Source organism: Accipiter gentilis, chromosome Z (genome assembly GCF_929443795.1).
Source record: "Accipiter gentilis chromosome Z, bAccGen1.1, whole genome shotgun sequence".
Lineage (NCBI taxonomy): Eukaryota > Metazoa > Chordata > Aves > Accipitriformes > Accipitridae > Astur > Astur gentilis.
In genome coordinates, this window is record NC_064919.1 from 43,089,382 (window position 1) to 43,233,560 (window position 144,179).

The window sequence follows — 144,179 nt, forward strand, 5'->3', positions numbered from 1 at the left end:
AATTAATGAGTTTTTCCATATCTAGTAAACAAAAGACAAAACTTATGGGTAAATAGAATTACCAATACCTTTCTGTACTCCCTTTTATTGCATATCCAGACTAATTAGAGACACAGACACTCTGGAAATTGCACAAAGGGACATCCTCTTCCATTCACATGCAGCGTGACCTCCCCAATCTGCAAATCTTCCCCATCAGCTAGACCCAATGCAGAAAACATCACGAGGCAGGGAGAGCCGGGAGGAGGCTGCATGATTGGTATGTCTGTAGCTGATGCTGTTACACAAGACCCTGCAAGCAGGGTCGAGGGGCGAGAGGAGAGGTGCTGCAACTTCTGTAGTGAGGAAACATGGACCACTCAGAGAAAAGTTCACCCTAATCTATGGTTACAGCTTACCTGTTTTACTGTCCAGAGTCTGGTATCCAGCTGCAACACCTGGGAAACCCGCCGTCCAAAAGCGATACTGTGATCCTTCATCACACCTGACCTGGGGCTGGGGACCAGGTTGTCCTCTCCTCTAGCTCTCGGGGTGGTGCCTTCCTGGGAAGGCTGGTCCTGGAGCATGGTCCCTGCAGATGACCAGGGCCATGTGTGAGCCACAGCGTGGCAATCCCTGTTTGCTTTGAGGGTGAAGAATGAACAGGTTAAATGAACACCATTCTCCAGAAGCAGGATCACAGAGCATCCTTTAAACTCATCAGCGTTTGTTAAAATTCTAGGGAAAGTGCTTTCTGATTCACTTACGGAATCAGCGTGGTTTGTTGGTTTGATTTTTTAATGCTTTCCCAGGCATAATGACTTAGACTCAGGTCTTGAAACCACCAGTAATATTTGGTGTGCAAGAAACAGAAGATTGAGCCTTGCTTTTTAACAACATTTTGATTTTTAATTCAATTTGCTCATTATGTTGGTTTAAGAAGCAGCATTTACAGCAGCTGCTGCATATCTGTTTTTTCCCCTTCTTTTCTTACAAAGCAACAAATCCAAATGCCAATAGACTAAAAATATTGGCTAGGTATAATGAAAGAGATGAAAGGGGTCAGATGACACACAGATGAGTTCTACTCAGAAATGTTTAATGGCAAGTAGTACCACATTTCTTCTTCACGTTCTTTTTCTTTCCATCCACATCTCCAGCTAGCCTGTCTCCTCCTAGTGTTTGTTTTGTTGCAGCATGTAATGCCCAGGTCCTGTTCAGTTAGGGTGGTATGGCACATGTCTACATCTCTGTGACAGTGCTGTAGGACCAGAGCATGCCCTGTACAGCTCTAAGGAGTTTAGCAAAAGCAACGGTCATCTGAAGGTGTAGAGCTCTTGTGGCACTGAGACTTCAACCGGTTTCAGAAACATGCCCTGTGCTGAGCCTCAGCCCAGCCCCTGCACCCAGGGCAGTACTATTATCTGCTTGCACACCACAGAGGGCTGAGTCAAGGATGGAATCTTGACTTCAGCAATGCCACAGGAATCCTGTGGCACAGGCAGAGAGTACAGCAAACTCCCTTTTTCTTGCTTCAGTATTAGCCTTGCCTTCATCACGAGATGAACCAGAATAAGCTGTACCCAGAGAGAGCTTGAGGAGAGAAGGAAAGGGCTATGGCTGTCACTATTCATCTTCTAACAGGAATAAACCAATTTGCAATTCCTAGTACTTCAGGGATGGCCACGAGTCAGGAGGGCTCAATCCCACAGCAGTTCATTTGCCGTGCTGCCCTCTCCTCCACAGCAGAGCACATGTAATTGGTGCTCAGGGCTGGCTTTCCTGGTTAAACATCCCCCAGGGTACAAGCTCTGCCATCTCGTATTTGCCAGTGTTTCTGGATTTGGGATAGATGCTGGTTCCCCAGAAGTGGGTGAAGGACTGTTTTAGTTTACCTTGATCTTTTTTAAGTGTCTTTTCTGCCAAGGGCCACTGACATCTCAACAGAGTTTTACCAGAGCTTGTGGAAATGCTTTTAGCTAAAACAAATACTGAAGTCAAACCTTTACAGGGTTTGAAACTATTTATGGGTGTGGTTTACCAAGCAGTTTAGGCTGATTTGAAACAGCATTACTGCTGAAAAAAAGGGCATTCTGGCCCTTCCCTCTCCTGTGACTTCTCATTCCTTCTCTAAGCTGTAGCAGCAAGCTCACGGGGCTGCAGACAGAGCCTTCAAAACAAAGTGATAGCTTCCTGCTGGATCAGTGACCCCAAGTGGCTGAGCATGCCAGGTACTAGTGCAAGCCCAAAAGACTGCAAAGCAACAGTGGAGAGGACAGCTTTTCCCCTTTCAGCGCAACATAGCTCTGGATTAGCTCAAGATACTTGGGAAAATGGACCATCTTGGGTAAAGTCTCTTCTGTGTCAAGCCGAGCAGGGATTCAGGCCAACCAGCTTCAATTCACCTACCCTAACACATACATACAAACTCTCTGTTTATCTCTCTCCATTGTTGCAAAAAATATTCTGGGTTAAAGGTAAGAATAAGAAAGAGCAAAACGTCAGAAACACAGAAGTTGCTGCAACAGGGTATCTAACCCCTCTCAGCTGTCCTGAGTGTAATTATAAACACACATGCACCCGCACACACCAACTACCCTGCAAATAAGAGATGTCAGCCTTGGACAGATTTGCTGATCAGTTGCCAGCAGTCTCCTGACCAAAATATATGTACTAAGGCTTTGAACTGTGGCTGTCGGCCAAAAGAGCACCTGTTCCTCTCTCTCTGCCCCACACACATAGTTACGTTAGCTGCTGCATGCTTAGTTTTGTTTACTGTTTCCCACTAACCTCTATCATACTTCTTTTCTAAGAGAGGTTAGATAAAGCTGAAGACAGCATTTACTAAGCTGGTAGAACTGGACTCCCTCTTGCAATCTCTGTGAAGGGGCTCTGCCAGAACTGGATGTACAGGGCTCTCCAGGAACCCTGACAAGAACATTGGCTGGCTTTAGAAAGAGTGGTTAATCTTATTTCCCAGGTGCCTTGTTTACCAGGACTATGGATAAACCAGGATCTCCCTCTCCCAAGACCCTGCCTGCATCATGGGGAGTAATGCAGAGGATTTGTCACTGCCTCCTGCTGCCATTTAAAACTGTCTCTGCTCCCTACAGAAAGCAGTGTAGATGTTTTGCAAAGGTGAATGCCATAGATATGTTTTCTAGTCTGGCTATTTCAACACTTAATTATTCCATTCCCACTCCCCAAAATGTTTTATTGACTTGGATCCTTGGAGCTGGCAATCACAGTTAGGCTTCAGATAGCAGAGGTTAGGAGGAGCATATCTGGTGCCCTAGATTTGAAACTGTCCCTGAAATTTGGTGCCCCAATGGACTAAAAGTCAGAAGGAAGGACTATAACTATTTGTCTTATAGCAAAACCAGATAGCTTGTGAAATTTGTTCTTCATGCAAGAACACCAACCTTTTTTTGACCCTAGACTCTAATTTCAGTCCTCGGCATCTGAACACTGCACCTTTGATCAACAGCTACTAGTATGTAACATCCCCAACCATTTCGCAAGGTTGAGAAGCCACTGATTTCACACATTTCCTTATTTTTCACATTCCCATTCTACTTTAATCATCAGCCCCCTTCCACATAATTAATAGAAATACCTGGAGATGACAGAGAACATTGAATAAAGTCGTGTCCGTCCGTCCCCCTCCCCCCCCCCCCCCCTTAGGGCTTACACTGCAGTCCTTGTCTCTCCACTGGGGAGTCCAGGACAGTCCCTTGGCCACACCAACTACCGCATCTCTGCCCATCAGGAATAAGATGGTGCCATTCCTGGCTAATGCTGGGAAACGTGAGGAGACAACATATCGAGAGTCTGAACTTGGCTCTACCATAATACTACAGTATTGTGGCTGTAAATAATTTTTACCGTGACATGATTTGGACAACACCTCTCATCAACAGCTGGACTGATTCAAACACTAACAAGAGGAAGGACATCCTCACAATTAAGCATGTGTCAGATGAAAACTAAGTGGTAGAGGCAGTTTAATAACCTAGCTTCACACCCTGCCTGATGGCAACAGAGCATGTCAAGAAGTCGCTGTTGTTGGCAGTGCTAATGGAGGCCTTGTCTGAATTACAGAAACGTGCACCTACACAGTACAGCTCCAGCTAGGATTTTTAAGTGTTGGGAAGCACCCTCTGGACCACGGCATAGAGTCTTCTGCTGGGCAAAGACAGGAAACATTTCTACCAAGCAGAGGAGAGAGAAGTCTGATTCTCATTTGGCAGGCGAGACAGTGCTCTTGGACGATGTTTCCAATGAGCAATTCCAGCCCAATTTCTTAATAGTCCTGTTTCAGTATATAGCCCCAATCACTTACACTACAAGCTTTCCAGACTTCATTTTGTTTCCTAGATTTGAAAAAGACAAATGACTTTACTTGGCAGATTTTTTTTTAAAACTGGAAGTTGCAGAAAGAGAACAAAAACAGCTTGTGTTGCAACTGAAATGACCTAACTTGCACCTGATCTTACAGCTTCTCAAATTCATCATTAACACTGTTTGCACACTTTACTTTTTGAGGCTCACCTCAGCTGGATAAACCTGGAGTTGTGGGCAGATAACAGGAGTAAAAGGAGAGGCAGAGAAACATAAGCCTTTGAGTAGGACTGAGACCAGTTCTGCAGGTCAGTTCCTCCAAGCTACAAATGGAAACCTTGGCTTCAGCTTATGCAAAACGTGGCTCTGGGGTTGGTGGATATTAAGAATAAGGTTGCAGTGGCATAAGCAGTCCTTGTAGGTCTGACCACCCGCAGAAAGAACTGCAAGCTTCATGCCTACTGCATATACACAGATCTTCAAGAGTCTAAAGACCTGTTAGGGAGGGTAGCCTTCATTTTTATCTATTATGCAGAGCCATACAGAAGTCATGACTCTGCTGTGGTAGTTACTATGTAGATGCATAACAGACTTGTGGCTCCAGATTGATAGTGGATTAAAGGAGGTTTTTCTATCAGGTTTTGAAACTAATTCTTCTGATGACAGAAACAATTTGCATGTTCCTTCACTAACCAGTAAAAGTAACAGTCGGCAGCAGTCTCTATTAGTAGCTTATATGAGAAGAAACTTGTTGCCAAAGGCTGTGATTCTCTGTTGGGGAAAACTTTTCTTTTAGAGATTTCATTGAGACCACATCCTAAAGACAATGTAGACCAGAGATGGAGATAATAAACACTTGCTGAAAACAAGCGGTTTCCAGAACTTGCAGAGAAATTGACTTCACTTCTGGGAATGCAAAAGTGGAGCCCAATGAACACTGAATGAGGCAGGAAAGTTCCCCTTACTGCTTAATGCAGTGGTACTGGGCTTTATAAAAATACACATGAATGTCAAACCCAAGTTTAGTCAGATCCCTTTGTGCTTTCAAAGCTTGTTCCTGAGCTCACTGGTGGAATGTGAAAGATTCTTCAAGTCAATCACACCATAAAGAAAAGCATAAGACAGTCACCGCTCTATTCTCCTCAACGGATATGGCATTTTGTATTTGCAGCAAAAGCTACAGGAAATTCAGAGAGGTCACCTCCATACCACATGGCTGAATTGTGCTGAAGTCAGAACCATGGGTAGACTGAGTGGAGAGAGGCCCTGGGACCACCATGCTTATCTGTCCAGCGACAGCAGCCACCACATCCATCTGCTTTGACCTGTGCTCTTCCTCTGTGGAACACCTGACTCACCTGGTGCTGCAGGTGGCATTTCACATGAGTGACTTAGGAGTCTTTCCTGTGGTAATTTAAAGCAGAAAGACGGATCTGGTAGGGGAATTGTGAAACGACTGTGCTAGCATGGAAGACCGGCACATTTAAATAACTGAATATCGTTACTGAAGAAGAATGCATAAAACAAGCCAGAATTTCTCCCCGACACTTAGGCTTTTCTTTGGTGGCTATGGGAGTTCCTACAGAGCATTCCTAGCCGTGATAGAAATAAATAGGATAGCTGCATGGTGCGAAGTCACAGCTGGGAAGTGGTTCTTCCCATAAAACTCCTTGACCTTTTAATGAAAGATACTCTCCCTGTTTTGTTAAGTACAAACAAACGCTGGGCCTTGGAGAATGAATCCCAAATGGGGAAATCACTTGGTGGCTTTGCATTCATTCTTTACACTTGTCCTGTACACCCAAACTGACAGCAGTAGGTTAGGTTCCTTTTCATATTTTCCTGAGAAGGCAGCAAAAACTGCTTTGCAAAGCACTTCTCAGCCAGGTGGTACTACCTGGGATAAAAAGGTCTGGAAATCCTTTCTTCCCAGTAGCAATTCCAAGCTCTGGGCCTTGATTCACGCAACTCCTTTCTGAACTTCTATAAGCAGATTGACACTGCAAATCATGGCCTCGAGCTTCCTTTGAAACCTTTACTGGCACTTGACTGCCAGGTCTAACAGCTGCAAGTGATACTTCCTTCTGACTGTGAGCAACCGAGGAAATATAGCCCGTCCTATCTCATGCTAATTTGGTTACAGTGACTCACCCCCTTCCACAATTTCCAGACTAATTGCTACAACATTCTCCAGCTGCCAACACAATCCCCAGGGGTCTGTACAAAATTTTGATTCAAAGTGTTCTAGTTGTAGAGGATGGTGGTTTAACTCCTTGTGTATAATCAAATCAATGAATCTAATCCTAGCTGTCAAAGCCTTTAATGGGTGGAAACGCCTCCAAAATAATCTCTTTCCTGCTTCTTCTGCAGATATGTACCTTAGGAATGATGAAATAATCCACACTATAGGCTTAGGAAAGTAGGATCTGCTTCTGTTCTGCAACTCACCTGGGTTTGGCACTGGCTTTCCTGTGCACTGACACATTGCCTTCAGCACAAAATTCAAGACTTGTACTCTCTGTTTTCCACAGGAATAAAAGCTTTGGCTTAGCAGTAGTTGATTGCACTCAGCAGAATAGGGTTTTTTTTTTTCACATTCACAACCAATAGAACTAAAGAAAGATGCCAATGCTACAAGACTGTAGTGCTTTGTAGGTATATTTAATGATAGCAGGATTTACTGATGTTATCCCAATGTTCCCAGCAGATGACCCTTCTCTCCGCACTTCCTTTGCTTAGCTGATTCACTCTGCTCCATACATTTTGGCTTGTGTAGGGGGTGTGCTAAGTGAGACTGATGCATCTCTAAGGGGAAACAGACTGTAATGATCAAAGTATACTTCTTTGTGGCTAGGCTAAAATAGCAGATTTTGTAATGCAATGAGCAGCTCAAAAAGTGAAGCACACAGTGACTCAAGAGTGTCATACGCACACAATCTTCTAACAGCATCAGCAGTCTAACCCCCTAATGCAAGAGCCACCCTTCTCTCCCATGTTTCCTAGATAAGTTTTGAAAAGCAGCGCTTTATCCTCCCCTCCCAGTGCACCACATGCTAATGCCTCACCCAGCCCTTACTCACTCGTGCAAATTTCACCCCCTTTGCCAGGTAACACCCCCCCCTCAGCCTCAGCTGCGAGATGCAATAGAAGCATCCTGACTATACTTCCAACACATATGGCCCGAAGCTTCCTGAGGTCGGTTACACTCAGCGGTGACAGTGCCTGAGTCCAGGGGGAAGATGCCTCACCCAGCTGCACTCTTTGGGTCCTGTGCAGGTAGAAGGGAGTGCGTATTTCTGATCCTGGACACAGAGCCACTAGAAACACCTGAACTATTGCAGCAGGTCTTACGATGTTTCAGCAGGAGGAGGAAGTATGGGCCCAGGCTGTCAACATCTCTGCCAGCAAACCCATGCCAATAAGATGCAGCATGCCTAAGCATTTACTCCTGTTCAAGACCCCTTATCACCCTAACAGGATTCTTCCCAGTCTTCCTCTCTGCCTAGGAGATCTGAGTGCATTCTAGTTGTGTAGATGTCCTAGGCTTAGCGACAGCAGGACCCAGAGTTTGGGCAAGGCAGTCCAGGTTTGCCCATCTCAGGGCAGGGCTGTGATTTTTAAGGTACATTCAAATGACTCAGCAACATGGTTGCATTCTGAAAAATGATCTTTAAATATGCAGTTTTGGATTTGGACCTCACCCAGGGTAGTCTGGGTGGTGCAGGAACGCTAGGTCAATTTGTTCAAAACAAACCTGAACCAGGTCCACCTAGATCTTCATCTGGCTTTGACGCAGCATTAGCTGCTGGCCCCACTGTTCCTGTAAAGCTTGTTGTGGTAAATGGTGCAGCCACACAGAGGAATACCATCAGTCCTCTTCTATATACAGCTCACCTGACATTTGGAGACCCCTGCAAAGTCTGTGGTTTGGCTGTAACCCTTTTGGAAACCCAAGTACCTCAGACATTGTTAAAAACTGATTTTCTTCCCACTACCTTGCCTTCCAAGTCAGACAAAGACTGAAGAGGTATGGGAGTGAATCTGTGGTCCCATTCAATGATTTTTGTGACCCACTGGACTGAGTTTAATGAACAAAAAGTCAAATAGAAATAAATTTTAATATTGTATATAGTACTTTCAGGCCACCTTCGAAGAATATACTGCACTGCTCCATCTCCTCTGAGCTAAAGAGGTTTCAGCCAACAGCATGCTTCATTTACTTTGTTTGGAGTTACAACTTGGGCATTACGCCTCCATTTCACTGGCAATGCTGAAACAGTGGTGCAATTCAAATTGAGTCACTTGTTCTAAACAATGATGCTGCAACACAGCATCTTTGGAATACAGAGGTTGCAATGAACTAACAGGTAACTTCTTGGAGTGGGCAATGCAGCCACCACAGGTTTAGGATCTGGAGTTGGCTCCACCACAGCCAGCTCTAACAGTTTCACCATTGCTCTCGCTAGAGTCCTGACCATTTAGGAAACTGAGCTCTGGCTCCTTTCCAAGTCTCCCAGCTCTGTCAATCTCTTTACACTTGGGAGTTGCTAAGACCGTGTAGTTTCATATCTCTTTCTCAATCGCTTGAATCACAAGGATCCTAAAACATGTGGCTGTCTCCAGTTTACATCCTCTCAAGGTGAGAAGAATCATATACATCCACCTCCACCCAGGGTCACCTCTGGATGCCCTTCTTGTCCCACCCTCAAAATCAGTTGCATGTAGCCAGTGATCTCTTGTGGCTTTCCAAACTCACCAGTCAGATCAGCAGCAAAACTCCCACAGAGAGTAAGAACAGTAAAGCCTAATACAAATAGCAATATGAAGCACTTTCCTGTCCTACGCATGCTGCTGCATGCCAGGGAGAAAAGACTCTACTTGGAAAAATGGTTTGTACCAAAATGCTCGCTTCCTCCCCGTCTTCTTCAGAAATTTTCTTCAGAATTTGAGTCCAGATGTCCGTAACACACATTTCTAAACTGCAAGATCATTTGTAATGCATCTTGGCCTTGAGCAACTGTGTTGCAAGCCTGAGGGTTTGTCCTATCATGGGTTTTGAAGACAAAATGAATGTTGGGGCTAATCTGCTTTATCCTCAGAAGGGTGTTTCAGAAGCTCTGCTCTGAAGCTACAAAGAAGCGCAAGGAAGAGAGTCTCCTAATGGTTAGTATCCAGCTTCACTTCTTTCACCAGCAGGAGCTGAGCTTAGCATGTTACTTGCACAAACGATACATAATTTATGTTTATGGCTAACCCTTTTTGATCTTGCAAAGAATTGCATTTCCTCCATTTCTGAAGTGAGTGAGGCAGGATCAGTGCATTTTAAACACAGTTCTAAAAATTATGGAATGAAGCTCTGCTCCTAGTTGCATTCACAAAACAAAACAGAAAATCAATAAAAGTGAAGCAACTGAAGAGATGCCTGCTTCTATCACTTTGCTAACCTTTTTTTTTGGTCAAAAGTGCCATTTAGGACAACTTTTTTTTGTTTGTTTTTTTTTTGTCAGTGGCACATGATTTATAGGAAAACGATCCAAAGCTATACTATGACTGTGATTCACTTTCCTGAACCTATTACCATGGAGACTGTAAATGATGCAATAGGCTGTGACTGCCATTCAAAGATCCATCATAGCATCCGTTAAGTAATTTATACTCCCAGGGCTGCATTTTACAGTAAATGGAAGTAGAGAATTGCCAGGAGCATGCTGTTGGGAGGGGGAGGGGGGGAGGAAAAAAAGGGAAAAAAAAGAAAAAGGAAAGAAAAGGAAAAAGACTACTGCCATCAATGTTGGTAAATTGACCATGCATCTTGAGTGGGCATAAAGCATCTGGGAAGGCAGGCAGGGGAGGAGCTACCTGGTATCTCAAAATCTTGCCCCTCCACCACAAGCAGTACAGGGGTGAATTAAATCCCAAACTGACAGACACCACTACCACTGACAGCCCTCCACTGGAAAAGCATCTCACAGTAGTCTCTGCTCTCATGGCACTGGTGATACCAAGCCCCACTCCTCTGCAGTCACACAGACTCAGTGAAGGTAACTCTAAGTCTGATGCCTGAGGAACAGGCTGAAAGAAACCTGCTAGAAAACCAGGGAGTCTTACGAGATGAGAAAGACCCCTCACAAACCAGAGTCTGACAGGAGTGCTGAACATGTTCACAGCTGAAGGTGAAGCCATACAGATAAATACGGGCTGTGGAAAGCTGGGCTCTTCACTGAGCAACTTTGAGCAGCGGTGGGAGATCCTGGACTCGGTTCGTCAGAGGCAGAATATCAGAGCACAGACAGGGTAGGACTGCTCATTAACCATACTTCTCACTGAGGACTAGACTTTTAAAAAATGTTTAACAAAGGAGACCAGCGGATGCCCGGGGAAGGATTTAATGAAGCAAGGGTAAAATATGCAAAGAAAAGCAGTGGGAAACAGCAACCAGCCCGTTAAGAAGAGCCTGTTTAATTCCTTTGCAGCATACGCAGGGAGGAGGTATTGTGCAGAGCTGCCTGTATAGTGCCACACAGACACTGTGCAGCTATCCGTGAGTGAAGCTGAGAGTTTAAACAAGCAGCAGCAGCAGCGCAGTCCCTCATGCAATGAGGGGATCCTTAATGTAAAGGACCATTACCACACCACAGGCTCTAACGCAGTGTTCTCCCCCTTTGCAACACAGCATAATCTGGAGTACTCCTGATGACAGACGTGCATCTGCTGTTTTGGTTTCCATTGTTAAAAAAACACAAAGGAAGAGCTATGTAGCAAACTGCTTTGGCTTGCGATTTGTCAAAATGAATGCAAATCCCTCTGCTGCAGAGGGACCACCTCCACAGTAAACAAATAAATAAATATTCTTCCAGTGTACTGAGAAATCCCCCTGAAGTGAAACAGGAGGTTCCCAGAACATTAGAAATCAGGCATTGCCTTTCCAGGATTGTGACTGTAAGGAAAAGAGAAGTTTCAGTCCCTTTCAGCTACAGAATATGAACGACAAGGATGCAACAAGCAACAGTTTATTTGTAGAAAAATCCTTTAAAATTTTACTACATTGTAAGATTAAGGAAAAAATAGTATTAATATATGTACATACAATATATATAAACAGACACACATCGCACCATTGAAATTACATGCTTTTTAGAACAGAGAATGGGTCATATTCCCTCATAACAATTTTAAAGTTATCACTGCAAGAAACCTTGCTTCCTTTTTGTTTTTATCCCCATCAAAGTTTTCAAGTACAGGAAGAAAGTAATGCAGGATCTAATAGTAGAAAATCTTTGTTATACACAAATTACAACTGACAACTATACAACATTATTCTGCAGTATCCAACACTTGTGTTTTTTGAACTCTATAATGGTATGAACTTTTACCTGAGGTGCGTGGAAACAATGAAGGATGATAATTGGCAAGTTTAAGAGATTTTCACATTATGATTTGACTGTAACTGAAGCTGATTAGGTATCACATGTCTACACCCATAGTACTGGCACAAGAATGCTCTGCGTGAGTCATCACCAATGTCTCAGAAGTGCAGGAAAAATTAAAAGGCAAGCACCACTTGCAATGATAAGCATGCAGACAATTTAAGTGAAACAGAGGTAGCATGTTCTTGTAACTCCAGCAGGGTCATTCAAATCAACTGCACCCTCCCTTCTGCAAAAGGCACTCCTTTTTCAGCTATAAACAATGTGGTTTTAAATTCAGTCAGGTTGACCACAAATGGTGGATTTCTCTCCTTACAAATATAAAAAAATGTTAAGCAGAAGACACGATGAAAACTAAAAAATATGGGTGTAAGAAAAACACATTTCAGGTAATATGTGCTATTCCTCTCCCCCTACCTTTTACGGGGAGAATAGAAATATTTTAGAAAACAGTTGCAGTGCATAATCCAAAAGTTAAAACTTTCCAGTTAAAATGGCAGTATCAAGCAGCACATTATGTATCAGGAATAATTTCAAAACACCAGAAGTACACCAGCCTTTTTAATAGATAAAGAGCAACAATTCACAGTTAGAAGTAGAAAGTTTATGCACAAAAAGGTGGTGCTAGGGAAAAGATAAGAGATCCTTTGATGTAAAACCTCATAATGAAAATGCACAGAAACTCTTCTACTGTATCTTTTATCCTTTCTGCAGTTTTAAAAGATGTCCATGAAGAACACCCACCTGCTCTTACCGTGACACTACAGAGCTAATTGAGTTGTAAGAGGTGCCACTGTTGCAACTGGAAGCATAAGCCTCTTGACCATTAGCATCTAAATTTATTTTGAATACAGAAGATGCCTTCAGTAAAAAGTCTGCTGCATCTCTGCGACCTAATTCCCTCAGCTTAGACATTAGGATACCTACAGTGCTCTCAGGAGCATTACTCCACTCCTGCAGAAGGGCATGGACTGGGCTAGAGAGAAAGTCATTTTGTGTTCCATTATTTGTATTGTACTTTGCAACAAGATCAGGGAGGCCCAGGTTCATGGCCAGAAGGCACCAGTCTTTGCCCATAGGATCAGGAGGATCCAAAAGCCGACTTAGTTTCCTCCTGGTAAGTAGATTCAGATCGGAAACATGAATGTCCATTCCTAGGCTTCCCTGGGAGTAGACATCAAGACACCCAAAACACAGTATACTGCTAAAGCTCTCTTTATATCCCCCCATAGTGTTAGTTAGTGATGTCTCCTTTTGACTCTGTGCACGGAAAAAGTCTCTAGGCTGGTAGACCATTACTGGTTCATGATGTTCCCTCAGCTGCTGAGGACTAAGATAGTATTTCCCAGTCAGAAGGCCTGGTAAGGTTGTGGCCATTAAGTTATCAATGGTGCTGCATACAGAATCCAGAAGTAAACAGCACTTGATCTTCTCTGTTTCCAGTCCTCTAACTTGAACCTCTATACCCTGACCATGGTTGACCAGCAGCACTAAAAGCTCAGCTCCGCGATTCATAATCTTTGATCCATTTACCCACAGACGTATATCAGCATCTACCTCTGTGCTTTGCTGATGAATCCACCTGCAGAGATTCACCTGAACTTTATGAAAAATTCCACAAGGAAATGGGGTAAGATGTTCCACAGGAACGATTCTAACACCACCATAAATCAGCACCTCATCTTCCTCATCTGTCCAAGACCTGTGGAGATTGTCAGTCTTTATGAGAGCAGGAATATCCACCATTGCTCCACTGCTAAGGTCCCTTGCACAAATATCCATGGCATCCAAAATCTGTATCAGTTCTTCCACATCACTATCTGTCACCAGACGCTGGATGTCCTCTATAGTGTACCGACCTCTATAGTGATGGAGAGCTTTTGGGTTCTCCACTGACAGGATTTTTCCAAGGACATTTGAACAGAGCCAGCGAGGATCCAGAAGCACAACATCTTGGACAGTTTCACTCTGCATAATGTTAATCTGTTTATAAATATGAAAGTTACTATTTACATCTTGTGAAGTACAAGATGATACCCCACATTCTCTCCTTCCTAACTTACTGTCCCAATCATTCAATTAACACTGCTGACAGGAGAAAAACAAACAGTGCATTTTAATTTCTTGCAAGTATTCAGAACAAAATGCATTATTCTTGATTTCCACTAGTAATCATTAGAAGCCATTAGAGTCCAATAGCTGTAAAGCCTAACCATGGCCTGCAAGCTATTTATGCAAAGGTGTTATCCCATGATTCAATTTCTAATGGACACACATAAATTTCTCATATGCAGTGAACACATTAGGCACTACCTCACTTAAGATGATAGCATACTTACCCTTTCTGGGTATTTTATATTCTTACAACTATATCAATAAACTGTAATTCTTCCTGTCTCAAAGAAATAATGTGGACTGAAATAGGAGCCACAAGACAATTACGATAACAAAAAACCTTATTAATCAGTCTCTACTCCTTACGATGTCTTAACAGGGAAAAGAAAAAACCAACAAACTACAGACATTTGCTTAAATCTCACTAAGCAATATTCTACCAGAGCAGTACCTTGCTAATAAAGAGATGCAATTTAGATAAAACCACTTACTTCTCCTATGCTATGCAACTGCTGTGCAATATGCCGTAGGTCATCTTCACTTGCTAAGGGGTTAAGCTGTTCCTGTACATCATATACAAACTGCTGCAAGGACATCAGCTGGTTGGGTCCATTCATTTTTCTCCATGAAGGCAGTGTGGAGATTATTTTTTCACAAAGGTGAGTCATAGGTGGGCAAGTCTTAGAAAAGCACAGAAAACATCCATTTGTAATTCTGCTCTGCTGAGAACAACAGTACTATTGTTGTTGGGGCTTTTTGTTTGTTTTTCTTTTTTTCTTTTTTTTTTTTTTTAAAATAGAGGTTACGAGGTCTAATGCATTCTTGACATATATTCATGTCTAAAGAGTTCCCCTTGTGATGGATTCTTCCATCTGGATTTCAGTTGCTGTAAGATCTACCTTATCTTAACAAAGTGAATTCCCGAAACAACCTTTTCGCTGAAATAAGCGAACTTTCCAAATGCCACCATGATTACAAAGGGAATCCTGACACAGAATAGTTTGGTTTATATAGTCTTGCCTGGTCAAATGTGCTGACCACCTGAAACAGTGACTTCAGAATGTATCAATTGTCTTCATGTGTCTAGAAGTTAGTAATTATTTCAGAAACTGTCTACATTTAATTAAAATCATTTAATGATTAAACATTTAATCTCATCAATATCTGTACAAGAGCAATTTACTTCAACAGGTGAGGCAGCAAGGTACCAGATAAGAAGTAAAGATGGTACTTTTATCTATTGATTGTCTTGGACACTGATGTCATCACTGATGACTTCATCCCACACTCTCAAGCCACAGCACACACTTCTTATGCAGCAAAGCCCTCCAGTTTTCAAATTAGTGTCCACAGCTATGATAAAGTTTTGTCAGAGAAGAAAGGCTCATTAAATCAAGAGACCATTGGGAATGTAAAATAGGCTGAATCTTGCATAAAGCCAAACATTTTCCTCGACCTACAGAATGAAATCAGTAATACATTCACACTTAATTTTTTTTTTTTTTTTAAATACCTATCAGAAGTAGCTGCAGAGAGTCTTGGTTTGTCACATAAGTAAGAGGGCCTCTGGTATGAAGAAATTTAAATCTATTTAGCACAGGCTATGTAACAACTTGACTTGGTCACCCTCAGTATGGAAGTGTCTGTAGATTCATGGTGATAACATCAAACCATGGCTATTTTACCTTTAGTCTCATATATATACACCTACACATACATATACAACTCTTAGCACATATTTTCAGTAAAAAAGTGCGGCAAAAAGTTAATGCATATACAGTTCACACATCTATATTGGGAATTATCTTTCTAACAGTTGATGAAACTGTTCTACTCTGGTGTTGTTTTTTTGTGTTGTTTTTTTTTTGTTTTTTTTTTTTTTTTTACAAAAAACTTATTTGCTTGAAATACATTCTGTTTTCCTGTAATACTATGCTGATAAAAAAAAAAGATTCAAAAAACCAACCCAAATGAAGGGCCAATGCTGGAATCCAATCACTGTCAATTCAAAATACGAATCTGTAACTTTGAACTGAAAATCTCAGATCGTTTGCTTTCAAGAGAGATCATTCTGGTGACCTGTATAAAACACCTACAATTTTGAAAATGTTGACTGAATCTTTGATGTCAGGAGTTTGTTTATCATCAGGCCTGTCTTGCATGCTGCTAAAAAATTGGAACAGCACTCCTTTCTTTAAGTTTCATAACGTAAGTACTAGATTTACAGTAAATTACTACACAAGATTTTCAAATTTTGGCTGGCCCAACCCAGACCATTAGACACTACTTACAGAAATTATCTGGCTTCTTATTTCTTGCAAGTGATTTCGGAGAAGCTTCATGTCCTTAGACCCAGATGCTCCAGCATCCAAGACAAATAACTTGTCTGAAATTTGCAGATCATTTCCAAATCTAAAAAAGAAAAAGAGAGCAATTATTTAGTGAGTCCCAAATCCAGTTTTATTTTCTTAATCCAATAGTACTTCAGTCTTAAATTACACAAGAGTTATTTTTCTTCGAGGAATGATGAAAAAGTTTAAGTACTGATTATGCCAAGATATTTTATAAGCACAGACAGTATAGCTGCTCTCTATTTTTCTTGAAAAACATCAGAGATATTGAGAGAAAATTGTATTTCCTAAGGAAGAAGGCTGATGATGGATAAGAAAATTAAAATTGCATCACAGGACTTGTAATTACAAAACCAGACATTTTACTAGAGAAGGGATAGTAGGAATTAATTCTTTTTAAGGTCTTTGTATTTATTTTCTTTCTTCTTTAAATAGTTCAGTTGTCATTCCTATTGACACCGGCTCTCTTTTTCACTTCATTTTGACTTTTCAACTCACATACCTGTTTTCCTAGCTCTGGACTGATTTGCATTTAAAAGGATTCCAACACCAAATATTACACACAGGTATTTTCTGTTGGTTTATTTCAATTAAGATACTGCCCTACCACTATTGTGCTGGAATTCCTACATCTGTTTTTTGTACAGTCCAGACAAGTGTCTATGCTCACAGGTATGGATGGTTCCTTGTACCACGTGTTACCCACTTACGTGCTCACTTTGGATATAAATTATTTTTACTTTACACAATAGCATGTTTGTCAAAAATTCCCTATTTCCATCTACAGTAAGCATGCTCTTCAAACATCTGCTGAAGATTTGCTGTGAGTCCACAATGTCCAGTTCTTCACAAACTGTACAGGGAGTACCTCCAGTCCTGGTTTAAGTTTTTTTCCTACCCATCCTAAATCAATTCAGAGCAAAGGCTGGTTCTCCTATAAAGCTTCCTTTTTTGCACCCAGAGTTTGTAGCTAAGAACTGCACACTTTTCTGAGATTGGTGCAAAACCTGAGCACCAAGATGTTAGACTGATGGCTGATTTGGGCCTTTGGATGTATCTCAGTGTTTACAGGGTGAGACTTCCTAAGACTCAACTTATTTTTGCACCATTGGTCTCCTTTTAGCTCACTGAAGGCAGTTTGTTCACTGTAATATTGGTAAATGTTTCAATTTTTGCACAATATAAGCTTCCTGAACATACTCAAAATATCATAATACCATGAAGCTTAAGCCACATGAAAACCTTTTATATATTCCTATGCATCTTAGTATTTTTTTCTTTGCAATTGGCATGTTTAAACGCTACATATAATAACACTCCCCACTTACCTGTTTCTGATTTCTTTCAACAATGACATGTCTTTGTCATACCAAAACTCTCCTCCAACAGGCCGAGGAAGATTCACTATGTCAGCATGTGTGGCGACCAAAACAACACGCAGGGGACTTTTCAGCTTTCCACCAAATGCTAGAAGAGAAACAAGAGGACTCCCTCACTATGAGACATACCTATGGAGATGGCTGTCTTACTGAGCTGGGAAAGTAGCAATACATTTTACATTCATCATACCAATCACTTTTGCAGTGGATTTCCCAACTCAAAGCATAGCCATACGGTGCTTACACCACTGGTGCTTTGGCTGTTATCTGCCTATAGGATTATCTATATAATGTCCAATTTGAATAGCTAGACTCTTGGAATAACATCAGATATGTTGGTATTACATGACACTATTGTTTTAACAAAACATTACTCAATAACACTAATGATATATCTATTAACTACAAACTATGATAGTGTAGGGAAAAATAATTTAAAATAACTGCTTCTTGGAAGGGTTTCTCACAACCTTTGGATGGTCCTTAATACTACAGGTGCAGAGTAGAGGATTATAAGTAGAACACAAAATGTCTACAACATTCATACATTGGTACGAATGCTATTTTGCAGTACTTACACAAACAATGACCTCTCACTTAGGTGAGAGTTAAGTAGGAAAGCCTGGCAGAAACCATGGAAAAGAATGAGAAAGAAAGAAAGATACAAATGGCATGAATGAGATGACAGTACAGAACACAGTTTTCAATCTTTTCTCAAACTGATCTTCCAGAAGAGAGAAGACATCATTAGACTATCTTTAAAAAAGACAGTACATCCAATCCTGCTGTTTTAGTCTGAAAAAAACTTCACATGGGAGAAATATGCTTACATCACTGTTCAGTTTTCATCAACTAAGAGCTACAGAATCTTGATTCATTCATTAAAAAAGGCCACATTTTCACAAATCTCTGTGTAGCACTTTGAGATAAGTACTTTGTAATTGTACTTTTTTTTTTTTTTTGACAGCTGAAGGACTTGGACAAAGTAACTGGAAAGTAATTCCAGAAGTTTAAGTCTTCTGCTAACATCAGTTCCTACATATTACTTGAAAGATTTGTAATAGTACAAATGCATGGGTACCCAATTGGAGCTGACCAGTATAAACACCGATTTAAGCAAAGTATCTAAATAATGCTGATAATTAGATCAGCAAGAAGAAATGATTAACTGAAATGCTAACTTGGTAGAACTAAATTTCCTTGCTAGACTGAAGAGCTGTGAAAAGCTTTCAGCAATTACAAATTAACTGTATTTTCAGCACTGATACTATTCTGCTAATTTCTGAGTTTTTACTTCCAGAAGTAACTTCATATCATTAGATCCAAATGCTCATACTGTTAACCTTGTGATTTGATCTAAAATGGAAAATGAAAGACACGCAGATGGCTGAACTGCCTTGGCTTGTCATTATCTGACTGAGATAATGCATACAGAATCTAGCAGACCACAAGGAAAGGGGAAACACTCTTTGCACTATGTAAGTATTTGATATGCTTGTCTGGTGAGTTGCTAGCAGCACTACAAATGTCCATGAGTGCTGAGTTAGACCCACTGGCTGGAATAACATTTTGGTTCATAGAACCAAGACACATGTCAGAGCTTGGTTCATCCATGAAACTGTCACAGTCTGCAGATCAAGGCTCAGCTACCAATACAAACAAGTTATATGGTGTGTATATATATATATATATATATATACACCTAGACCTACAGACCTTTTAAGAGAAAAAAAAAAGTTATTTAAGGTAATTTGTTTACCACCCAAGTAACCTCCAGTTTGTTAGAAAGCTTCAATATAAAACAAGTAAACTTAACTTAAGACCTGTGCAAAGTCTGAGAACATGTGAAGTGAAATTTACAAGTACCTATTTCTGTATGCTCTGATGCACCAAAAGTTTAAGAAATTTGAAGTCCAAATACAACCGTAGTTAAACATGTTAAAGTTGCATGTACTGAGAGGTAATGCCACTCCACAATGTCATTCTGTCCTGTTCTCACTGACAAGACTAATTTATGCTGGAAACACTGTTAATTGAGGCTAGATATAAGTAGAATTTAATCAATGCATCTAAAAATGGTTTTAAATGGTTCCAACCCTCTGAAACACTTTTCCACTCAACTTATCTGACATAAAACTTCATCTGCCATTTAGAGATGTAAATCCCAGTGCCACAAGAGGCTGCACTGTACCTCATGACCCTTTTTAGTTGGACTATGTGGTGTGTACAACTCTTCAGGCTTGTCCAACAAATAAAATTCCCTTTCTCTAAGAAACTGTGTGTAAAGTTTGTTTGAATACATGGGGATGAAGACACATAACAGCACTCAACATGCAGGACGTACAAAGTCACAGGGAAACACAAGAGGCTTTATCCTACAGTCCCCTAATATTTCATTGACAGGCATACCTATTGGCTCCTCAACTGGGACCAATGATTTCAGGAAACTGAGCCAAAAGGTCACTTGGTTTAACTGGATTTCATAAGGCTCCTCGAGACTAAAAAGCACTATGTGAATTGCAGTGGGATCATTTGCAGCAAAATAATCGTAACAGCAGAAATACACAGGATTCCCAGAGAATTCCCAGATGCTGAAATCACCAACTCCTGAAAAACAGACAGAGGAAGAGATCACACTTTGTCAGTAAGCACAAAGCATCTTTCAGCCATGGAAAGACAAACAAAAGAGTTAATCTGATTTAAACTTTCACAAAGAAAAACCGTATGCATGTGAAAAAGCAAGACTGCAAACGCAATGATGAACAAAGGGAATGGGTTTCAGTCACTCAGAAGCTGAGAAATTGGGTCCTCACAATCTGTTCCTCTCTCACATTCACTTCTCTAGGACATTCAGCTGGATGCCACATGGAAGCACCTGTGTGTTAAAACGCATGCAGCCTTACATATTAAATTGGTCTTTGCCTTGCACAACTGCAACGATCTTGTAATGCCCTGGAAAAACTAGAATAAAGGCTCCTATTCTTTTCCTGCTCACCCCAAAAAGCTCAACATTTTAATTAATTTTTCTTCTTAACATGCCACTGCTGGTATTAAAAAGAGCCAAACGACATTCTCAAAGAAGCCACTTCGCTTTACAGAATTGGACTATTCACATCGTGTTGATAAATTGGGACTGAAGAATCACCATGTTAAGGATCCCAACAGCACTGTGCTTCTTTTTGCCATCTCCTTTAGCTTCAAGTGAAAAAAGTATTAGTGTGTTGCACTGTACAACACTTCCCAGACACACCATCTGATTAGGGTAAAGTCTGCAGCAGTTGTACTACCTCTATTTAAATAAATGCTGATTAAGAGGCACCTTAAACTTCTGGAAAAAAAGAAGCCAGAAACCTCAAGTCTACTGTTATGAGTACAGTTATTCAGAGTTCACCCATGTGCACACTTCCATCTTATATCAAGGCAGCACAGAGAAAGAAAAGAAACCCCTTTTGACAGTCTGTTGCATAATTCTGTTTCACTGCAGACTCTGACTTGGTTTCAAATGACACTGAAAGAGGAATTTAAGACTGGACAAAGAATAAGCTTTAGCTACATGGCAAACTCTTCAGCCTGTAGGACAAACGTTTTGTCATTGCATGTGTTAGTCTGCATATACTCAATTCATAAATAGGTTTCTCTCTCCACAGTAAAATCTTGATTAATCCTAACTCAGCCTCAAAATTGCAGCTGCTAAGGCATGCAAAACATTTTCCTTATGAAGAAGAGATACTACTGGGAGAGATTATACCACATACATAATGATTAGTATGGCTGGTGGTGTATATGCACCATTTGTATGGTCTTCACAGTGAAAAGCCATATATATACTTACGACAACTTCTCTGACTGACTTCTCTTACTGCTAATCAATTTCAATTGCAGAGCAGTTAGCTTCCTTTCAAAAAAAAATGAAATCAGAAGCTCTACTCACCATGTTTGGTGAGCTCCAGGGTTCACCAAACATGCTCCAGCCCTGTCATGGGGTGAGAAAGGTAGGTCCTTCATACAACTGGGAACCACTTATATGGTAAGGACACTCGGGTCTACAGGACCAGATTAAACCTGATAAAATCTCCAAAGGACATACAGTACAGGCGAAGGACCCTTCTGGTTTGCCAACCCACTCCTATTAAACCAAATCCCTAGTGATTATTATGTATATTACAGGTACAGAACTTCATGCAGATTTACATTCTGCTTAAAAAACTAAACCCCACCAGTGTTGGATTCTCAACCACAGTCACTACCATATCAAATCCGATTTTTTTTTTTAATTTTAAAAAACAAGCAATATGGCATTAACTGTCCCACAGCATTAAGGCATGCCAGCCCAGGGCTCTGCTTACCATGCAAGTAGGCATTTTGAATGTCAATGGCCTTGGTGGACTGGTCATCAGCAGAGAAGTGAGAGTGATGAGCAGGTGAAACGAAAGCTTCTAACACCCCTTTGGTCAGGCCCGGCTCAAACATCATACTACGGCTTCTCACACTGACATTCTCACAACCAGGATAAAGATTTGTAATGCTTACTGAAACTGGGTCAGGGAAAGGAAAATGAGATTACAAACCATGTGAAAATCACAACCAGATCACTTCAAAATAGGTATGCAAGGCATAAAAGCTGATTAAAAACCCCAAACTGCGCTTCAGAGAACGGAGATGACTACTAAGCTGTGAGCATACACAACTACATCCTTATTCTGAATGATGAAAAGGAAAGTATTACAATGATCCCATATAGCACATATGGCCCTTTAGCAGATACACCGCTGGGTGGGAAGCATAGAAAAAAAATTGATTGATTTGGGAATGAAAGGTATCAATAGTTAAAGTTCTTCTATGTTGCAAAGATATTTGGCTTTTTTAGCTAAGGCCTGCAATTTCATAGCATGGTCTGTTTTTATTAGCATGGAAATCCTACATATTTATATAGTTGATTCCTGTAAGGAAGGATAAAAATACCACTGTATAACAACTGTTTCTGCAGGGATGATGGAGAAAAGCAGGCCCTTAACCAAAATTATTTTACTAATAAGCAATTTGTTTAGTTCATACTTAATTCAGATTCCCTAAGAGTAAATGATAAATGAAAGGGCTTCTTAATTTACTTGCACCATCTAGTGGAGAAACTAAAGATTTATTTCCTCCACTAGATGCTGAATTCAAATACTTGGGTTTTAACACAGAAAGAAACTACCTGTCAGCTGTAACACTATGCTTTCATGTTTGATCTTCTAGTGTAATATTTAAATTTTTAGGTTCTTGTAAATAAATACATGGTGAATTCACACACTTATTTTTACAGAATTTAAACAAACTTAAGCACATGATCCAAGTACAGACCAAATCCTGCTGGCTTAGATGTTTACCTGATGATGTCACTCAACCCATAACATTATTTACATGTTATATAATTATTTTCACCCAAAAAGTACAGACACTTAAACAAGCAAAACCCAAAACTCCAAACATGAAAACAATGCAATAGTAGCTTTGTTTGCATAGAACTGCACAAGTTTCAAGTATGCACAGCACTGCACAACTTTCTGGCTTTATATCTAGGTAAGCTATTTCCAAGTGCATGCTTCATATTTACCATTATTTCTATAATGATTTGTCAATGTGACTGGCAGTCTTGTTTGATTTTACGATGGTGTGAGCACATGACACCTATCCTCTGGTTCTGGTACCAACCAACACAAAAAAGTCTGTCTTCAGTCAAAAACTTCCTGCACTGCCTCCAGGAACTGATATTCCTTGAGTGATTTATCTCCCCTTGTATGACAGTAAATTAAGATAAATAAATCAAGAACTTCTGACTGATTTATTTAATCAATTTTTTTATTCTGTTGTCACAGATGTGAGCCCCTTGTGTTAAGTAAACAGTAAATGCAATAAGGATCTGTGTCAAATAACTTGTCTTGTTAAGCCACTCTGTGAGTACTTTATAGCTTCCTCAGGTGACTAGAGAGCAAGTAGAGATGAAATCTACTGCCAGCACTGTTCCAACATTACTTGAAATGATAAATGAAACTAAACTTGCAAGTATTATCCAAAAGCTTTTAAAGAAAAAGGCAACCCTTACCCCATCTAAAACTTACGTAGTAAGACTACTTCTAAACAGCAATTTAAACTTGAGATCCTCAAAGTGCCTGCTTAGCTTGTATACATTGAGCAGCCTCTCAGTGTTAGAAAAGGGACCTGGATGAATAGTTCACTATTCTTTCCACTGTCCTGCCACAACTGTGTGTACTTCCAAAGCCGGGCACATGCTGAAGTGTAAACCTAGCTAGTTCCTCCACATCCTGCAGCTCTTCCCACTTCACACAGGCCAACTGGTGCTACATGGGCAAAGTTTCCCTATTATTTGCACACATTTACTTCAGTTCAGAAAACCTCTATTTTCACCTTGTTTGGAGACAATTTGAGACACCTCTAGCTGGGCTAATCCACTCCTGTACCTTAAGGAAAAGCACTCCAATGCATCAGAGGCAGTTCTGAATCCTCTGTTATTACTTAAAGATCACATAAAGATGCAGCAACTGTTTCAATTTTGCACAGAGCTTATTGAAGCTACTCAACCAAAAAGGCTGACAAAAGCATAATCCCCCAAAACCACAATAGTAGAATCTAGTCACGACACTGGCATTCATAGCCTAGGACATTTTGTAAAAAATAAATGCTGGCGTTCACAAGTCCTGTCCCCCACTCTCCAAGTTCACTTGTGCAGCATGTGAGTAAACAAAACCTTAACTAGTCCTTGCACCCTCCACACCCACTGCTCCTCTTCACTCTTACACCAGGTATGAGCCTGTGCACAGAGAAGTCAATACCCTCTCCGCTTTGCTTTAGTCTCTTACATGCTTAGCCTGTCCTGCCTTTTGCAGTGCAGCCAACAGCTCTTCCTTGGGAGCTACACAGAGTAAGAGGAAAATGTTTTCTCATTCAAATCTTACAGCTTTAAAGCCATACCTGAGGGTTTGGAAGACAAAGGAGATGGGGGGAATCTGGTTGAGTTTGTGGAGGAGAGCCTAGGCCTGCGTCTTCGGAAAAAGCTTCGTATCAGGCCGCACTTGAGAGACTCCACAAGGGTTGTTTTCCCAGTGCCAGAGTGTCCAAACAACTTCAGTTTGATGCGGGGCTGTGGATTCTGCACGTGCCGCAGCTGCTGGATAAAAAGCCCCCGGTGCGTATCCTAAAATTCAACATAAAGAAGAAATCAGAACATGTGGCAGGGAACTTCCGTCTCCCAACGAACTCAGACCACTGGGTTTAGATAACGCTTTCTTGCCAGGTTGGTGTTCATCTGGATCAGTTCCTCCATCTACTTCATCAAGCAAATGATCAGTTACTGGCAGGAAGGTAGGGACAGGTAGACAAGGCACAGCCGATTCCAGAGCCACCTTGAGTCTTCATGAAAATCACACATGACTTCAGGCTCAGTACCAGTGAATGACCTCTGATGGAGAGGGCAAAGGAGGAAAAACTAGCCTCTTTCAGTACCCATTCTCCTTACTTGTCAGTCTCAGTAGCATAATCAATATTCATAATCTTATACATGCAGCACTGAAGAATTTTGCAGTGACAGCTACCACCTGAGCGCTATGAAAACTCGGTGTGCATCTCCCCTCTCCTTTACATCAACTTTTTCTGTACTTCTCATATTTGGGAGAATTGTCATCTTCCCTCTCCCTCTGCCCACTCAGTTCTGTTTATTTCCACTTCAGTTCTTTGCAAGGTAAATATTGCTTTTCCCAGACAACTCTTACCTCTTCTTTCCCCACACACTTATTCTTTACCTTAAAAGACTTCTTGCATACTATTCACCTTCCATTTTTCTACTCCTCTACTGCAAGCATACAACCTCCAGACTGGTTTCCCTCTTTACTCCCAAGCCTCAACAGATCTGCCTCCCTACTTAATTCTCCTCTCAGTTTGCCCTCTGTGTGCATTCACTGTCTCTTGCACAGCTGCAACCTCGTCTTCTTACACAGGTCTTTCTCAAACCCAATCACATCTCCTACAGAAGAGCTTTCCACTTTGAGCTCTCCCATTACCCCTCTGTATCCTGTCTTGTAGTATCTGAAGAATACTCCTTCTATTCCTGCCAAAGACAGAGCTGGGAATGAACAAATCGAATCTCTCTTTTCTCTTTGCCCAGCAAGAGGCAATGAGACATGGCATGCTCTATTCCCCACAAAAGCTGAACTTGAAAAATCAACTCAACAGGGGGATGCAGTGCAGGACAGAAAACTATCAAGTGTCTCTCACCACAGAAAAACCTGTTTTAAGGAAACAGAGAGATAGCATAAAGGTAGAAGGCCAAAGGAACCAGCTTCATATCCTTTTCCTTCATTCCCCCCATTTGGAGCTGAGAGGCTCTGTTGCTCTGCATTTGTACTGAATTTAACATGTAGGATGAGTCATTAAACAAGCACCTACAGCCCCCCAAAATTCATGCAGCAATCAAGCTGAGAAATTTGACAGAAATAGTAGCTCATATAATTTAGTTCCTTCCTTGCTAAAAGGCATTTATTAAATAAGTTAGTCACAATGCAAATACTGCACCCCCTCATGGCTAATACTTAATCTCTGCAAGAGCCACTATGACAGTAGGTTCTTCATGTATGTGCTATTACGGACAAAACTCTCCACAGGCACTGAAAATAAAACAAGCATCAGGTATGTTCTGTACTAGATGATACTGACCGTTTTGAGTAGTACTAGAATATTTTCAGTGGTTTGATGTAATTTATCAATTTCAACTGATCAGACTCTCCTGCAGATTATACTCTGATGAAGTATTTAATTATCACACATTTTCCCTATATATGGGCAGGCCTTTACTAATTAAAAATACTCTGCTAACAAGAAGAGAGTTACAGCTACTAACATCTCTTTCAAAAGAGATTTATCTGACTTTCTCCCTTTTGTTCTAGGTCAATTTTTATTAGTTCCCTATTTACATCATGACTAAAACACAAATCTATCCACCTGCATGCAGACACAGACAAGGGTTTGGGTGCAGGGATACAACTAAGCAAAATTGATCCTGTTAAAACAAACATTTACAAAAGCTATCATTGCAAAGGAAGCCTGAACTTTGGCACTTTCTGACATCTTTGCTGATGTATTTTACAATCCTAGTAATACAGACTTACTGGCAGGACTACAGGACATGATTCTACTTCCACCTTGGCAATGCCTGGTACACACCATCTTCTACTGCTACTCTGAAATGGTCATTTATTTCAGTGTTCCACAGACCCATCAGCATAATTAAAACAGGATTGTTTTAACTGGTCTGGTTCTTGCCTGTGATCTCCAGGCAAGTGGTCCCTGAACCTTCACAGCATGAGCGATGCTGCCTATTCACAAAAATCAATGCGTATCAGATGTGTCAGACTTTCTGCCTTACAAGCCCAGATCAGCTTTCCATTCTAGTTGTGATTTGGAGATACTGAAATTGCAGAATTAAAAGTAAACATCGAGAACTTATGCAACTATTCCATATGGTATTAGAGTTTCCAGAAGGGGCACAGACCCCTCATACTTCATAACCCTAATCTAACTAAAATGGTGATGGTGGGGAATTAAGTTCTCTTGTGGGATGTGCAAATTCTTAATAGTTTATTTTCCAGTTTCTTCTAAACACCTTAGATGCTTTGCTAGGCACTGTCAGAGACAGCATAAGATCAGTGGTGCAGACTAGCTTAGCCATTTTTGCTAACACGTACATAACAGCTTTAACTGAGGGCTGTCAAAAGACAGCATTCCAGTAAGGATTTTTGCAGCAGCTTTTAGAATGGCTTTGATGAGTATCTTATCATATGATTTCCCATGGTCAAACTTTTCCTGGTATCTTAAAAACATGAAAACCTCAGTTAAAAGTAATGCATTCCCAACCTTTTTAAGTCTTGCAAGCAGACTGGCTACATGTTCATGCTGCTCTGCTCTGGCAAGATCTTCTGCTGTTTTCCCATCCTGTTAAAACACAAATTATTAGCAGCAGTTCCTTCCTTTTGCCCACAATACAAAAAATCACAACACAGCTCAGCTGCTCAAGGCAGTTAACAGAATTGCTGTCAGATGCAAATGAAATACAGAGAAGTAAAAAAACCCAACAACCAACAACCAGTAATGATTACCCCCACCAGAATCCCTGTTTTTTTAAATTGTCAAAAAAAAAAAAAAAAAAAAAAGGTGCAATGCAGAACAATGGCATTTCTTTTACAAATTGGCATCTGGATGCCACTGTAACAAGATACTTTGAATTCAGAGCCTGAGAGCAATACCAATACTTCCCATCTGAATTCCTCTTCTCTTCTCACCAACTGGAGGATGATAGTGATTTCTAGATATTACATACTGAACAGATCTAAAAGTTTAAGCAGTTCACCAAGAGGGGACACATCAGCATATTCACTCACATGAATAGCAGGTGAATTTTCTTTACTAATGGATAAGGAATGACAGTGGCATATCAGTCACTGGAGGTTTCCACAAAGCAAGAACAGTGTAAGGGATGTGGTTTAAATTGCATCAGCAAATTTAAAAGGAGAAGCAAAGCTGCCTTCAGCATTCTGGTCTTGCCAATTAATCACCCATGCTTCACAGGTCAGTTGTTTAATATTAAATAGGCTGAAAGAAAATTGCTCGCTACTTTCACTCTTAAAACTACATTAATGCTATTGTATTGTTTTAAATTTTGGTAACAGGCAACTAATATATGAGCACTTTGCTTCTTTCACTCTCTCAGATAAGAGCTTTGAATTATTAAGAGGTAGTACTGGAAACCTAAGATCTTTTTCTTGGGTTTCTATCTTTGATTTTACTTTACAAGTTTTTCATGTGAAAGCTGCATTGTCTTAAGTAGTCCTGAGGTTACTATAATTACTATCCTTACATATAAAATAAATACCTCTGACAATTGAGTGTCCACCTACAGAAGCCATTTTCACGTTTCCCTAGAAGTTATTAGGTACTCCAGAATGTCAGATAATTCAGACAGAACAGGAACAGAACATTACCAAGAAACAGCCAAAATTGTAGTTGATGGTGTGAACTGACTAAACTTGAACCAACCCTTAAATTCCTTCCATTGTTGACATATAATTGCAACTTTAGTAAAGAAACACCTGAATGTATTTTTAAAAATTAATTTTCCTTAGAGAAGATACATCAAACAGGAAGAATCTCTCTGTCTGTGCTGACCCTACCCTCCAAATCCCAGCTAATCTCAAGCGCTTGCTGCATGAGAGGAAGAGCAGACTAGCGGCTGGGCAGCTAGCCTGCCATCAGAACTGCTTCAATACTTCTAGTGCTTCCCAAGTTTCCAGTCTTAGGCACATCCAGGGGAATCCAAAACCTTCACAGAAAGGGGAAACCTTGATCCCCGTCCTGAGAAGCCCTGTGGTAATAGGATGCAGGCTTCACCAACCTTAAGTGTGAATTTTACCCAGATCCTCAAATCTTTGGCCTCCTCTTAAGTCCAAAGCAGGACTGCTACAGCCTGGCCCTGTGCTCTTCCAGAGCGCGGTTATGCTCCTGTTGCAACACAAGCTTGCGAGATGGCCTGGCCAACTCCAGCACCAAGTACGTATGCAGCGACAGATCCCTGAGCAGGCACTGTCCCTTTGAATCAGAGGAGGTCCCACACCTCTCAAGGGGGACACCACAATCCTGGCATGGATTGGGTAACTTGACACCCTTGCTTGCTTGTGTTTCATTGCTCTCTGGGGGTTTGTTCTGGCTTCAAGCCTGGCTTTGGCTAAACAGCTGTACTCTGATATATCACTTGTTCAGCTCAGTCACAGCGATTCACGCACAAATACAAAGGAAATAACCATCTGGTAAGTATTTGCCAAAGAGTGTGAATAGCAGTGGCTCAGCCAGAGCCTGATCAGTGGGCATGGTTATAATGGGATAGAGGTGCCGGCTCCCAAAACTGGAAAAATGGCAACAGGAATGGTTCAAATTGCTAAAAGTCTAGGCAGATGTGTGCAAAGAGGAAGCCTACTTACAACAATGGGATGGCACTGTTGTAACCCAGAGCTCCATCCCCACTTCCTAACAGGTTCCTGAGCTCAAGACCAGCTGTCTGATACAGCTGTCTAATCTTGGTTCAGACTGTGAAGGAAGAAGACCTGAAAAGAAGGCCCATCAGAGGCTTTCGCACTACCTTTTGCTTAGCCGCTACTCTTAAGCTGAGGCTTCTGCACTTGGTCCTCACCTGAGCAGCACTACAGCTATATGCCTGCACGTGGCCTTGTATCCCATTGACCTAGTTCCTAACTTCTGGGTTTGACCTTGAACCTACCTCTTCACTATGGACTTGCCTGTGATCACTAGACCTTTGGCTGACCGTGGTCACCGAGCCCAATTCCTGACCTTGACTTAACTCAGACCTACTTCATTGTTAGGGACTTGTCTGGTGACCCGGACCTTTGGCTGAAGCTGGTTGCCATCACTGGACCTGCTCTGCTTGCTTTGCTTGGGTACTGTGGGACTGGGCCTGTGTTGGTGAGGACACTGTCCCTGCTTGCCTTGCTGTTTACTCTTGGCTCCTAGCTCACCCCCCCTTACGGAGCAATGCCTTAGCAAGGGCACTGCCTGATGAGCATAATTTTTTAAGTTCATGGTCATCAGACCACACAGTAACCAGAAAGGCCTGTGGAGCAGGTGAAGGACACCCCACAGCATTGGCAACAAGCACCAAGTACAGCAGGAAGAACTCTAGGTCAAATTTATCCCCAAAAAGCATTTTGAAATGTTTACATTGACAAATGCTAGCAGTTCAGTTCACATCTCTGTTGAAAATTCAGACTCAGATCTGGAAGCTTAATTTATTGACTGAGGTAACAAGTGGAAAAGCATAAATGAGATAAATGAGATAAATGTTTCATTTTACAAGGATACTTGCATGCTAGTTCACTCATCCATGCACCCACACATCTTGCACCATGAAAATAAAACCTTTTAATTCCCTGAAAGGAAGAAAAATATTTAAGATATATATACAATACATTTGTACGGTAAGGGTATGTGATGTGAAATGACATACCTTGAAATGACAGTGGCCCACTGTGCTTACAGAAAACACAATGCTACAAGTAATTCTTACATGAAGAAATTCTTAGGTGTACATGAAGTTGCAGCTGTACTCTACCTTAATCAGTTTCAAGTTCAGTTGTAAGAAGGGAACAAGTGGACAACAGAGAATGCTTTTCAAGTTGTGGACATACAACAGCCTAACTTTTTTTTGGAAAAAAATTCAGTATGTCCTTTTTTCCACCCCTCTCTAAGCGATGAATTCGTTTCCTACTATCATACGTGAAGGAAGCAAGAAGCGTAATAGTATCTCTCAATACTTACAGAGGTTAAAGCTTCTACATTGGCACCAGTAAGACACAGGAACCGGACAACATCAAGAATGCCATTGTTTGCTGCCAGATGTAAAGGTGTTCTTCCATACTAACATGGGGGAAAAAAATGTCATTATGTTAGTCAAAGAACTTCACTCCAAATTTTATGACTAATAATCAAACATACTATACACGCTGAAACACAGCAAAGGTCTTGCAAAAACTGTAAGAAAACGTAATTTTGATTACAGCTTAAGCACAACTGCTTAAAGCTCAATTAAAAACAAAGGCTAGACTGAATACTTAAAAAATGGGAAACAATTTTATAGTTAAATCCCCCACAACTGTTGAGGAATCCTTTAGAGTTTTTTTTGCTATATTTGCGAATGTCTTTCTAATTTCCAGTAAATTTAATTGCATTTTGCTTAATTAGATATGAACCAGCTAAGCAACACTAAATCCTTAACCTTCAAAGCTCTGGATTCTATTTCAATCCAAGTATTACTGGAGATTACATATCTGCAGTCTCCCTCTTCCACCCAAAGGAATAAAAGGGATCAACACAAGTAGTCAGTCTGAAGGAATTCGTGCTTTCAGTGACAGAGGGAAAGTGCTGTAAGTATTGCTTCCCCAGTTTTTGCTTTCCCCCATCAATCTCTCCACTGACAACAGGTCCTCATGGCATCCACTTCTGGTCTTTCATGTTCAGAGGTACTGTTAGAAATATCACTATCATATACTCTCTGCTTTTAACTCCTCTTACTATTACTTCACATATTTTCATGCTTTCAATGCTATTCTCCCTGTTTCAAGCCTACATTCAGAAACAAACACACAAAATTACTTCACGAGAGAGTATTTGAAAGCAAAGATAACTTCCTGACAACCAGAAACTAAAAAGATGCCTGGCTCCTAAAAACCCTACACCTCAACTCAAATTGCATCCTGGCCTATATCAGAAATAGTGTGGCCAGCAGGACTAGGGAAGCGATTGTCCCCCTGTACTCAGCACTTGTGAGGCCAAAGCTCAAATACTGTGTTCAGTTTTGGGCCCCTCACTGCCAGACATTGAGGTGCTGGAGCGTGTCCAGAGAAGGGCAACAAAGCTGGTGAGGGGTCTAGAGAACCAGTCTTATGAGGAGCGGCTCTCTAGTCTGGAGAAAAGCAGGCTGAGGGGAGACCTTATTGCTCTCTACAACTACCTGAAAGGAGGTTGTAGCGAGGTGGGTATTGGTCTCTTTCCCCAAGTAACAAGTGATAGGATGAGAGGAGACGGCCTCCAGTAGTGCCAGGGGAGGTTTAGATTGGATATTAGGGAAAATTTCTTCACTGAAAGGGTTGTCAAGCATTGGAACAGGCTGCCCAGGGAAGTGTTTAAGTCACCATCCCTGGAGGTACTTAAAAGACACGTAGATGTGGTGCTTAGGGACATGGTTTAGTGGTGGACTTGGCACTGTTAGGTTTATGGTGGGACTTGATGATCTTAAAGGGTCTTTTCCAATCTACATGATTCTGTGAATCTATGATTCTAAATAAATGTGTATGATGTTCTACTGCACATAGTCTGCGGAAGAAACAAACTGTGCCTTCAACTGGTATTACGTACATGTTGGACAATGCCACATGTGAGGACTAAGGACTATTGGTCGTTATGTTAATGCACTCCCATTAAAGGGCTCGCTGCTGAAGAGGACCAGTAGAAATAAAGCCTCTCTAGTTGAGAAGACCCAAACTCACCCTTTCAAATAAAGAGCACTCTAAAAATCACTCCAGTGTACATGACTTCTAAAAGAATAACAGGACACAAACTATAACCACGGCTTCTGTAGCCATGATCCCACCCCCACTGAACGCTTGAAGACCGACTTTTTTTTCCACAGCATGCTTGCAGCCAGGCCACTGATCCCAGCTCAGCCTTCTCCATTAGATCAAAAGGTGCTAATCCAGCCTTGCGCTGCATTAACGCACCTTCCCCAAAACGTGTTCTTAGCTGTGGATCTGAATTTAATTGCCTAGTCAATCAGGTTTAAGCTCAGAGGCAGGACTGGGGAGGTCATTATTTTAAGTTTTTTCACTTGTCAGCTCATGATTTTAATTATCAAAACCAAAAGTGATTGCACTAGACAACCCTCAGGCCAAAAGCCCCACAACTTTCTTCAGCTAGCTAATACAGAGAAGGTCAGTGCTTTGGTAATAAATGGAAGTGTTAACTAGAAAATGTTATTGCCAGAATATGTACTTTTCCAGAAAAAAAAAGAAGCTAGAATACCTGAATCAAACAAATTGCAGATAGCAACATAAAGATTCCTATGAGTAACTTTTAAACTTTGTAGCGTATATAACATTTAAACAGGGGTTCATTCAGAGCTAAATATCAAACCCTAAGCCCCATAGCCATATATTTCCACATTAGAGTTGAGTGGCAAAATACACTGGAATAATTCACTTGGGCTCTTCATGGATCTTTAATCATCTATTCAACCGAAACAGGTGAATTTGCAAGGTGGGTCATTTAATGCTTTGCTTTTGGCCACTTTAAGAGATAAAAAAATAAAAACATTTTTCATATCAAAGAACTGGAAAGGGTCATCTAATGCAATAGGTGAGCTATTAAACAAAGTAGCTCAGTATCTATGTATTCCACATACCTTATTAATGACATCCAAATTACAACTTGCTTCACAGAGTGCCATCACAATAGGAACATTCCCATCTTTGCAGGCCACATGCAAGGGAGTGTTGCCATGTCTGTCTTGCAAATCTACAGGACATCCTTGACTGATGAGACTTTTAACTACTTCTATTTGACATCTTCTGACAGCAAGGTGTAGGGCTATATGACCATCCTGAAATCACAAGACAGCTCGTAAGCAAGATTTAATAATGCTAAAAAACAAAGCATTTTGCAGAGTCACAATCATTTCACTTAAGTGGGTACGTCTCCTTGCCTCAAGAATCACAGTGGTTTTAATTTTTGTTTTAAGGGTGGAGGCAGGGAGATGCACAGTATCTGTCTGAACAAATCAGCTATGGGATGAAAGCAAATTTCTATTAAGCTACTGAGCTTTGCAGTGGAATGGATGAAATGCAAATACACATTCTCCACTGATGACTTCCCTAGGAGGTGGAAGAGTGACCAACTGTGACAACCAGCTGAATATTGTAAACCACCCATGTGTTTACTGACAGAAGTTAGTGATGCAAATGTCATTCAATCTGCTTAGTGATCAGTAACTTCAGAGACAGAGCTTTCTTGGCTTGCGGAACAACTTCAAGAGACAATGTGACTGGTAAAAACAATTTAATCCTTTTGGAAGCAAAAGCATTTTTCTGAACTGGTTTTAATAACTATTTAGTAACTATCAGCAATAAAAGTAGCTAAAAGAACAAGCATAACAAAATTACAAGCAATGAAATGCCAGATTTGTTTGTTGGGATTACACCATGAAAGACAAAACCCAATTCTGAATCAATACAGTTATATTTTTAGTCAGAATTTAGCTTATTGGAAATAGGTGTGATTTAGCCAACCCATAGGAATCAAAGGCAAACAGTAAACCCATCTTTTTTCTCTTAAGTTAATAGTTTGTTGTCAATTACAGAACCCAATGTTCCTGTCATTTTTCACAGAGTGTTACTCATAAGGTAGTAATTGATAAGGTGATAATGAATCAGCAAAAACCCAATTGTGGAAAAATAATCAGTGTGCAACTTTAAAGACTATTGCTGTCATCAATAGTCTCTGCATGAACTGTTCAGAAAACCCACATCACTGAAACAATGCTGGCTTGCAGCATTCAAATGAAGCAATTCAGAGACATGGCTCTGACACCTGTGATCTCTGGACGTAATTCCTGACCAAAAGCAGCTCAAACTAACCTTGTCTGTTGCATGAAGGTCAGCCCTGTGTTCTGCCAGGCATTCCACAATATCATGGTAACCCCTAGCAGATGCTGTCAGGAGTGGCGTCTCCCCTTCTTTGTTTTTAATGTTCACGTTGCAACCTGCTTCACAGAGTGCTTTGGCAACAGAGTAGTAGCCATGCCAAGCAGCACAATGCAGTGGGGTTTCTTCTTCCTGTCAACATGGGAAATAAAAATCAAAACCAACAGAGCTGAACCAAATGCCAGAAGGAACAATACCCCAGCTTAATTTAGAAAGACAGGAAGGTGACATGAAAGAAAAAAGACAGTCTACTAAGTAAGCCCTGTAAAAAGATGTTGTAATTTCTAATGCTGACGTTCTCAAAGGAAGAATAACTCCTGCTGACATACAAAGTGATTATGGTAACACACTAGACTGTCGTCATTACCTGGATTCTGAGAGTATGTATTTCTCACCATAAAACTATCTACTGACAACACCTTGCATGTCAGCAATCTTAGTTTAGATGTTTCCATGCTTCTGCAGCTATCTATCTTGGTTCTCTCACTTGAAAACTGATCCTCATTGGTAAGCAACTTCTACATCCTGTGTGCTGAGGGACTAATCCAGTGTTTAAAACAGATGGCTCACCAAGGAGGTGAAAATCATAGAACCACAGAAAGGTTTGGGTTGGAAGGGACCTTAAAGATCATCTAGTTCCAAACTCCCGGCCATGGGCAGGGACACCTTCCACTAGACCAAGTTGCTCAAAGCCCCATCCAACCTGGCCTTGAAGACTTCCAGGGATGGGGCATCCACAGCCTCTCTGGGCAACCTGTTCCAGTGCCTCACCACCCTCATAGTGAAGAACTTCTTCCTTACGTCTAATCTAAATCTACTCTCTTTCAGTTTAAAACCATTACCCCTTGTCCTATCACTACAATCCCTGTTAAAGAGTCCCTCCCCATCTTTCCTGTAGGGCCCCCTTTAGGTACTGGAAGGCTGCTATAAGGTCTCCCTGGAGCCTTCTCTTCAGGCTGAACAACCCCAACTCTGTCAGCCTGTCCTCATAGGGAAGGTGCTCCAGCCCCCTGATCATCTTTGTGGCCCTCCTCTGGACCCACTCCAACAGGTACATGTCCTTCTTACATGGGGGGCCCCTGAGCTGAACATAGTACTCCAGGTGGAGTCTCATGAGAGCAGAGTAGAGGGGGAGAATCACCTCCCTCGACCTGCTGGCCACACTTCTTTTGATGCACCCCAGAATGCAACTGGCTTTCTGGGCTGCGAGTGTACATTGCTGGCTTATATTCGTTTTTTCACCCACTAATACCCCCAAGTCCTTCTTTGCAGGGCTGCTCTCAATCCACTCATCGTCCAGACTGTATTTGTGCTTGGCATTGCCCCAAACCATGCGCAGGACCTTGCTCTTGGCCTTGTTGAACTGAGGTTGACATGGGCCCACCGCTCAAGCCTGTCAAGGTCTCTCTGGATGGGTTCCCTTCCCTCCAGCATGTCAACCGCACCACACAGCTTGGTATTGTCCACACCATGCAACTTGGTGTCATTGGCAAACTTGCTGAGGGTGCACTCAATCCCACCATCCATGTCACCGACAAAGATGCTAAGCAGCACCGGTCCCAATACTGACCCCTGAGGAATGCCACTTGTCACTGGTCTCCACTTGGACATAGAGCCATTGACCACAACTCTCTGCATGTGACTATCCAGCCAATTCCTTATCCACTGAGTAGTCCATCTGTCAAATCCATGTCTCGCCAATTTAGAGACAAGGATGTTGTGCGGGACAGTGGCAAATGCTTTGTCCAAGTCCAAGTAGATGATGTCAGTTGCTCTTCCCTTGTCCACCAACACTGTAACCTTGTCATAGAAGGCCACCAGATTTGCCAGGCACAATTTGCCCTTAGTGAAGCCATGTTGGCTGTCACCAATCACCTCTTTAGTTTCCATGTGCCTTAGCATAGTTTCCAGGAAGATCTGCTCCATGATCTTGCTGGGCACAGAGGTGAGACTGGCTGGCCTATAGTTCCCCAGGTCTTCCTTTTTTCCGTTTTTAAAAACAGGGGTTATGTTTCCCCTTTTCCAGTTAGTGGGAACTTCCCCAGACTGCCACAGCTTCTCAAATATGATGGACAGTGGCTTAGCCACTTCATCTGCCAGTTCCTTCAGGACTCACAGATGCATCTCGTCAGGTCCCATGGACTTACGTACCTTCAGGTTCCTTAGATGGTCTCAAACCTCATCTTCTCCTACAGTGGGCAGTTCTTCATTCTCCCAGTCCCTGCCTTTGCCATTTGTAACTTGGGCGGTGTGGCTGGAACACTTGCTGGTGAAGACTGAGGCAAAAAAGTCGAGTACCTCAGCCTTCTCCATGTCCCAGGTAACCAGGTCTCCCATTTCCTTCCTGAGAGGACCCACATTTTCCCTGGTCTTCCTTTTGTCACCGATGTATCTATAGAAACTTTTCTTGTTGCCCTTGAAGTCCCTGGCCAGATTTAATTCTATTGGGGCTTTAGCTTTCCTAACCTGATCCCTGGCTGCTTGGACTATTTCTCTGTATTCCTCCCAGGCTACCTCTCCTTGCTTCCACCATCTGTAGGCTTCCTTTTTGTGTTTGAGTTTGTCCAGGAGCTCCTTGTTCACCCACGCCTCTGGGCATTTTTGGCTGACTTCCTCTTTGTTGGCATGCATTGCTCCTGAACTTGGAGGGTGTGATCCTTGAATATTAACCCTTTCCTGGGCCTTATTTCCCTCTAGGGCTGTATCCCATAGTATCACCAAGCAGATCTCTGAAGAAGCCGAAGTCTGCTCTCCTGAAGTCCAGGGTAGTGAGTTTGCTGTGCACCCTCCTCGCTGTCCTAAGAATCTTGAACTCCACCATTTCGTGGTTACTGCAGTCAGGGCTGCCCTTGAGCTTCATATTCCCCACCAGCCTCTTCTTAGTGAGAACAAGGTCCAGCATAGCACCTCTCCTTGTTGGCTTCTCCACCACTTGGAGAAGGAAGTTATCATCAACACATTCCAGGAATCTCCTGGATTCCTTATGCCCTGCTGTGCTATCCCTCCAACAGATATCAGGGTGGTTGAAGTCCCCATGAGGACCAGGACTTGTGAACATGAGGCTGCTCCTATCTGTCTATAGAGGGCCTCATCTGCTCAGTCTTCCTGGTGAGGTGGCCTGTAGCAGACCCCCACTATAATGTCACCTGACCCTGCCCTCCCTTTAGTCCTGACCCATAAGCTCTCAGTTGCCTCCTTGTCCATCCCCAGGCAGAGCTCCATGCGCTCCATGGAGTGCATGACAAAGAGCAACACCCACTCCTCGTCTCCCCTGCCTGTCTTTCCTAAAGAGCCTGTATCCTTCCATTCCAACACTCCAGTCATAGCAGCCATCCCACCACTTCTCCATGATGCCAATAACATCATAGCCCTGCATATGTATGCACGCCTTTAACTCCTATTGTTTATTCGCCATGCTATGTGCATTTGCATAGAGACATTTAAGTTGGGCCCCTGCTGAAGCTGACTTACTGGCTGGAGTGGCTGGAATTCCTTTGTGCTGCTCTCCAGGAGCTCTCCTGCTGCCCTGTGATCCCTCTCCAGGTTCTGGGTATCTATTGCTGACACTGGCACCAAACTGGTAGGAGTGGGATGGTTCCCCTAGACTTGCAGTTCGAGGCAGATCACTCTGCTTACCATGTTCAAAAGGCACATCCTAATGACTTAGGAGAGTAGACAGTGACTTGGGCGTCCTTAGAAACCTGCGTCCTTTAAATGCGCATCACAACAAGCATTTGAAACTGTAGGCATTTTGAGTTCAGTTGTGACTGAAGTTCTAATTTGCTTTTTGCTTGAACCCAGGAAGCTTCAAAATATTCACCTTCAGTCTCTTCGTACTTCATAACAGTTATGTGGAACATCATTAAGAAACTCAAATGTTTTACAAAAACACGCTATTGAAAGCAGCCCACTGAAAAGCAGGGAGGATTAAAACCCACCAAAAAAGTTATTCTATCAAATTCTAAGAAACAGGATATCCTTTCTGTACCTGGCAACCATCAAGGAGGAGACAATCAATGCTGATAATAGTATAGGGCTTGGGCTGTATTCAAGGTTTCTGTAAAAATCTGAAGAAACAGTCGAACAGCATGTCCTGTGAATCCTTGGCCTGCTGCTGCTTAAACAATACAAAGGTAGTCCTAGAGGATGCAGCACCTGGGGAGGCTTATGGAACTCCCCTCCGCCCCAGTTAAATTGGGTCAAATGGATGGTTTTTTTCTATTAACCCTTTCCTTTCCTGTTTTCTCACAAGAGTTCAGAGTTCCAATGAAGCCCTCCTGAGCCCTTCTCTCATTTTCAAAAATGAGTGCTTGACACTTCAGAGAAGTCCCATGATGGCTGAAAACCAAGCTGAAGTCAAGGCAAAAACTAATAAAAAGCTTTAGGTGAACTCACAGAGTACACACTACCACCCATACCTCTGTGATGTTCAGTTTCTCCAGCTTTAAGCTTTCATTTTCAAGAAAACCTGTGGTTTTTACAGTAGTTGGTTCATGCACACAGTTTTTTGCAGTCTTCATTAAGAGGTATTTAAACCTCCATAATTTTGTTATTTTTTTCAAATTCTAACATGCCAGAGGCTGCAAGGCAAGACTAAGAATTTTGACCACTTGTACTAAAGCCTTATTTGCTGAAGAAAAACAGACAGTGTCCATGACTCACCTTGTCTTGAAAGTTTGGATTGGATCCAATGCGACAGAGAAACTGAACCACATCCACATGCCCGTACCGAGCTGCAACATGGAGAGCGGTCTCCCCAGACTGCAATTACAGAAGAACATGCCAGTGTAATTTCATATGTCACTCCTAGGTATACACCTCCATGTACAGCCTGAATGCCTGTATGCTGTATGGGGTACTCCTCCCTCTCGGTAACCCAGTGGCACAGCTGTGGTCAGAAGAGATTTCCCGCTTACAAATTGCAGTTGTACGTGACAAATACAGCACCACCTGACAGGTTATTCCTTCAAAGGCCTTTCTTTTTCAGAACTTATTTTCCTACTTAATTTGTTCCAGGTCACAGCCACAATAGGTTTTCTGAGCAATATGAGGAGGCAGCTGCATGTGCAACTGGTGTTGAAACAGACATCCTATTTCTAATTGTACTATTTCCATATGCTTCCCCTTCACCCTGTATACACAAATGTAAGGAACTGGCCTAACACCTTGGTATATCCTGGTGTATTTTGGTCATTACGTGTAATTATTTGCAACCTTTTGTTGAAGTCATATGGAAAAGAAATGGTATTCTTATTAAGACAGTAATCTCTTTCCTAGTAGCCCCATCAGGAGTTGAACAGTAATTTTGCTAATGTGCCTTGTCTTGCACTAGTTCCCTCAACAAAGCAAACTGTGTTTCACAAGTATAATTGCCTCTGTACTGGAGCTTTGGCTAGTATGAAAACATCACTACCATGTAAGACTTTAACAGCAACTACTTTCAAGGGCAAATGTGCTCAAGTAAAACTGCTGGAGACAAGGTAAGTGCTCATCAGCTATAAACTGTTAGACTTCATTATGCTCAACTTAGTAACAGTCAAATTTACTTGTCAGACAAAAGTGATTTTAAATCAAGAGGAATGAAAAACAGAATCACGATTTTACCCCGAGTTCCAATGAGAAATCTAGTCTTCAAGCAAAAATTAATTTAGGTTTGTACTTCTCCACCTACCCACCATGTACTCACCACATTTAATATGCACGCTTCGTTAACATTTGTCAGGAAAATCATCAGTACATCCAGCTACTTTAAAACTGTGTTATCACAGCCCTGTATGTCAGCTTATAAAACCACACTAAAAAAGCCAGTCACATTCTTGGAATTATGGCACAGCTGAAAATCTTTCCAATTGAAAGACCTCTCTCTCTGCTAGGATAAAGTTACAAAAAAAAGGTTGTCTGCATGAAAAAGGAGAGGAAGTTTTTTCTTACCTTATCCTTAACATCCAAAGGACATTTATTATCATTAAGAAATTTCAGTGTTTCTACATGACCATGTCGAGAAGCCCAATAGATTGCATTAGATCCAGCCTGTCAAAAATATCGATTACAGATGTTATCGATCAATTTAAAATCCTAATTCTAGATTATCACCACAGATACATTGAACAGCTATTCAAGCTTATATGAACACATTTACTTTAAAATAAAACAACTTAGAATTGGTTCAACAACCCCACATACCAATGACAACAAAAACCCCTCTATGCAAGGATGATTAACAGATTCACTCACTGTTTGTAAGGATAATCCTCTTCCCCCTTCTAAGGGAGTTTTTTTGAAAGAACAGTCGTGAGATAAAAACCTTTCTGCTGCTTACTTTACCATCCATTAGATAAAGAAGCAGACAGTGCTTCAGGTTTGCTTTAAATGAACCCCAGATTGTTAGAACACATTTTGAAAAAACCTTGTTGCAAAGCATACCCTCCATCGCATACAAGTTTTAGCTGTGATATTCCCCATTGCTAAAATGTGCATTAATCATGCCATATTAAATAAAGTTCACCACTGTGTTTTAGGGCAATCACTAATTTGAACTAATTGAGGCAATTTTGTAAGCATGAACTACATTTTAAGATTAGTATAATTCAAATTGTTTCAGCTAATAAAGTGATCAAAATCAGAGGATATGCACTAGTAACAAATGACATTATTAAAGATTTGCTCTTATCTTTTTGCTGTGGAAGACAGAAACAGACTCTACAGCCCAGATTTTCTCCTTTCCAGTACAACTTGGTCTGAACTGCTTGTCCTCTGCCAACTGGACTAAAAGACTTAAACAGAATGATGACGAAGCAGAACCCTGACCTTATCTTGAACATCAATACGGGATCCACGCTTTAAAAGCAACTGCAGCATCTGAATGTTTCCACAGCCAGCAGCAATCAGTAGTGGAGGTGTTCCATGCTAACAACAAAATACAGCAAGAACAATATATTTAATTTTTGAAGGATTAAGAAAAGAGAGTGGAATAGAAGGCAGGCATTGAACGGTATCTCTGGATTTCCAATTTCAAATTAAGTCTTCAGGGAATACTGTATAGAAAATAATTTGTCCCTTTGTCCAAATAAATTTATTGCACAGCAATCTTCTATTTTTTTTTGGATGAATTCACATTTACTAAATGATACACCACACATTAAAGGCATGCTTTTCAAATTAGGAATACTAGTTTTAAGCTCTCATTAGCCCAGTCTGGCAAGGATGTTCCCCTTTGCAAATTCTTTAATATCTACATTTTAAACTAGATTACCTAAGGTGTTTGCCACACCACCTCAAAGACATAAGCCACCAGCAATGTATGGGAAAGTTAAATGGGACTGCACCATTAAAACAAAAAATACAGTGACTTCTTGAAATGTTCAAGGCCCCATCACAATAAAGTAACTGACACTTTACTTTATAGTGCTCTTTATGCATATTTCTCAAAGTACTTTAGAATGAAGGTCAGTATAAGCATTCAAAAAAATGAAAATTAGAGCAGAAATCCAAGGCTAAACAGCAGAGTCAGCAACAGAACTCTGGTCTCTTGGTCTCTTTGTCTCAGTTCCAATACTCCTGTTAGTACAGCAGCAGCACACTGAAATACTGTAGTTGGCAAGTAATTTCATTTCTGAAAATGAATGACACCATCCAACATTATGTTCACATAACCAGTCTCTGCAGTATAAGACTTTTGTTTCTAACAGTGTTTTGCAAAGTCAGTTTTGGCAGCCTGATTATTCCTACATATTCTGCCATCCTCATCTGCCACAAGAAACAACAACTGGAAACAAAAGCAAAGGCTGATATCTCATAAACCACAGCTCTTGACAATAGATTTGATTAAAACTTTCTCAAAGACCTAGGCAAAACCCCCCATTTTTGGCTCCATTTTCAGGTAGTTTGGGAAGACTGAACACAGAACATATTAAAATTTCTCCTAAAGAAATGCAGAATTATTTCCCATCCACTTGTCTTTTCCTTTTCATTTCAGGTGTTACATTTCTATTTTACAACCACGTTGCTCTATTTAACACGGTGATAGCTAGTCCCCCACGCACCGCAACACAGACCCACACTACCTTGTTGGGTTGATTGACATCATAATTTGTCAGAGATCCCAGAAGGTGCTGTAATCCAGGAACATTGTCATCATTGATGGCATGAATAATAGCTTTCATCACAAAAGAATCTTCCTCATCCTTGTAATTAAGTAAGAAGATAAATTGTTAGCTTCAAGGAAAAAATCCCTACCTCAACATCTGCCAAGACATCTAAAAAAAATTAAGAAGTAATATTTTCAAAGACTTTTAGAGTGCTTCAGCTGCAAGCTGTAATCCTTCGTGAAGCATATGGCTAACATGCATGCATGTTATTTGAAAACCCACACCAAAACCACCCACACTTTTTCTAGTACAATATGCTCCCCTCTTCTTCACACATGAACCCATTACTCATTGAGATTCCAAACAGGTTTCTTTTATTAGGTGTATTTTCCTTTTCCTCCTAGGACTTTCAATAGATGCAATACTTGCATGCAGTGAAACTAATTCCATGCATACATGTGAACATTAAAAAACCCAAGAGGTACACAAATACAAACTGGAGTATCACATTTTGCACCATCCAGGAAGATGACAAAGGAGAGGTACTTTGGACCAAGCTTTCATCTATTCACATGGGCCAGTTAAAAATCTAAAACATAAGTAATAAGCCTAGATACCTCTGCAGGTGTAACTTTATTTTTTTCCCATGCACTAAAATGTCACAAGAACTGAAATTCACTGAGCCCAATATTTGGATCATTCTCGCCTCCTCTCTCTTGAGGTTTCAGATATTTTAGAACACTAACATAAGGCTACAATCCTTTCTGCTACAACACAGGTGTGAAATGCTGATCCAGTGTTAAAAGGCATACTGACAGCTGAGGTGGGGGAGGCAGGGAAAGGAGGGCAAAATCGAGAGAACAAGGAGCATGGAAGCAGAAAGGTAAGAGGAAGAAAAGTGGAAACAAGAGTGCGGAGTTGCACAGGAGGGACACAGGGAAAGTAATATGGATAAAAAGGGCTTTGCAGAATTTTTGAAGTTTGATCCTATTAATGCACAGAAAAGATGAGGTTACCCACCTCTAAACATATTAACATACACACTTTGCTGATAAGAGGGAATTTGTGAAGCATGTATTAAAACCTGGAGAGTAAGCTAAGTAAGAATGCTTTTGGATTTACAAACATTTGTAATTACAAAGCATACAGCAATTGCTCCTGAATACTTAGCTCCAGTACAGATATATAATACCACAAACTGAATACTGGCCAACTTTAAAATTTCCTCCTTAAATAACTGCTTGTTGTGATACCACTGTCTAGCATTCACTGGCTCTAAGAGGGTCTCAATGTTTTTGAATATTCTGTCAAAAAAAATGCAATATTATTTTACTCTACAGAGTGACATGAAAAACTCAGATGCAACTTTTTCACATTGCAATTGCTACAGTACAAAAAATCCCCCTGAATCAAACTTCAAAACCAAGACAGATGAATTTCTGGCACTAGCTATCAGCCTCACCATGCTAATTAATAAATTAAATTTCAACATTTGTGTCACGCAGCAGATCAGACTATGGATAACTGACCTCTGTAGCCTTAAAATCTATTTCTTCCTACATATGAGATTAATTAATTATGGACATTTTCAATAGCCAAATGCTTCTGTTAGAATAATTTCAGATGTAATAAAGCATTCTAAACATATAAGTATACACTTACCAGAGTATCATCACTCCTAGCGACACTCATGTTACTTCTGGACAAGAAAGATCTTGATAATCTTTGGCACAAGGATATTAAGCGCACTGATTGCTTTTTAAAAATAAGAAGAAAAAAGCTATATGTAAAAAAAAAAAAATCAAAACAGAACACTTGTGATAAGATGCTACTGCAGAGAGTTTAAAGGAATACTGTCGTATTAACAAAACAAACTGGAGTTTGACTTTAACACCCCCCATCTCCTTTTTACACCGTACTCGAACCTTCAATTTCTTTTGACATTTATAATCCAAATAGGCTATTCATATGCACTAAGAAAAGCTACGGGATTTTTTTGGATTGCTATTATTTCACCAAGCTGTTCAAATACAAAGCAAAACAGATTTGTGTTACATCCTCTTGTTCACATTGAAAACATTTAAATGTACATATTTTGAAGTATGTATACACAGAAAACCTAAACCGAGTGCAAATTAGCTGACAGCACTCTTTTAAACATCATATATTGCAGAACAGTTTATGATATTCCTAGACCCACCATTTCACTCTAAGGCAGCAGACTAGTACTTAAATTTTATAAATACTATAGATGTTCACCTACCACAGACACTAAACTGTGGCAAAAAAAAATGTACTGCACAGCTGAATATTTTGTGCCTTTGGTCCCTATCTTAGCAAAATCATCCTATTTCTTGGCCTCTGTGACAATGAATAAAACTTGTTTCCTAATATCAGTGTGGACTTCCCAATGCAGACTCTGAAGGAGGAGGGATAACTGTCTTGATGAACTGCTCCTCACACAGATTAATGGTTTCAGCTAATACCTTGCCCCACTTCTGGAAAGATTAAGTGATGCCAACCTTCTAAACAGGTTGGCAATCTCAGACCAAAAATCCTTTGCAAAAGAGACTAGTTTTTCCTTCCTCTGTTAAGTGTTGGTGTAACTACTGGAATAATTAGTTCTGTGAGGCCTGCTTAAGGGATGTTTGATTTACTGGGATTACTGTCACAAAACATGTACCTATACTTTGAAGTGCCTTTTCTCTGAAAAAAGTACCAAGACAGGTTATGACAGCATACAGCTAGATGCATAAAACAATCCACACACAAGCATTTTTATGCAGATCATTAACAAAGAAGTCATCGCCCATACCACCATACTCAAACACCTAATTTATCCAACTGACAGAGAAGTAGGTTTCTTCTTCCTTCTCCACTCCTAATGACACTGATGTTTCCCTGGAGCAGGTAATGTTACTGTATTTGTATGTTACCAACATTTTGAAGACTTATTGAATGACTCACTTTCCATTTTCGTCGTGCTGCAAACTTTTTGAATTTCTCCATATTCACTGCAGATGCTTTTCTACTAAGTGCTTGCTGGGTGTCTTTAGGCTATTCACAAAAGAAAAATAAAGTTGTAAAATAGCCCTCAGTTACAACTAGAACTTTCATAAAGCACCTTCCTGTATGTAAGACACTGTCCTTCAATGATGATTTCCACTTACATTATAATAATACTGTAATCATACTGTAATAATAATATAACTGTAAGCACGTAATTTTAACATCCACAGCCTAGTGGGGCATGCAGATGGAATTTCTTGAGAAAATGCCCTGAAGGAAATCCAGACCCAAGAACATTTCATGCAATACTAAAATTTGCTTTTTCATTTTAAATAAAAAAGCCAACAGAACATTCAGCTTTACCCTTCAACTCCCTCTGTGACAGAGGCATTGGATATCATCTCCTAGATACATCTTGTCTTCTGGGAAGGTTTCCTGGCTGATTTTAAATGCAGTCAAACTTTGTTCCTGTCTCAGTGTAATCAGCTGGATACTGCTGGCACCCCAGAAAAATCACATCACAACTATCTGCGCAGCAAGCTCTAAGGCTGCACACTTTGAACCTTCTCACAGGCTAATACTAAGCACCAGTTACCAGTGCAGTATACCAAATTTTGCACTATATGATCCCACACTTTTAAGTCATTATTATGGAGAAACGCAGGTAAAAGTAGTGATGGGAAGGGGGAAAAGAGGGTATGACCAGTGGGGTGGGGGGAGAATGCCTGGAAAGTTAAGACATAAAGGAACATAACAGGGTACAAAACAACATGCCTTGCTGCAGGAGTGAAGACCTTGGTCCCTGAGAGACAAACTTGGACAGTGCTTGCTTCAGTGGTTTAAAAAAATAATTTCAACACGTTCAACATGTTTCAACTGTTTAAGGTTACACCACCAAAAAGTCAGAAAAACAAAGCCAAATTTGTAGTTTGGTGTATTGGTATAGTAATGTCTGCCCTAGGATGAGGAACTATGAACTGGAGCAGCTGTGGCACGGATATTCTGCTAATTGGCCCTCTGGGAAGTGGAATGGGGTCTAATACCCACTGTGTATCCCCAAAACCTGGGAAAACAATGGCACTGAAGAGGTTTACTACTTACAATCAGAATGCGATATGGAAGTTAAAAAATTAAGTGGCAGGTATTACTACACACATTAAGAAGAATGATAGGTCCCATTTTCTCCCTCTCAAGCTAGTAGCACCACAACAGGTTGATCCAAACCAAACACTATGGAACACTGAAAGAAGTGGACCACCACCCCACATTAACTGCTTTCTTCAGTCTAAAGAGGAAGGACAGAAGAGAGATTACCCTTTTTTGCCCAATTGATATAAGGAGATCGGAATATGAAAAATGTGAGAGGAAACTGGACTGGATTCAGAGAATGTATTTCTTTCTCTGTGCAATGCTCTCTGAAGATTAGTTTCTCTGCCTGAGCATGATTTTAATCTCAATAGTGGCCTACCTCCCCATTGCTAACTTACATAGAGGGTGTGTTAAAGAAGTCTACATTCTGGATGTATTATTTTTCATAGAGACAGCTTTCCAAAACAGTAAGTTATAATAAACGATTATGCCAATTTTCCTTGTTAAGGAACTTGAAAAGTGAAGGCAAAGTATGAGAAGAAGAATGATTAAAAACAGGCAACAGAGAATGAATTACATGCTAACCTTGATCCAAGGATGCAGCAAACTATCTTGAATAGTCATTCTTTTCCTTTAATAGAATAAAAGAGAACTGTTTCAGACAGTAAAAAGTATATACTACTAGATGTTTATTAAACTAGCAACTCAAAACATCATGTAATTTGAAATACTAGACATAGGCTGCAACAGCGCGTACACATGAGAAACAACTCACTTTGGATCCTTCACTAGAAGTCTTCGTATAAAATCTTTAGCTAGGGCACTGGTATTACTGAAGAACTCTTCTTCAAATTCATAATTCACAGCAGACACATTTGCTAATGTTTCCTGTTTGGTTTCTCCAAGAAATGGTGATGCACCACTTAGACTGCAAGAAAGACAGAACATTCCTCTCCTAACATGTTGTAACATTGATGTTTCAACCCTCTGAGATCAAATAACAGCAGGAAGTGAACATCTTTCTCTTCTGCTTTAAGATTGCAAATGTACTTTCAGGAAGATGTGATTTAGCAAGGCAAAATCCTTTGCTGTAATTTCAGAGAATATTGATTAAGATAAAGCTGCTGTGGAAAATCACCTACAGATTTGAAGACAGCTTCCCATGCTCAGTGCTGACTAATAGACATTCTTTCAATAATTATACTATTGCTTTTATGATCATTCAACTTGAATCATGTTGTGCAATCAGAATGGTTTGACTTGTATAAACACCACCAAAACCCCAGAGGATAGAATCAGAATTAAAAAACCAGCATTTGCAAGAACCACGCATAGATTTTGGTACTTACAGAATGTAAGTTATTACACCAATACTCCTGGAGTGAAGGAGGGGAGGGGGAGCAGGGGAAAGGATGAGAGAGAGGGGAGAGAAACAGATGGAGGGAGAGAGAGGAGAGAAAAAAATAAAAAGGTTAGAACATAAGAATAATCATGAGAGATTTACTTCAAGTAAGATCCAATAACTTACCACATATCTGCTTCAAGACCAAGAGGCTCATAATTTACTATTTCAGGAGCTAAAGGAGAAAGCAGGGAGATCAGTACCTAGTCAAAGAACAGATCCATGTCACTCTGAGCCTATGTATGTCAGAGATAGTAAGTTAAGAAGGTGTTAGATAAAAACACCTTAATGCAAGTCTAAGATGAAACTGAATTGCTTATTTAAATTTCAAAATGTTATGAATTACACACAAATTACATAATCTGTAACTCATCCAAACCAAGCTAAGCCACACACACTGTTTCAGAGAATGAGAAAGAATAGTTTGAATAAACAACAGTTTTCTTACCAACAAACTCTGGTGTTCCAAAGATATTTTTGAATTCATTTCCAAAGTCAATTTTGTGCGCTAAACCAAAGTCAATAATCTTGATTCGAGGCTTTGGTACATTCCTGTCCAACAACATTATGTTTTCAGGCTTTGTGAAGGAAGAAAGGGGAGAGAAAAGAGATTATACATGGGTACAAAACGTCTTGACACATAACAGCATTCTTCAGCACTGAAAGCTTCTCTCTACCTTCTTCAGCCTCTTGAACTGTGTCTTCAGCAGAAAAATCCTGTCTTTTCCTATTACAATCTAACATATGCTAAAAATTAACTGCAGTAAATCAGGATTTCATGTTGATGACAGGGAGCTATGATTTCCACAGGGCCAAGATTTTACCTCTTGTAGATACAACAGTTGCAGTTTTCAGGTGGACTGACCCTAAGTGAAACACACTATCTTCAGTAAAGATCACAGTCCCTGTGCTATGGCCATTTGAACAGTGCTGGGAGCTTTCAAGAAACAAAGCCATAAAAACTAGTATTTGGGCTTGGTTAACATTACTCCCTGAAAGAGGTTTCTTTCACACTGCACAAGCAATCAGGAAGGTATATCTTGTTGCCTTTGGATGTCCAAGAGAAACTTCTGGAGTTGTCCAGCTCCCAGATTTTAAGGCTCAACATACTTACAAAAAAGGATAAATAGCAGGTTCTCATGACTTTTCTAGCTCTATTTTAAAATATAGACTTTGGTTTATTTTGAAATAAAGATTTGCAAAACCAGAACAAAGTTAGAAGATAAAATGTCAAGGTTATAATCAAAGGAGCCTGCTTCTACACTCCATTACTTTAACTAGCATACAGAACCGGCTACTTAGTCTCCGTATCCTGTCATGTCCATAAGCTGGTGTGCTCTGAAGAGTTCCTGGAGCTACGTCCATCCTGTTCGCACTGATACGTGCAAATGTAATTTTCTTCCTTCCCTTCCTACATTTGTATTGCATACCTTTATTGTTCTGCATAGTTTAATTCCTGCTGCATACTTTAATTCACATATTCTTGGTATGCGGTGTAAGGATGCTTTTGTTACAAGCACGTTGGCAAAAATTTACATTTCATATGTAAGAAATGTATTTCTTACTGGATTCACAGCTCTTTTTTCTTGCTGACTGTCATAAAAAGACCAAATATATTACTGTAGGTAATGAGGATGAGACTGGAAAAGGTGTGCCTACCCTGAAAACCATTCCCTTCTCTATCTCATCCCCAGAACACAGCACCCCTTTCAAAACTGCATTGCAATGTAACAATTATGCCTCCTTTTCCTATTACAGACATAGTTGCCAACTTCAGCAGACTTCAGGGAATGTTCAGCTGCCTATCTCTGAAAAAAAATCTTACAGAGGAAAACATTCTGAAATTGAAACATTAAAAAAGCAATAACTGAGTTTAGATACAAAAGCTCTCTTTTTATTACCAAAAGGATACAATTAACAGTTTTTCTAAAAACAAACAAACAAAAAAGAAATTATCTGCCCTGTCTGCTCCACAAGAATCTTTGTACTTAACTCTGTACTGTTTCAATTTAGTACCTATAAATAATGTTCATTTCAACATAAAATGTATACAACAGCAAAAAAAAAAAAAAGTTGGATAAAAGGCATCCTGTTCAGAATGTTTCATCCAGATCCCATTCACATTCTGTAAAATCATAATCATAATTTTTATTTTAAGATTGCTTCCTCAGAATGGTTTAATTTCATTGGAAGTTGCCATTTTCCATGAAGAATCTTACATTAAAAACAGATGGGACATATTTATGGTTCAGTAATTTGTTCCTAATGGCTGAGCTTTCCCCTGTCTACATAAGCTAGCAAAACAAAACTACGGCCAAGATCTGCTGGATGGCAGATTTGTGGCTGGTGTTCACAAAGGACTTTAATGGATGCTGCTTACAGTTGTCGAAGTTTTTATGCGCTCAACACACCTTAAGATCAAAGTGGGCAATTTGCAGAGAGTGGAGGTACTGAACACCATTAAGTATCTGCTTGAGAAATTCAGTGGCTTCCTCCTCCGTGAGAGATTCTTTCTCAGCTAAGAAGTCGAAGAGCTCTCCACCTGCAACACTTGGAGAGCAGAAGCAGAGTTACTGACATGCTCGCTTGAACCAACAGGTTCCTTTTAGCATAGCTATTCTCAAACCAGCCTTGAAAAGGATCCAGACACTTTAAAGGTTGTCAATATCAAAAAAGAAGATGAAAATTACTTAAATTCAATACCCAAAATAGTTAGTAAGTACCCCTCCTCCCCCTGAAAAGAATACAATAAAAAAGAGTCTTATTTTCAAACAAAAAAAAAGTTTGAAAAACCCAACAAGCATGGTTGGCTGTATCTAAATTTAAATGAAGCAAACCCCACTTACTCTCTGTATGCACATTTAAGAGAGTAACAGTGAATGTGAAGGAAGTATACTCAAAACATACTAATGTAACAGGACATTTAGAAAATCAAACATGAATTGCCTCATGCTACCAGTAAAACATTAGATTTCCACCTCCCGCCCCTCCCTGAAAATACAAAATTCAAAGCTTATTTTGAAATAATTACTGGTAGCTGTCCTACTACTCAGTTTTCTAAATTCCTCAAAGCATTCAGCTGTTTGAAAATATATTCTGTTCTTCAAAACAGTGTATTACATTTAGCAGCAATGTTGTTATTTGTACTCTGACATTACCACACCTTTCCTACAAGGAAAAGCCACTACTGCCCTTAAAACTACTTCCAGCAAATGTGTTAGCTACACGGGCAGAAAGAAGAGAGGTAAGAAGTGAGGAGGGGACATAAGCATATCTAAATTTGAGAGAGAGGAATAAACTGAAGACAACCCTTTTCTCAGCTCAGTCAACAGTCTGGCAAGATTGATGATAATTGTCAACAGAAGAAGAGATACTGAAGTGAAGTGAATAGGAAACATAAACTGCAACTATTCTTAAAAAACAACCAATCTCCTTTCAGTTTAAGGAAATATACTGAGATGACTGTCCATGGTGGCAAACTGTTTTTCCTGTTTATAAAAGCAGCATTATTACCTAGAAATGTCTTAGAGACAGCAAAGATGGTCATATCATCCCCTGTATTTTGCATTTTATTGATATTAAAAAAAAAATCAGAAAGTACACCCCAATTTATGTTGCCTTTCTGTAGGGAGAAAAAAATAATCTGTTCACGATTTAAAGTTCTGATTATGAAAAATAATGGGATTAACATATAACAATAGCTAAACAGTCTGGGCAAATTTCTGGAAATGTATTTGAGTTCTTTATCATGTCTACTTTCCAAGAGACTTAATCTGCATTATTGTAATGCAAATTGCATGAAAAGTGTATTTTAATGAGTTCTTGGACCTTTCACTGAGCTGCCTAGACAATAATGAGAGTATTGTTTTGGGTATTATTTGTGTTGTAATATTTTCTGCATGAAAGCAATTATTGAAACAAAGTGCCATTAAATATAAGAATTATAGACTGGAAGGAAGAGAGGTCATTTTAATAATCTTTTTTGTTGTTGTTGTAGAGACATGAAAACAGAATTCCTAAAGATTAAGTACATTTCATTTTTATACAGAGGCTAGTCAGAAACATCTTACAAATGGATACACATGCATATTCTCTCATTCTTTGCTTCTGACTGAAAAAAACAGAAAGAGGTTTTCAGGCTAAGGTCTGTACCTCTGCAGCACTTTGTGATGATGAACAGAAACCTGGATGGTGACACAGTGCTGGCATTTCTCTTCATTTCCAATTACTGAGCTAAGGGACCTACACATCACATGGAACTTGTTTCCACGTGTTTCCAAGGACATTTGCCACAGTTGCCGGGCGGCTGTTACCTGGAGCACAGCCATGCCACCCGGAGCAGGCAGACTCACTGTGGCTACTTGTCCAGCCGTGGGCACTTGTGGCAGCAGTCACAGCAAACCCCAGCACCTTTATGCACTCAGCATGGCTTGCCGCTGGGCTAACCATCACGCAGTCAGGTGAGTTGGCAGAGCCAGACCCTTTGCTGAGGAAGGGGCTGGAAGACTGCACCAAACACATGGTTATCTGGTCTGCTTTTCATGTAGATCACCCACCCTGTGAAACAGTGAAGTGCCTGCTGAGGCTTAAAGCATTTGTCAAGCCATTACAAATGCAACAGAAGTACCCAGAGCATGCATTTTCAGCAATGCCAACTTGCAGCACTGTGATGCCCACTCTGCAATCTAAACCAGACTGTGACAGTGTCACACAGGTATGGTTATGTTTTATGGCTGTCACAGCTTGCTCTTACACCTGTTGGCTGATACACAGTCTCTGTGAAACTTACTAGTCATCTGCAAACTGCAGCATTGATTATACATGTTCCTTTTAGATCCAAAAGAAAGATTTCATTCCCAAGGTTTACTTTTTTTTTGAGATATTGTCGTGGTTTAACCCCAGCCAGCAACCAAGCACCACGCAGCCGCTCACTCACTCCCCCCCCATCCAGTGGGATGGCGAAGAAAATCGGAGGAAAAAAAGTAAAACTCATGGGTTGAGATAAGAACGGTTTAATAGCAGAGAAAAGAAGAAACTAATAATGATAATGATAACACTAATAAAATGACAACAGCAATAATGAAAGGATTGGAATGCATAAATGATGCGCAGGGCAATTGCTCACCACCCGCCGACTGACACCCAGCTAGTCCCCCAGCAGTGATTCCCTGCCCCCACTTCCCAGTTCCTATACTGGATGTGACGTCCCATGGTATGGAATACACTGTTGGCCAGTTTGGGTCAGGTGCCCTGGCTGTGTCCTGTGCCAACTTCTTGTGCCCCTCCAGCTTTCTCGCTGGCTGGGCATGAGAAGCTGAAAAATCCTTGACTATAGTCTAAACACTACTAAGCAACAACTGAAAACATCAGTGTTATCAACATTCTTCACATACTGAACTCAAAACATAGCACCGTACCAGCTACTAGGAAGACAGTTAACTCTATCCCAGCTGAAACCAGGACAGATATTTAACATAGAAAAATAACTGTATTTGTGTAAAATTGGAAGAGACTCTTCATCTTCAGCTTCTGCTTACCTGCAATCATTCTGTTTTGTGCAATTTCATATGCTGAAAGTTTAGACCACATGAAATTACAGGTTTGATGTACATGCGTTTGTATGCCTCTCAAAGATGTCACATTTGTGAATGGTTAACTGCATGAGATCGCATATAGCTCTTCTCTAGCACTGCTGAGTACTATCTTTCTGTCTTTGCCACAGGTTAGTTGTAGTGACATTTCTTCTGTGATTATATCATAGGCCTTATAACAGCATGAAATAAAATGTTACCTGTCTTTCACAGATAACATACCTAGTGCTTGCAAATCTTGAAACTGACGTCCAGAGAAGCTAACAGGTTAAAAAAATACACATTTTATTTTTCTTAAAATTGGAAATTAATTAGCAAAAGTGGTAGATCTTTCCACAGTGGTGTATGCTCCTTTAGATGCTGAAGTACTGTTACCCTGAGTGACTCGGCAGCCCTTGCTTAAGTAGGTTAGTGAGGAGAGACTGGATGTAACGCACTCAAAGCTTTGTTCCAGAAGCAGCTGTACCCATACCTGTGTGACACTGTCACAGTCTGGTTTAGATTGCAGAGTGGGCATCACAGTGCTGCAAGTTGGCATTGCTGAAAATGCATGCTCTGGGTACTTCTGTTGCATTTGTAATGGCTTGACAAATGCTTTAAGCCTCAGCAGGCACTTCACTGTTTCACAGGGTGGGTGATCTACATGAAAAGCAGACCAGATAACCATGTGTTTGGTGCAGTCTTGTTTGGTCTATGGAATTTTAGTGTACCCTTCACATTACGCACCTCACCCTTAATGCCTAGGGTGAGATACTACACGGGTTCACCTCAGAGAGCAGACCATTGTGACTTTTCCTTTTGGGGACCTCAGTAAGGAAGGTTGCGTACCTCAGCTTCCCCTTCACACTCGTCAGAAGACTGTTTATTCCATACCTTCGTGCTGACTCTGGTAGCTCTGATATTAAGCTGTACCTCCAGAGGTATAAAGAAAACCATGGTATCACTGCAAAGCAATTACTTCAAGCAATTCATAGAGGGTAAATACAGGACCACACTCAACATCCTTTGTAAGTTTCACTTCCACAACTAATTCACTGGATTATAGTGCCCCAGGTCTATCAGCAGAGTCTGCTTTCACAGATTTCATAACCAGATTATATATATAGAATCACTAGATGATCTTGACTGGACTTCCAGATATCACAGATCAAGAAATGGGTTAGAACAAGCTAGTAAAGACACTGGCTACGTAAGCTATTGCAATCTTCACAAACCTTCCAAAATGCTGTTGGATTTTCAAGTCTAGCCCTGTGCCTCAGCCAGGATAACACAGTCCCACAGTAAATAAACACTGCACGTTTTACTATCCCATGGTCACCTTCAGAGGTGAAGCCAGAAGGCAAGCAGAAAGCCCCATTCCACCAACATACCTGTGAATATCCCATCTCATGCACAGAGGCAGTCTTAATCTAAAGGACAAGGGGGAGACAACTCCATAGATCAGCCCCTATGACTGATCTTTTTGAATGTCACCTTCTCCCCAGAAGTACACTTGTTCAACCCTCATTACAATGCCCCACCTTTGTTTCTAATTTAGCTTTGGGGTTGCTGGTGCACGAACACGCTGTTGAAATGCAGCCGAAACCAGATCATTGCGTGGGTTTCCAGAGCCACACAAACTCACTCCCAGCCTGCCTCTGGGGCTTTGCAGAGGGGCCTCTGCAGCCAGCGTCTAACAGACTGTTGCCAACCACCAGCTGGATGAAGATGGCTTCCTGAAGGGAACAGAGGCAAGAGGTTCACCAAGTACTAGTGTTTCTTCCCGTAGACCACTTTGGAGTATCTCTAGTACCCTCTGGAGGAGCACAGCTTCACTCTATTCAATTTCTCTGTTTGCTCGTAGGAATTACCAGACAGCTTTCTGAGCAGTTCATCTGTGTCATAACACAACTCTGATCTCCAAAGTGCTAGCAAGTAACTGACTGGCAACAACCTATATCCCTTCAGATTAAGAGGAACTTGATTACTGCCAAGTCACAGCTAAATTCCTTTACAGCTGCAAAGCCTCTATCTTCACCTTCACGTACTGTTTTCCTTTAAAGCATTAATTCTTTCATGTTCCTGTATAAAATCTTTCTGTTTACCTTTAAAGTAAGTCAAATTTCATAGTCATAATAGGTAGTTCAAATATTTTGCTCAATAAAATAAGAATTTGTGATTAATGGAGGTCACATCTTAATCCTATAGGGCATGTTGTATTATGACCATGTTATAACACAGAAAGCCATAAGGGCTGAGTAAATCTATTTTCACTGTTATAACATGACTATATTTTATATTGTTTTTGAGTAGCAGAGCATGTTTTTAGAAATATTTTGTATAAATATTTTCACTAAGCAAAGCTGCTATGTGTTGCTTCCCTGATATTTCTAGGCAGAGGTGCTAGCTTTCCCAAACAGATACAAGTAAAATAAAGCTTCACATCAACTGCATTCTTTCTTAAAACATGTCATAGTGGTAAAAGCATTTCCCAGCCTTCCCAAAGGAAGGCTGACAGATGTGTTTGCAACCCACATGTCTCCCTCTGGATAAGAAAATACATCACACCTGTGGAAAAAGGATTTCTGGTTAGTGCTTTTGCAAGTTGCCAGGCTTTCTTACCTATGGAACAGAACTGATCACCAGACCTCAGATGAAGTCATTATGGGAACCTACACAGGGAACTTAGAACAAATTAACCTTCAAAGCCAGTGTGGTCACCTTGCAACAACTCAGTCACATGCTACATTGATCACATTGCTCATACTGTAATAGCACTTAAATGATAATTAATGATTATCTAAGGATTCCTGATTAAGTTAAAAACCCAAACCTAAGCCCAAACCCCTTGTTTGAAGAAACTTGACCTAGTAAGTTAAAGCTTACAAGGCTTAATTCACTTTGCTTAGATTTGAAAACAACATAAACTAGTAAAGTTAAAGAAAAATTTGAGAACCAATTTATTCATTATTTTTTTTAAAGCAGATTCAATTTACTAAATTATTTGAACTCTTATCCAAAAATTTCTTCTGTCAACTTGCAAAAGAAATGTTTTCTCTAACAATTCTGTGGTCAAATGTCTCTTGTAGGACTCTTTGCATTATTTCAAAACATAAGTTGTCAGCCCAAGTCTAGACTGAAATATTGCTACTTCTGTTTTATTTAAGGTTAAGGGGTTTTACATCCACTTCATTTCAACAGGATTCACAAATTGTGCAGTTACCAACCAACTCCTCAGAAGTGCAAAGTGTACCAAGTATTTTGAAAGAACAGAACAAGGCTGCTGGCTCATTATGTTAACTACCCGCTGAACAATATTACACTTAGTTGTTTTTTTTAGCTAGCTACCAGAAAAGTCAAGGCATGTTATGCCATCACTATGCCTTGTCATTTTCATTTGTCCAGCTTCTATTAGAGACACCAACTGCCATGAAATCCACTCTTTGGTGTACATAAATTCTTCAATTATATTTAACAGGAAGCATTGGCTTCAGAATGGCTAGCCAGAAGAACACAGGCACCAAAAACTAGACTAAAATTTAAGCAGTTAAGTCCCACTAAGAGGGAGACCTGAACACGCCTGTGAATCTTCCTTGCACCCAAACACAGCTGGTATTTAGGTTCTCATCACTGAAATTCCCTAAGTGCCCAGAATCTGGATAACGCACGTGGTTACTGACACTTTGGCCCAATGGAGTGCCTTAGTATTTTGATCCTGCCAAGACATTCAAATTTAATACATGAAGAGTATTCAGGTTTAGTGTATATTGTGGTTTAACCCAGCCAGCAACTAAGCACTGCGCAGACGCTCTATTACTCCCGCCCTCAGCTAGAGACAGGGGAGAGAAAATATAACAAAGGCTTGTGGGTTGGGGTAAGGACAGGGAGAGATCACTCACCAATTACTGTCATGGGCAAAACAGACTCAACTTGGGGAAAATTAACATAATTTATTGCCAATCAAATCAGAGTAGGGTAATGAGAAATAAAACCAAATCTTAAAAACACCTTCTCCCCACCCCTCCCTTCTTCCTGGGCACAGCCTCACACCCGAATTCTCTACCTAGCCCCCCCCCAGCGGTGCAGGGGGATGGATAATGGGGGTTGGGGTCAGTTCATCACACGTTGTCTCTGCCGCTCCTTCCTCCTCACACTCTTTCCCTGCTCCAGAGTGGGGTCCCTCCCATGGGAGACAGTCCTCCACAAACTTCTTCAACATGGGTCCTTCTCATGGGCTGCAGTTCTTCACTAACTGCTCCAGTGTGCGTCCCTTCCACAGGGTGCAGTCCTTCAGGCACAGACTGCTCCAGTGTGGGTCCCTGCAGGGTCACAAGTCCAGCCAGAAAACCCGCTCCAGCATGGGCTCCTCTCTTCACAGATCCTCAGGTCCTGCCAGGAGCCTGCTCCAGCACGGATTTCCCACAGGGTCACAGCCTCCTTCAGGGCACATCCAGCTGCTCCACCGTGGACCTCCATGGGCTGCAGGGTCACAGCCTGCCTCACCATGGTCTTCACCATGGGCTGCAGGGGAATCTCTGCTCCAGTGCCTGGAGCACCTTCTCCCCCTCCTTCTTCACTGATGGGGTCTGCAGGGTTGTTTCTCTTACATGTTCTCATTCCTCTCTCCAAGCTGCCATTTCTGTGTCACAGCAACTTTTTTCCCTTCTTAAATCTGTTCTCCCAGAGGCGCCACCACCGTCACTGATGGGCTTGGCCTTGGCCAGTGGCGGGTCTGTCTTGAAGCTGGTTGGCATTGGCTCTGTCAGACATAGGGGAAGCTTCTAGCAGCTTCTCACAGAAGCCAGCCCTGTCACCCCCCACCCCCTGCTACCAAAACCTTGCCGTGCAAAGCCAATACAGCATACCAGAGCGCCAAGCATTTTGTTCAGGTACTGCAGAGCCCAGAAGCGAAGTGCTCTCCCTCCAAGATGCACTCAATGCATTGCAGAGTCACACTGGCTCTAGCTCCTTTCTTTTCAGCCCTCTCAGGCCTTCATTGTTACCTGTGCATGTATCTATGGGCCTGCAATTTAGGATTTTGAAGTCAAAAGGTGGCACAACATCTACAAATCAGTGCTGCAGAGCTTGCTTACCTGCTGTTACATCCCACTAAGCACCAAAGATTCAATCCTCCTCTCAAAATTCAGTACAAGGCCACTTGACAACAACTTTCTTATGACTTACAGGCAAAATTAACAAAACCCTCAGAGCTATTTCTATAAAAAGACAACTAAAAATTAAAGAAACTCTGTGCAGACTTCAAGCTTCTCTGGAAGCCAAGCTACTATAAATGTAACAAGTTAAACTAACTCCCCAATAAGATAGAAGTGGAATTTAAAGAGTTCATCATTATTTGCTCTTACTTACACTTCAGTGAGCAACTCATGACATCATCAAGATCATCATACAAGAGCTAATGGTCTTCAATTAAGATTTCTAATTCAGAAATGAAGGTATGTTTTTTGCAGAGAAAAGTATGAATACCTAACTCCATCTTTAGCTTCCCAGTGGAAAGAAAGAGTCAGCTATTGCTATCAAGCTATTTTAAAAGGCGAGACCACCTGCATTACTTTTGAGCACTCTAAAGAAGTACTGTATAATTTAGGATAAAGGTATTTATTCCTTGCATTTGCACTAAGAAACCATAACCAAGGCTCTACAAAGCACCATACAGTGACTATATTTTGTAGGTTTGCAGCTAAATGAAGACATAAAAAAGTGGAAGGAAAAACAAAATAGAAGAGACAGACTATACACCTAAGGCCAGCAAAGGGGAACCAACTAGGTGCAAAACATGCTTCAGCAAAGAAAATAATTATCACTGCACAACAGAGACATCTGTGTTTTTTAGCCTGTGAAGTCTGATAAACTAATGGCTTCAGCAGAGCTCACTGGAAATAGCTTAGTATTGTTGACATGTAACAGAGACTAGTTGTTGCTGCTGGATGGAAAAAAGTACTATAAAATTCTGACTAATTCAGTTATTTGTGTGATAGGAGAAAAAAACCACTATTACAGTTTTGAGTTAGATGAAGCAGAGATGGTGTCTTCCAGCTCGTATGTAATACGCACAACAATCCTTGCAAGATGATGAAAGACTCCACAGAGTGGAACTTTCAAAGGTTATTTCCAAATCAAGGACACACTTGCCACTAAGACCTAGAAATAAGAAAATACACCCAATTTCTCTAAATATACCAAAAGACTGTAATAAAGTAAGCCTTTTCAAGGTTATGTGTGTGACTGCTGAATCTTTTAAGGAAACATTTGATTTTAGAAGTTTCAGAAATTAAATGTTTTGTAAATTCTTTTTTTTTTTTGTAGGTCAGTTTCCTGACGTGAAGTAGTTGAGAGAAAAACCTCCAAACACTTATGTGGATAAAGTTTTTGATATACTCTGTTTTGCGTTCAGGATTGTGAGGACCTTACCACTGCAATAATTAACTAACTGACCACATATTTCTGCATACAAATCACCAACTTGAATACTTTGCTGGCTGACGTAGTAATTGCTGCAAGTGAATGAAGCAAGAACTTCTACAGTCAGTCACTCACCTCTGAGAAACAGCTGACTGATAATGCAGAAAATTGTTTAGGAGGCTGCACGCAATACTGCAAACCTCTTGCTGAACCAGGAGATAAAAATCAATAGTGAATAGGCAAGAGACGCTGTTGCCCTGAGACTGTGCATGTTAACTTCTGGCAGCCACCAAAAGGGCAGCTGCAGTGGCTTGACATCTGCAGGCTGCAGCTTCTATCAAGAACGGAAACCAGAGATACTTTTCCTCACCACTGCTCGCGTTATTACACTTGCTTAGTAATATGAAATCAGTGTTTCTTCCGGGTTTTTGTTTTGTTATGAATTTCTTGTACATAGCTAGAATGTTGGGGTTTAGTTTCTAAATTCTACAAAAACTAAGTTACACAAAATCCTGTCTGTATGTGGTATACTGTCTCATCCTGTAGTCATAAAGGAACACAAGCCCCAGGAAAAATGCTATGTTCTAATCAGAAAGGAAAATGATCACTTAGGATGGATTCTGAGGACAGCAAAACAGGTTATTTAATAAGATTTCAGCTTTACTTCTGTTTGTTTGAAATTGTTATGTAAGAACAAAGAATGTCAGGGGAGTAGATCCCTAGGCAAAATGTGAATATTAGAATATTAAAAGAAAAGGATTACATATTTAAGTGCCTAAGCACATGATTAAAATGACAATCTTTTGCCTTTTCAATAGCTTTACGTAATATCACCATGATTTTGAGAATTACAAAAACTCAGAGCAATTAGTTATTCAGTTTAGAAACAGATTGCTAAAGTGTCATCTTTTCCTCTTTGACCCTCTAACTAAATAAATGTGTTACCTTTGTGATACCCCAAATAACACTGCTTCAACTTGAAAGACTCACGTAGCTGTTTGGAAAACTGAAAGAAGAAAAAAAAAAAGCCTCCAACTGAAACTATATGGGGATTGTTAACTGGGCAAACCAATTAGATAAATTGCAATGCAAACGGTTTGCTGAGCTTCATGCTATCAAGCTTACAAAATATCAACACGTTGTCAGAAGCTGTATCTGCTTCCATTCAATGAACGTTAGTGGGTACATACAGACACTCACAGCAACTTTGCTGCCAAAAGAGCTCCTATGGCTGCGTAGAAAAGCCGGAGGGGCAGAATGGCCCCATTCCCCCTACCACTGTCTATGATGACTGAGTCTTCCTCAGAGCTTTCAAGTCCAGGCACTGGCCTGATTTTACCTGGATAGAATAAAGAGCAGAAAGCAAGCACTGCAGAAGCAGCGATACACTGACAGTAAGGTTACAGACGGAAAGAATGTGAGAGCTAGTACAAGTGGGGAGAAGCATCATCATCATACTAATTTTTGCTGTATGTTCATGACACATTTAAAGGGTTCTGAACAAAATCCAGGAGTAGCAGATATTCCAGTAAGAACATAAGGAAATCTTATACTTCGTACAGGATGTTAATTTAGCTTATTTAAAAAAAAATACTTGCTTAAATTATCCAAAGTTGAAAAACTAATGCACTTGTATACTTCTGGAACTTGGTAAAAACTTTGGTTTTTACCAAACCAGACTGCAAATATTACTGAAAACCATCACATGCTGGGCTAGAAGTGTAAAAATATGTTCTAACATAACAAAGCAGTATCATGTATGTATATACCATAGAAAAGATGAAAATCCAAAAGCTACTTCCAGTTTTCTTTTTAAGTCTATACTGTAAATCTACATGTATGTTACTGAAAGCATGCAACACTAAACTATCCTTATAAAGTAAGTGGAAATATCAAAAAGTGGAAATTTATCAAAGCTAGTAAACAGGAAGATATAACCTACTTAAGAAAAACCCCACAAACAGCCACGGAAAAGATGAGAGTACTGCCCAAGATTCTGGTACCAAATAATGTGCTTGCATGAAATACTTATTCTAAAGCACATTTAACTGATACAGAGCAAGTATGACAATAATAAAGTGTCAGGCATGCAAATTATGTAAAGACACGCACATCACACCACCAGACACTGCCAAACTCTAATGGGTGAGAAAGGCTTAACTTCTGAACCTGCAATCTTTGAGGAACTTGAAGCCATATTTGAAACAATGCAGAAGTATTCTCTGCTGACATATTTACCTCAATCCATCAGCAATAGGCTTGGATGAAAAATGGGAACTAAAATAAGGATATGAAACCTCAGTTTACATTTCAACAGGACAGAACTGGGAAAATTCTGTTCTCTGTCATGTGGGTTAAAAAGAGAGAAAAAGCATTCAGTGATGCTACTTTACTTCACACCAACATAAAACACAATAAAATTTGCTAACCTAACTTCCACTTAGAAACTCTATTTCCTTCTGCTCTTGTCTTCAAATCAGTTTATTTAGCTCCAGGCTATTCTTCTGGATCCATAACATCAACAGTGATTAAAGTAACAAGCAGAAAAAATTCCTAAATAGACTGGATTTCTTTTTTAAACCTTTGTAGCGCATTCACAGTGAAAAATATGTTTAAAAATCACAAAGCTAAAACTCTTGACTTAAAAATAAAGAATTCTCAGGCTATTATGTATCTTCTTTTGGGGTGGTAAGGAACATCCACTAAATCACTGCGATTCTCAGAGAAAGTGTCTATTTTTTAAAAACAAACAAACAAACAAGTATTCTGTTACGCCTCTCGAGGTCTCTAGAGCTACTTACAGTTCCAGAATAAGAATGACATCTGTTTTGTTCTCATAAACATCATGCAGTGTGATCACATTAGGATGTTGAATCTCTTTTAGTATGCCGACTTCGCGCTCGATGTCTTCACGGCTCACTCCGCGCCGGCTGGATTTCGTTCTCCGTTTTTTGATGAATTTTGCTGCAAACTGCTGACCTGTGCATTTCTCACGGCATTTTTTCACTACAGCAAACTGTCCACTAAAAAAAAGAAGGAAAAAAAATTGAAAGAACGAAGATGAGTGTTTGGTTCAAGGAAGTTTAGAGTTAAGAGTAGCCTCTATTTACTATGGTGGGGGAAAACAGCTGTACCTCTGAATTACCAACTTGACTAAAGTACGTGATTGCTTTTTATGCGATCTAGAATAACACCTGAAAAAAACCCCTAGAAGAGGCAGAAAAGGTACACTAAGATACTGCTTTTACATCACACAGACATACATACATACTCGTTTCAGCATATCCGTAAGTAAAAGGTAACAGCTGTGTAGACCATAGGATTTTTGGCAAATATGTGCATTGGGGATTACTGGAGAAAAGTAATAGTTTCTATATTTCTCCTTCCATATGCATGTTGAGGACAATTCTTTTTTGGTTCTGCAAGAGAGACAGTCCTTAGTTTCTTCCAATCTATACGATCTGTCAATATTCATTTTATTCTATCTTCAGTTTTGTTTTTTTAAAAGTTTTTAAAACAATACTCCGTTTCAGGATGCTGCTTTTGTTTTTAGTTTTAAAGGCACTGACTAAATACAGTAATATAAAGAATTACAGTTATTGTATCATCTTGTTAAGTAGGAAGAGTTTGAAGGTGAGAAAAGTACCAAGGCACTGGGGAACAAAAACCTGTGATTGTGTCACAAATCAGAAGAAACTCTGGGAAGCAGCTGACTCCAGCATGTTATCATTGACATATGAGCCTGTTGCTGCTAGATGTACTACTTCAGATCAGAAATCTCCAGGAATCTAATGCTGAGTTAAAGGAAGCTTTCCTTGTAAGTTTTCTTAATCTCTTGCTGAGGATTCTCTAGCTATTCTGTTCTTGATTTACTTCACTGTATGAAGAATTTGCAGAATAACAGACTGAAACCAATGAGAAAATTTTCTGAACTTAGCCTACCCTGTTAACTGAAGAAGTGGTGTCCCCTAAAGTGGACTTAGAATAGCAGTTAAAAGCTAAGCCTACTAGGGTTGACTATCTACACAGTGATGCAACATATAGGCATGTATAATTCCACCCAGTACCTGGAAAAGGAGCTAACCTATATTAGTGGTTAATTAATTACAACTGACAGATATCTAGGAAGATGCATCACCTGCAAAAAGAGCATTACATAATGACAAAGTGCCAAGTGGGAATCACTCAAAGCTATGCATACCATGCATGAACTCAATGCACAACACTACTTTATTACAGCAGAATGAACATGTGCCACATACACTGACAGAGTAATTAAGCAATTAAGGAATACATGACAAAAATAGAAGATGATAACTGAGTTTTATGCAATAAATGAAGATAATAAAATGCTGTAAGGGAAAACCACGCTCATGATTTTTCAATTTAGAGGGCTGATGGGCTGAGAATACTTTATGCTGCTGGGTCACCACTGCCACCATTACTATGCTGACCCCGTACAGAACCCTAAGTGACAAATTGTCTTGAACTGGGATATGCAGTTGGGCAAGCCTAAATGACCGTCACCTGCAGAAGGCAGAGTAGAGACGGATCCTCTCCTATGAATGCCTAGAAAGGGACTCTAGAGTAGCCACCACCAGCTGGGAGGCCTTTGAATGCAGCCACAGGCAGTGAAAGAAATAAACTCCGAGAGAAGCAGGAAACAGCCTTTTAAGTTTGAGGTGCTGTTTTATTTCAATGTTATGATCACCATTCAAGTTTCATTCTTCCTTATTTCAGAAAACAGTTTATGAACTTGTGAGATGACTTTATGTTGCATGACAAAAATCCTTGCCTTAAATTCCACGCCCCACCAATTCTGCACAAAGTTGTCAAGGACCAGGTTCACAAGACGGGGCCCAACACATTATTATTACAAACCACAGTGGACAGAGCAGTGCTTTAGACCACACTGTATCTGCTTCCCCATTACACGTAGGCTGAAAAACCTGCTCCACTTGCCTAGACCTGGTCAGCTCTTGGACACCTAAGATGTTCATATGGGACTGGCAGATAAGGCACAGGACCTCTGAAAGATCTGTGTCATCCTAAACTGGTAGCAGAGGGCTAGACAAGGTATCCTAAGGTACATCAACCTTCTCTGCTTAGTTCAGTTCAACTCTGCAACAACTCTTCCTGCAACAGCGGCTCTGGGTTTGATCTCCAAGGTCTGAGCAATTTTGCGCTGTAAGACAGCCAGCCAGAGTGGAGCACGCACTTAGGTATTGGCACTGCTGCAGAGAAGTGCAGTTTTCTGGCCGTTGCTTACATGGGGGCAAAGTGGTGATTCTCTCACTCTCTCCTCCACAACACGCACATCTCCACAGAGATATTCAGCTTTATTCAAAAAGCAATCAGCTTTTCAGAAAATTCACAGTTCAGAGAAACGGCCAAGTCAGGTACTAGACAGGTGTAGGCATCACCACAACCCTGAACAGCTACTCAAGCTCACAGACCAGAAAGAATTAAAAAGCCACTGCTTGCCTTTTGGCCACCTGCCTGGCTTTCAGGTTAGAAGCCTAAACTGCCTGACAGAGGAAGAAAAATATTTCTGGTTATGATTCATCCATAGGCTTGAATGCTACGTGCCACTTTCTTATCAGTGCTTACCTCATAAGTTTGGCAAAAGCTACTGCTTCATTTAAAAAAAAAAAACACAAAACAAAACCCCCACAATGCAAACCAAACCAAACCAAACCAACAACAAAACCCAAAAGACTAAAAAACAAAATTACTGTTAACATCAGCTCTGGAGAGGCTGGGACTGAAAAGTAACTCTGAAGTACGTGGACATACAATATATTTTAATGTTCAAGAAGATTTAATTATAAAAGTTGACTGGGATTAAGAGTTATCTATGTTTCACTGACAAAGCATTATCATTGACTTCTGGAAAATTCTGGTATTTGAATTTCTGATCTTTAGCCCAACAGATTTTTTCCTTTAGCACTTCTTCACTGAACAGAGTAATGCATTATAGGCTTCTTTCTAAATAAAAAAACATTCTGCAAGTGTTTTTAAACATGCGCTGGCTGTGGACCTGTAAGCTAAAGAAAGATGATTTTTCCACAGTATTATTCATATTTGAATTACACCATTCCCCAAAGCCACTTCATGCTTCCGATGCCCTTAAAGCTAAGGCTGTTTAATCTTATTTTGGCAATGTGTCAGCTACGATGTTACAGCATGAAGGTGACCTACTGAAACAAAGGGGACCAGGTAAGACAAGTAGATCTCCTCTCTCCTCCTCTTCTGAGCTATGTAGCTTTATTTTTTCACTCTTCTACTTTTTTCTCCAACTATAACTACCTGTTTGAAGGATGTCCTGATCTATCACAATTCAATATCAAAGTGTTATCAGAATACCAATATGTTGTTTAAAACCACATGACTTTATAGATTGGTCCCATTCACAGTTTATTAGAATGTCAGGCTCCAGAAATCTTTGACATTGCTCAAGTCTGCAAGAAAACTACCAACTAAGAGGTATCTAGAGTAAGTGCCAGTTATACACCAAATAACATTCTTATTGTTGCTGTTGTGTTATTCAGCACATAACACCACAATTAGTTGTTTGTTATTAAATGCTGTACATGCAGATCACACTTAAGCTGCAATCAAAGGGGCTATTTCATGCCTGAGATCCCTAAGCCACACAATTTTACAACTCTCTCTAAACTCCTGTTTTAAAAGCAGAGGAGAGATATAAATCAAAGGGTATTTACTGGGTTTTAAACCCTAGAACTGCAGTGACAAGCTGTTGTACGTCAGCTCTGTATGGGCTAGCACATTTATAGCCAGTAATATTCTCCCACAGATCCTACAGTTTCAGATCCAGCTTTCATTCATACAGCATCTTCCAAGCCAGAAAAGCCCTTTAGTTTTTTAAGTTCCCTTGCTTTTGTAGATTTGATTTAAAGTGGGTGGGGTCAAAAAAAGATTGCCATTTTAGAAGACAATTACACTGAAAAAAACCCCAGAAGTAAATCACAAACTCACACTTAATAAAGTATCTGACATAATTTTTTTTTACCATGTGGCAGAATTAGGTTAAACAGCGAAGCAGGATGACAGCTTGACATGAGAACAAATACTTCTGCTAATAACAGTAATTTGGTTTGTGATCTTGTAATTCTTATGCAACCAGCAGTTAATTACTATCCTAAATCCACTCTTTTTGGGACACTTGGCACAGTATCTCCATACCCAGTGATTCTTCAGACTCGCTTCAGAACGAGTGCTTATGCCATTACCTAATCATTACATTTCTCCATCTTTTTTATGTCATAAGATGACACACTACCCTTCATAATAATACATATATATATATGCAAAAGTTATGCAGCAAGGTGATGGAATCACCAATAAGTACCTATACTCCACCCTTTATTGGTCGTGGCTTAGCAGGATCACAAAACAACTACTAAATACAACTACAAAATAACTACTCATTAGCATGAATTATAGACAGTTTTAACTACAGAGATGAACATTTTCGAATCAAAGGGAAAAAACAAAGAAAGTCCTTTCATTTTTTCCCAGAAGGATGATCACAGTGATTAGGGGTGGCAGACACCTTGTATTTCTCTCCACTCCCGGCCTTCTGCACCAGGTCTTCCCAGCTGTGTGAAACTCTTGCCCCAAGAGCCCTCCGAAAGAGGTCCAAGCTGCACACAGAGATGCTCAAGTAAACCCTGGTGTCACGACATGGGCTGGCCCAGACCAGGGATTTGTGTTGAATTCAAAACTCCCTCAGGCTAATTAAGATGAAACGACAACAAACGATCAGTTAAACATTTTATTCCTGGCAGAGGCAACCTGAACTTGGGAGGCATAACAGTAGGTGGTAGGTTTTCTCAGAACAGGACTTGCCATGGAACTATGTCAGTAACCTGTGTAACCTGTGGTAGCCACATACATCAGTTCAGGGAAGAAAATAAGGAGCTCCCTCCCGTTGCGTCACGAGGTTCAGAGCGGACACCCTTGGTTTCTAGATTTCTTCTCAGAGAGGAGCCCAGGGGCGGCTGGATCCAGTCCTAGTCCCAGACTTGGCCAACGGTTTATGTAGAAAGAGATGGGGTGTAGGGATTATGGAAAATGAGAGAGAAAGAGGGAGCAAGACAGAAAGAGGAAAAGAGAAAGATTTCACCAGCCCTGGGCCCAACGTTGGTCCAGTCAGTCTAAAGGTCCAGTTCTGGTGGGTGTGCGAGCACGTGGGGGCTTCAGTTTGTGTCCTTTTATCATCTCCTTCAGAACCTTGGGGAACGGGGTCGGTGGGCTTGGGGGTCGTCTCGGGGGTCGCTTCCCCTTCCCTGCAGGCATGGCCGTTGTTTGATCTTTGGCCACGCATGGTGAGCTGCCCCGCTCAGCTTGGCGTGTCAGAACAGGGAGCTGCGCACCCTCCGGCAAGCCCTCCCCTCCGGTTGCTGAAGTCCGGTTACTGATCGGCTTCTTTTCACCTGTGGTTCCTTGCTGTGCAGAGTTCCTCGTTATGCAGCGCTCGTCGTTAAGCAGAACTTGCCCCACCGCGACGTTTGAGACATTAACTCTTGCAGTCTCTCACACCCAGGGACCAATTTTCTAGTATTTATTGCCACAATGGGGCACACATGGGGGAATTCTCCATGCCACCTTGTGAAGACTGCATTCAAAAGACAAAGTTTAACAGGAGGAGGGGATAGGAATAAGGAAAAGGTGTTACGCTGACATCAGGGTAGTAAGATGTCTTAGTACATTCCCGACACTTAGAAAAAAAAGGTGCCTATTTTAAAAATTTGGTATTCACTACTTAACTCTAAAAATGTGATATATTAAGATCCAACTGCTTTTACTATTTGACTGCTTTTCTTTTAAAAATTATACTAATCCAACAGAAAGAGACTTACATAATACTATTAGATTAGCCCATGAAAGAAAGTGCAACTCGACCACAGAGCCATTTGTTTTCCCCAATAAAACAGTTACTAGGAGACTGTGGACACCTGTTTTTCCTTGGAGATCTGCAGCAGGGAAGGCCAACGGAGCAGGTGATTTCCACCCCCAGTTGCCTCTCAGTGTCCATCAGTCACCACTGCCACATACAGCTGCCTGTCATCAAGGACATCTGAGCTGCTTCTGCTAATAAATGTTAACTCTCACAAAACTCTCCGGTGAGGCAGCAGTACCTAACTGAGTCTTTTACAAAGGAAAGGAAGACTTCTCCACAAACTGTGAAGGGTTATAGCTACATTAAGTACCTCTCCTCTTTCTAAATAAAGCAAAACAACGTTTTCAGTTCTGCTGCAATGCCAAATTGGAGGCAACCTCTTTCCTCTCTCCCCCTTTGGAGTCTTGCAAAAGACGGTAAACTTTGAGGCACTTGAGAGCCTCTCTTGCGTGTGTAATGCTTACAGTACTGCAGCTGAGAGTCACTAGCACAAAGCATTGCACTTACCCCATTGAGGGGATAAGCCATTATCAGCATTAGCAGGGTGGGGTAAGCCGTGGTTAACGGGTTAATAGAGCACTCCAAGCACATGCGACTGGGAAGCGGTAGTATTTCATGAGTACTATGCTCAAAAGACAATCTGTTTCATGGAACAGCAGATTTAGTGCTAGCTACAAGTATTATGCCCACAAGGAAAAATCTTTATTGATCTTGACAGATAAAGAAACTGCGATACTCTAAAACAAGGTGTCTTGCCAGGTAGAGTTTCTCTAAGCGTGCATGCACATATTTTCTTTTCCCCACAGAGGGCATGTCATGTTAGGGAACATAAGGGCCCTTTCCCCAAATCACGTTTTTAATTTTGCAGCCAACCAAAGAGTACAGGCAGATGGGGAATGAAGGCAGGACTGACTGATAAGCTCACAGCATATTTGTTTAGGCTCTGCAAGTCAGAAATACTTGTACAGTGCTCACAATTTTTGTGCCCCTTCCCTTACCCTGCAATGTTTAATTCTCTAGCACAGATGCTGAGAATGCTAGAAGAATTGTTTAGCTGCAAGCCTTGGAGATCTTTGAAAAGAAATGGCAAACGTGAAGATGGGAACATTGCAGGACAGCTGTATCTGAAGGATACATGGATCCTGGATAGATGATTAGGCTATTTATCCTTCCCCCTGCAACAGCTCTGGCAAAACAGTTTTCAACATAAGTAACAAGTTTACACTTCAAGTGCTGGCACAGTCACACACATCTCAGTTGACAGTGGAGTTGTCTGCTTTGTGTCCTCGGTGGAGAAATGCATTTTCACAGTCCCCAGTAAGTCTAAGTGCCTGCACTCAAAGTACTTGTCCACTCTGTAACATGAAGGAACAGCACCTAATTACTCAGTAGGAGAAAGAGCCACAAGCACCTAAAGCCTACCCATCACTGTAAACCTATTTTAGCTGCACATAAACACTTGTTATAGGAAAGGGCACACTGGCCACGGCGAAAAAACCCCAGTAGTAAAGAAAAGAGGCAAAAGAGGAGTTAAATGTGATACAGCATTTAAGCTGAAGAGAAAATACTCAAATGCTAGAGTGACTAAGAAGAAGAATAAACCAGCTGAAATCTGATGCTGCACCGCAGAGATCATTGGTAGGACTGGTCTTTTCCAACTACTACTAATATAGAAAAGCAAATACAAGGACTTATTTTAAACTTGATCATGAAACTATAAATAGCAGAATACTGCAAGTACAAGGGTGGAAGAGTAACGCATGTTATACAATTGTGCAGTGCACTGCCAACATGTATGGAGTTTAAATCAAGTTGTAATTTATACCCATCAGTAAGATGCATGCTGATACACTTAGAAATATTTTGGAAAAGCAGCAAAGCCAAAAAGAGCAAGGAAAGCAAGGAAGGGAAAGCAGAGGGGAAAATCAGATTTATAAAGCAAAGACAAACAAATGCACTGACAACTGGTGTTTACTAACTTCTGAGTTCCTTGTTATGCATAGATGTGTTTACACACTCATGAAGTCCATAAGTGTCTCTTAAACTCCCTTTCCTAATTTCTGATTTAGACTATCTTTTGGTGTCAAATTACCAAGTTTCAAAGTACCCTAATCCCAATACAGTGACTCAATGTATGCGATGATAAAAGTTTGATTATATTTCAGTATGAATATACCAAATATTTCATTTAAAGTTACTTCTCCAAAACATCCAAAGTATAAAAGGGACTTCTTTCCTTATGTAATATTTTAAGCACCCCCCTCAACTTTCAAAATTATCTGTATTATTACTTTATGAAATACTTCCAGTTAGAAAAAACACTGCATCATCAGATACCATCTTTTGCCTGTATAAATCAACTGAAACCTCTGCTGTACTACCTATGCAAACACAGTCCAAACAGTGTAACTATAAACTTATTAAAGAAATTAATAGAAACAGTCTGATAGTATCTATGACATATGATAACACAAGATGAAGCAGTCAGAATTTGAGGTTTCAAACACTGTAAGAAGCAAGTGAACTAAGTTAACTTTTTAAGGATATCCATAGCCTCAACTACCTACCATAACTGTATAACTGAAGTCAGGTTGCAGGATGGACCAGAAAGTGAAGAATCACAGAAGTAGGGAATTTGTCCAACCTGTTCTTTTCTCCAGCACTTTATAAGCTCATGCCTCATATTCTTGTGGTTTGGTTATTTTAAAAGAAACTCATTGGGCATTTCAGCTATGTATTTATCTCCTGCAGAAATCCTCTTGTGCTGTTAGTATATTATGCTGATGAAACTGGAGGTCTCTGTTGCTCTGCTGCTTTCTGCAATTTCATGAGGCTGCTAATGGACTTCTTTAGATGTTTACTAAGCTTACAGAAAAGTGATTTTTCAGTCTCTGCATTGTCTTCTTAGAAGCCCAGAGGAGTCACTAGTCCTGAGGCAGGACATGATAAAGAACTTTACCCATGACAGAGCACAAGAAAGATACCACATTGTTTACTGTTTATTATTATTTCTTACGTGCTTTATATTGCTCTGAGTCATGTATGAAAAATTTTAGAGGAATAATTACATGGGATGATGGACTAAAAGAGGGAGAGATGGAAATACAGAAGACTACTTCATTGTCTGTGTACATGTATGCATGTATATTCAGTATTGAACAGAAGACTATGCTACAGAGTGTCTTCATGATACCAGTTCATCATCATATTATTATGCCAGTTTCTGGACCATGCATTTAAAAAGGCAAGTGATCAAGGGTGTGACTGGCATTGCCAAGGCTCCCTACAAGGACGTTATCCACATACAGATACGGTCAAGATCGCATCTCACTGAACACAGCTCCCCAGAATGGTAATTAACTGTTAAGCACGAGCAGATTAATCAGATGACTCTGGCTGGCTCAGAGAAAAGGGGATGAAGAAAGACAGCTAGATTTGGGACATTTTTAGTGTACTGTACCCACATGTTGAAAGACCAAGCACACCAGTACACCTTCCCATGACCCTTCCCCAACACCCTCACGTAAAGAAAAGGGGCTGATCTTCTTGGGATTTTCTCATTCTACTCAGAGAAGTATGACAAATTTTTGCAACATAGTTAATGCCAAACAAGTTGAACTGTCAAAGCAGGTATGCATGCACACACCTGTGCATACATTTGCTGAGCTGAAAAGCACTTATTAACTAGTACAGTCCATCACACAGAGATGATGGAAAGTGGATGCTACGTATCAGCAATTTGACAGTAAAATTCAGCTGCAGATGACTGAAGAATTGTTCGCATTTAGAAACAAGAAGTTTGGAAGAAATGTAATCTCATGATGATTAGGCTTAATTTTGTGAAGCGGAACAAAGGAAGAGTTTAAAAAAAATCTAGCTCTCTCCCTCCTGTTTACATGCAATACATGTAAATGCTTTCACCCACTCTCTGTGTACATATAAATATGTCATTATGTCTTTATACATCACAAGAGCATTGTAAAAACAGGATACAAAAATAAAATATGACTGCATATTTTGCTTGTAGTTTATTTTATACACACTATACTGTGGACTGAATAGATAGATATTTGATATATTCTATCTTTGTAAGCAGTAACTGAGTTACTGTTCTTGAAAGGGTTTTAATTAGAAAAATGGCACCCTGAAAAAGAAATTAAAAGAGTTAAAAAGCCTGCAACATTTGCACCCTGCTGATGTACTTTGCCTGAAGGCTAATGCATAGTCCTTGCCAAGTATGGCTGCTATGTAACCGTGTAAGAGCGCAGTCCTCTCTTTTATCCAAGCAGAGCACCTTCACATTTTTTCCCCTTTAAGGAAGGCTTTGTTTCAAGTCAGGGCTCTAAACTGAACAAGATTTCAGCATGCAAAATGTGTTCTGACTGGCCAGATCTCTCCACAAAGCTGCAAATCCATCTTCTCTCCACAATTCCCAAGCATCGGCATATGACCTCCAAGTGGGGAGAAGAGTGGAAGGAATTACGAAACGCAAAGTTAGATATGCTTTATTGTATGATTCAATATGAAAGCAGTTATGAAAACACTTGAAAAAAATAGCAGCACAAGTTCTGTTTGAAACAGACCCCATTTGTATTTCCCTTCTGTAGTCCATCTACTTGATATTTCATTAGATGTGACTGAACCATGGTTTACTTCACCACTTTAATGGGATGTTTAGGTAAGTACTTAAGGCACGATGCGTCACACACTACAGTATAGGAAAAGGTAAATGATGTTCAAGAACATTTTAATTACCCAAAATAAAGCCAAAGATTAAAATATAACCAAGCATTAAAACAGAAACATTTATAGCAAATTTAATAAAAATAAATCACATGATGAACATCACCTTTGAAGACTCTATCCGCATTGAACACAGCTTTGTCTCTGTATAAAGATACCATTCGTCTTAGTTCAAAATAATAAGGAAGAATAATACAGGAGTTATAGCAAAGAATACAAAGCTCTGTACAAACCAAGCAAGAGTCTCTTGTATATACAACACTTCAACAAATATTTATTGTCCAAATTGAACTGCCACACAAAGCATGTAATTGTGAGACAGTCAAGGTTTACCAAGGTATTTCATCGTTGTTTAAATATATAAAACAATTAAGTTTACCTAGGACTTTTCAATAAGAGTTAACATCCATAAACTCAAATTGGCAGATAACAACTCCATAGTGTAGCAGAGATTTCATTAAGTCCTTCAAAAGCCACCTGCTCAGAAGAAAATGCTTTGCAAGACAGACGAATCTTAAAGACTCTGCACAGTCCTTAAGCTTAATCTCTGAAGCTGCCCAAGTTGTCTATACACTACGTTACTTGAGTCTTAAGTTCAGCTTAACATTTTTATTGATTTTCCATCTTTTAAGGGAAAAAAAAAATTTCCTACGACTCAGTTTCCCTCAATTTAGGTATTTGTAGAATGAATTTAATTTCTGTTTTCCCAGGTTGTCTTCAAATTTCTTATGGCATTAAAAATAATCCTTATAATTTTTGTTTTCATAGCCAATAAAAGAGGGATTTATAAAATTCAGATGCAAAATAAGTGAAAACCCACACATGAAATCATTACTTTACGATCAAGACACGACACAGAACAACCTCACACAAAACGTTATGTAAATGTGTAAGACTTAATACTGATAGATACTTTAGAAGATTTAAGCATTCACACATAAGTCTTCAAACTATTTCTCTGAGTAATATTTTTCTTTTCAGTACTGATATGACAGAATAATTTTGGGAAGCACTTGAAGATTCCTGGAAATTGCTCCCATCTGTTAAATGTAATACTACGTCTGCTTTCCAGCGAAGACCTTCGAATAAAATGTTTTATTGCTTTAAACATACAGCTACAACCGTCTCATGAGCTTACTCTACTTTCTGATTAGAAACAATGGCAGGGGCAACAAAACTGACAAGTCCATGATTTAAGAGAGTTTGGAGCATGGCACCTCCTACTCCTCACCCTCCTTTCCTTTCTTCCCCTCCTCAATCTTGAATTCGTTTCCTGGTTACAATACAACCAATAAATGAGGCTTGCTGTCACTGGGTGGCCCACTGTGGAAGCCTGGTGAGATGCTGTGCAACGTGCACCACTCATTTTGCTGTATTGCTTCTACTGCTGTATTGCTAGCTACTATTGCTAGTAGTCTTCCTCGGTGAAAGTTTTGCAATACAGATAAAACACCACTTGTTTGCCTTTCACCTTTTTTTAAACACTGACTTTTGAATAAGCTGCATGGTTTCATAGGCTGTTTAGCTCTGCCGTTTACCACCTTCAAGCCTCTGTCCCATTTGCTGTGCTCTTTTAATGTAACTGAAAGGTTTCCTCCTCATTATTTTCACAACTGTCAGCCCACTGTATTAATTTTCTTTGCTAAGCACTCTTAATTCCATGTTTTTATGATCTCCACCTTTGCCTCCAGCCTCAGCACTCTTGAGTCCAACTCTGCTGTACCTTTCTAAATCTCTGCATTTAAGCCACAGTGTCCAAAACTTGGAAAAATTACAAATTCCTCCTCACTCCTTCCAACTCTGCTCTCTTCTTTATTGCTTTCCCCTGTGCTTACACATTCACCTGACTCCAGTGGGATGGCCAGGTACTCAGGTCTCTTCCTGAGGCACAATTAAAGAAATGAATCAGTACTCCCTACAAAGTCCCTCCTAGGAGAGACACCCTTCTCCAAATCACCCTCTTGCTGCATATACTATGTCCTGAGCACATTTGGTTTCCTTCTGACTTGCCTAACTTACCTTCACAATAAAATGGCAAAGTACACCAGTACACCAAAGAAACATACCTGGGGAAAAAAACAACAAACCAAACCACCCTGATAATAATGTTTCCTTTCTGGATTAAACAGAGTGCTGCACCCGAAATGTGGCATTCACTCTTTCCCAGCATGTTTAACACTCAGCAGAGCTTATTTATTACATAGAGAGAAACAATCAGTCAGAACCTATTAAGTTCTCAACTATGGATGTATGAAACAGGCGGACTCATAGCATGTTCAAGTTACAATACACAGTCTTAAAGAAATTCTTTACTATAATCTAAATAAAGGAATAAAGAGTAAACTGTAAGTTAATAATTTAAAGCTTCTACATACCTCATTAAAAAAATACAAATCTACTACTTTCGGAGTTATTTATTTTATTTAGATAGCTGAATAACACTTGTCACAAGTGTTTTAAGGAATAAACAAAAAATAAAAACATATATGCACAAAGTCTAAATTTAACTTAACAGCTAAGTGGCAGATGGCACATCATGTGGTTACCCATCAATCTGCAGCATTGGCAAAAGGATTAATCTACAAATCCTGCTGCATAACCAGCATCAATATAGAAAGTATCTGCCTCCCCCCACACACACTGGCCGTATTCTCCCCTCCTCTCCATCTCACATGCACAAAAGAAAATTCTGTTCCTTATGTAATGGTATTTCAGTAGGAGATTCTTGGACATTTACCTATCCGTTTGGTTCTGGACCCAGGCCAGTCCATTTTTAAGTACTGCCCCATTTAAAGTACAAACCATCTGAAGTTCCTGTATTTGCCAAGATGTTTCACTTCCAGGAATTCTGTTATATATGAAGTTTCACATCACTTTTCTAATTCCAATCCACTATTCTTCCAAAGATATAACCATAATTTCCACTGATTTGCTTTAGGTTTTTTACCTCCTTTCTCTCCCACTCCCAATTATTCTAAGTATTGGTATCAACAGTGTCACCATAACTGAACTAAAGGGAACAATTATCCAAAACCACAGCAAATTAATTTTTCTTTGGATTACTGCAGATAGCTCTAACTTACAGCATCTAAATATTTTTTAAAAGTTACTCCAAAGACAGAAAGGGCACGGGCATTCATATGCTCTCCAATATGAATGCATAGTACAGATGCAATGGCTGGAGGGAGGGGAGGGAGAAGACAGTTACAAGCTTTTTTTTTTTTTTTTTTTTTTTTTTTTTTTTAAACCATTTCTACCCAAACCCCCACAACTCTGTAACATAACACATAACTAACTCTTCAACTTTCTTCCAGGGGAAACAGAACCTGTGACCTAACAACTCAATCTATGGACTTTTATGTTGAAACATAAAAATGTTGAAACATGCTGAATTGAAGATCACTGCTCTTTGTTACCTTGGTATTGGTTTTGTTTAACATGGAAATACTTAGTTTTAGGACTTTGTGCTACAACAACAATCACAGCGTACTTGTGAAAGCAATGGATGAAAACCACTAGTGCCAAAATCAGCCACTTTGCTCTCTTCATTAAAAACACAGTTTTTTCTTCCTTTGGTAGGATTTGAAAGTGCTGTTGTGGAGCACTAGAGAGACGACAAATTTGGAGCATGACGGCTGAATAATTACACAGACTCAGGTTAAGCGTGCATTTTATTCGCATGAGTGCTCCTTGTGGAGCAAGAATGAGGTTTCCAGTTAGGCTTCCAGATGGAATTTGAGAAGAGGGGAAAACGTCAAGTCTTTGGAGGGCTGATTGGCTAACTTTTTCAGAACATAAAAATGCAAAATAACAGCAGAGCACTGAAAATTAAAATCTTGTATCAAATTAATAACAGAAATAGGCGCATCATTTTATTCATCTACTGGCTCTCTTTAATTGTCTGAAATAAAACAGTAACACCACCACCATCCTTTGGGATTCCACTTATTTGTGTTCCAGATTCTTAATGGTATCCACTTCCTCTCAAAAACCATCTAATTTTCCTTGCACAGTTTTTAACGTGCCTTCTGCCTATAAGCACTTACTTTGACCCATCACGAAAAAGCCAGTAATATGCATTTAGTTTAAAAAAGAGCATTAAAAGCTTCATTTTTCAGTGTTAGTGCTGCTATGCAGAGAATACCATAAGCATTTTTTCTGTTCTTATAGGCTGTTGATCTTCTTTTGAAGCAGAGAAATGGATTAAGTGATTTCTAGAGATGTTATCATGTTCTAGCTTTATACTTTATACAAACCAGCTCATTGTTAAAAACGCATGTTTTTCCAAACGCTCGAAATCTGCGTTTTACTGAATGTAGGTAGAAAAACTACTGTGCCTTAAGTAAGATTAGGGAAGTAGTAGTGATCCAGATTTAAGGTCATTTGAACAAAAGGATCTCTGGAGACAGCAGCACTCTGCAGCATCCAGAACTTACCCGAGTCCCATGATCTGGGATTCAGACTTTCATACTTCCAATATTAATACAACCTACTTAACTGCTAAGTTCCTTGAGTGGCAAGTTGTGCCTTATTTTCACTCCAAGTTGTACTTGCTATAAAAGATTAATCTACTGCATAGCTCCTAGGCTTCAACTTGCTAGAGAAAGCAACTCGATTATGCATGGCACGACTGGGGCTATGCTGCAAGGCAGCATGTGCGCAGGCAGCCGTCCGTCTGAAGCAGCAGCTGTCACTCGGTGATCTTCTGCGGGTACCTGTATTGGGTCTGGCTGAGATGGAGTTAATACTCCCCATAGCAGCCCTCATAGTGCTGTGCTCTGCATCAGTAGCTAGAAAGGTGCTGATAACACACCAGTGGTTTGGCTACTGCTGAGCAGTGCTGGCACAGCATCAACGCTGTCTCTCCAACATTTTTGCCCTCCCCTCAACGGCAGGCTGGGGCAGGGCAAGATCTTGGGACGGGATATAACCAGGACAGCTGACCTAAACTAACCAAACAGATATTCCATACCATATGATGTCAGCTCAGATATAAAAGCTAAATAAAGGGAGACGGAAGGGGGGGCATTTTTTTTTGTCTTCCAGAGCAACCACTACACGTACTGAAGCCCTGCTTCCCAGGCGGTGGCCAGACATCGCCTGCTGATGGGAAGTAGAGAATAACATCAATTGTTTTTCTTTGCTTTCGCAGGCAACCTTTGCTATCACTTTATTAAACTGTCCTTATCTTGACCCACAAGCCTTTTGTTATATTTTCTCCCCCCCCCGTCCAGCTGAGGAGGGGGAGTGATAGAGCGGCTTTGGTGGGCACCTGGAATCCAACCAGGGTTGACCCATCACAGTACTGAATGCCTCCTCTACTCCAGCTGCACTTCTGCAAGTGGATGTTGCACACAGAAACTATCTCCTGTAAGCTTTCACCTAACACCACCTCGATTTCTTACTTCAACAGTTAGTATTTTGAAGCAGTCCAAAGTCCACATGCCTACTTTGATAACCTTTATGAAAGCTGTGAAAACTATTACATTGAAGGAAAGGTCAGAGACTCTTGTAAGCAGTGCATATACTTTCATAAATACAAGCAGTATGCTCAATGAATATCAGCAGTGAGAATAAATACGACTTAAAAAAAAGAAAGAAAAATAAGAAAGAAAAAAAAAAAAAAAAAAAAAAAAGAGCTGCAAGTCCATATCAGCATTACTAAAAGGAGTAGTCTCCTAGCATTCAGCTTCTCTGCCAAAACAGAGAGCCTTTTTCTAAGTTTGGTTTTGACTAACAGGATGCCAGGAGATTTGTCATTCAAAACAATTGTGTATTTATAATCACTAACGTTGCATTAGGAAAGTTTCACTTTCTACAGTAATTCAGCCAGTCTACAAAAGGCTCACACGCATCAATTCCAGCTTTCAGCATTGCAGCTCTTTCTACTCAGATGAAGAGTTACACATCAGAATAAAAATGCAGTCACATGGACATCAGCATAACAGTCACTGCAAGCTGCAACTGAAATCCTTTCTTCCCCTGGTACAAGGGCTGCGAGCAAAGGAGTGCACAAACTACAGGAAACATTTTAGAAATTATGGTCTTAATCAATGGGCACTTCTCTAGACTTTTGCATTGCAGAATTGGAAATTGTCATGTATTACCTGGCCTTGCCACTCTCCACCCTCTTGCTTTATATATTATAGATATGCAATACTACACCAGAGATAAAACAGGTGGGTAACTTGGGGACACTTGGTTAAGGGATGAAGCATGTCTCAACACAGGTCCAAAATAAAGCAATGATTTTTTAATTCACAAATCACTTTGTAAACAGAGCTTTTACAAGAGTATCCTTCCAGAAAGCTGGTATTCTCCAGTTAGAGCAGGCAAATGAGAGGGTAGTACCCCTACAGAGAGCAGTATACAAGCCCATCCCTCAGCTGTGCTCTGCTCCAGAGAGTTACAAATGAGCAAGTAGGGGATTTGTGCTTCTTCCCCATTGATACCACCAGCAGTGTGCTCCCTAGATTCAGTTCCTCCTCTTCACTCTACTTGGGACCTCCATACATCCCAACTGAAGACAGGCAGGGCCCTGGAAAAAAGCAGAACCAGTCACCCAGGGGCATTTCAGTATTTCCAGTAAATTTCTCTGCACATCACTTCCCTCTCCATCCTTCAAGAGGTATTGTACTGCACCCCCTTTGCTGTCATGACTTCCTCAAAAATAACATAAGAAATTCACTTCCTAAAATTGTTAACTCTTTATGTAATAGATTTCAGAGGCTTAGGGAGGAGTACTCTTGACATGCTGCAAGGGTACAAAGGGTTTTCGGTTAATTTTAACTCTGCATCCAAGTTCTCTTTGGGAAGTTTTGGTCAGACATTTCTGTATTACATGGTATTCTAATAAAAAAGAGTTGCCCACAAGTGACAGCCTGCTTACAGAAGATATGTTTGTGCTAGTTGCTACATATTTTTGCATGTGGAAATAAATGGCAGACAATCCTGAAATATTTCGCTTCACAAGCCGCAGCCTACTTTGATCTTTGATTTTCTAGATATAGACTTTTCAAGTAAAGACCTCAAATATTAAACAGCACTAATTCCTGAAATTTTCTTATATCTGTTGCCTTCTTGACAAAGCTATATTCCCCAAGGAAACAGGCAGAAATGACTCAAGCTCCAGTAGTACCAGCACAGCTATATCTAATTTTTGCTGCATTTTTTGTTACAAATCCAGTTCACAGAGACATTTTATTTTGGCCTCAAGAACACAAATTCCATTTATGCATTTCCTTCCTTTTTCTGTCATAAAGCAGCATGCATATGCATGAGTTGCATCTACTTGAAACATTACCTGGAGCAATGTTTCTCTTAGCAGAGACTGCTACTGTTTCTTTCACAGAAGCACCAATATCTAACAAAAACCCTGATGTCGGATGACGGTGTGCCTCTCGACAGCTTGCTGCATGGACCCCCTGTGCCAGTGAAACGGTAAGTAAGCAGCCTGCCTTTCCTACCACCAGCCACCAGCTTTTCAGGTCAATACAAATTGTCTCAGGGAGGCCAGCACAATGTGCTCTCCCCCAGTGTCATGCTTCATTTTGTTCTTTTTCATGTTAAAGTGTCAGACAAAGAAAAATTGCTCTGATGGGGGGTTTCTCTCAGCTCTTTACACAGGGGAAAAACGTCAATGAGGAACTACAAGAGAGCAAGAGATCAGCGTGGTAGTGCATTTCCCACAACTGGTCTTGCAGAATAGTTTGACGAAGAACAAATCTTAATTGTCCTTTTTCATTCTGGGGAAAGAGGTCTTTTAAGAGGGGCTTACTGTGCTTTGTAAGAAAACCTGTGCTGCCAGAGGCAGGGTCTGGCAAGCAGCATTTTCTTGTTTCACCTCCTGTAAAGGTCTCACGCCCACCCAGAAAAAGCAGCAGCGGCTGCTCCTTAGGAGGCCAGCACTACAGAGCGGCTCCATGAAGCGGGGGGACAGCCCTGCATTTCGTAGGATGGCTCCCTCCCTATTCATGGCGTCTCAGTAACCTGCCTCAAGGCCACTTCATGTTTCTGCTTCTCAGCGTGCAAAACTGTGCCTTTCAAATCAGAGTTGTGCTATCCCTCCATGCCACAGTGCTTCTGGAATTATTTTGACTGCTCAGTCAATTTCACCAAGTACAACAATGCTGGGTGCCAGAAAATGTTGCCCTTTTTACCTGCTGACCAGGAGCTGGTCACCCCTGGCAGAGCTGGGAGTCCTGAGGCAGGCCCCTCCGCTGGTGGGAGGGAGACGACGCTCAGAGATGGGGTCGGCGTCACCTCCAAAATCACTCCTTCCTGCTGGGGCAACCGCAGAGAGAACACAACCAAGCGTTCGGCTGGCGAGAGGCGAGCGCCCGGCCCGCAGCCCTCCGCAGGCACTGTTACCCCCACGAGACCGCAGGCCTCGGCGCCAGGGCAGCACAGCACGCACCTCCCAGAACAGGGGGAACACCTCAATCGCTACGCCGTTAGAAGGTATGGGGCCAAAAACCAAACCCCATTTGCTCAAAGAGAGCAAGCCCGAGTCCCCAGAACGTCTTGGTTTCTTCCACTGTCCTCTCCTGCCTCACACGTGGAGGCAAAGCGCTTCACAACGTGTCAGGAAGGCAAGTGTGCTGGTCTGCAAACAGCATTCTGGACACACAGTGTCACTGCAGGAGAGACTGTTTTGTTATGGAAACCTGTACGTTACCTCCGCTGTGACCAGCTGTGAGCAACCGTTATATGGCATGCTCCTCAGCATTCACAAAAAAATTAAATGAAAGCCACTTGTGGTCTTGGTAGCCTGTCCAGAAAACGTGGTGGCACCCCAGTTTGCATCTGCAGAGCAACAGCTGCATGTCAAAGTCCCCCTTCCCTCATGGGTCAGGTGTTTCTCTCATATTCACAGCAAGAGCCCCTTTGGCCTCACACATTCATCACAGAGGAACACCGACACCATGCCAGAAGGAAAACGAGTTTTAGGGAGAAGAAGAAAAAAAAAAATAAGAAGAAAACAACCCACAAAATAAAAAAGGATTGCCAGAAGTGGAAAAGCACTAGGTCACCAAATAAAGACAGATCTCTTCCTATTTCCTAGAGTGACAACAGTGAAATTTCTCTAGTAATTAATGAGTTTGCACAGGTGTTACTCCAAGTGTAACCGTAAGACTGTCTAGCTGGCAGTAGCATCACTGAAGTGATAGTGTGTTGGTGGCAACAGGGAAAGAGAGCAGAGCTCAGCTACCATAGTACACGGTAACTACTGAGGGGTTGGCAGTCAAAAATCAGCTTGTAGGCTTGACATGGAAATCTGTCACATGGCATAGGGAGTCCCCAAACACCTTGCCATCTGAAACCATTCAATCACACTTGAAGAGTCAGAAAAGCTTCTGAATTACTTTTCATTATCTTGGCAACAACAACAGACACACCAGAGAGCCTTAGCTCTTTTATAACACTGCTTAGGCTTAAATTCACTAGTATTCTCGATGAACTCACTAGGTACAACTTAAGATATTTACTGCTGTTTTTGAAAGCCTTCTCAAAGCATGGAAATAAAAAAAAAAAATCTTCAGCATCAGAGAAAGTTTATCTCAAGCTTTGTCTCAAAGAACATTTGAGTAAACAAGCCAAAATCCTGACAGGTGCGTGGGTTCAGGCTTCCACTAGGTAGTGAACACGGTAAGTGCAGGCATTGCTGCAAGCAGCCAGACACAACCTTTGTCAGAGATGCAGATATGAACCGTCATCACAGTGAGTACAAATGCCTCCCAACAGAGGTTCCTCAAAAATTCACATCCTTTCGGAAGACACAACACAGCAGCAGTTGCACGGGGAAAAAGAAGTTACCATGCAGCTGTAAACAACCCTGCACACAATGACTTCACCACGGTGCTAAAAGAAGACAGTTTATCAGAGATGGGAACGTGATAAGGTGAAACTAGATGGCAGAATGGCTTGAAGCAGCACCCACATGAAAGATAACGTGATCTCTGCTGAGCGGGCTGTAGACGCTACCACTAGCACTACCTAAGCACAAACACAGCTTTCTCATGACCGCAAGTACAGGGAGTACTAGAATTACAGTGAGCACAAGGGACACTGCCCTCTTCCGAAGACGTTACAGAAAACCCACAACCACGTGGAAAACAGATCGCTACCAAGAAACAGTCACTCTTTTTCTGGCCTCACATGATTTTTCATGCTATAACATTGAAAATCTTTTCCCCATCTGCCACATGACTAGCAGAAGAAATAACCTTCAGTCAACACCACCAGGGTAGCACAAAAAAGGCCAACACTGGAACTCTAACAATGAAATCAGGGAAGGCAGTAGCTTTTTTGAATTCTAAAGCTCTACTCCAGTTAAAGCCTATGTAGGCCACACATTAAACAAACTTAAGTAAATTAGGAGAGCACATAAAAGTAGTTTAAAAAGCAGTACTATGAAGAACAACAGGAGACTTGTCTATGCAATATATTATCAATTTATAATTTTCTCCACTCACAGTCTTCCCAAAATAGTATTTTTCGATAATTCAGTTTAACTAGTTTTCACATTAACATCATACACTTTACACACATTTGTTGGGCCAGATTGCTAGCACAGTGGCAATTCTGCAGCATATGGCACTGCAGAAAGCATCTCTAACATGTTCCTCCTCTGTCTCAAAGTGAAGCTGGTTCAAATATGTCTTTGTACACCCCACCTACCCCTCCTGCATGCCCAACTACTTGTTCCTGTTGTCACACCTCTTCTTCAACTGATCTCACAAAATCAAAATTTACTTCCCCACCTACCCCTCCTGCATGCCCAACTACTTGTTCCTGTTGTCACACCTCTTCTTCAACTGATCTCACAAAATCAAAATTTACTTCTAACCATTAATACTCAATGATCCAGTTTAAAATATAATTTTTAAAAAAGGTTCACACAAGTCGTGGAGGAAAGTGCTACCACATGTCCTAGGATGAAACGCCAACAAGCTGAAATTCTTCAAGCCAATGTTGCCCTGTATCCTCCAACCAGACTTGGAAAGACAGTACTCTAGAAGAGGCACAAGAGACCTTAGAAAAATAGGCAGACTAGGACATGAACATATCAGAGGTTGTTTCAACTTCTTTTATACTTTTTCTGAACAACAAATGTTGTTTCCAAATAGTTATGGAGTTCTCACTTCTACTCCCTCAGTTCTCGTTCGTGAGAGCAAAACCTCTTACACAAGTCTTTTGCTTGGCCAGCCACATCCCAATCATTAACATTAGCCAGAGAAGTCAGGGGAAATAAATTTTGGGGGTGGCATAAGAGAGCCTGGTTTTGGTTTGGTTTTTTTTTTGGTCTTCTCAGCAACTAGTAGCTATTCAGCATAATTTTCTGAAATTTAAATTTCTTTAAGATGCTTCACCAAAGACAAAGATAAGATTATTTGTCATGCAATATGATGTGATGAAGGATAGATTTACCAGGACTTATGTGGGGTTCAGTTAAAAGCTCCAGCACTTTTCCACAGTGCTCAGATTCTTCCAACTACAGAAGATTTTGTATTGTTGGGTTAAGAAACAAAACTGAAATAAATTACAGCTAGTTCACTACATTTGGGACACTACTCTAGAAACATCAAATTTGATTTTTATATAGGGCAGTTACAGAGATGGATTACCTAAAATGAAATATAAACTCACTGTTTTGAATACAGACAAAAAAAAGCAAGACAGATGAGAAAATTTTCCCTGTAGATTATTTTTCCCCCGAATTATGAAATTGAGAGGACACAATTGAAAAGATTACACTTTGTTAACTAACTTTACAGCAGTAGCACCAAACCACCTATGTTAAAAATTGCAAGTTAACACCAAACATTTTCATCAGCTTTCACTGCTGGTGAGCTACACCCAAATTCCACAGAAAACAAAGGAAAGGGCCACCTTGCAATGGTTGTGGAGGCCACTTCAAGTGAGCAGAATGGTCAAAACCCACAGTTGTCCCCATAACTTAAAATCCAATAGAAATGCATAATATAATAAAGATACTCCTTTACTGTGTAAATCTTCTCATGGGAAAGTATTGGTGTACAGTTTAGACACTTGGGAATTTCAGCAGGAAGGTTTGTATGGACAGCAGTGAGGTGATATGCAAGACCAACTTTGGTGTCTCCAAAGGAAAAAAGTGATTAATTCAACTGTTGCTTCATTATGAGCAGATATAAATGTCACTTTATAGCCCCATCTCTGAAACAGTTCTTAATTCAGGTTCAGAGTAACCTTCTCCAACCTAAAATGCAAAAGACTGCACATCCTAAACACCTGAAAAAGAGCTTAAAAGTAATGCAGCTTCTGCAAATGGCAAGGAAGAGACAGTAAATTGACATTTAGAGGCCTCTCAAAAGCATTTGAAGGTGAAAAATGTTAAGCAATTTACACAAATGCTTTTCTCAACATCTTCCTACCCTACCCTGTGTAACACAGTTATTATTTTAAAAATAAACACTCTAAACGGCTAGAGAGAAATGAAACTTTCCATCACAGTTATATATGCATAAGCAAGATAAATGTTAATAATTAGCAATGTTGATTAAGATGGACGCAAGAATTCACTGTAAGATGTCTTCTGATACTAATGATCCCAGCTTCACTGTAGTTTTGTGACCGATTTTTAAGCTGAAGTAAGAGTATTCCAGTGACTTTCAGTTAAAACAGCTATGACTGCACAATGCGCACCCCTGCCCTGCCCCCCCTGCCCAAATCAGCCGATGAGAGTTCACCATCTATCAAGGTGAGCTTGTTACCACGCAAGACAAGTTTCTGAGGCAGACAATACAGTCAGGATGCTGGACAAAGATAGGCTAAGAGCACATCACAGATAAAGGAGATGCTTTCCCGCTAAAGCTGAAGATGTTTCCATCCTTTCATGACTATGAACATCCTGAAAAATCCCAACTTCTGGGTGTTTAGTGGTTAAGGACAGCATGGTGCATTTTGAAACAGGGAGATAAAGTCAAGGAAAAAGTCTAATAGGCAGCATGAAGTGAGTATCATGTTGAGATGGAGTAGCTGCCAAAGTGCAAAGGACAAAAAGCAAATGTAAACAAAGATAACATCCAAGACACAGACCACAAAGCAGTGATGTGTTGTTTCTGATGGCATATAGAACAACTAACTTTGGTACAAGGCAGAAGAAAAAGAAGGGAGAAGATAGGGTAGAAAACAAGTGATCTAAACAAAGCTACACATATAAACAAGCTGTCAAATGTACTTAACAACCTGGTCTGAGCTTTACAAAGATTAACCAGCCTCTCTCTGTGCAACCTTGAAACACGGAGAAGCTACTGAAAAGATAAGGTGAGCAGCAGCACTCCAGGCAGCACCCAACACTTGCAGCTCTGCTTTACTTTTGTTAGAGTAAGTGCCTGGTTCCACTTTGTGAAAGGACACAGCCATTACATATACCTATTGCAAAACTAGAGTAAACCTGCTCTCACTCCAGCAGAAGGCTACATGGTACATCTGATAAATGTGCATTATCTGCCACCTCCATACAGGTACCTGCCACTCAAACACACACATGCACATTTTATAACCACTAACAGGGTGATACTAAGCAGATCCACAAAGCTCACCCCTTTCCCTAAAGGATGGATTCAATCCTCAGTTCAAGAAGCATCACATTACACTATCTTGCTTTTTCCAGTGTTTCAGCTCTAACGGTAGCTGAGAAACTGTTTCTGTAAGATACCTCTTTTTCTCTCTGTCAGCAGAGTTTCCCATTCTTGAGAACCTATGAAAAACCACCAGCACATAAACACTATTAAAGATAACATTACTTAGTAGATTTAAGAAAGCTATGTTCAAATGAGACAGCTTAAAAGGCTTTTAAAAATTCAGAATCCCTCAAAATAAGCAATAAAATTGGGTGAGGGAACAGAATTATTAAGCCATTTTATGCAGCTGACTAAACACAGGACCTCTGAAAACATGCCAATTAGAATACAATCTATGTGTGGGGTAAAAATGGAAGAAAAAACAAGCACAGAAACCCAAATACCATACATCCTGTGTGTCCCCACAAACAGGCACACAAAGTCTTTTTCCTCTTCCCCTCCACCCTTGTTTTTAAGAAAAAGCAAGTAAGCTCCCTCACAAATACATTCTCATTTTCCTTTACCTCTCATTACCACCAAAAGACCTACTACAGGAGGACTTAAGGTTGTATGGTCAAGGAACTTGGGCTATAAAACTTGATAGTACAAATTACAGACCAGTAGAATTACACAACAATAATAATAATAATAATAATTTGAAAAGACAACCTTGACAACACATGGCATGCAGTACATCTGTGACATTTGAATGGGCAGTCACCTTCCCCCCTCCCCCAACTTTTCTTTTAAAGAAGTTACAAAAAAAGACAGGAAAATAGGATAACTAATACTGGAACACACAAACAAAAAAAGCCAGTGTAGTTTGCATTCTAATTTTCAACTGAAAGTGACAGTCAGAAGAGCTCTCCCACCTCAGCTTTCTTCCTACCCTCAAAAAACAGGGGCATAACAACAGTGTGAAGGCTACTAAGTGCTACAATGGACAAGCTTTGAATTCAGCAGGAGTTGCCCAACAATAGAGAGATCTTCTACAGAGGCACAATCAGTCCTCCAGGAAGAGATAAAAATTAATAGTTCACAATTAATTTATTTAGCTAATGAATCCAATAGCAGCTAGGAAACATTGATGTTTTTCCTTGCACTATACTTTGCAGACTGTTAACTTCAATAATCCTTAAGAACTTCACACTTGACGCTGGAAGTCTTATTAGCAAGTGGATTTTCCTGTCACTAGACTGCTCTGTAGGCTAGAAAAATTCCCACACCCCCAATTAATTTGCTACTTGTTTTAGTACAGATAGACATGTACAAGGAACTCAATTTCTAGCTGCCTCACAAAGGAGTCTAAGAAAACATTTCTTCACTTGACTCTCATTTATGTTACCATTATGCACAGCTTAAACCAGAAGTGTGTTAAGAGTTTTCACAGTGTAGCCCTGCATTCATCACTAACGAACAGCAGCAGGAAACACAGGTTTTAACAGATGGAGGATTTGCTCTGCAGTAGTGTACAGCTTCAGGTGTTTTAGAGATGGCCCTGATGAGCTAGATAGGAAGTATCACCAGTATCAAAAAGAAGGCTGAAGCCTGCAGCAAGGTGCAGGTAAGGAAGGCACTACAGGCTCCCTGGGTGTGAGCACATGGACAAGAGCCAGTTGTGCTCCCTCTCTTCCCACCATGTTTGCCTGCTGCTATGCTTTGAAAGTTTTCAAAATAAGGTAGCTAATAGTTACTACTGCATCTCCTGTTTTACTTTGTCTTCCGATTTATTTATCTTTTTCCAAAACATCAGAGCATTTCAAATTTACACTATGCTGGCACGCAAGCCTTCTAAGGAATAACATGCAGGAACACACGCCCAAGTATTTTTCATTTGGGGAAAGTACAGATTCATGATTCAGTAAAGCACAGATTAAAGACTTTCTGTCTCTTTCTGAAGTGCCATGCAGCATGAAGGATAAGGGTTTTCAAGAAGAAAAGGTGGCACTGACAATGGTATCTCAGACAATGAAAGAAAAAGAAAGGAGAGATCTTGCAGCTGCTAAATCCTCCACAGACAGCACCAGCACACAGCCCTCCCTCCCATCAATATGGTCTTCTTCTTTCAAAGGAGCACATGACTTTAAAGAAGTTATGACCACAGGGTTAGCAGACAATGTATGGGATCTCTCCATGATCATACTCTGCTAAGCAATTAGGTCAAACCATGCTCTTGAAAATTAGTTTAGCACAGCTGAAGGTCAAGGAATGAAAGCACACAGGAGAGGAGATGAGGCAGAAAAGGAGAAGAAAGATTTATTTTAACTCTGAAGCATGTACAAAGCCCTTGCCAGAAAGAGGAGTTGCACTGTTGCTAGAACTTTATAGTGTATGAAAGGAAAATTCTCGACACTGAAAAACTGGCATCTGTGTACAAATACAAAGTGTTGTTCCAAGTTACAAGCTGTACACAGAAACAAAGAGGAACTCCTTTACATCAATGTGCTTACCAGTACTGTCTTGTTAATTCTAAATTACACTTTTGTCAATGGATTGATGTGGCCTAATAGTCAGGTAAATGAGCAGATTTTTGTTGCTGTTAACCAGAACAAAGTGACATTACATGCTTTTATGGAGTTCTGTAATCCTGTTTTTTTAAAACAGATTCTCTTGCCTGAGCAGGAATTCTGATGTCAGATTTTTTTTTCTATTCACATTTGGGTTTTGGAATGCAAATTTGAATGAATAAAGTACTCTGGGTCTAAGCTGGCAGCAGATGTTCAGAAGAGAAGGCACACTGAAAAAAGCTGGAAGCATTATTTAAGGTTTGATGATTCTGTCTTCCTGGAAACCCATAAATTACTGCAGACAAAAACCAAAGACATACTAACAACTTTACAGATTGCTATAAAAAGTTCACTGAATTACTAAAGCCTCAAAGTAGTCAAACGAAGACTAAATTCTCTTTCCTACTTTTTATAGTGCTTTGAACAGTTAGAATAGGTGGGTGAGAGGCACACACCAGACAGGCACAGACAAAACCTTCGCTGCTTCCTGTATGTATATAAACAATTCAGCTCTGTCTTCAGTTTCATATTATCTATCCAGCATTCACTTACACAGTCTGGGTAACACCAGACATGCGTGCTTGTCACTGTGCCAGTAGACGAGACAAGAAATGCAAGTTATCAACATCACTGAAACTTTACACAAGAGGCTGAGCAATGGCCAGACACTATTTTTCTGGTCTCTGATCCAGTTATTGCCTAGGCAGGAATAGCAATTACAACATTATCAGGGGGAAAAAAAAAATAAAAAAATAAAAAAAATCAAGTTGTTGGCTATTCCTTTATAAGCAAAAGTGTAATATCTAAATGCTGTGATTTGCTCTCTTTAGGAGCTGTAAAACTTCTCACTGCACAAGAGAAACAATTTTTCACGGTTCCTTGTTGAGAATTCATTTTACTGTACAATTACTTTTCACCTTAAAATTTCATCTAATATAGTTCAATGTGAGATGGCCTAAGCACATACGTATCACACATATAGTTTGAAAACTTTAGAGTTAAGTTTTTAAACAGCCTTCTCCATGCTATATTCAGTCCCTTTTTAATATGAGACTAAGCCATACTGCAAAGCTCAAGACCTCTTAGCTTCCTAGCATACAGACGACAGCAGTACTAAACCACTTTCACATTCTTACTGCCTCTCATTTGTACTCTACTGTTCACAAAACACAAGTGTAGCGTCAGATTGACTGAAGCTCAGTATTCTGTGGTTCTCTCTCAATGAACACTTCCAAGTCACTGATCTTTGACAGTGCATTGATAACATTGTAACAAAAGGGAAAAAGTACTGACCTGTTCTAGAAGACTTTGGAGCTGGTCCTTTGTCAATATGCGGGGGGTGGGGGAGGGGGAGGTGGGGAATTCACTAAACATGGTGTCAAGTTTTATCACACAACAAATATAAATTGTACACAACCAGGATGAAAGTTAATTCAGTCTAAACACACATGTATCATACTTCTAAAACTTGGAGATGGTAAAAACAACAACAACAAAAAACGTGAGAAGGTCCCATGCCTCAAGTCCCTTAACACAAGCACCTATACTTAAGTGATTATCAAACTACGGAACGCAAAGAACTAGGTATTATCTTATTTGCCCAAGCAAGTACTCAAGAAAATGCTTTAGACAGAAGTCTACTTATAGACACGGTGGTTTAAATACCAATGTGAAGTCTGTGCTGAGAAGTAATTGTATTTAATGTATAAGCTGGGGGAATACGTATGGCTGCAAGACTTCCAAGGCAGCTGGATGTCAGCCATTTCCTATTAATGATGCTTGGGCTGGAGCTTGCCGAAACCCATTTGGTCTGAATACGTGTACATCTGCTAAAGCCTTTTCAGATATCGTCTTATAATATGAAAAGCAGAGTACTCACACTTGTAAACAGTTCACGTAATAACTACATCTATGATGGAAAGGAAACAGCCAGAAGGAAGGTGGGATAATGCAAAGAAATGCACAGATTTTCAAGCAAAGTGCTAACCTTACTGCCATTTATGGTATTTAAAAGAAGCTTGCACGTACAGGTACTTAAAGGATCAATGCTTAAGTACATGCCCATATAAATAAGGAACATAATATACTGTGCCAGTACTTAACACCAGAGTTTGAGTCTTAATGCTTCTATTGTTCTTCAGTACTTCATTTTCCCCTTCATTTGGGCTTTTCATGAAATTTGTAAACCAGCACAGCAATTAACACTAAATCATAAGTTAGTCTTCCTGAATTTTGAAAAATGTACACAATGTACATCTGACTCAGAACTGAACATAAAAGCTCAGTCACCACTTGCTCAGAAATTCTTAAAGCAGGAGCTGGGACTGGATAGTAAAACACATGAGCAGAAAAAACGTGATTTTGTTGATGCTAAAGACTGTTGTTGCTGCTAGTGCATACATAAAATGTTTTCGAGTTTCCTGTTTCTCTTCTGTAGCAATGGGTTCTGAAGCATGTCTGACGTGGGTGTTTGTCCTTCAACTTGGGGAGGCAGAGTCTAGTGATAATACTTATCAGATCTCAGTTATGCCATTCTTTCATCACAATGGGCAGCTTCCCTTCCTTTCCCCTTTTCAGAACCTCCCTCTTTTATAGCATATGACCTATGATCTTAATGAGCAATAACAATGTGCCTCTAGGCAGCATTTCTATGCAGATTTTGACTCTGGAAGATAGCTACATTGAATGGCCACAAATAAAAATACACAAATGCATGACATTGGCAGCACAGCTGCACCTGTTAGATACACTAAACAATGCTAATGTGAGAAAATGTTGCTTTTTCAGCATATTTGAAGAATTATTTAATATGATGGTAGGGTATGGATCATTCACCAAACCGTTACTAGAAAAAGGGTAAAGATCTAATCACTGAAAGCATAAGTGAGGATGGACTGTGAAGTTCCAAACAGGTTATGACTCAGCTTTCCCAAGAAACGATAGTTATAGGTGGAGAATGGATTTCATCATGTTTCATTACTTCCCATCAGTTACAAAGATTCACTGTAAAATCCACAGGTATCTTACTAATCTTTCAGTATCAGCTCACAAGAGGAAACATACAGACTCAAGCTTATAGTCCACAGAAGATGGCAGAATAATTTTTTGTGGGGGAAAAATTCTGCTTTTTCTCCTCCAATTATTAATTTGATGTTAGCTAAATACATAAGAAACTGACCAAGTAATACAATCTATAAACACATAATCTAAGCCAAAATATTCAGTCCAGTGATGAAAACACTGCTTTCCCTTGACTGAAGACAGCTTTTTAAGAAGACATGGCATTACAAACAAAGCACAGTTTGTGTCACATACACAACTCTTATACCAAGTGCCTTACTAACTGTCCATATACATCATGGCTTTATGAGCTGCTATTTACAGCCAAATAATTGTCCGCTTCCCCAGCTCTTCAGCCTTTATTCACAACTACTCACTCTTGCAGACAAGCTTGGGCACTTAGGAATTTAGAACATTTAAAAAAAATATTCCAAGTTACCCACTCTGACCCCTGTGTAAAGGAGGGCTTGTCTGGCTACACTACGGCTACTGCCGCAGGAAAACATACTCAGACTGTGCAGTCACCGATCTTGTTGTCCAGGGTTAATTGACAGTCAGTTTTTGCTTCCCAGTTCAGAGCAACTCTTCCATGCTGTCTTAGCTGGCCACACCTGCATGGCACTGACACAGAGCACACAGGGCATGGGCTTTACTGTGCGGGTTAGTAGATTGAGCCAGCATCTGTCACAACCGGAGGCTTCCCCATCCCTCTGGCTGTGCATTCCTACACCGTGCCGGCAGCTGGCACTCATACTTGCCTGGCATGCCCACGGTGACCCAGTTCAGGGAGCTCAATCTGTAATCCCCTCCTGCTTCCAGGCTGTGCTCGGGACAATGCCAGTGCCAGCACAGGAGAAGCAGCAGGAGAATGCAGCTCAGTGGGTGAGGAACAGGATCATCGCATTCACTGGCCCTCTCATTAGGCTGGCTTAGCCACCCTGTAAAAACAGGAAGGCAGGCCAGCAGGCAGGTAGGGCAGTGCTGACCTGAAACTAACACACCTGCAGGAGGGACACTAACATAAAGGTTTCTTTTTAAAGGGACAACAAGGGCTGCAGAAGTGGACCAGCTTTGTAAAATACAATCAGGAATGATTTGTTCTCCAGTTAATGTTATAACTGGCAACAAAAGCAGGAAAAGCAATCCTTCTTTTAGGCAGGAATGTGAAGTAAGTAGTATCAGAAGGCCCTTTCAAATAAAAAGCAATGAGAAAAGATGAGACATAAGGAACTAAGCTGTTCCCTGATGTGCTTTCCCTTCCCAGGGAATCAACAACAATTCTGCGCAGATGGTCCTGCTCATGGAGATACAAAAATACTGACAGTCAGATAATATACCAAAAAAAGTCCTAACTCCCATACCAAAATGTCTGAAGTCTATGCTTGCAGGAAAAAGAAAAAAACCAAACCACCAAACAACCCCCTCCAGCCCCAAACCCAACACCAAACCAACCCAAAGAAAAAGAAAGCAGTAGGAGACAAGGTGAAATACCTATCTCTGGGATTACATCTGCATCATCTTCATTAAAGGTAGCAGGAACCAAATGTCCCAATAAAGGAATCAGAGTCAGCAAGAAGAAAAGTATCAAAACAAAGCTAAAATTTATTTCCACATAAGACTCACATGTATTTTTTCTTCTTGCAAATTAATAAATTGCCAGTTTTGTTGATGAAGCTATTGAAAGTGCTGAGTTCTTGGCCATGAAGTTATTAGACCCAAGCAAAATACCCACTAATATTATTTTCCTTTGTGAATAAAGGGGAAAACCCCCACACATCAATCTCCATTAAACTTGGCAGAATAATTTAGTTGTATTCTGTTCTGGCATGGTTTACAATATTATCAACATAAAAGTTAGCTCCATCTAGTTACACCTACATAACTAGGCAAAGGAAGCACAGTACCAAATAACACACACCACACAGAGTACATATGAATGTAGGTTTTAAGCACAGGCTTTCTCAGTCTCATTTAGAAATACAGGATTACAAAGGACCATCTCAGCAATGAAGTCCAATCCTCTTAAGCTGTAGACAACCTTGCAATAGTCAACGAGATTAGAAATTTCAGAAAACAGAGAAAGAAGAGAATAGAGGCACCATACTGCTTCTCTATAATCACAAGACAGTTAAAATTCACCTAAGACTCCAGAAATGAACACCTTTTCTCTGTCCCATAAGAGTAACAACTTCCAAACACCACAGTTTCAACAGACTATGTGACCTGGAGAAAACGTCCCTCAGCTATCAGTTCCCATGGCACATGAGCAGGTACTCTAAGTGAACACTTCTACAGGCACACCCACCCAGTACCTCAAATCTTACAATGACTACTTACTGATACTTGAGAAAAAAAATGAGGAAAGGGACAGGAGCCCCGAAGCCAATTTACATACCAGAGAGAAAGTAGGGCTCTTCAAGTAACTTGTGAAAACTTAGAAACACAAGATTAATTGTTCACAAATAAAGATACATTTCCACTGATTTCCACTGTATTTCCAGTACACCAGGTCAGTTACAGGATAACTTCGCATGCTGTTCAAGCAAGAAGCACACAGACAGAATGCTACCGCCCAAAGCAGATTTTTTCCTTCCCAGAAGCTCAGTCCTCTGCATAGTTCAGCAGAAAACTCAATTAAACTATACGTTCCAATCATATTGCATGCACAGTTACAACTTACACTGCCTGTGAACTCTTCCAAGCTTTGGGTATGTCCCCTTATGTTTGTGACCACCCAGTAAGAAGTATTTTTGGGGGGATTAAGTACAGGCAAGACCATTTAAGCTAACAAACAGACAGACTTGCCCCTGCAGGCAGATGACACTGGATAAGACTTGCTCTAGCAAAGAGTGGAACACCACCATGCTGCAAGGTCCCTGCTGCTGGTGGTCAATGCACACACCCAGTCTGGGGAGCCTTGCAATGATGCTTCCTCCTCAACAGTATTGTCTCTTGAAACAGAAACTGTCTGTCACATTTGCTTGCATAATCAGAGGGGAATAAGGGGACGGAAATAAAACATCAAACCCAAGAGAATAAGGTTGCAGACCATCACGTGGATTACTCAGTGTGGTGTTTTACAGCAATCCACATGATGGTGTGCAACATTATTCTCTTGGGTTTGATGTTTTATTTCCTTCCCCTTGTTCTGGATTTGGTTGAGAAGCACCTATCAGAAAACATTCTCCCCAAACATCAATGCGTGCCACAACCAAAAAACCCACCAAACTCCAACACACTGAAAACATAATGCCTTTAGTACAAAAGGACAACATCCTCAAGGACTACAATATGCCTGAAAGCTTTAAAAGAGAGTTAAAACTGATCTAAGATATCCACAATAACTGTATCCTTATCAGCTTCCTCCTCCCCCATACAGTATCATGCAATCCTTTTCTTTAATTTTACAAGCTCAATCTTGATATAACTTAGGTTCCCTGTTCACATTGACTTCATTTCAAAGACAAGTCCCAAACTTCACTTCCTGGAGGCACGCAGTCGTTCCATTAACAGCCTGAAGATTCACCTGTGAACACTGTAAGTGTAAATCCAGTTACTAAAGTTTCTTTGTTTCCCCAAGCATTTTCATTCTCCCAGTGTATTTAAAAATCATACCACTCCAATCTGCCTGGTGCAAGGCTAAATGTACCAAAGTCTTAAGTCTCCTCTCTTAAGAAGCTTCTTCCAGCTTCACCACCTTAGCATCTCTTCGTCACTTTAGAACAGAACAGCAGCAACCTGTTTGAAATGGAGCGACAAGAGCTGCGAGTACCATGTAAAGGAGGACGTAGCAAGGTATTGCACAAGGATTTAGAGAGATACCTGGCCCTACAATTCAACTCTGGTATTAGCTTGGTCCATAACTGTACTAAAACCAACAGGAATGTCACCCAACAACTGATGAAAACATGCAGGTTCCACTCTTTCTGTATCACCCCCTAGGTGATGATATGCCCAGAGTTTAACAACATTAAGTATATTAGACTGCTCGGCACAGGCCTTTGTACCCAGTTGTACTAAATTTCACACCATTTGTGTTACTCCAAAATTCACTGCATAACAAAGACATGCAAAGAAATAGTTTAGGCTTGAAGATCTTTAGGCTTTGTCCACACTTCCCTCAGCTTCGTCTAGCTCAGCCATGAACTAGTGATGGTTAAGCAGGATCCACTATACTGCATGGTAAGTCAATGAACACTTTCCAGGTTTGTTGGATAATCTTCCTTTGCGTCACTTAGCTTCCTGCAATGGGGTCAAAATACAGTTTGAGAAACAACAGTCTTATTTGAGACTGAGCTCCTATGCAAGTCACTACCATCCAGGAAACAGAAACTACTCAGCCACTCCTTTAACTGGCACCTTTACTGCAGAATATAAAATTGTACCAACAAGTTCCACAGGTTTGCTAACCAAGCCAGTTAAAAACAGAAGGACACCTGGCCATTAAGCCCATCTCTGGGTCTCACAGGAAACATGCAATTTCCTCCAAAAACTGATACACCTTTGAATACCTCTGACCAACTGCAACAACCATTTGTCAAGGTAACTCCAGAACCACTGCGTCACCCATCATTTTCCTAATTTCCAGCTTATCCTTGTTGTCAGTTTATGTTATTCTGCCTTTGTAGTAAAGTGACTCTATCTCTGTCCCTCCTACGTATTTAACTTGAGGTATATTTATGGAGGCAGTCACAACTTCACACAGGCTGAGATTTCACAGTGCTTTCAGCTGATTTGAGTGTGCACTGCTGCCATAAATAAGATATAAGGTGGTTTGGTTTTTTTTTTCCCCCCCTTTGGCAGCATCGCTGCATCAAAAAAAACCACACAGAAACACAGAGCAGAGGAAAGTGATACTGCTCCTTTCAGCCACCAACAGCACGGACTGAGCTTGGTGCACGGCTCTCAAAAACGCAGCCTCAGCCTCCCTTTTCCTAAGCTAAAGGGGCTAATTTCTGTTTGGTACACACAGCTCCATCAGAAGAAGTGATATACTCGACATCTGTAAAGGGGAGAAAAAAAAAGGAAAACACCAAAAAACTCCAACAAACACAGAAGGACAAAAACCCAAAGCCTGGAAAGATGGAACGAAAGTTTCAGCACACCCCTAACATACCAGCTCCGGTACTCATTGTGCCTCACTGAGCCTGGCTAGAAGTGAAATCAAGACAAGCATTTTTATCTGCTTCCTGATGAGTTTAGATTTACAAAGATTTGTACATTTAAACTGAAGGCACAGAATAATCAGCAAGCTCTAGTTTTAATTACACTTCATTTTAAAAGACCTACAAAGCAGGCATTATTCTCCCCCAGAGCGAGAAATAAACTAAGCAGGACCAAGCAATTATACTGAAAAAGCATCTGCACCTCTTGTGCTTTTCATGCAGCAAACCTCTCAGCACATTTTATAAGGCAGTAATTGTCACCAGAAGCACTGTATGGTGACAGCCTCTTGCAGCCTGCGCAATCAGCAGCTTGCAGGTTATTAGGCGTTTGTGAAAAGGAGGCATTCTGAAGCATGGCTGGGAGGTAAAGTGACTTGAGACACAGAAGAATAATTCCTCCCACTATGCTTTCCAGTTAAGACCTTCTTTTTCAGTACCCACGCAACCACCAGTGATAGAACTTGCAGACAGTCATGAATAACTGACTTCTCTGAGAGCTGACAAGACTGATACAACATTTACATGGTTCACAAACAGCACAGAAAGGGTTCTTTGCTGTAGTCTGAATTTCACAATTTTCAACCCTTAAAAAAAAAAAAAAAAAAAGCACAAATACACCAACCAACCAACCAGGTTTCCTGCTCAAACAGCAGCTTTGTGGCCAACATTTTCTGGGTTTCTTCCCAGGTCCTTGTCCCTGAAAAACTCATATAGTCCACTCAATTTACTGTAATTAATTATCATGTTCTACTGGAATTTGCATGCATGTAGCTACAGAATTCCACACCTGCTGCGTTTATTGTTGTGCCTGTACACATAACACAGGAAACAGTACCACAGAGGTTTGCACCTTCTGCGTCTTCAGTACTTAACCATATCAACTCTGTAGGAAAAGGAAGGTTAACACATGCCTTTAATGAAGCAATGGAGATATTGTTACAGGAAGAAAATCCATGAAAACAGAAATTGGAAACTTCATTGTATCACAGTTAAAAACTTTATACCTTAAATGCAATACTTGCAGCCTTACCAGACCACGGTTCACATTGCTCCTTTCCACCCCCATATGACTTTCTAATCTGATAATTCACAGGAAAAAATGTTACACTATAACATTATTAAAGACAGTTGGCATGGGTTTTAAATGTGACCACTCTGAAAGGAAGTATCACCTCAAAGGAATTTCACATCCTATACATCTCACAAGAGAGCTTGACAATACTCACACAATTTTAGTACATCAGCTATTTAGCAAGATTAGTTTAAGTTGTCAAGCCTGAAAGCGCCATGAAGGTCAAATTCTAGTTGCCATCCAAGTTATTTTTTTGTACAGCGTTTTTATTCTCCTCCCAACACCGGCATGCAATGTAGTTACAGTTATGGTGTGTGGATAGATGATGTACAGCCTTCGCAGTTCTAAAAAGCAGCGTTTCTGAAAAGTGATATGTGAATAACCAAAAATACATATATACATACACACACACATAGATATATATATGTATTTGTGTTCTGCTTACATACTTCCTACTTACCACAGAAATTAGTTTCCAGCATCCAGGGAAAAAAAAATTTAAAAATCTCTTTTCACTCAACGCTCAAAGGCAAAAAAGAATGTTTTTCAGATTGTAAATACACATTTGCACAGCTCCCTGTTCTCCCTTATTTATATTCTCTCCCAAAAATATTTTTATTAGTTTGATCTAGTTTCAAGATCTTTACTTGCGTGCTCACCATGGTGAGGTTTTTAATACTAATGAACTTGAATTTCTGTCTTTTGGGCTGACTGAAGTAAAACCACTGCAGCAGGGTATTTAAAGTGCACAGTCACACTGCCTGCAACTACCAGCAGAATTAAAATGAACAAAATAGCTTTAGTAAATTTGTCGCTCTTTCACAATAATCTCTACCACCCCTTGAAATTTCACGGTCAGATGATTACTTAACACATCTGTAGGTAGCCTGCATCTGAACGATGCAATCACTTCAAATTCGTAAGATGGAAGAAAAGCGTATGCAATGCAACATACACAATGATCAAGAGCACAATCTTCTTATATGTTCTGTGCTAAAGACAACATTTGATCCACAAGTCGCACAAGACTGTTTTTGTACAAAAGCTTAAAATAAACCAACTTGAACAGCCACAAATCTGTCAGAAGAAATCAGGTACAGGGCAAGACAAATAAGGGTGATCCTGTCAGTATGCACAACCCCCAGTTTCTTTTTTCTTACTCTCCCCTGGCATAAATCAAAACAAACAAAAAAATGGAATAAAACTCAAACATTTTAGTAAAAGGACAAGGACCATTTATTACTTTTTCTGCAAAGGCACTGTGAAATACCAGAAAACCAGAAAGTGCATTTTTTTTCAGCCTAGGCACACCATTATCCCTTCTTGTTTCCAACAACTCCAGGTTTTATGTTAAGCAATATTTAAACCTCCTTTATTAGTTTCAGTCAAAAATTTAATTTACATAATCCATTTACTTTCTTCAAGACACCTTTCTTAGATCACTTTCTTATTCAAATGATTTTTTTATTCTAGTTACTGTCAGAAGTATTATAAGGTAATAAAGACTGCTAAATAATTTACAAGGGAAAATAGTGAAGATTATTAAAATTTCTGAGGATTTGCATCTTCACTGAGCTTTCTCAAAAGGCAGGTTGGCCTAGGAACTTCAGGATCCATTTATTCAAACACACCTCTGCCAATAAAAACTCATCTGTTCATTTATTCACCTTGTTTGCTGCATGACTGCAGCTAAGTAAGAGGAAATAAAAGAATTCTTCCCTTAGAAGGGGAAAAATAAGTTGATTTTGCAAAATGGAACCTTTCATCATTGCCTGGCTCAAGTATTAAATCACATTTGGGTTCCCAAATGAACACAATAAATTTTAAAGTCAAAGGTGTTTTTAATACTCTCTACTTTCTGAGTTTTGATCCTCAGGGTCGACATCTGCAACTACATTTACATGCAAACGTAATCGTGAGAAACCTACCGAAGAGGTACCCGTGAGAAACCTACCGAAGAGGCAAAGGAGGAATGGAAAGCAATGTGATTTACAAGAGAACATTTTAAGCAATCCTAGAAATTTAAATTTAAAAAGAAGTTAAAGCCACCACTGAACTAAACCATACAACAGCTATCCTAAGATTTGGTTACTCTTATGGTTTTATGGCAACGCTTCGCAGTGGAATAATCCTGGTTTCTTAAAGTGATGATGAAATGAAAGCTTTGGCCCTTCTAAATAACTGCATTCCATTTTTAAAGCAAAAGCCCTGTCAAATATTTCACAATATTTTACTGTCCACCAGTATTGTCTCACAAAAGTAGATAAAACTGATGAGTTTCTTAGCTTCCTTCACTTTTTTCACAGAAAAACTAGAGCAGAGTTTAACACTGTTTTAAATTCTTAAAATATTACAGGTTTAGACTGCATGCCAAGCTTATATACCATTAAGATGAATAAAAGCAACTTCAGTACTGTAATACCTTGTCGGTAACTGATCACATTAATACACCTTTTTTTTTTTTTTTTTTACTGAATTCTATTACCTAATATTCTGCCAATTTGAAAAACCCCTTCTTTTTTTTTTTTTTTTTTTTTTAAACTATATAACATTATTCAGTGTTTGCACTTCCCCGTACTGTAAAAATGAAATGCTTGGTCTTCACTGCTGTGTTCTGGAGCTAACATGTGATCTCCAAAGTATGTTTGTTTGGAAAAATCCCCATATATTTAAACATTTCTTATGTAATTGGCCTGAGGCCAATTCTTCTATTTCACAAATATGTACTGGGGACCAAACATTGCGTTGACACTTTCTCTTTAAAAGTAAATACAAGAGAGGTTATATAAACCTTCAACACTTTCTAAACTAGCATACTGACATTGTCTTCTCCCTGAAGAACCTTACGAAAACGTGATAGACAATTTCTAGAGTTGTGTCTCTATTTCCTTCTATAAAGTAAATCATGTATTGGTGTCTGTAAGCACAGGCATAGTTTTATTTTTAAGAGTCCAGAAACCTAAACTTGAATTTCAGAACACTTTATGTGTTCTTGCTAAAAAAGAATGGAAATGAAATCAAACAATTTTGTGTCCAAACAAAATATTTAGACCACATAAGCAAAACTTACGGCTTAGCATGGTAAAACGTCTTTCTAGCATGGTATCCAACAAGTTAATAAGACTTCGCTGTCCAACACAGCCTGTCATTCTAGATGTATGAAAAAGCCAACTCAGAACACTATGTGAAAATAAGAGTACACATTCATCATGTACCTGTACAAGTCACGGCGACAAGCTTGTACATAAATGGGGTGAGGTTTATTTTAAATGCAGTCCAATGAACTTTCTGATAATGTGGGGGCTTTTTGTTCCTTTGGTTGTTTTTTTGTTTTGGTTAATTTAAGATACGGTGTTCTATTTCTAAGTTCCTGCCTATGCCACTACCTTGTTCACAGCATTCGCTACTACTGGACCCTTCACTGGAAAGGTATACACACACAACTAGATGTGGGATCATCTGCCCCACAGACACTGCCCTGTGGTAATTAAACACTGATCCTAAGCTTTGAAATCACCAAGAGGAACAGTAGGAAAGGATTCTGCCATACTGGTGTGCTAAAATGCCACTGGATTCCCCCCTAAAGAAGCGGGAAGGAAGATGAAAGGGACTCGCACGTAAGACAATTCAGTGATAAACTGACAGTTTTAAAACACAAGACAGCACTGAAAAAAACCAAGGCATGACTACTGGCTTGAGCTCGGAGGAATAGCACCACACAGCATTCAAGAACTGCGGTTCAAGCAGGCAGTGCTTCATCCGCGGCGCCCAGCTCGCATCCCCTGATCCGACTTCCAGCTCCAGCAGCGATGCCCAGAAAGTGATCTTCACCGCAGTAGTGCTTACTGATGAAATGGGGTTTCTCCCGCCTCTTTAACCGCGTTACTAAAGCAAAACCAACACGCCATGCATGCGGGGTCCCCCGCTACTGACACAACGCAAACTTCTGTCCTACAAACCCAGCACGTTTCCAGGCAGTTTACCCGCCTGGCTAACAGCAGCAAGCCTCAGGATTCCACAGCTGCCCCTCCGGCCCGAAGGCAGCCGGTACTTGCGTCCGCGCCGCACGACACCCAGATGGGCACCACGCCGAGAAGGCACTAATCGTAGAATCACAGAAGGTAGTAATGGGGAGCTGCTAAAGTCCAAACCCCCCTCAGGCCCGTACTAAAAAAAGCAAACACGCCGCAGCTTGTAATCCAACCGCCCTTCCCGTCGCCGGGCACCGCAGAGGGGGAAGAAAGGCGACGTGGGGCCATCTCAAGCGGCAGGCAGCAGCTGCGCCTGCCCTCGCCCCTTGCCCCGCCGCGCTCAGCGGCGACGGTTCCCGCCGCCCGGCCCCGCCGCCGGCCCGCACCCACCTGCCGAGGTCCTCGCCCGTCTCGTAGTGCTCCTCCAGGTTCTCCTGTCTGAACACCGTCATGGTCGCTGCCGCCTCGCCGGCTTCAGCCTCTGCTCGCCGCCCTCATCACCAGCGCCCCGGAGCCGCCGGCTGCGCGCCCTGCGGAGGAGCGCGGAGGTGAACGCCCCTGCCCGCGGCCGGGCGGCGTCCCTCCGGCCGCCCCCCCCGCCCGCGAAGGAAGCGGCACCCGCGGGCCGGAGGGCGCCTCCCCAGCCGCTGCCCGGGCGGCGGGAGAAGAAAGCAGCGGCGCCCCCCGCCCCCGCCCCTTCCCGGCAGCCGCACTGCCGCCCAGCCGCCCGCCGCATTCCTCCGCGGCTCCGTTGCCCGGTCAACCGGGACGTGCCGCCGGGCCTGCGGCGGGAGCCCCCGGGCATCCCCGCACCTGACCCCGGGCGAGGGAGGGCGGGCGAGGCGGGGGATCCCCTCCCCGCCGCTGGGCAGGGGCTCGCGGGGCCGGTCCCTGCGGCGGCCGCTGCCGCGCCCGCCCGCTCCCTCCCTCCCTCCCTCGCCCGCCCGCTCGCCCCTCACCCGCTGCTGTTGCCGCCGCCGGCGCCCCGGCCGCTCGGCGACCCGTGAGGCGGCGACAGCGCCGCGGCCGCTCCCGGCCGGCGCGCAGCCACCGCGCGACGCCGCCGCGCGGGGCTCCGCCGCCCGGCCAATGGGAAGCCGCCCGCCGCCCCCCCCCCGCCCCACGCCGCGGCCTGCCCGCCTCTGCTCTGCCCGCCTCTGCCCTGCCCTGCCGTGCCGTGCCCCGACGGGCGCCACGGCCAGGTGCGCCCCGCCCCGGCGACGGGGGGAGCCCACGGCGGCGCGCCCCCCCCCCCCCCCCGCCCGGCGCGGGCCTGCGGGCGGCTGCCGGCGCGGCCATTGTGTGCGCTGCCGCCGCCGCCGCCCCCCCCCCCCCCTCCCCGCCCCGCTCGGCGGCCGCGCCCCCGCCCCGGGCAGAGCTGAAGCCGGGTGGGGGGAGCAGCCGCAGGGCTGGCGGCCTCCGTCCTCTCGCCGCTGGCAGCGCGCTCCGCCAAAAAAAGCGGCCCCGCGGGACAGGGCGGGCGGTGCGCCGTCCCGCCCGCCGCCCCGCGCCGGCTCCCGCCGCAGGCGCGGTGGGCAGCGGCGAGGGCGGGGGGCCCGCCGCAGCCTCACGGGGGTGGGGCTGAGGCCGGGCGCGCCGGGTGGTGCCGGCCCCGCGGAGAGCCTGCCCGGCGGCGGGGAGCCCCCCGGGCGCTCTTAGGCCCTTCGCAAAGGTCGGCGTTCGGGCGCAGTCCGCAGGTGTTCTACCACCAGGCGACAACGGGGAGCATTTTTTGAATGCCGAAGGGACCGAGTTGTCCCCGCCGAGCACTGCACCTTGCATGTGGCGCTTGCTAAGGTTCCTCGGCTTGGCCCGTGCTGCTGCTGCTGCTGCTGCTGCTGCTGCTGCTGCTGCTGCTGCTCAGGTTCAGCTTTCCCAGCTCATGGTGTTTTCTGCAGCGTGTTGGTCCCACGCCAACTCGGAACTTGGGCTACTGCTTACGTTTTGGAAGCGAGTTCTTTTCCTCCCATCCGTGCTGCTCAGCCTCGAGGGAGTATGTAATGCCGAGTAACTGAACAGCTTTTAACTTCCCTCTGAACTCTTGAGACCTCTCAGAATTGCTCATCAAAGGTGAAGAAAAGTTCAATGCAGTCATACGATTTTACACTTAACTTGGTTTAGCACTTGAGAGAGCCTGGCCGACTTCAGGTGTGGGGCAACCAGTACAGAAGCCCTGAAATTTTCTGGGGTGAAATAAATTTTCAAGGCCTGACCTCGGGCAAGCGTCAAAAATTTTTCTGCCTCCGCTGATGCCAGCGGTAACATAGAGGGAGGGCACCTGAAGGGATCGCTGGATGTGAAGTTACATAAAGCCACCTTCAAAGAGGGCAGGGTGGTGGCGTCTTCCCAGACCGAGCTACATTCAAAACTCTGCACCCCTCCCTATTTGATTTACAGCCAGGCACGCAGGAGTATCACGCTGTGCCTTGTCTTCAGCCTATCTTCTACGTATTTATCTCTAACAGGTTTTCAAAGTCATGACTCACACGCTTTAGGTTGTCGGATTTTCGACGCAGCTCAAGGTTTTTAACAAACGCTGGATACAGGTTCAAAAGTTCATTTTGGTTTTAGAGATTCTTCCTTTGCTGGAAATGAGGACAATCACTGGAGCCAGCCCATGAAATTTGAAGCACTCTAACCTTACTTGATCTTCAGATGTTTTTCACTTCTTTGTTTTGGGATTTTTTATGATGGTCCTGAGCTCATACAAGAATAACATTTGTTGTAGCTTGTATGTGTATTGCATTGCAAGCACTTCTCAGACACGCTATTCAGTATTACTCCTTATGACCCAGCCCTGCTTTAACTGCAGCAATTGAAACTTCACTATTGATTCAAGTGAGAGCAGGCACACGTTGGAATCAATACACCGTAACCAAGATAATTACCGAGATGCATAGGATCAACAGAAAAATGATTTGCTTAAAATGTTTCTCATTTCCTTTTCATTTAATAACCCTATCTGAAGGGGGACACCTTGCCCCTGTCGCCTGTCCATCTAGATCTGGGATGCTCGAATCTTGCTGACGAGGCCCCTCAGTGGACCTGAGAGTTGTGTTTGACTGCTGTTGTGGCAGCAGCAACAGCACATGTCACCATGTCGTGTGTGTGAGGAGGAGTCAAGCTCCGCCAGAGTGAAGGCAGCCGCGGCGGCTCGGCAGTGCTGGGGTATACACAGGTGCAAAAGAAGACGTTTGCCAGCTGAAGCACCGTTTCTGTTTCTTCAGAGAAATACTCAGCTGGTTGTGTTCAACGCAGTCCACTTTGAAAGGGCTTGCCTATTCCTGGTGGCACTTGCCCTGCAGGCTGGGAACACTTAATCTAGGTGAAAACCCAGCCCCATCGCTATGCTTTATAAATGCTCATCGGCTTCCATGAGAACAATGCTGGATTGCACACGTAGTAAGTGGGAAAAAATAATTTTAAATTGCTGTCAAATGTAATTCAGCAATTGTGACTGTGGTTTATGCTTACAGGTTTAATAGCACATTGGGTGAAATCCAACCCTAATAAACTCAGTAGCAAAATCTCCATGATTTCATGGTTCCGTGATTTCAAGCCAATCTGTATTTTCGTTTATTGTAATATAACAGAAATAATAAAGTGAGATTAACTCCTTACTTACACTGTTGTAAATCAGGAGCGATACTGATGTCGGTAAGATTATTTCAGTATGAAAGAGGATCAGGAGCAAGATTAATAGCAACAAATGTGTTTTCAAAGGAGTGATTTGTACCTGCTAGCTTACTAAGCCAAGTGGTTCATATATATTTTGCTATGTAGAAAATCAAGTGTTCTGTTTTTCAATAAATATTACGAAGAATTCAAATTTGCAGAAAGCATCTGTATCCCCAAGCAGTGTTAAGTGAAAGGAAAGCTGCATTATTTCTGCAAGTCAAGTGATTTATAGCCCTCTTCAGCCCCTTTGCTAATGAATCTACACAGCCATTTCTACATAAAGTTAACAGACAAGGAAGCATATTAAGTGTATTTTTTCAGGATAAATCTTTTCAAGATCACTGTCTGATTTGTTTCTGTCATCCAGGTGAGGTGTCTCTCCTAATAATGTAAGATACTAATTATGGCAAAAACCATACATTACTTAGGCAGGCTATTATTTCTTCTGTGTATAGTTTTCTTTTTAAGAGATCAGCATTTATTTTTGACATGGCTATAAAAGCAATTTTCCGGGTCATGTGTGATGTTCTCTGAGCTGATTCATAGGGTTTTCCTACCTGTTTTGATTTCTCACAAGGCAGTCTAGTTACTGTCCCTGAAGGCTGCTCTTCCATATCCATCAGAGACACCAGGGATGACACCAGAATGGGAGGGTGACCATTAGTGTCAGAGAGCCACTCAGTTTTGGCAAACCCAAAGCATTTTTCCTACAAAAGGAGCTCCAGATGTGCCAGTGACTTTTGTGATTAGGGCTCACATCCCTCAGAAAGTAAACTGAATCCATCGATTCCTTTCACAAGGAAGCTGCTGACAAAGAAGGCAGGATCTGTAGCTTCACAAGGCAATACTTTTAGCACTGTAAGTAAACTCAGCTAAGTGGTGCAGAGTAAATTCTTCAGGCTGGAAAAAATCATTCCTTAGCATTTAAATTATTTTGTTAAAAATTGCTAAAATTCAGTTAATTGCTGTGTTTTGGAAGCCACATAGAAGTAAAGCTCATAGAAAATTATCAGCATTGCTCTTCTGAAAGCACCACCGAAAGATTAGTGCCTCATATTCTCTAGATATTTATGTCAGTTCCTAATAAAATAATTTTAAAAAAGTGTTTCATCTCCCAAGAAGGTTACAGATAACCTAGGCTCTGCTAATTCATGTGTTTATTCATCAGGGACCCATACCATGTATATCCCCTAACGAAGCCTCTATTGGGCAAGGCAATTAATTGAATGCCTGACATGGACCAGCGAATAGCAGATTATCAGAACTACTTGAAGGCTCAAATGCATAAGTTTCAGCACCTCCCTGAACCAAAGCCCAAAACCAGAGTCATGGGCAAAGTGCTTTGAAGTTTGGGTTACAAAGCTGTATGCCATTCCTTCTGTGACAATGTCCTCACAGGGCAGCTCTTCTCCCCTAGAAAAGTCAAGCTGTGGATGGAACAGGGAAGACTCACATCAACAGTGTGTGGGTCTTGCCCTGAAGCTGAATTAAGATTATGAAAGCATCTGACAAATGACCTAAGAGTAAACACTAACCACCGTCAGAACTAAACAGCAGTTACATCTCTTTGACTTAGATTTCCTTTAACTATTCTCCCACGTAGATTTGGTCTCTGAGTTATTGTATATTTATTTAACAGAAAACAAACTGCAAATGATTAAATTTTTGGCAGAACTGTTTCTTTCTGAAAAGGTTTACTCCAAGTCAAAACATTTTGACAAAGATTTTGTTAACGTGTAGTTTCAGTAAGGTGAATGTGTAATTTGTAATATTTAGTTAAAATGTTACTTTTAATAGTATAATACAACTTCATGTTGCATATAGGATTACATACTCCACAAGTTAAAATATATATATTCTAAAGTAGCATGAGAAAATCCTTTAGATTTTTGGCTTTTTAATTCTGAGCTCAAAGAGTTTGATTTCCTATGAAAACAAAACCAATCAAATAGGTGTCCTGGTTTCAGCTGGGATAGAGATAACTGTCTTCCTAGTAGCTGGTACGGTGCTGTGTTTTGAGTTCAGTATGCAAAGAATGTTGATAACACGCTGAAGTTTTCAGTTGTTGCTCAGTAGTGTTGAGACTAAAGTCAAGGATTTTTCAGCTTCTCATGCCCAGCCAGCGACAAAGCTGGAGGGGCACAAGAAGTTGGCACAGGATGCAGCCAGGGCACCTGACCCAAACTGGCCAATGGTGTATTCCATACCATGGGACGTCCCATCCAGTATAGGAACTGGGAAGGAGGGGCAGGGAATCGCCACTCATGGACTAGCTGGTTGTCGGTCAGTGGGTGGTGAGCAATTGCCCTGCGCATCATTTGTGCATTCCAATCCTTTTATTACTACTGTTGTCATTTTATTAGTGTTATCATTATCATTATTAGTTTCTTCTTTTCTCTGCTATTAAACCGTTCTTATCTCAACCCACGAGTTTTACTTCTTTTTCCCGATTTTCTTCCCCATCCCCCTGGATGCGGGGGGAGTGAGTGAGCAGCTGCGTGGTGCTGAGTTGCTGGCTGGGGTTAAACCACGACAATAGGTAACAGAATGTTTGGTAAATTTTCATCAGTCAGACCAAAGAATAATCCAAACCTACATTTGAAAGAAGAAATCAAGAAAGCACTTGCTGGAAGTCCTTAGTAATTCTCAAACTACTTCAAGATTTTTTACAGAGAAATTGAAGGCCTTATTTGTACAGTATATTGTGCTATAAACCTTGAACTTGACTGACATCTCAGTTTCGTGATATGCATGTTTAATAATGATAATTTATAACACTATCATAAAAAAACGGGCTTTGCATCAGCTTCTCGCACAATATGCACTAGAATTCCAGCTGCTCAGCTTTGAAAAGTAAAAGTTCAGCAGATCAGTAATATGTGATACCATGAAAACATATTTACTCAGATCAGTAAGCTTCCAGAGGTAATGGATGACAGAATGAGATAGCACTTGCTGTCCTGTCTTTATGTCTATTTCTTCTTTTTACTTTTTCTAAGAGAGGCCCCACAATTCGAGTCACGAGGCAAGCAAAAAAAAATCAAAGTATATATATATAAAAGAAAAAAAGGTTAATAAGGGTAATTAAATTTATATAACAACTTTAATTCAGTGTTCCCCAAATGCTTTGCAAACATTGGTTGCTTTAATTATCCTTTGCTACACCACTGTAGCAGTGAGGGTTGTTAAGTATTTGTGTTCGTAGATGCCGAACAGGCACTCACTATGCTTGCCAGGGATAAGAACCAGCTTTAGAGAAAGCCACGTGGAGGGCAGAGGAGGTCGGTGGGACAGTGCCTGTGGCCGTATCTTTTGGTGCTGTAGTCAGCCAAACTCTCGCACCACTTTACTGCTGGTGTCAGCTGTTAGAAGGGAAACGTGCTTGCTGACACTTGGCCTTGGCTCACTGCCTGGCAAAGCCACTTGTGAGTTCAAATTCCTTTGGCATAGTACAGTAATACAGCGGTCATAGCCTTATCCTTAGAAATAAATGCTGAGTAGTATTTAATGTAATCATTTTACAGATGAGGCATTGGAAGTTCAGGCTGGATATGGGGTTTAACCCCCAAACCATGGATGTGTGTTTAATTGCTCGAAGTAATTTTTTTTTCTCCTTTTTAGCTAAACGTGACTAAACTCTACATGCAGAATGTCTGTATGTCTGTATCTGATTTGCACAATATTGCACCTGAAGTGAGTGGTGATGACTAAAAACAGATGCTATCCTAACACTTAACTCCTTATTCCAGTTAGTCTCTAAGACCGTCTCTGTCAGCTCCCATGAGCCAAGACACCTACGTGATGGTGTTTCCTTTGAGCATGCACTGGACAATCTGGATGTAAAGTCATTAATGCTCCTAACTGCTGCCCTAGATTTCTCCTGTCTCAGTAGGTCTGGCATGACAGATATACTGCTGTGGAATCCGCATTAAATATCTTGTTACTACAGCTAGCATTATTGCGTCTTCTGTTCTGAAAGAACATTTACCAAGGGAATCTCAAAATCTGTACAATGTGCTGATCCAAAACTCTGTCTTCACAGTGGTGCTTGCAAATGCCTATCACAATTTTTGTAGGAGAATAGCTCATAACTCAAGACTTGACTAGTGTTAAACCGGAACAGATACAGCAGGTGATATTTAAAGGTAAAAGTGTGGGAGATTTCTGTTGTTGGATTAGTACATGATACAGATTCCTCAAAATACTGGGGAACGAAGGGAAGCAGTTTGAAAATCATGGGATAGGATGAAATTATCAGCTGCCTGGCTCCCTGACTAGGGGGAGTGTTAAGAGAGTAGCACTCTCCAGCTGTTGGTAAAATACCTATCTGTGAAATCATTAGCATATTAAAAAAAATGCCTGTTTGAATCTTTTGCAGCATTTGCTCAGTGTATTTGGGCATTTCTGAAAGCAAAATATCCCTAAGCATGAATCTACAACAAGTTCGTCTGCATGGAGTTGTCATCTAGATGTTTTGGGAGATAGAGTAATCATGTTTGGCATGTTTCATGCCCATACATTCCATCTGCCTATCTTGTCTACATGTGCAGCAGGCAATGAAACATTTGTGCTGGAGTTTCTGAGGAGAGAAATTTGAAGTTTGTGCTCAGTTTCCCTTGCATGTGATTCCTTTGCCCAGGTACTGACCATGACACATTCTGATCCTGCAGAACATTTGTGTGTGTGTGCCATGCAGAGAGCTAGGTAGGAGTATAACTAAGCTTTTGCAAACTGCTGGATTCACCAAGCAAAAGGGTATAGAAAAAAGTACAAGAGGCTTCTGTTGTGTAAGTAAGTGACACTTAATCTTGGCTGGCTGATAAAGAGATACTGTATATTGTTCAAGTACTGTAATCCGGTCAGCTGAATTTCCCTGTGGTATCAAAAATATCTGTCCTGATGAAATGCCGGTTTCTGAGGTTGATCTCTAACTTCACCTGGCCTAAAGAGTAATGGTTGTGATGCCTGGCCATTGCCTGCTGAATTTTGGTTCCCTGGCATTCCCCATCCCCTTTATTTGCCCTTGTTGCGTTGTTAGCTCAAGGTAACACAACCCAAGTATGTTTCACCTCGCTATGGATGGCTACGATAGCCTGCCAAAGGTCAGAGAGTCATGACAGTTTCCCTGATGGCACCTCTCTGCTAGGAGTATGCTGGGAGTAAACGTGGTGGAGGAAGGGCTCTGGGCCAAAACAATAATTTCCAAAGCAAGGCAGGATGCAACTGTTGTGTGGAGGACCAGCAGTGAGCACCTCCCATTTTGTATGATGCAGGCTGTGTTAAAAGGGGGATAGAATCCATTTTCCCCAGCTGAATTAATCCCTCCCAGCATGCCTTTAATTCGTTTAGTATTGTGTCCCTTTAATTGATTTGTTATTGTATCACAGATAAATCTGAACAAGTTACTTAATGAGTTCAGCTACTGGGATAGATGGATGAGTTCAGCTGCTAGGATAGATGGATTATTTGTTCTATGTTTTGGTGATTATTTTCTTTCTCTGCAATTTTCAAAGGAAAAGCCGCTGCCATATACCTACATACTCAGCTGTTCCAGGAGGATTTTACATCCTGAGCCAGGGACCTTCCCTCTCCAAAGACCCTAAAGGCTCATCAGCTACAAACAGAACATGCGTGACAAGTGGTGTTACTGCTGTCATTGCCAAAACCAATATAATTTTTTATTAGTGATTGTCACGGTTGCCCATTAGGATGGAAAATCCTTGCAGGAATCTGTAGCTGAGATTTGGCAAAGCAGATCTGGAGGTCTAGATGCTAGACATAGCACTGTGAACTCTGAAGCTGGTGGAGTAAACCACTGTTCACATAGATACAGGCTGGAGAGTTTGTCATCACTCTGCTGGGTAGCAACAAGGCATGCAGCACCTTGCAGAACAAAGAGTGAAATTCTTACTTATGGGCTTACATAAAGGCACTGGTTTTCAAATCCAGAGTAGTCTCCTGACTTCAAGACATAAGGAGTAGCATGGGTTTGTCCACCATTGAAATATGGAATGTTATTTTAGTATTCTTAGCATAAAAGTAGCATCATGATTCATTCATAACCACATACAAAATTGATACATTATTTACATGCATTTGCTTAAGTAGATACTATTGTATCCATAAAGAATTACTAAATGGGCAGTAAGCATTCAAAACACCTTGTTCCTGAATTAACAAAGGCATGCACAAACAATGACGTGTCTTGTACCTGAAACCATATTTAGCAGCTAATTTAACTGACAGGCAAGGAGAAAGTTCTGTCATGCAGCTTTTTTTCCTTTTGACTTTCAGCTATCACGCTGTTGCAAAGACCTAATACATAATATTGTGCAAAGCAGTTTCTTTTCTTTTTTTTTTTTTTTACAGTATATTCTATTTACCTAAGTAGAAACTTTTTTTTTTTTTTTTTTTTTTATTAAAAGAACAATTTTTATTCTGCAAAAGATTACCAATATTTAGAAAACAACAATATTTTACAAGCTGGCCAGTGAGAGAAAAGTCTAGTCAGGATGTGTGAAAGAACAACAAAGACATACCAAGAAATTCAGATAAAATTAGAAATTACTACTGAAAACCTGGTGAATATCACTCAAGGGGAGAAGCAGCCAGGAATCCAAGTGAGGGAGGTGGGCGGTTTGGTGGCTCAGCCATATGCCCAGGACCTCTGACTCTGGAGCGAAAGCAGGAAAAGGACTGAGACTGGAGGAGGAGGAAGGAGGAAGCTCATGTCCCTTCAGTGCTCTTGTTAAATCTGCAGTTGCATTGCTTTATGTAAGTAGTGACAACATGAAGAAACACTAGAGAACACTGGCCTCTATTTCAAATAAAGTGAAAAATATTCAGTCATATTAAATGTCAGAAAGTTATCCAGGGCTGTTTCTTCAGCTGGTGTAAATCAATATAATAAATTGGCTCAGTCCTCTAAAGTAATGGAGCCAGAATAACTTAAAACAAGGTCAGTTCTTAACGTGAATTAACTGTTTAACTTAACCAGTTGCTTTGATTTGGGGGATTTAGTATTAAAAAAGTGTGTGTGAATCTAACCTTGGAGAAACACCCATACAGCTAAACACAGGGCTAGATCCTCAGCGAGAAAGTGGTAACTGTACGTTGTTTCAGAATAATTACATGGAGGCCAGGTTTATTTTATTTTATTTTACTTTTTTTCCTGGTACAAGCTTGCTAAATTACATTATGTGGTCTCCTAATCTCCAGACCGTGGTGCACATTCTGCAAGCTCTGCTCGGCCTGTTGATCTGCTACAGAGGTGTTAATTTTGAAGTTGTTGTGGTGCAAGGGTGAGGTGGCGCACTGAGTTAATGCAATAGCATTTTACCTTAGGAAATCAGGGTTCTACTTCAAACTTGACATTACTTTGGCAATGCCAGGCTAGCGCAGGTGCTTGCTCCCACCCCTCCCAGCAGATCACAGTGCGGTGTTGAGCTGACACCGGCAGTGAGCGTGTGTGCAGAAGAGGTATGGGACTGCGGATGGATGGGTGCTCACAGGCGTCATCGGAGGGGACCAGACTGGAGACATTTCAGACAGCACACCCCATGCTTCCTCAGTATGCTGAGAATTCACGTGGCTTCTATACACCTGTCAAAACAATGAGTACCATGTCCTCCGCCCCAAAACATGCAGATGTATAAAGGCTGGGGGTGGGGAGGTTTTGCTGATTATTGATGGTAATGAAGGAGAGTGGGTGGTGATTGCACATTGCAGAAACCTAGAAGAAAGGCAGTATGATATAATTTCACCCTGGGAATCTATTGCTATGGCAACAAAGAACAGATTTTTTGTTTTGTTTTGTTTTGTTTTGTTTCTTTTTAAATAGGGTTCAATACAAAACTATCACAAAAGCAGAAATAAGATTTTTAATAAAACTTTTCTCTTCTTTGCTTGTATTTTATTCATTTGTATTATTACTGAAATGTTTGTAAGCATGAAAAATAAGTGTTTGTGGCCCACAGATGTTTCCTCTAAATGAAGTAAAGTATCATTGTATTAGCTTTATTGACTTGGTGTGAAGTCACAGCAAAAATCCTTGTGGTGTTCTTGATGTTCACTCTACAGATCACTTACAGTTTACGTTCCGTTTACAGAGACTGAACAGTTCCTCCAGGTTCAACAAGATGTAACTGAGGTCAGGATTTGTCCCACACCGTTTTCTATTCCATATGGATAAAGAATTAATGAAAACAATTACTTTTACTTAAAGCCACTGAAGTAGGTTTTGATGGCCATTACAAGACACTCTGCCAGCAGCATTTCACTTCAGGAACTGAAGTGGCTTGAGCTGGTGAATGGGTGCTCGGGGAGGCAATCTTCTACATTTTCCGCATGAAAAAGGTTTAAGCTCTGCAGTAACATTAAATGAAGGAGCAGTGCTAATCAACCCTCTACAGGAAGAGGTAAGGCTTTTTGTCAGAAGGCCAAAAACAAATCCAGGAGCCAGATGAATACTGCATGGCTCCATGCCAGCATTGCCTGCCAAACCCCTGGGATCACCAGTTTGAGTCTGCTGGAGAGAAGCTGCTGGTACAAGGAATAGTGACCAGTTCTGAGTTTCTTTCCCTCTTCAGGGTTTAAATGAGAATTATGAGTTACTAGCTAGGTGAGCCAAGGATTAGCCCGTACCCAATATCTTCTCTTCTGTTTCCCCTCAAGACATCTTCACTTCATTCTTTCAGGCTTCATCCCACCCCATTTTCCTAATGCTTGCACTATGGTAATCACATCTGCTGTTTCTCTGCTCGAACATGATGTTCATTTCAATTACCACTCATGTTTACACTATTTTAGCTCTACACCAGACATAATTATATTTTTTCTTTCTATTGATCATCTATTTTACAATATCTGGAGGCTTTTCATATGATAATAAAATGTATTTTTTCACACCTTGTTTCTGACATAGAACTTGCCAAAGAGATCTCTGCTGCTGTGGGATACCCTAAGCTCCATGCACAAAACCCTCTGGGAACATCAATAACATCAATAGCCAAATTACAAATTCAGTGAAGAAAGGCAGCATGCCTATAGCAAGAGGCATTGAATCAAACAAAGCAACTTCCCTCTGTGTGACTAGTTTTCACAAAACACAAACAAACCAAACTCAAAATTAAAACAAGAAACAAAAGAGAACCAGTGACTCATTTTGACAGAAGATAAGGGTAAACACAGAGATAGGATCTGAGGGCTTTTCTCTCCAATGTGCAGACAGGAGAAGACAAGGATGCTGTTCTGTTTAAAAGTCAATTTAGAAGCACTTACCAGGCTGGTCGGTGCTGAAATACTGATGACCCATACTTTCACCATATTTGCCATGCATGTGCAGGAAATTAGATTGCGAGGCACTGCTCACTTTTGGACCATTTTGGGAAGCTAGCTGGGGACTTCTGTTGTGTATGGGAACCTGTGCTTGGCATTGACCTTACTCAGACAGCTCTGCAGCACCTACTTCCTCATCTTTGCTGTCAAACAAGGCTGCAAACAAACCTTAGTGTGTGTTGGGTGTCCATGAGAAGGATGGACAGGTAGGGAAAAGGCCATAATTGACATGTGGCAGTCTTCGGCTGGCAGAACTGTCTGTAGGGAGCAATGGTGCTGAGAAATCTTCTGAGACCAATTTTTGCTTCTCTCCTCAAGTGTCTTGCCTATAAATTATGAATTTGCAATCAAAGGACTCTGTCCAGCAAAGCTTCCCCCACATAATCACTGCTCACAGAAACTGCAACACTTGTATCTGGACGGAGAGGAGTGAATTACATTTTCATGACACCAAAGAAGTGAAAATTGGTCTCAGAGCTCTTGCTGCATAAAGAACAGGGGCAATCTCATGCGCATTTTTGACCTGGCATCTACTTTTAATATTTATTTGCTCTTCTTGTTCTCACAACAACACTACCAGTTTTCCTGCTGGCAGGCCCTCTGGCAGCAGCCCTGGCCCCTCTGAAGTGAGCTGGAGCCTTGGCACTGCTGCCAGTGGCGGTGGGGTGTCAGCTTCTTCTATCGCTTTGTGTTGCTAATGGAGCTTAAAATGAATACAGCTTTTCTATGTGTTTGGACAGTAACTTCACACTGGTTTTGCAGAGTTGTTTTTTGTTGTTGTTTTGTTTTGGGTTTTTTTTGGTTTTGTTTTTGTGTTGTGTTTTTTTTTTGTTTTGTTTTCTTTAAATACTAATCACCAGAAGCCAAATTTGCCTGTGCTATTACTCTACCCTAAGCAATAATTTTATGGCAGGCATAAATCCACTCTCTGTGTTCTCCTAAGGCTGGTAGTTATCGGAGAGACCTCTGTGAATGCTGTGGAATACTTTTAGTTTGCTGTTAGTTAAGCCTAACTTATAATGATACTTTTTTGAAACAAGCTGTGTTTAGTATGAACTGATTTTTGTTGCGTATCAAATGCTTGGAATTTAGCAGCAGAGACTTCCCACCTTGTATATAACAGAAGAGAAAAGTAGCAATTTTACCTCCTTTTAAACAATACAGATTTATTCTGCCTTGTATCTGTGTAGGCTGCAGTAAAGGTGCAGGTTTTTTCTATGGAAAAGCCTTATTGAATTGAATGGGGAAGAAATCAGTAAGATTCCATAGAAATTTAACAGCTAATAGGTTTGAATGGAGACTTACATCCCTGTGGCAGCACACTCTGGGTTGTTCTAAGCATTTTATAGAAAGCTTGTCATTCCCTATTCAACTCCATAGGAATTTCCCATAAATGCTGTTTTCAAGCTATTGGGACTGGAAGTAGACCCTAAGGGTTAGGAAGCACCATCCATTTCTTGAACTGCTAAAAATTATAATTTATTCTACCTGACAGAGCTGTCATTCCTCTGGGACCACAAGGCAAACCAAAACCTGAATTCCATTATGGTGGTTCACGTAACCCAGCACCACCGCTGTAATGGGGGGGTTTCTTTACAGCTTTACTGCGGTAGAAAGGAAAAGAGAAATGGGGTCCTCATTCTTATTTTTAACGCCAAATCAGCAATATAATCCACATTATATGGCCTAGCTACACTATTGCAGTATTGGGTGCTGTTTAGGGGCCAGCAAATGAACATATTATTAGATTGGTGGGGCTTAATACATACTGCGGTGTAAGTGCTGAAATTGTGTCTGCCTGCTGGCTGCAGAAGGAAATCCTACTGTAATGTTCAGGATTGCACTCCCGTGAATGACACTGATTCTACGTGATTCAGGTACCATAGCAACCTCCATGAATCACAATCTTTGTTTCTCTGTGACTTGTTTATATAAAAGACACTGCTAGAGTGGGGCCGGCCCTTCCACTCTTCACCCCAGTGAAGAGAAGGACTGCAGAAGTGGTGCCACCAGCTCCAGTGTGAGTCATGGGGGAATGATCCTCTTCTTTTGTACCGAGTTCTCCGTGGCTAGAACTGCTTTGTGCTAGGTGCCTGTACAGGCATTAGCACCCACTGACTTTTCTGACAATTACGCAGTTCTAATAACAAAAAGGCTTAGTTTTGCAATCGCACAGAACATAAAGAAATAGCACTTAAAACAATCCTTCCCAAATGTGCTTTTCTAAGAAAAAGAAAGAATGTAAGGAGTTATTGTGCTCACACAGAGTAATGCTGTGTGACTGGCCTTCCTCTTTGTGCTCACCAGGTCACACAGCATGCACCGCTGAGGAGATGGCTCAGGAGAAAGTACATTCCTTCAGTGCCTGGCAGTACATGATTTGCTTTGCTTTTGCTCATTACTGTCTTTTCAGGTTGGAGAAGGGAACCTCAGGTCCACACACTTCTCACCAGGCTCCACGTCCTCCCTCTGTACCATTTGCAGTAGGATTAGGGAACAGACTCTTGGCTCCAAACCAGGCCCATCAAGCGAGCAAAGGGGTGAGATCGGTGTAGCAAGTACTTTGGCAGGTAAACACAAAGAAGGTAGTGCTGGAATTTGGTCTTAGGTAGGAACATAGAAAGACAATGCCATGTAGAAGAATAACTGCAGTGCGAGTCCTTGGGCATATAACTTTTGGTCAGCTATTGTTTCCATTTGGCCCTGAAACTTCTGTGCAAGAGAAAATGCTTTAATTAACAGATAATCTACCACAGTGTCAAGTATTGCACTGAGAGGAGAACAAGCAGAGAAAGAGTGAATCATCACTATGACCTAACAGAACAAGACTGGCTAGCCATAAATTTCTACTTATTTCATTTTCTCTGCTGTCAGTGGTATTAGTTCATGCATTTTTTTCAAAATGGAAAATAACCAGTTCTTAAAGTCATTGCAGTTAGATGGTATTAGCCTGAAAAGGAAGAACACCCCTAAAACTCTTGAAATTCTGTATAGGGCAATAAAAACATACCAACTTCTGTAAATTAAAACAGAGGAGTTGAATGACTACCTTGAGTATTACATTACATCATATAAAATTTCGTAAGCCAGTGGAGCCTCTTTAAACTTTAGTTACTGATTCTGATATATGACAACATAGATAACACTGCAAAGACAAAGCTAGTGCTAACTTAAAAGCTCATAACTTACCAGACAAAAGGTGCTGTAGATATAAAAAAGCCTTGTACATCCTCCTCTGGATGAAGAGTATTTTGCAGTTGCTGGGAACTTGAGCATTTGTCATCTTGACTCAAAATGCAGCCTTTTGTCAATAACCTAAATCTGATACTGCTAGAGACCAGCACTTTAGTAGAGTACTGCTTTAGTAGGGCTAGATCACAGGAGTTCAGAAATGAACTGTAAAGATGAAGATCAGACATAAGATATCATTCTAGGTGAAAAAAAAAAAATTCACATCATGACTACAGAACCCCAAAAGAAATGTAAATGTTCTTGGCAGTGCTACAAGAAAGATTCCCCTATGCATTCTTGTGCAGAGATAGGTGGTGGCTGCATGCATTAACCTCAGTTCCAGGATTTCAGGCCAGTTGGCTTATGGGAAGTTAAACATTAGTCCTGGCATTATACAGTGTGCAAGCCACCTCCACACTTCACACTTTCATTTGTGGTGTTAACAGAGAGGACAAAAATGTGAGTAATGCGGTGATTGTTCCTGAACTGAATGTTTTGCTTCCAGGGAAATACTAACATACTTCACTGCTGAGCACACTGGTGTGGTCACAGCTATGGTTTTTTAGTATTTCCTTCCCCCTCACCCCACATACCAATGTGAAACTGGTAAAAGAGACATTTTGCTCAAACAATTTTATCTACATGGAAGTGTCTGTTGTATCTGCTGCATCAGTTACATTTATTAAATCTTGCAGACAGCTGTGGCAGGTAACCTGCAGTTCCTTACAGCCTGAACTACCTTTCTTGTTTCTCCATAAGGTAGGGGCATCATGAGGAAATGGTAGAGGTGGCAGAAGTCTTCCAAGGAGGAATGTGTGTCCTTCCTGACTCCACCGGGATCTCTTCACTCTGAAATTACAGGTGCACTATCTAGAGGAGCCTAATGCTGTGTAACTCTCCTACATTTTAAACTTTGTTCTTTTATTTCTATAGCATATTTGTTCTTACCTCATTTTCACCCCATTTGGCTGATTTCCCTCATGTCTCTTCAGCTTGCTGATTTTCCTCTACCCTCATATTTTTGGTTGCTAGATGGTCTTTCTGCCTCGGCCACTTCCCAGCACCTGGGCTCTGTCCAGGCAGCTGATGCTCAGTGAGCTGCCTGATCCCACAGACCCGGGGCAGAGCTGCAGCCCAGTACAGCCCTATGCTTCCTTCCTCTGGCCTTAGACCATCAGTTATGAACCGCCCTTGGCCTATCAAATCCGGGATCAAGAAACTTGGAGCCTTGGCCTGCGATTCTCTTCCGCTTTTCAGTGGTCCTAGAAACTGGAAAAAACACTGAGGTCATCTGTCCAGATTTTCTGTGAAAATCCTAATACAAAGTATGTTGTGTCCTTTCCTATTTTAATTCTGCTGTTCCAGTCATTATTTCCAGAAGACAATGATGAATTCCTGATCTCTGATCTCCTCTGTTAACAGGGCTCATTAGAGTGACCTTGCAGTGCTTGGCAGTACAAGATACCTGGCTTTTTTTTTTCCTGACATTTATCAGTCACTCTGAAGGTATAATCTGTTTACAGCTCTTCAAATCCTATTTGCCTCATATGAAGTTGGTGTCCTTGACCACAAATTGAGGGCACATTGTAGCAGCTGGCTTTTTATGAATCTAAAAGGAAACACAGGAGCAATGCCACTGACAGATAAATGGAAATCAGACAAACAGGTGCTTATAATGGTGAAGTTCAACAAGCTGGCACCATGGAAAAAATGTTGCCTCATGAACAAAGTAGGTGGTATCCAGGAAGCTGGTAACAAAAACAAATCCATCAAATGAGGCAGATTTCCATAGTGATTATATGTGTTTTGACAGCAAAAGAGGTTTTGGGGAATCTCTTGCCTCAGATGTAGTTGTAAAGGACGCAAAGAACAATCTCAGTTCAGCATTTGCAGATTAATCAGAACATGGAGCCTCATATTTTCTTGTGGCCATTCACGTAAGAGCAAAGTTGCCTCCAACATAAGAAGATAAAAGATCAACAGCTAACCAAGTGTTCTTGACATAAGAGATGACTTCTGGTGTTTCCACAACACAGTCCAAATTTGCAGAACATAAAAGAGGGAGCACCTTCCCATATAGATTCTGGATAAAAACCCCACAATAACAGAAGTAGTACCCATGGTGGTTGGGGTTCAACTCTGGGTTCCTTTAGACATCATGCTCCTCAGCAGAGCCTCCTATATAGGTCTTAAAAGGATGCAGTGGACCTTCTGTAAGGAAAAGTAATGTCTATCTCCAGTTCTTTCTAATTCAGATATTTGCCCTTCTTGATTGTTGTGAGTAGCTGCTAGCAGAGAGTGTAGCTAATGGCTGTGGTAAAAGAAATAATTAATCTTGTTTCAACACTTACAAAGCTGACAAGCCTTGCCCCACTGAAACAGGTATCTGCTTTCATTCATTAGGTAGAGTGAGGGAGCAGAAAGAATAGAGCTGGAAAGGTCTTTCTTTTACAGGATGAGACTATGGTTGTTGACTGTTTCCAGACCTGGAAGTCCATGACAGCCTTTTAGCCCATAGGAGAAGGATTGCTGGTAACAGACTCCTGACATTCACAGGGCTGTTGGAACAGAGCACTTCTTCTTGTAGTTAGGCTTGATAGGTAAAGTCTTTTCATCATTTGATTCAGGGTATGTGGAAGTCAGGGGAAACCACCACCACAGGCAGCTCAGTTATACAGCTTAGATCCTTCAGTCCAACACACAACTCCTGCTTCCTTCTCCCTTCAGCTAGACTACACTTTTTATGTTGTATTTTCTTCTACATTCTGCACAGTTCAGACTGGGAGATGCAGTTCACTTCCAAATGAGGTAGATTATGTTAGGCTCTATACTTCCTTCTCTCCCAGCAGGAGAGAACATCGCTTGCTGAGGAAGCTGCATTTCAGGGCTGCTAAAGTTGCCTTTGATTAGTAGCTTTGCCTTTCAATGGTGAGTCACCCTGTTCTTTCCTCCTGTGAAAGATAATCTTAGTTGTTGTTTTGGGACAAATACTTTACAACTGCAGACTTGTTCACTAGCAGTGAACTCAGTGCTACAGCAAACTTCCCACTCTCTGTTGTCTTGTGATAGATCTGAACTTCACAAAATCACAGGGCATGGCACTGTACCCTTCTGTGCTGAAAAGAGCTTGAGAAGAAAACTGTGTGATACAAGAAGCAGAGAAGTGTGAAAGGGCAATGGAACACTCTTCCATGGAGATTCTTTGAGACATGTATTTGCTTCTGAGGAGATAGGAAGAAAGCTGAAGCTCTAAGAAACTGTGGGCCATTCATTAGCCTCTTGCTGTCTGAGCTCAAGAAGTCCTGTGTCGCAGGTTGGCAGAAGACCTCTTAATACACAGTATAACACCATCCTGCTGGAGAAGGGGAATCCGTGTAAGAAGTGTAATCACTTCAAAGAAATACTGTTGTGGTCAATAATTAAGTTGTGTGACTGTGTAAACACAGATGACTGTATGCCACAAAGGTTTTGCTTCCTGCTGGGGAAATGATCAGTGACTGAGGAGTGCCTATACCTCTGCTACAGGAAAGCATAAGACCTATCTAAATGTGTGCAATGGAAAATAAGACAGGGAACCAGAACGTAATTGGCTGTCCCAGCTGTAGTTACAGTGGGATCTATCAACTTCATTTAGAGATTTGTTCAAAACCTTGCTTATGTCTGAGTATTGCTAGGTGCTACTTTGTTCTATGTCTGAGTTATTTACATATTTTTCCAGGTTAAATGCAGCAAGGTGGCAACACAATCTGAAGACCTAATGGCAGGCGAAGGAGAAATCACCAATGAAATTGTTTGTGCATGGCGTCGGCCTCCAGACTTCCAAAGGTCTCTTGGTCCTGGTTTGGGGCACATGACCCCCATCCTGCCCATGGGTCTATCATGAGTAGTAGTAGTTGGTTTGACTTCTAAAAAACTATAACCCAGATGTGCCTTGATGAGATTGTGCAATATGAAGAAGGTGGTTGTTACTCCAGAAATGGGGTCATCCTTCTCCTGTCTGTTGCTTCTGAGTCAATCCTAGTATTACACCATCAGATTTGTTTACTTGGTTCAGGGTAACAGCCTTTTAAAGAAAATATTTGGCATATTCTGTCTTCACCATTAGCTATTGACACAAGATGTAATTCTGCAGTTGCTTCGCATTTTCATAGACAGGTGAAACAAGTGGTAGCTATGGGGAAAGGCACAGCATGGTCTTCAAACTTGTTCATGCTGTGTTACTAAGAGATTTTACTTTCTGAACCTAAGGATCTCTTTTACTCTTATTCATTATTGTATACCATCTCTGTGGCAACACCAGTGATTACTTATAAGGAAACATAACGTTACAGAAGAGTGAAACTTATTTCTAGCAACCTTTAACCCACCCTGGTAGGTAAGAAATAAGAAGAGCCATTACCATGAACTCAGCCTGTCTTGCACTGATGAGTGTAAGATTCTGAGAGGGAAAGTTCTGGTAGTGGGCAGGTGGCTAAAAACTGCTCATGTGGCTTTTTTTTTCCCTTCTAAACTTCCCATCAAATACCATTTACTCCTTACCAAATAACATTTAGTCCTCATCAGAACTATTCTGCTCTTGTGGGTTCCATCTCTGCATTCCAATGTGTTTCAGGTGCAAAACTGAAATCAGCTGGGAGATGAGAACCTGAAAAGGCTTGAGTATTGGCCCTAATAGTTACACATATATCGTCAAGTTTAGATCTTTCCAGAACATGGAACCAAGAGTCAGATAAATTGTAGAATGCAGAATCTAGCAGGTTTTTTCCCCTCCTCTTTTTTAAATGCAACAATCACTTATGAAGCAGTGCACATCCAGTTCCATGCATACATAGCTTCTGGATGGCCAGACATGAGTCCTAATCCTATAGTTTGCCCAGGACATTAAGGAATCAAGGCAAAAAGCATTGATGTTCTCAGGCAAATTGCTAACAAACTTGTTTTAGTGTCCAGATGCAGAAAGGTCACATGACTTCATGTTTGCAGTAGTTAAGTGCTACCAGGCAGAATTTGAAAGGAAATTCTCTATAATTTCTGTAATCCAAAAGAGTTTGCAGTATTGGCTGCCAGCACAGAATGTTCAGGTTCGGATGTTGACAGAAGCATTAAAAAATACAACCTATGTGAAATTGGTTATTCACTGGTTAAAACAGTGAACAGGTAAACATGTACCGTGGAAGGCACAGAACAAGCAATTACTTTCTACATCCCTCCCACTGTACCTCCACCCTCCCTGCCCACTCACTTTCCCTTCCCCAGGGCATTTCACTACAGCTGCATCCTGCCCTTTACAAACCGCCCTTCTTTTCTGGTGTTTGGTCCCTTTAACAGAAGTTGCAAGTCATGCTGGTTTGCAACAGCTCTGTGATGTATGCAAAAGAGGAAAAACAGGATCAGAGCCCCATGTTCATGTTTCCTTGTAGCCTAGGGAAAGATTTGAACTCGGGTTTGCAGGAGGAAAACGCATCTTTCTTGTTACAATTCACAGTAGGTTTCAAAAATTGTCATGGCTTAAAGCCCACAGCGTAAAACCTGGTGTTGAATTTGTGCTTCCTCTGATAAGAAAAAAACTCCCACTGTGCTCATACAGGTCTGAAAGAATGTAAAGCTTAGCACCAAGTGCAGGTCTTTTATGTAGGCAGGCAGAAATCAACTGTTCACTTACTATTTTCCAAGATCTTCTGACACATTAAGGCATGCCTCTTTTGAAAAAGTGTTCCCTGTTTCTAAAAGAACTCTGCACGAATTCTTGGTTGGTAGCTCAGGGCACAAATGAAGGTGCAGTAAGACTTGCTTTTTGCAAATTATTATACATTTGATCATTTAGGGTTAACCTCGACCAGCAAAGCTGCACTGCTAGGTCAGCGAGGCCTCCTGTGTTTCCTTGACGCTTGCAAACAGGCACTCCTGAGCCTCCCTGGAGGGAAGAGATGGGAGTGACTGCCTCAGACAGCAAGACTGCTACCCTGCACAGCCAGTTGGTTGTGTGGTAGGAGGCATTTGTTACCCCAAAAGTGCCCAGGAAACAAAGCACAGCAGTGCAACTAATGGTCCCCTTCCTCAAAGGTCCTGCCAACGACAAGAAAGAAAATGTTCTTTCACAAGTCCAAATCTGGCAGTTGGTTAAGGCTGACTATCTGTCCATGTCTCAGAAAGTGTTAGCTTTCTTAACAAATGATCTCTGCAGTGCAAGGTAACTATGGATCCCACTGCATACTTAACAGGCAGAAAAAGGATACCTGGGTAGTAAAGTACATGGACAAACTGTCCAGGACAAGTTCCAGATGTTTTTGAGTGAGGATTTATCTTGGAGATTCAGAGCTGTTATTTTCTTCTCTAGCTTGCTGTGCAGGATTATGAAAGGGTACACCGTTATGGTGTTTGGCTGTTCTCAAAGTACAAGAAATACACCAAAAATAAATTTAAGTAAAAAACATTTCTTACAGTACCATTGATGCAAGTGTTGGAAAACAGTGGTTGGACTATTATGAAGTGGCAACTTTTGTGTGATTATTTCATGCTACAATTTCATGCTGAATATTTATTTCTAAGATGTAAAGCAAGGGTTGGTGAATATGACAGAAAGAGTTCACAATGAAACAGGATTCAATTCAGGTATGATTTCAGTCATAGTCTTACATATTGAAAATAAATGGATACAATAGTCTGCCTATTGTCAGGATAGAATAACTATTCAGTAGGTTAATGGAATAATCTATACAGTTATTTTTGGATATTTGGGTATTTCGGGTATTATTTTGGCTTACCTGGAATCTTCCAAAAAATACTAAGTCTTATTTACAAGTGACTAAGTTTTCAAATACTGGTTTTTCTATGCATTTCGTTACATAAATACTTAATTTGAAGAAAATGATTATCTGCAATAAGAAAGTTTTTACACTTTTTCCTGAGTGGAAGTCAGAACAAAAGAATAGAAAGAAAATGTAAGGACAAAGGCAGGTCAATCTCTACTAAGTGGTCAATTATTGCCCTTTAATTGCTACATTTGGTAAATAGAGCATTTGATTAATAAGCCTAATGCGAAACTGGAAAACTCTTATATAAGTACAGATTTATTTTATACTGTTTGAATTCAGAAAATCCTTTCAGTGGTAAGATTCTGAGGTTTTGCCTGAATCAGAGCTCACTGGAGATGGAGGTTTGCTTTTATAAAAATGGTGCTCTGACCTCCATGCATTAAAAAGTGAGAAGGATGCAAAAGACTAAGGGTCTGCAATACTCCTCGCACCATGCTCTAAAGTACTCCTTCAACCAAGGAAGAGCTACTTCTATATAGAACTACTGTATTTTCTACTCTCTCTGCCTCCCTCCGTCTGCTCCCAATAAGCAGTTCTTGCTGCCTTCTTCCAGTATGGTGAATGGAAAGAATGAGTCCTTTGGTCCCTGCCTGTCTTGTGGACACAGTTTGTTAGAGGCAATAAAGTAATGTGGAGCACCAACACTCCACATGCTTTCTTCTGGGGTCCAAAGAGTCTGTGCAATGATCATCCTTAAGGCTTCTTTTTGAAAGCATGGTTACTAGAAAGGCACCAGGTAGCTTTTTACTTTTCTTCGCTTTCAGGCTCCTCTCCTGCAGATGGAAGTTACCTGATCCCCCCCCCATTCAGTTTGGCTGTTATAAGGTACCAGCTGTGCAATTCTGTCCCTGTATATAACCCTGCCATTAAAGGTGGTAGTATTATCAGTTTCTATCTGAGAAAATGCCTTGAATTCTATTAGTGCTCATTGGCATGCATTCCTTCAACTCTCATAACAAGTCCTTGTTCTGGAGCGTGAATATTTAATTAATTGTGTCAAACTTGCTTCTAAAACTAAAAGAGACTGAGGCTGAGTTAATTTACATTTAAACAATTGATATTATCTTCTGAGTTATTGTTTAATCCTTTTTGCAGAAGGATATTTGAGTAAGAGTGAGTTACACAGCCAAATGCTGCTTCTGTTTCCTAAGTTGTGCACTCTACATTGATAGGCAATACTCCTACCAAATTCAGTAAATGTTTTAATTCTGGCATGCTAATTGTCACACTAGCAACAGAATAGTACTGTATCTGAGCTAGCATTTAGGCATACTTATTTCTATTTTTTGAGAAGACTAGTGGCACATAAATCTCTACAGGGAAGCACAAGTTACAGTTTTTTAAAAAATTGTTAGTAGGGGCATTTTACATAGGTTCAAATATTGTCCACTGAGATTTTTCAGCACAGTTTGATAGCAGAAAGTGAAATATTGAGAGAAAATATTGATTTTTTCTTTTGAGGTAAGATAACTTTGCATGAAAACTGAAGCTGGTAGAATCTTGAAGCTGGTGGAATCTTTTAACATAAAACATGGGTATTTTTTGATCTGTAAGTACATATAGTGCAGCTGCTGTCAGGAAAAATAGTCTCCCTCAATTATAATGATGGTGGATTTCCTACATAGTTGTTCTTTAAAAAATGTAATAGTGCATTGGGGCTCACTTAGAGCTGTATTTCTTTATTATCACAGATCTTCAGTGTTAAAAGAGGCAAGACATTTTATTTTCTTTCTCCTGGAAACAATATTCTGTACCATAATCAAAGGGATCAGCTTATTTTAAGATACACAATTAATGCAGACAGAGACATTTTTCTTACTCTCACAGAAGTTCAAGAGCCAAGTTTGTTCTCCATGCAAGTTCAAGAAAAGAATTGTGTCAGCAGCTGTGCAGACACCACTGATCCAGCAATGTATGCTGACAAACGTAGCATGTTATTGCATAGGACAGGACCAGTGCTCCTGACATTGCCATCCTTCTCTTCCAAGAATTCTTGCTATATTCATCACTGTCCCATGTCCTGCTTCCTCAGCCACTGTCCTGCAGCCTGCAGAGTTATCAGAGGATACTGAGTAAAGTATTCTTTTACTCATTTTCTTTGTCTTGAAGAGAGGAGATGGTGACCATTGTAACCACCATCTTGCAAACAGTATTTGTGGCAATAAACATGTAAAGAAAAACATCCTTTCTGTATCTCATTTTATAATGGAATACCTGTTTTGTTGCGAAGATGCTGGGGAAATTTATTTTGCCTCCAGGATGCTGTTTGCTTACGCTGAGCAAAAAAAGACTGCAAAAATGTGAGCATGTTGTGATTTAAAAAAAAAAAAAAAAAAAAAGTTGCCTTGCAATGAACCTACTCAACCTTACATGCTAATACCATAAGAGAAGAGGATCCCGTGTTTCCTGCCATGCTTTAGAAATAGCCATGAAAGAGACCCTGCAGTTCCCTCCCTTCTATTTCTGGACGTGCAACAGCATTAGGGATCTGACGGGGTAAAGTCTATTTGCCTACCTACCTGAATTCTCCTCATAAACTTCTCAGCTTTTCACTTGTATTCAAAGAAGCATTTACATGTGGCTTGCTAATGAACATTTTCGTTGAAGTATACCATTAAATAAAAGGTGCTGTTAGTTCTGTTCCGCAGTGCCCACTCTGCATAGTATCGAGGAAGCAGTCCCACATGAATTGAAGTTTAGGAATACTGGCTCTAAAAACTGGTCTGATTCCCATTGCTGTAATTTGTGTTTGCCAGCAGCTTGCATTCTGGAAGGCATCTGCCTGTAGCAAGGTTGTATTTTGAAGTCAGACCTTGGTAAGATATGGGAAGACAAGTGTATTGACTTTATTAATATTGCCAGAGACTGCTGACTCCAGAAAAAAACCAAGCAGGTGAGAATAATTTCTTAAAAACTCAAAGGGATTGAATAACTTTGCAACATTTCAGACCTTCCAGCCTTTTCTCTAGAAGGCCAGAAAGCCAAAATTACAAATAGGCAAACCTAGAACTCAGCCCAACGAAAAAGTCTGTGCACATATCAGGGAGCAGGGGAGCACCACAGAGGAGCCACAACCTGCTCCTGCTCCCCCGAGCTGCAGGAAGGGCAGTGCAGAGAGATCTGAGCGGGCTGCTTACAAACCAGGCTGGATGCCCGGCTTCCCACGCACCACGCTAGAAACACTGGCCCACAAGCCAGCTTTGGCAGTGTGCTGCTTAAGCCTGTGAAAAGCGCTTGGCTGGGTGGATGTCCCTGCATGGGTCTCTGCTAGCACAGGGAACCCTCCCCAGTCACCCAGCTCACAAAGTAGGGGTCAAGCTTTAAATTGGTAATTAAACCCTGGTCTGTGTCTTTTTATTCTGGAAGACTAGCTGATGTCTGCTCTTGTTTTTTAATCCTGTCCTTACTTTGGAGGCTGTTGTATGCTGGCACAGGCTACTGCAACCTGCTGTAGGAACCATTTAGCTCTACTTCATAAAGCACAGAAGATGCACACAAAACAATGACAGAAGGCAAAGCACATTGTCAATTGTCACGTGGCACTTCCGAGGATGGTGGTTCTTCTGCCCTAATGATATCAACACCAGCAGCAGGCCTTATGGAAATGTGTCATTTCACAAGATGGGAGACACAGAGCAGAAACCAAGGTGGCAGAGGCTTCCGGCTGGCAATGTCCCAGGAGTTGTAGCAGTTCCCTGACCATCCTGACACAGCATGCCTGGGGGTGTGAAAGCCTTGTGAGCGCTTGCGTGAGAGTGAAGCAGAAACCATGGCAACAGTAACTATGTCTGTGCCTTATCACCATTTAACTTTGCATTCTGGCCCAGTTTTAGCTTTTCCACTTTTAGAGTGACCACTTGGCTCAGGCACACCTTTGCCTGCGGCGACTGAATTAAGTGCTCAAGCCATCTGTACAAGATTCTCTTTATTTCACTAAAAGATCAAACTTATATATTTTGTAATGTACTTTATCTATCTCTATGTGATGGGTTGACACCAAGCACCCACTATAGCTATTCTATCACTCTCTCATCCACAGCTGGACAGGGGAATGGGAAATGAGGTTTGCAGTCAGTTCATCACACGTTATCTCTGTCACTTCATTCTCCTCAGTGGCAGCACTCATCAATCTCTTCCCCTGTTCCAGCATGGGATCTCTCCCACGGGAGACAGTCCTCCATGAAGATCTTCAGCATGGGTCCTTTCTGCGGCGTGCAGTCCTTCAGGAGCATACCGCTCCAGCGTGAGTCCCCCACAGGGTCATAAGTCCTGCCAGAAAACCCGCTCTGTGGGCTTCTCTCTTCACGGGTCTGCAGGTCCTGCCAGGAGCCTGCTCCAGCGCGGGCTTCCCACAGGGTCACAGCCTCCTTCAGGCACCCACCTGCTCCAGCGTGGGTTCCTTCCTGGGCTGCAGGTGGATATCTGCGCCACCGTGGACCTCCATGGACCGCAGGGGAACAACCCGTCTCACTATGGTCTTCACCATGGGGTGCAGGGGAATCTGCTCCAGCGCCTGGAACACCTCCTCCCCCTCCTTCTTCACTGAGCTTGGTGTCTGCAGGGTTATTACTCTTACATGTTCTCACTCTTCTCTTCAGCTGCCGTTTCTATGTGTTCTGCAAGCACACTTCTCTTTCCCCTCTCCAGCTGTTTTATTGTTTTTTTGTTTGGTGTCTCCCTCTCTCCCCCCACCCCCCCACGTTTTTAAAAAATAAAAAAAATAAAAAATTTATTTTTGTTTATTTTTTTTTAAATTTTTTTAAAAATTTTTATTTTTACACAGAGGCACTACTGCTATCACTGATTGACTCAGCTTTGGCTGGCGGCAGGTCCATCTTAGAGCCAACTGGCATTGGCTCTGTCAGACACAGGGGAAAACCTCCAGCAGCCCCCACAGAAGCCACCCCCCCTGTAATCCCCCACTACCAAAACCTTGCCACACAAACCCAATACAGTCCAAGCCAAATTACCACTGCTTCTAAAGCATCCAATCATGCTACTATTGTTGATCAATTTGTACCTGGGTATTCATTTCAGCCGTAACATTTTTTAATACATTAGCTACTGTGTGAGCAGTTTGAATGGATTTCACAAGCGTCGTGGTAGCAACGGCGGCAGTAGCTGCAATAATGATAGCTAATATTATAAAGGCAATGAGCCATCCTATAAATTGTTTTGGGTGACTAATTGTCCACTTTAAAAGCCTTGATAACTGACTTAATCCTGATTCCCCTTCCCACAATTTGGTCATATTTACAGGGATCCACAATTCAGCATGACGTCACATTGGCATAATTACTCTAAGACTTAATTCGGATATATTCTTATGAGTAAAACAACTAAAATACCAAGGTTAATTCAGGTTAGTTTCAAAAGCATGGTTACATAAGGCAATATCTAGAAATTGAGCTCCTACAAAAACATAAGGACGTGAAGTACATATCATCACCAAATCTTTGTCAGGTTCAAACTTATACAAGAAATGTTTTTTTATATAGTCACCGTAGCTTAGGTGTAACACCTTCAGTGGGCCCAGTAAAAATGCTGCACCCGAGCCACAGTGACCCTGCAAAGAAAAAAGATCAGAATTCTTACAATACTGTTGCTGGCCACTATTGCCAGGTATGCTAAAAAAGGTATTCTTTGGAGTAGGATACACATTGCATCATCTCGCTAGCTTGTTGTTGCTTTCTCTTCAAATGTCCCTATGTGATAGCTTTTTCATTCTCGATGCGCTGCTTCCTCCCCATTTGTCTCTCCTCCTTCAAATTCAGAGTCTTCATCTGCGGGATTGGGCTGTCCGAGTGGTTTCACCAGCTCATGATACGGCTTCACGTGTTTAGGTGGAATCCACTTGGTTCCTGTGGGAAGAAGAACACAAGCATACCCTCGCCCCCAGGTGATTAGTTCCACAGGTCCATTCCAACCAGGTCCACTAAAAGGATCTTTATGCAGTACTTTAGGTCTGTGTGAAATAGAATCACAAGTTTTAAAATGCCAACCTATCTCTGCTGGCCATTAAGTCTGGTGAGCGATTTAAAAAATTCCAAGTAAACGTAGCATTATCTAGCTGTTCTTGTGGTGGCCTATTTTGATCTATAAGTATCCCTGATGACAAGTTGTACATAATTTGTTTCACTGACAAATCATTGTATTCTAATTGCCATACAGAATACTGAGCAGAAGTCAACACCATTTTCATAAGCAATTTCCAGTCCCAAGGAGTCATAATAGTATAAGTGCCTCTAATTGTTTCCACGACTCCCATTGTAAAACGAATTGTGTAACCCATTTTCACGAATTGATTTCTGTAATTCTTTTATCATTGCACAAGGTAAACTGTCATGCTGTGGTGGATTATGAGGTTTGTATATAACAGGAAAAGCAAACACGGTATCTATCACCTTGCTATAGAGCTTTTTCTTGACAGCGTTGCATCAGGCTATGTGTATTTTTTCCCAAATCATTAAGTGCATTGTCACATTTAGCATCAAAGTCTGTTAAAGGCAGAGCTGAAGGCACTATGGGGTTTTCTTCACACTGCTGTGAAGCAGGAGCTGCAGGATTAGGCAGAGGCATAGAGTTAGAGGGATTAGTAGGAGAAGGAGGTACAGGCAGCGAAGCACAGCTGGGTTCCGTTTTAAGTTCTGCAGACCCTGAAGAGGGACTATCTGGCGATTGGGCTGGGAGGGTGGGCGCCGGCGGCGGCCGTGGCGGCCATGGCGGGCGCGGCGGGCACGGTGGCCGCAGCGGGCGCGGGAGGCAGCTGTGGTGAGGGGACCTGCAGGTGGTGGTGAGGGGCAGTGGGGGCCTGCAGGCAGTGGTGAGGGGTGGCGGGGGCCTGCAGGCGGTGGTGAGGGGTGGCGGGGGCCTGCATGCGGTGGTGAGGGGTGGCAGGGGCCTGCAGGCGGTGGTGAGGGGTGGCGGGGACCTGCAGGCCGTGGTGAGGGGCGGCGGGGGCCTGTATGCGATGGTGAGGGGCGGCGGGGGCCTGCAGGTGTTGGTGAGGGGCGGCGGGGGCCTGCAGGCGGTGGTGAGGGGCGGCGGGGGCCTGCAGGCGGTGGTGAGGGTTGGCAACCCTGCGGAGCCTGTGCTGCCCGCCTGCTGCCTGCCTGCCGGCGGGGTGTGTGCCTTAACGGTGTTAGTGCAGGCGGTGGTGGAGGTAATGAGGGATATAAATCCGGCTTTTTTTCAGAGTCCACCCCACCTGATGCAAAAGAATTCTTATCAGAAGTAGAATCCTGCTCATTAGCAGGCTGCTTACAGACTGTCTACTCAAAAGCAGTGTCAGGTTGTATTGGTATCATTTTCACTGCCGGCTGTAAATGCCCCAGCGCAGCATAAATAAATCTCCATGTCATAATTAAATTTTCTGATACACCAAAGGCCAAAGTTTTTTGCATTTGTAAATGCTCCCCAACTCTTTCCCAAACCTTGCTATCAAAAGTTCCCTCTGTGGGAAACCAGTTACAATTATCCTTTACCCATATTAAAAGCGAAGCAATTTGTCCCTCTGTTATTTTATTCCCAGAAGCCCATAAAATCTGCTGCAAAGCGTTTAAGTAGAGCTTATGCTCCTGAGAAACTAATTGCCCCATGCTACCGCAATCTTGCAACTCACCCATTCCACAGGGTTTGCTGTTACCTATTTTTTTCAGAGTCGTGGCCACTTCTTCAAAACTCTCCCTGCTAGACTGCGTGGTCTCTGGAATCACCTCTTTTGTTCTTCTCTCAATCGTGTCGTCTTCTTCTCTTGATCACGTCGGGCTCACCATCTGCGGCGACTGAATTAAGCGCTCAAGCTATCTGTACAAGATTCCCTTTGTTTCACTAAAAGACCAAACTTATATATGTTTCAACAAAGGTCTAGAAAGAACTAATGGCACACAGCCAATACTACTAACACAGGAGGGCATATCTGGCCTACCTGGGATGTTTGCCAGTCCTCATGCAGAACAGTTAAAGATAAAAACATTCCATACACATGCTCGTGACTGTCTTCAGCCACATTTTCCCAGGCCTACACAAGGCCATCCTCCAACCTGACCTTGTGAAACTAGTTCTTCAAAGGCTTGGCAAACATGCAGCACAACAAATTCTAACGGTCACTCTTGAAAACAAATGCCAGGTGTTCCAAGATGCTCCCACATTTGCCTGTCTCTTGCCTAGGTATTTTGGCCTGATTGCTTAAAAAAACGTATTTATGGGGTTACGGGCTCCTGTATTTCACCTGGATGTTTCTGTGTAATATTCTACAAGAGGTTTTCTTCTACATAGAATTGCAACCACAAGCTAGCACTCATGTTGTAATTCATTGTTTACTAGATAGATGCAAGGACTAAGATGTTCACTTGGTTAGGGATTTTTCCCTTAAAGACCTTCCAGTCTCATACTTCCCCCCAGCATTTTATTCATTGCTAAAAAATGAAGGCAAATGGAAAAAACCCAGCATTGTGTGTGCTTTGTCTTCAAGAGATATTATCACAAAAACTAAATTCTTTGTACACGTCAATACAAAATGTTGTCATGGGAGATCTGCTCTGAAAAAACCCTGCTGGACAGAAAGTAATTCAGAAGAGTAAGGTGATACAAGTGCAAGAAAGTCTGATGTTGCAGAGAGATGAAAGCCATACAAATAATTTGCTTTCATCACAAGTGCTTCTGCTTTACGTAGTACAAATTGCTTTTTCTGCTGAATGTGTAGTTTGAGCATGAAGTCATAACCAGACGGATTAAAGGTCACGGCTTTACTTTCTACTTGTACTGTCACTGTTCTATTTTTGCACTTCGTAGACTACTTTCTCATAAAATAGCTGTGATTTTACAGCTTTTTAGGGCTTCATGCTGCAGTGCTCATCAACTCCTCTCCTGATTCGGGTCATTGGCCACAACAATGGGAGAAAGGTTAGACAAAACCTCATGGGAGCAAAATCCTTTCAAGGGCTATTTCCCTGCTGACAAGCAAGCCTTGCTGCTAAGCCATATAACTTGCACAGATATTTGTGGAAAAAAGCAAACACTACCTATCAGCCCTAGCTACATATGCTGCATCTTCCCAAACTAAGGTTTTGGTCTCAGACCCTATGCCATTACCCACACTCTCCTGCCTTGCTCTAAATCCTGATTCCAATATCATGCACACTCCTCGTTTTCCACTTCCTGTATTTTCTGTTCCATGTTCTGTACTTCTGAAGCTGGACCCATCATAAATGCTGTCTTCATTTCCAGGACCTTGCCTTTTTTTTATTTACATGGTTCACCGTACACCACATGAATACCAGCTAATTTCTTGAAAGCTTCAGATAGACAGAAATATTTGCTGTCTTGCCTAGAGTCCTTCTGGTACTTGCAGGGTTGCATCCTCTTTCCTGTTCTGTGGATGCTCTCAAATGCAGTAGACCATCAACAGGGCAGCCTGGCTACCCAGGGCAACAGAGGACAGCAATACACTCTGCCTTGCAGCCATGCAAAGTCTACAAGGAGCTATGCTCACATGGGTCCCCCTACAAAGTGCTGGGCCAGGGCTGCTATGTAGCTCTTCCTCTCCAGGCATGTGACATATCTCATGACAGAGGACCCAAATATCAGAAGAACTTAAGGTTAAAGAGGGAAAACTGGGGAGAAACTAGCAAAAGAGCAATACTTCATATATTCATGAGCTTCTGGTAGACCAGTCCTAGCAAAGAGGGAAAACAGATCAGCAACAGACCAAAATTAGGGAATGCCTTGTTTTAACTGCATGCATAATTTCTTGGATCACTGATACAGGGTTGCCATCATCTTCTGTACCAACACTGAGCTTGATCTTGGGATCACTTTCTCAGGGTTTTACTGGGCCTATTTAGCATAATCATTGCAATGGGACCCTGGAGCAGACCCCAAAGGCATTGGAAGATGCCTTGAACTTATTTTCTGAAACAAATTTTCATCCACCTGCTTCACTGTGGAGAATGATGGTTCTTTTAAATACAATGGAATATACCAAGTGCTATGGTATGTTATTGACATTTATATTGCCAGAAGCTTCTAGTATGTTGGTCAGAGTGACATAACAAAAGCTGCTATTTATGCTTTTAAGCCCATCTTTCGTCAGTAGCTTAATCATCTCCTACCTTCAGTCAGGGAATTTGTTTTTCAGATGAGGAGTATGTAGGAGAACAGGAAACTTGTTCTGAAGGGAAAATATGAAGGAAACCTGCTGGTTTCTGACAGCTTGAACAGAAATGCAAAGGAAGCATAGAGAACAGTGCTGATGAAGGAAGTCCACTGCTAATGCTGAAAAGCCATTTCTATCATGTCATGGGTGAACTTTTGTTTCCTACAGAGATGTGTTCTGTAGTCCTGTGTTTTGGCAGTTCTCACAGTGTCTCAGTTAATACCTGAGATCAAATCAACTTGTGTGCATTCTTGAATCATACAGTTATACACCATCTCCCCTCTCAGCATCAACACCGACAAAAAATCTTTCTGTGAGTGTTTAGATTGGCTGAAAGCATCTGTTTGGTCAGTAATGTAGATGAGAAACAAGAAAGGACAGTCAGATATTAAATAGCTCCTTGGGAATAAAACACATCAAAGCTAAGCACCTTGGAAAAGTATTGCCATACCCTCTTCCCAGCGCAACACTGGAAAAAAACCTAACAGAACATGATGGGTGATGAATTCATGAGGTTTCTTTGTTTTGCTAATTCAGAAAAATGTGTTTGAAAAGTCAGTGGAGTGTAGTCACATATTCCTAACCCTCTAGATAGTTTGATTATAAGTGTTTGATCATAACTGGTGGATGTATTTTTTCTAGATTTTAGTAAGGCTTTTGATATTGTCCCTCACAGCATCCTTCTGGACAAGGTGTCCAGCTGTGAGATGAGCAGGGACTTGATGTGTTGGGTGAAGAATTGGCTGAAGGGCAGAGCTCAAAGGGTTGTCATGAATGGGGCTACATCTGGCTGGTGACCAGACACCAGTGGTGTTCCTCAAGGGTCAATTCTTGGGCCAGTTCTGTTCAACATGTTTGCCAGTGATCTGGATGTAGGAGTTGAATGCACCATTAGAAAGCTTGCTGATGACACAAAACTGGGAGGTGCTATTGACTCTCAAGGGACAAGAAGCCTTGCAGAGGGATGTAGATAGATTGGAGCATTTGGCAATCACCAATGGCATGAAATTTAACAAGTCCAAATGCCAGATTCTGCACCTAGGATAGAGTAATGCTGGGCACAAGTATAAATTGGGAGAGGAGTGGCTGAAGAGCAGCCCTGCGGAAAGGGATCTGGGGCTGCTGGTGGACAGCAGGCTCGATGTGAGTCAGCAGTGTGCCCTGGCAGCCAGGAGGGCAAACCGCATCCTGGGGTGCATCAAACACAACTTAGCCAGCCGGTCAAAAGAGGTGATTATCCTGCTGTATTTAGCGATGGTGCAGCATCACCTGGAGTACTGTGTGCAGTTCTGGGCCCCACAGTTTAAGAAGGATGTTAACGCCCTTGAATGCAGCCAGAGGAGGGCAACAAAGCCAGCAAAAGGGCTGAAAAGCATGTCCTGTAAGGAGTGGCTGAGGACTCTGGGTTTGTCTAGCTTGGAGAGAAGGTGCCTGAGGGGTGACCTCATTGCTCTCTGCAGCTTCCTGAGGAGGGGAAGTCGAGAGGGAGCTGCTGAGCTCTTCTCCCTGGGATACAGCGACGGGATGTGTGGGGGTGGTTCAAAGCTGCATCAGGGTAGGTTCAGACTTGATATTAGGAAACATTTCTTTACCAAGAGGGTGGTCAAGCACTGGAACAGGCTTCCTAGAGAGGTGACTGATGCCACGTGCCTGTCAGTGCCTTAAAAAGAGGCATTTGGACAGTGCCCTTCATAATATGTTTTACCTTTTGGTCAGCCCTGAATTGGTAAGTCAGTTGGCCCAGAGGGTTGTTGTAGGTCCCTTCCAACTGAAATATTGTAGTCTAGTCTAGTCTAGTCTATGACTTATTTTAACCTTGATGATCTAGGGACTATTTCTAAGGATCTGCAAAAGGTGAGGGAAACATATCGATTTTCAGAGGGCAGGAATTTGTGACACAGGAACCCGTATCCCCACCTGAAAGCTTGTATATGTCCACAAGATTCTGGTTTAATACATCAAAATTGTGCAAGATTGCCTTGAGGTTTTTTAACAGGGAAAGTTATCCACTTTTGCTCTTTAAAGCCAAATAGCTCGTACCCTGGGGAAATACTTTGAAAAGCTCTTGTTGCCAGTTTTATGACATTTAGTCTGACTGTAAAGGTTACAAATGGAAAGATTAGTAGGTGTTGCTCCTTCTTAGGCTTAGTTTTTAGCTTACACTTTAAAAATTATTTAAAAGGCTTAAAGATAAAAAAAAAAAAAGAACTATATATTATATTCACTATATATGCTGCATCCACTCTATATACTATATCCACTTATAGAGTGGGATCTGGGTCAAAAAGATTACCCCAAAATTAGTACACAGAACAAGGCTGGGGCATGTGTGTCTGGACATTGGCATGAGATCCAGAGCACGATTCTGACCACCACCAGCCAGCCCTCTCCCAAGCAGTATCTTGGCATGCCTTGAAATAACAGTAGGACATTAACTGTTCTCAAGGGGCCATACAGATGAAGATAAACTACGCTGAAAGATAAGAGGGCTCAGCTGTAAGGACTTAAGCCAAGCCATGCCTGTTGTCCTCAAGGCCAGGGAATGGTCCCTGGCCAGGTTTATGTACTGCTATAGATGTAAACAAGGCTTGGTTTGACAAAATAAAACCCAATTCAGGTTTGAAACAGCTACCAAAATGGTAAACTGCTCTCCCAGGGTTGTCTGTCTTCTAATCCTGCTGCCCAGCTCCAAGGAAAAACTTTCTGCCAGTCCTTCAACAGGATTTCTGCAATAGAATTTAGTCACAGCCTGTTCCACAGCTGACAAAAGCTTTTGAATCTGTTCCATGTGCCACACGGTGGTTTGTTTTTAATATTCCAGACTAGCTAGCCAACAGCCTTGGGGAACTTTACTGCAAATTTCCTGAAACATAATATAAAGACATTTTTGTTTATCCTATTCACGTCACATGAGAGAGCACATCACTTCACATGAGAGAGCACAAGGAAGGTTAAAAGAAGAGCTGTATGTCCTGATGATAAGAGTTACAATTGAAGGTGAAGAGCATTTTTGATTATTTATAGCTGATATTTTTCCCCTTTTAGAAACACCGCTAATATGCAATATGCAATATGCAGACCTGACCCGTCCCACAGGGAATTCTGCTGCCTCCCTGGGGCCTGGGTAAAAGACATTACCCAGGAAACTCCCTGGTCTGGTTTGGACCTCTGATTTTTATCCATTGCTGGTTGTGTAGGTTGGCAGTCATGAGATTGCAGAGAGAAATCCAAAGGCAATCAAAAGGGATTTCAGGGCACTGGGATGATTAGTGGAAGGATTGGGAGCACAGGTAGTGTTTTCCTCAATCTCTTCAGTGGCAGGGAAATACACTGAAAGGAACAGGAAGACACACCTGGTTAATACGTGGCTCAGAGGCTGGTGCCATTGGTGGAATTTTGGTTTTTTTTGATCATGGGGAGGTTTACATGACACCGGGCTTGCTAGCAACAGATGGTTTCCAGCTATCTCAAAGGGGTAAAAGAATCCTTGCTCATGAGATGGCAGGGCTCATAGACAGGGCTTTAAACTAGGTTCGAAGGGGGTAAGGGATAAAACTAGGTGCACAAGAGATGAGCCTGGGGACAGCATGCCAATGTTAGGGGTGGATTTCAGCTTAAATGCATCTATGCCAATGCACGCAGCATGTGCAATAAACAGGAGGAGCTGGAAGCCATCATGCAACAGGATAAATATGACATAGTTGCAATCACAGAAACATGGTGGGACAACTCCCATGACTGGAGTGCTGCAATGGATGGCTACAAGCTCTTCAGAAGGCACAGGCAAGGTAGAAGAGGTGGTGGGGTGGCTCTCTATGTTAGGGAATGTTTTGACTGTACAGAGCTACATGGTTCTGATGACAAGGTGGAGTGCTTATGGGTGAGGATGAGAGGGAAAGCCAGTAGGGCAGATATTGTGCTGGGAGTCTGTTATAGACCACCCAACCAGGTTGAAGAGATGGATGAATCATTCTACAAGCGGCTGGCAGTAGTCTCAGAATCGTGTGCCCTTGTCCTCATGCGGGACTTTAACTTTCTAGACTGGAGATACAACACAGCAGTAAGTAAACAATCTAGGAGGTTCCTGGAGTGTGTGGAAGATAACTTCCTGACACAGCTGGTGGGTGAGCCAACCAGGGGAGGAGCCTTGCTAAATCTGTTGTTTATGAACAGGGAAAGACTGGTGGGTGTTGGGAATTAGCTTGATGAAAAAGGACATGGGTCTATGGAAAAGTTGTGCGAGCAGAGTTCTGTGTGAAAGAATGTCAGTTTGAGCAACAAGACTAGGCCTTGGCTGAAAAAAGCTGGCTTTACTGATATTGGGAGAAAAACAACAGCTGGGGTCGCTGTTATCAGGAGAAAGACAGGGACGGTGTGACCTTGGCATAACTTCATAAGTAACTTTTGAAGAAGTTCCCATGAGAAAGTTACGGAACACGCATAGCTGCAAATCACAAGTGGGTGTGTTTTAGTAATGAATAAACATTAGCAATGTACCAATCATATTAGGACTAGTAGGCATAATTATCGCAAACTGTATAAATATGAGCTATCCGTGCAAATAAAGTTGAATCACTTCTATCACTCATATTGGGTCGACTTATGTGCATTCCTCCGCCGCTCCAACAAATGGCGCCCGAACAGGGACCGAAGAAAGGGGAATTGGAGCGACGGACACTGAGAAGCACCGGTAGCAGCGACCGGGGGGCAAAAGATTAACTGAACGCTGATCGTCTTGGTTGGTGTGTTAACTCTCGTGCCTGGACCGTCCAAAAGGGGTTCGCCGTCAGTGAGGGCTACTGGAAAAAGGCTGCAAAGACTTTTTAACCGAGGTGCCTTAATCAAGGTAGCACCCAGGAGTATCAAGAAGCCGGCCGGCAATGGATCAAGAGGTAGCCCTAAAATTATTACAGTGCTTTTTAGAAAAGCGGGGGGTAAATTGCGTTAAGCAAGTTTTGGGATTAGTTGCTTTAGGTCGTGTTAAGGGATGCTTTAAGAATCCAGATTTATTATTTGAGGAGAGTGAATGGTGTAGATTAGGAGACGTATTATGGGATATGGTAACTGACGATGATAAATCAGCTAAAAAACTAATGAAGCAAGGACAGAAACCTTTCAATTAGTGTGGATACAGCTTTTGAGCTTAGTACCTGGAATGCTATCGGAACCTCCCTATGGGATGAAATCAGTGACGGGTCTAAAGAAGTTAAAGATCTTGCAACTTTATGGAAATTGATTAAGAGAACTCTGTAAAAAATGAAAGCAGATCGTAAAGCGTCTGCGTCTGCTTTTGCTGCTCTCTCTCTCCAACCGCAAGCGAAAGGGAAAAGCGGGGAGAAAAACATAATGCAGCAAGAGAGACTTTTTGGAGCTTGTTCGCCTGCTCTTGTGCCCTTGACTTCTGCTCCACTCCCTGGGACTGCCGATATTAATCAGACATCCGACAGTTCCTAAGCCTCCCTAACTGTACGATTAAAGGAAACCCTACAGAATCAGGGAGTGAGTAAGAATCTGCCTACGAAAAACCAGCCCTCAGATACCACCGTTCAACATGAACAAATTATACCTAGCATATACCCTGATTCAAATAATGCAAACAAGGACTTGGCTACTCTAATAATAGAACAAAAAGAGACAATGTTAGAATTGTTAAAGGAAATGCAGAAAAGAGATGGGGAAACCAACCGCACCCGTGATAGACGCGGAGACGCCTGTAATAGCCGCTTGTAATAGCCGCTGCAGAAGAAAGGCAGAGACATTGGAGGGGTGTAATAAAAGATGCCATTATAGAAGGGACTATGCTCCAAGTATTCCCAGTTATTGCATCAAATGGACAGAAAAAATGGGAGGTGTTTGACTGGAAGGTCATTGAGAAATTAAGGAATGCTGTGAGTCAGTACGGAATCAAATCTGCGTTAACTCACCAAATACTGCAATTAATTTTTTCTGCTGATACGCTGATACCTCAAGATATTAAACAGCTAGCACAGTTGATTTTGACACCCGCCCAAATGTTAGTGTTTTTCCAGCAGTGGGAGAAGCTCTGTGATAGGGAACAAGCAACGTCACGACAACAAACAGATCCCCTATGGGGAGTAACCACGCAGATGCCGATGGGTACTGGACCCTTCGCATCAGAGAACGCTCAGTTACAATGTATCACTGAGGTTCATCATCTATCACAGATCTTGGCTTATCAAGCTTTTCTTACCATACCAGACAATATGCACAGCCATGCTTTTACCCAGGTGAAACAGGAGAATACAATTTATGACCACCCTGACATGAACGAGGGCATGAAAGAAAACATGGTCAAAATACTCGCTTTTGAAAATGCTACTGAAAAGACACGCAAAGCATTGTGTAATTTGCCGAAAAATGCAGACTTCGTTGATATGATAGAATACACGGATCGATCAGTGGACTCACAGAAAGTAGCCTATGCTGCCACAGCTCTCCAAGGAGCTACAAAGAAACACAAGGCCAGTAAGACACCCTTGGTCAAGTGTTCTAACTGTGGCAAACGTGGACACATTAGGAGCAAATGTACAGGTACTGTTAACAGTAAGTGCTGCAACAAGTGTAAGAAAGATAACCATACCACCAAGAATACAGGAAGAAGGGAAACTTTACACCGACCGCGAAGGCCCCTCGCGCGGCAACACAAATGCAAGGGGCTTGAGCTGCCAGCCCTCAGGCAGCCTCACAACCACCAGATCTGCCACCGCAGGAAGCTCCGGAGTGGATATGGAAACCGCAGTCAACATAAAGGGACCATTGGGGTTTGGACTTAGTGCATTTTTAATGGGGCAATCTTCAACAGCTCTAGAAGGAATTCTGGTGCTCCCAGGGCTTATTGATGCAGATTATTGTGGGACTGTGAAAATTATGATCCATGTTGTAATCCCTCCTGTTTCTATTCCTAAAGGTACCAGAATAGCACAATTATTTCCATTCAGGTCATGCGTTCCGAACCCGGGTGAAGTACAACGTGGAGATGGTGGATTAGGCTCCACAGGGAAACCGCAGGTATACTTTGCCATGGACACAACAAGGGGTAAACCAGAAAAGGTAGTGCAATTGGAAGGGCCCAATGGAGTTGTCGTCAAGAAACCGATGACAATCAATACAGGAGCTGATGTTACGATTATTTTACGATGCATTTGGCCTCCATCATGGCCATCGATCAATCCAAATTTTGGTATTGCTGGGATAGGGGGCACACAAGCCACCTTAGTAAGTCAGCTACTGATTACATTTGTGTTCCCCGATGGTGAACACATTACGACGTGTCCGTATGTCATGACTACCCCAACTGAATTGTTTGGCCTCGTAGGCCATGATTTATTGAGCCAAATGAAGGCAATGTTAGTGACGCATCCTTTTTAGGAGCGGTCACTGAGGGGTAGCCAATTCTGAAAATTAACTGGAAAACAG

General features: G+C 41.4%; 1 protein-coding gene across 6 annotated transcripts; it reads right to left on the minus strand.

Moving 5' to 3' along the window:
• Positions 1 to 11,350: 11,350 nt before the first annotated feature.
• On the minus strand, positions 11,351 to 105,324 carry DAPK1 (death associated protein kinase 1). Of its 6 annotated transcripts, none has more exons than XM_049795010.1 (26): positions 105,302 to 105,324; positions 103,917 to 104,056; positions 63,280 to 63,501; positions 50,900 to 51,038; positions 48,937 to 49,066; positions 48,615 to 48,663; positions 48,436 to 48,462; positions 47,862 to 48,014; positions 47,672 to 47,717; positions 45,956 to 46,045; positions 44,651 to 44,743; positions 42,965 to 43,084; positions 41,709 to 41,807; positions 40,833 to 40,931; positions 39,564 to 39,662; positions 34,836 to 35,033; positions 33,605 to 33,802; positions 30,967 to 31,065; positions 27,499 to 27,576; positions 24,565 to 24,787; positions 21,939 to 22,127; positions 20,002 to 20,199; positions 17,542 to 17,680; positions 16,154 to 16,274; positions 14,354 to 14,542; positions 11,351 to 13,730 (listed from the first exon to the last, which is right to left on the minus strand). In XM_049795010.1, the coding sequence occupies exons 2-26, from the start codon at positions 103,976 to 103,978 to the stop codon at positions 12,498 to 12,500; spliced, it is 4,293 nt and encodes a 1,430-aa protein (XP_049650967.1). In that variant the 5' UTR covers positions 103,979 to 104,056; positions 105,302 to 105,324; the 3' UTR covers positions 11,351 to 12,497. The 6 variants fall into 6 exon arrangements, 5 of the variants coding, with proteins under 5 accessions (XP_049650967.1, XP_049650966.1, XP_049650968.1 ...); XM_049795009.1 differs by lacking the exon at positions 105,302 to 105,324 and adding an exon at positions 104,486 to 104,542; XR_007505073.1 differs by lacking the exons at positions 11,351 to 13,730; positions 105,302 to 105,324 and adding an exon at positions 15,094 to 15,215 and having other exon boundaries at positions 14,457 to 14,542; positions 103,917 to 104,131.
• Between the last annotated feature and the right edge of the window lie 38,855 nt (positions 105,325 to 144,179).

Excerpts from the sequence above, each read along its gene's own strand:
- DAPK1 (XM_049795010.1), bottom strand. The coding sequence starts at position 103,978 with ATGACGGTGTTCAGACAGGAGAACCTGGAGGAGCACTACGAGACGGGC. Across the intron at positions 40,932-41,708 it reads GTATTGATGTTCAAGATAAG|GCTGGATCTAATGCAATCTA; the intron begins GTCAGGGTTCTG and ends TATTTTTGACAG. Across the intron at positions 22,128-24,564 it reads TTTGTCTTCCAAACCCTCAG|TTTCAGTAAGCATTACAAAT; the intron begins GTATGGCTTTAA and ends TCCCTGACCCAG.